Source organism: Juglans regia, chromosome 7 (assembly GCF_001411555.2).
Source record: "Juglans regia cultivar Chandler chromosome 7, Walnut 2.0, whole genome shotgun sequence".
Taxonomy (NCBI): Eukaryota; Viridiplantae; Streptophyta; class Magnoliopsida; order Fagales; family Juglandaceae; genus Juglans; species Juglans regia.
In genome coordinates, this window is record NC_049907.1 from 7,198,366 (window position 1) to 7,342,544 (window position 144,179).

Genomic DNA, 144,179 nt, shown 5'->3' on the forward strand with positions numbered 1-144,179 from the left:
CTAGATACCCTTAGCAGAGTGGTGGTATAATACGACACACCACTCTTTTACATGCCTAACACCATTTTAGACCCTTTACTGCTATGCCTCAACTAGATTGTTACCCTACTCTCCTGGTACCACTAAGGTAACAGTTGTAGATGGAGAGCTCAGATCTAGGGACTAGATCTTACAACTATTGAAACATAACTTATAGAAGGCCCAAGACAGAATGAAGAAGTATGCTAACCTGAAGAGGAAGGAACATCAGTTTGAGGAAGGGGAATGGGTTTGCTTGAGACTCTAGCCCTACAAACAACATTCGGTGACCAGTCGACAGAATCTCAAATTATCCCCAAGGTTCTATGGGCCCTATCAGATACTGAAGAAGGTCAGGGAGGTTGCCTACAAGTTAGATCTACCACCTTACTCATCTATACACCCTGTATTTCATATTTCACAGATCAAAAAGAAATTGGGGCAAAACACAGAAACGCAACCTAATATACCACCAACAGATCAAGAAGGGGAAATCAAACTAGATCAGACAGAAATTATAGAAAGACACATGAGGAAGGTGAAGAATTTACCAGTGGTGGAGTTGCTGGTGCGATGGCAGGGGCAAGTTGTCGAGGATGCGACATGGGAGCCCTACATCGAACTAAAGGAAGCCTACCCACACCTTATGGGCAAGGTGTTTTAACGGGAGGACTTTGTCACACACAATGAGCTATTCATGGGCCAGGGACATGATGGGCTCACGCACGGATGAATACTGAGGAAGTAAATGAAACCATGGGCTTGGGCTTGGGGCTCTTGAAGGATGTTGTTGTGTTTAGGCAGTGCATTTTACCTTGTTTACACTGTGTTTTATTATCAAAAGGTCTTGCATGACCAATTAGTTTATATAGTCTATTTTACCCTTTTTTGGACTGTAGCTAGAATGCCATCTATTGGCTAGTTCTTTGTAGAAACCGTTAGAATGGTTTCCCTTTAAGACATAACATGCCCTTGTAAGGAATCATCTGAAGAATATTTCTTAATACAACTTTCTAGAATTTCTCTCTTCTTTCTCTCACAACTTTCTAGAGGCTACTTCCTTATAAGGAGTTGTTCTACAATATTTCTTAATTATTTCTTCACTGTTACAAATAATCACTGTTGGCAGCAACTCAGACTTGAACACATATGAGCTTTGGTATGAGGCGCTGGGAGATTTATTTGAAAGATAGGAAAAAAATCCCATGCAGTATTGTCTATTTGAAAATCATGAAAAGAATAACGTGTCACTCTTTTATTAGTTGGTATAAAACATGACTTTACATCGCATTTTGTTCAAAGGGGGACTCCTTTATCTTTAGGGTAGCACTACAGCTACCGAGAATTTCAAAGGAATTCTCCCGATTAGTGCATTCTTTTTTTTTTTCATATATTTTTTTAATCTCCTTCAACATTAAAAAAAAATACAACATCATTAAAAAATATTTCCTTAATCATTAGAAAAAAAAAAATCTATCAAGATCCATCATCGAGACCCTTTATTGGGACATATAGTATTTTCCTTATCTTTAATGGCCATGGCAGGTAAAAAAAATTATTAATGTAAGAGTTAAGGCATAATTACTTCATTGGTCCCTTTAGTTTGCTCTGGCTATGAATTAGCCTGTAGTACATCATTTTAAAATTGGTGTATAATTAAGGTGTCGTTTGGATAGTGAGTTGAGATGAAAGTTGAATAAAATATTATTATTATATTATTTTTTAATATTATTATTATTTTAGAAATTGAAAAAGTTGTATTGTTTATTATATTGTGTGAAAATTTGAAAAAGTTATAATAATAAGATGAAATGAGATGAAACACTTTTATTATCTAAACGGAACCTAATTGACTCCTTCATCCACTTCTTGTTAAACTTATTAATAGGAAACCTCCCTCCTTGTAAGTAGGTGGCCCCCCGCCAAGTGGTTGAGAGCCACCCGTCGATGGTCCGTCACCGTGGAGATCATGGCTACCCTACGGAAGGAGAGGCGGATCCTTCCATCTTGTAGGGTTGAAGGGAGAGGTGACATCCTCCATCTTGCAAAGTGACTCATAAGCACCTCATTATGAGAAGGTCTCCGCTTGAGGCAGCTTGTGGTCATCTTGTGGAGGGGAAACCAGGCCCTCCACAAACAAGTGGGGTGGCTCGCGGCCACCATGTGGATGAGAGGAAGAGTCCTGCATCCAACAATTAAACTACCCCTTACAAAGACAAACAAATTATTCCTAAAAGTTCTTAAAAAATACACAATACCTCTTTTAAGTTAAAAAAAAAAAATAGTAAGAATAATAAAGAAGGAAAGCAAACAATAATAAAAAAAAAAAAAAATTAAAAAGTTGACATAATTAAAAAAAAAAAAAAACACTCTTGATGAAAACTAATAAATTAAAAGAAAACCTAGCAAATAGAAAAGGTTTAAAGACTTTAAAATTAAAAAGATAAAAAAATAACAGCATGAAAAACAAAACCAAAAACTAAACGTTGACACAATATAAAAAGTTAAAAATTCTCTTTTTGGTCTTTGAAGTTTTTTATTTTTATCAAGGGAATTTTGTCAACTTGCTTACTCTTTACTTCCGTCACAAGAAAAAGAAAGAGAATGAGGCTAAGAGAATCCTTCATGAGATTTCCAGAAGAATAGAGAGTAACTTCATCCGTGATCTGTCTCCTAGTATTACAATCACTTTCAGCAAAGAAATATGCAGGCAAAGTGCTCTCACCAAGGATCTGTAGCATAATTTGTTCACCAGTGGTCCTTTCTACACTCCTACAGTTTACATCACAAGTTTCTATCACAGATTCTTGTCCATATTCTCCCTAGAGAGCTTTCCTAAATCACCAAAACTTCTCCAACTAGAGAGCTTTCCTAAATCACCAAAACTTCTCCAAAACACCGCACAGTTCACTTGAAGTAAAAATCTGTAATTCGTTTAAACCAAAATCATAGACCCAAATCCCTTTCTGGTCATTTCTACTTCCAAAGTTGCCTCTTTGTGCCAACCGTTCCATGATGGCTATTTATAAGTTCTGATTTTGTGTGTTCAAAATTCAAATGGAGACAAATTCTTATAATGTTTTACAAAAAGTATATAACTATACAGGCAAGCCTCTCACCAAGCATTCTTAGTCCTGTAAAGTTTGTCAATGCTTTTAACCACTAGACTTAAATTCAATAGCTACCATGCAGAGCAGAATTTGCCCTCTGAAATTATTAGGTAAACCCCTGCATTATCATTTCATAGAATTATAGAATACATCTTCAAACATCTGAAACAAATGTGAGGAAAGACATCTGCAAATGAGGCAGCATGCTGAGATCAGAGAACCATGCCGGCCTTGTCCATTGTAAACAAAAGTGAGGTGGGGAAGCTCAATAAGCTAAATTTTTTCCTTCTCTCAATCCATTGGAAGATGAAAACCCAAACTTTTACCATTTGTCACATTCGTTACAATTCAAAAGAGCTCTAGTCACTTACATTACAGATAAGCCTCGAGCACCACATTCTCATTCGAGGTTCTGGACTGTAAATTCTTTATTTTTAATCTTTTATCTATACTATTTATTGCCACTAGCAGATTTTCGCCATTACTTCCATGCCAAAGAGGCAAAACTTCCACCACAATTTTTCGCAATAGATTTTGCTCGATACCCTCTTTGAGAAGCTCTTCAATATCCCCAAAGTTCCCCCTCACATCCAGCAGAACACTGCAAAACCCTTGGCACTTACAATATTCCAGAATTGCCTTTAGATTTATCTGATCCAAAACCACCATTTCAATTCCCTGTAGAACCGTTTCCTGCTGTACATCCATATTTTTGTCTGTGAAGATTATCATCTTAGCAGTTTCCTCAGTGGAAAGGCCTGGAATTTTGATTGGAGGATGAGAAGTTCTTGCTGTTAGAATCCAAAGGGGTTGCTTGGCTCCAGGTTCTTGGGATGCCAGAATGGAGAACTTGTCATTTAATAAGGTGGGAGACAGTATAACTGCATCATATTCCTGCAACAATTGTGAGTAGTAGCCACCAGGCTCTTTCGCTCCTTTGCCAAGCTGATCTAACACATTGCCATTAACCGAGAGAGAATATCTGCAGGTCACAGTGTCATTTAAATTGAACTTAATCTTTTATATTTACACAGAATTGAGTTAAAAATGCAAGTTGTAAGTAAATTCAGAATATAAGAACCAACAAGCAACATTTTTAAACAACCAATTGAAGGCTTTAACCAACCATTTCATGATCTCAGACATTATTTCCATTACAGGAAAAACATGCAACTTTTTGGGGAAGTTCAGGTTCATTAAACAAGCCCTGACTTTGCATGAACAAGAGGTAGGCTCCTATGCCTGGAGGTTACAACACTGCAATACCAGAAGGAATACAACCTGCTAGAGCATGCAGCAGCTAAGCTGCGAAACCCCAACATGAGTATGCCACAAATACAATGCTCAAACAAACCACAAACCACAAACACCTTGTACCAGACACAACCAGTACATGCAGATGTCTTGGATATAAATCCAACCAGCCAGCAGAGGAAATGCGACCAGATTACCATAATGTAACCAGAAAAATAAATGCAACTCAACAACCAGCCTGGAGACCATCACAAAAAAGGTCACTTTACCTGAGTGTTAAAAAGGGATTTCCAGTCAACATTTGATGGATATAGGCCTCATTAAGCCTCTTGCATAATTCTTCTTCCACACCCACACTCACGTCAATTCCTGCATCTCTCAGTTTGTCCACCCCCTTCGAAGCCACTATAGGGTTTGGATCCACCATACCAACCACTACCTTTTTCACTTTGGCTTTAATGAGGGCTTCAGTGCAGGGAGGAGTTCTCCCATAGTGATTACATGGTTCCAAGCTCACATATGCTGTTGCATTCTCAGCCAAATCCCCAGCATCTCTCAGAGCAAACACCTACAAATTTCATATTTTGATACCATATATACAGCAAAGGTTGTACATCAACAAGACTTATATTATTCTCCCTCTAATTACTATATCATGTCAGAAACAAAGAACTCTTTATATACATAAACTACACTCTCAACAAACGATTTACTACCATCAAATACAAACTTAAATAGTAAATCCAAGAAGTTTTTTGTTTAAACATTATACTCCATCAGTCAAGTCACCGTTAATAGATTTGATGAAACAAATCAAATAATTATAATGTTATTTACATCAGCAAATGTGAGAAGAGAAGAGGAAAAAAAAAACAAAAAACACAAAACACAAAACACAAAACACAAAACGCACAACAGAATATCTGAATAAGTACATTTCATTTTCTTTAGACATGAAGAAATAAAAGAGAGTTATTTACCTCCGCATGAGGCTGTCCAGCTTTTGGGTGAAACCCTTCCCCAACAATTTTCCCATCCTTGACAATCACACATCCCACCATGGGATTGGGACTGGTACACCCAATTGCCTTCCAGGCAAGCTCCACACACCTCCTCATGTAAAACCCATCATCAGTATCTTGTGCCATTCTTCCACATCTGACCCTAATCAAGCCAGTACGCTTTTTCAAAGTAGTTCGTGATTTGGAGACCCTATTGAATAAATTGCAAAACCCGGATTGAGAACTTGGGTTGGAGACAAGTTTGAAGGACGGGAAAATATGAGGAGAGGGCGAGTAATTTGGTGGTGTGAGAGTGTGATTCGGAATTGAAAGTCTTTGAATTTGCATAACGTTTTTCTTTCGTTTTTTGGAGAAAAACCAAACGAGAAAATGCACAGTTCGAACGCCAAGTCTGCAACCGATATAACGCCGCAATACGAATTCTGGTTGGCAAATACAGCTACTTTAGTACTCTCAACGTGAAGTTAAAATTTACCACAATAAATACCAGAGAAGCTAATTTCACAATAACAATCTGTTACTTTGCGGTATCAAAACATAATTATTCATATCGCGAAATCTCCAAAGCAAGACGAGTTACAAAACTGGTAGAGTGATGTAAAATCATTGAGTGCAGAGTCATTGTTGCCTTCGGAAAACATACCTTTAAGGGTTTTGAGTCAGCTTTCCGAAGGCTAAAAAGATAGTAGAGAGTGGCATTCACTTCCTTCGGTTCGCCCTTCTCTCTTCCCTCTGCCGCACGCTCGTCTTCACTTTCCTGAGACAGAAATTAGAATAGATGATAGTGGACTTAGCACTGGCATTGGAGCCAATGCTCAGTCAAATATGAAGAATTTGTGGGTAAATCTGCTGGGATTGAATTGGCCATAAGATCATTATCGTTGGATTAGCTAATATTAATCCAAGTCAAAATTTAGCTAATATGATGACTTTTCATTAATGACTCAAAATTTTCACACCACCTTAATTAGTTATTTCATTTTCTATAATAATATAATAATATTATTTTTTAAATATATTTTTTAATACAATTTTTTTTATTTCTTTAAATTTTATTTTTATTTTTATTTTTATTTTCATAATCTCCGACTCTCTCAACAAACCCCAATAAGTATTTTGCTTTTTATTTTCACAACTCTCCCCCCACAAGCATTTCTAGTTGAGTAACAAATTGTGTTACTACTACTATCATTTAAACACTATCATTATTGTTCACAATCCAACAATCTATACTTTTAGCACTTACACAATTGTTGCCCAAAATTTACAGATAAAATAAAATCACAACTACAAACAAAACTTCTCAAGACAACTACAAACAAAATCACAAGCTTTACAAAGAGAGAAAAAGAACTAGCAGGTCAAAAAGAAGCATACAACAGCTCATAGTTGCTGACCATTATTACTGCCCACATAAAACAACAGCTCAAAAATATGTTACACACATAACAACAGCTCAAAAATATGATGCATACACATAATAGCAGGCAAAAAGATGCTGCACACACATAACAACAGCTCATAGTTACTGACAACATACAACAACCCAAAAAATATAACAACAGAAGCATATAGTTGTTGCTCAAAATTTACAAAAATTAGCACAAAACCAAGAAATTTCTTTCACATATAGTTGTTACCCACAAAATATAATAGCAGTAGTACCCACAAAAATTAGCAAGAAACCAAGAAGTTTCCTAACCTTTTACAGTTTTCATGCTCATCAAATGTGAATTACTAAGTATATTTTTCTCTTCAGGTATTGTATAAATTTCTGGACTACTTTAGCCAGTATGAATGAAATATCATATTACTTCTTACAATTGATAATAACTACAAGGACTCTAATCGTAACGATGACTTCTTTTGGTGTATAACCCTAAATACATGCTTTAAAGTTTCCTTGAGTTGTTACAAATTGTATAAGAGCTAATATCTAACAAAAAGTGTGAGACTTAAATTAACAAACAACTTGGAAGGGCGAAATTATTACTGCTTATTTTGGTTTTAATAAGATTCAAGTGTAACATTTACTTTTCAAATATAAGCTTAATTAGATGTTCCTCCAACTTTGTTTTAAGTCATTACATTACCTCTATATTAATGAGAATTATAAGGATAAACATCTAAATAATATGGATTACAATAAACATATCATGCGAATCTTATTGACATACTCAAAAAAATTATTTTCTCTTAAAAAAGAAAACAATGTATGTATGATAATATATCATTAATTCCAGTTTCCAACAAAATCAAAAGCACAATTTTCCATATAACTGTCATCATCCATATACATCGACCTGGTTGGTTTGTTAAGAAAAAATTATATATACCTTTACTACAGGTATTAAGAATCATAAAAAATTAATCCTCCTATAATTTCCAACAGTTTCTTTGTATGTTGTACCATGTGCCTACATTGTTCTTCAATTATAGCCTAATCACTTGAACTCGGATTTTTTATTTATTTATTTTTATTGGTTGATACTTTATGCATCTGAACTTCCTGGAAAACTACTGCATCAACTTGAATGGTCTAGTCCGCATATCCTCACTGCCCAATCTCATGGGTGAGTAACATCTTTTTGCATGCATGGCACACTTTTTGGTTTAGATGCCTCTTAGTCATTGTTTGGTCTTTTGTTTTTGTTTTTTTTTTATAAGTAAAAGTATATTAATAAAAGAATAGGCAAAAGCCATGTTCAGTACAAAAGTGTGTCCAAACTACGTAGGAGCCATAGATACAAGGAAATCATGGAAATCTTGGCCAATAAAATTAACGGCAATGGCCCAAGTACAAAGAGTTCTAAAGAAAAAAGCTTTAAGTTCCTCCATCGATCTCTCTTTATCCTTGAATGTCCGTTCATTGCACTCCTGCCATACACACCACATAATGCAAATAGGAAGCATCTTCCATATAGTCTTGATCTGTTGATTACCTCTCAGGTCTGTCCAACTAGCCAACATTGCCACTGTTGACGCATGCATAACCCAATCCAAGTCTAGCCTACTAAATACCTCATTCCAAATCCCACGAGCTACCTCACAATGTCGTAGAAGATGATCCACCGATTCTCCCTCATTCCTACACATACAACACCAATCGGCGATGATCACCCTCTGTCTCCTCAAATTATCCGTTGTGAGGATCTTGCCCAAAGAAGCAGTCCAGACAAAAAAAGCTGCTTTGAGAGGCGCCTTATGTCTCCAAATCCTTTTCCAAGGGAACTAAGTTGGAAGCTCTTGTGACAGGGATTTATAAAACGAACGAACTGAGAACATACCTTTACCAGTAGCTATCCACCACAAAAAATCAGCACACTGGTTACTTGGTTTCAAAGAATACAAGAGGCTGAAAAAAGCTGCAAAACTGTCCATTTCTCAATCATGAGCCGTTCGGCTAGAATTGACGTTCCATTGGATTTGTTCCCCCACTATCACCATGACTCCCTCCACTGAGACATCCTTGTCACTTGCAATCTTGAAGAGCGCGGGAAATAGGTTCTTTAGAGCACAATTACCACACCAAGTATCATACCAGAATTTGATCTTAGTCCCATCTCCTAGATAATATCTTATGTGGCGAGAGAAAATCCCCATCCTCTTCTTATATGTTTCCACAAACCTATTCCATGTGCCCCTCTCACTTCATTGGTACACCAACCTCCCCATAAGCCACCATATTTACTCTCAATCACCAACTTCCATAGAGCTTTCGGTTCTTTATGGTATCTCCATAGCCATTTTTCAAGTAACGCCCGATTAAAAATCCTCAAACTTCTAATGCCCAAACCACCATTAGAGAGAGGACGGCATACACTCTCCCACCTAACTAGGTGAGATTTAAACTCCTCACCTATTCCACCCCGCAATAAATTCCGTTGAAGTTTCTCAATATGAAGCACCACGCTTGCTGGAATAGGGAATAATGATAGAAAATATGTCGGTAGGTTAGAAAACGTACTCTTTATCAGGGTAATCCTACCCACTTTAGACAGGTACATTCTCTTCCAGCCTGCTAGTCAAAGTTCAATTTTCTCAATCACTGTTTCCCATAAAGAAGCCGCTCTCGAGACGGCCCCCAACGGAAGACCAAGATATGTCATCGTGAGTGAAGCAATCTTACACCCCAAAATATTAGCCAATTGTCTTATACGCTGAACTCCTCCAACAGGCACCATCTCTTATTTTTCCAGGTTCACTCTCAATCCAAAAACTGCTTCAAAATAAAGTAGAATGGCCTTCAATACTCTAACCTGATTATGGTCTGCCTCACAGAAGATAAGAGTGTCATCTACAAACAATAAATGCGAAATATTAGTAAGTTCCCCACTCGAGAGTCCAACAAGTAACCAGTCAGATGCCCATTGGCGACCAAGGCTGAGATCATTCTGCTCAAGGCTTCTATTACAATAACAAAGAGTAATGGGGATAACAAATCGCCTTGTCTTAGACCTCGTGTGCTGTGAAAAAAACCTGTTGGGCTTCCATTTATCATAACTGAGAATTTCATCGAAGATATACATCAACGGATCCATGATCTCCATTTCCCTTCAAAACCACACCTCCCAAGAAGGTCGAGTAGAAAATCCCAATTAACATAGTCATACGCCTTCTCCATGTCTAATTTGCATAAAATCCCTACGGTTCCATCTTTCAATCTACTATCCAGACATTCATTTGCAATAAGGACCGCATCTAAAATCTGTCTATCCTTGACAAAAGCATTTTGAGGCTTTGAGATTATCTTACCCACTACCTCACTGAGTCAATTCGCAAGTACCTTGGAAAGGATCTTGTATACCCCATTTACGAGACTAATGTGTCGGAACTCCTTAATCTCCGAAGCCCTAACCGTTTTAGGTATCAATGCTAGGAAAGTGGCGTTTAGGCTTTTCTCAAAATGTCCAGCCGAATGAAACTCCTGGAACACCTTCATGAGATCATGCTTTAATAGATCCCAACATGCTTGAAAGAAACCCATTGAAAACCCATCAGGACCCGGAGCCTTATCTTTAGCCATTTTCCTTACTACTTCAAAAACCTCGTCCTCCTCAAAAGGTCTCTCCAAACGGATGCCATCCATAGACCCAATAGAGTCAAAAAATAGCCCATCAGGCTTAGGCCGCCAACCCTCTTGCTTAGTGAGTAGCTGTTCGAAAAAACCAACTACGTGATCATTAATCCTCTGCTCGTCTTTACAATCTACCCCATCAATCTTCAACGACTCAATATTATTAGATCTCTTGTGAGAATTGGCTACACTATGGAAGAACTTAGTACAACGATCGCCTTCCTTCAACCATAACGCTCTCGACTTCTGTCGCCATGAGATCTCTTCTAATAGAACGATCCTTTTGAGATCTGCAACTAGCACTAGCTTTTGAGCTACTTCCTCCTATGTTAAGGTCCTAGACTTTTGTACCCTTTCCAGCTCCTGGATTTCCCTTGTCTTGCATTTCTTATGTTTCCCAACGTCCCCAAAAGACTGTCGATTCCAAAGTTTTAAGTCTTGTTTTAGTGCTTTCAATTTACCTGTAAACATGAAACTGGGAGTACCCTGAATCTGATAGGATGGCCACCACTATCTGATCCTATTGATAAAACCTTCCATTTTCAGCCACATGATTTTGAACTTAAAGTATCGACGTCTTCTTTGAATTCCACCACAATCCAGTATGATAGACCAATGATCCGAACACAACCGAGACAATCCCTTTTGCCAGACCTCCGGAAAATGACTTTCCCACTCTGGTGAAATTAAGAATCTGTCTAATCGAGATCGCGTTTGATTATTGGCCCACATACATAAGCCCCCCGCCATTGGTAAATCCACTAAATTCAAATAAAAAATGCATTCTGAAAAATCTGACATTGCTGGACTCATTCTTCTATTGCCAAAACACTCACTGGGAAATCTTGTTACATTAAAATCTCCACCAATACGCCATGGACGATCCTACCAACTGTGCACTCCAGCTAGTTCATCCCACAACACACTCCGATCATTGTCTGAATTAGGTCCATAAACACCTGCAAAAGCCCACAAAAAACCATCTGCTACACTCTTAAAGGAACATGTTACCGAAAATAATTCAATAAACTCCTCCACCAATACGCCATGGACGATCCTACCAACTGTGCACTCCAGCTAGTTCATCCCACAACACACTCCGATCGTTGTCTGAATTAGGTCCATAAACACCTGTAAAAGCCCACAAAAAACCATCTGCTACACTCTTAAAAGAACATACTACCGAAAAAAGTTCTATAAACTCCTCCCTTTTCACCACCATTCGTTGGTCCCACATCACCAACACGCCTCCTGAAGCCCCGTTAGCTGCCAAATATACCAAACCCACATGTATACAACTCCATATACTTCTCACTATTATTGTATTAATAACTTTCAACTTCGTCTCCTATAAACAAACAGTATCCGCCTTCCACCCTCACAACAAGTTTCTTACTTGAAGAAGCTTGCTAACCTCATTTAGTCCGCGGACATTCCACGATATAATTTTTGGTTTCATTTGGGGATAAAACAGCCCTTTCCCCTTGGTCCTATCCCTACTGGAGCTACCTTCAGAGTTCATGGACCAAGTCTGCCTCTTGAGTTCACGTTGTTTCTTGGTATCAGCTTTCCTATGTTGTTGGTGACCCGTTTCAATAGCAGTGAGTAATGCCATGAACTGTTCCTCATAACCATCACACTTCAAACCCACTATTTCCTGAATATCCTTCACTGTGTTAAACACCCAGTCTGATATACTTGACTAGTCTGGAAACAAATACTTCAAAGTGATAGGATGCTTCATTTGAGAATCCTATTGTTCCTCCAAATACTCTTCCTCGAGCACCAATCCAACCTTCCCAACATAATCATTCGACACTTGGATAAGTCTCTGAGAGTTCTCTTCATCTGAAAGAAATAACTCGTCACTGGCCGAGTCCCCTTCGTAATCTCCTGATAATACAACGTTGCTATGCCCCTCAGAATTTCTTGCCAGAGCCTCGTCTCCTCCCCCCCGCTCCGTCGGCGATTTTTGTGCACTCCTCGGAGGTAGAAAAGCACACGGTGGTGGTGGAAGAGCCACCTCTAACTTTGTCGGCATTTTTTATTCTCCTGGTGAAACAAACCTACCTCCGACTGCACGACCACCTTCATCGACGACTTCTGATGATGTCGTGATGAAGACTCCGGCAAGTCCACCACCCTCTGGTGGCAGAGCGACTATGGGCCTTAGAGAAACCTTCCTCCTGCTCCCCGTAACCTGAACGAGCCCTCCCTTCCTGGCGGGCCTTGGACTTGGGCCCGGGCCTATCTACCAGGCCCTTGTCTTTAGAACTATGCCCATTAAACATACGAGCCTGAGCCATATACGGCCCATTCTGCCATTTGAATCCCAAAAGGGGTCCTGAAAACGCCCTGTTTTTGCCTTTAAACTACCCCTCCAAAAAACGCCCCGTATCATCCATTTCCATAATAATCCCGACACACTTCATCACCTTTTCAACCTCCCCCTGCAAATATCACAGTTGCACCTGCATATCCCTCACCATGCAGAGCACCTCCCGCACGTCACTAACAATTTCTCTCTCCCGAAAAGGACAATGAGTGGCTCGGTGCATGTCTCCATCAAGCCCTCCCCCTTCGACACCAGAACTTGACACCCCAAAGACCCCCGTAGTAGAAAGAGCATCTTTGTATGATTTCGAATACACCACTTCGCCCCACTTCCTCCTCTGTACATCACCACCACCTCCATCTCTGTTTCTGTCCACCTCAGTAACCTCCCTCAACACCTCCCTCATTCTTTTTCATCCTCTTCTCCCCTCTTCTTCTGGAATAAGAATGAAACTACGTCGACTCCCATCACCATACACTGCCACCTCCAAGAATCTGCCTCAGTTATTCGAACATTGTTGAGCAATGAAACTTCGGTAGCCCTCTCTTGTTGACGAGAAAAAATCCTTCCTTCCACCTATCGCACTATCCTTCAGAGCTCTCTCTAGCCATTGTGTAGTGCCCAACCCCATCAATAGCTCCTGCATGAATCTTCTACCACTTTCAATGATACTGACCAGATCCCGTCCCTCACTACAGAGAAAATCTTAGATTCGATCCCCTGCTTCCTTGTAAAAACCATCTTAATGTCAATGTAGCAAAGGAACTAACTATCCACCATCCTCGACGACAAAGAAACAGAGTTTATTATTTTTTCACTTTTTTCGCACTTGTAAGGAGAGCAAAAAAAATCCAAACTTTCTAACTTCCTTTCCTTTTTACTTATTCATAAATCCATTTGTTTGATCCTTTTTGCAACTGAGACACCTGAAAATGATGGCAGTGGTGATCTACTACTCAGTAGTGATTTTCTCAAGCGACGTTTAGAAATGTTCTCAGGTTCCTCAAGAAGCTATGAGCCTAATTCAAGGAAATTTCCACTGAAGCATCTTAACATAGTTGATCCATTAAAAGAAAATAATAACCTTTGCTGTAGTGTAAGCAAAGGTGAAGTCATTTTCGTTTTCCTCTCTCTCATTCCATTACTCTATTTGTACTTCTTTCCCAACAAAGTTCCCACTAACACAAACCTCAGGTCCATTTCTCTGTTTCAGCCATGGACCACGACCCTTCTTTAATTTCAACCAACCCACTAACTCCAACAAATTTTCCCCAAATTTCAACCGTCAAGCTCAAGCTAGATTCACCCAAATTTCACTCAAGAATTTCATCCAAATTTCACACAAGGAATTTCACTTAAGAACATGAAATATTAAGAAAAAGAGAGTAAGAGAAAACTCACCTGTGAGAAGGGGCCTCGGTGTGAGCAATGCGAAGGAGGAGTTGGCGACGAAGAAGAAGTGGGTTGTTTTGGACTAAGTTGGTTTTGGAGACGGGGACGAGCTGGAGAGAAAAAACACATTTTTTAAAGAAGAAATGTGTGAGGAGGAAGAAATGTAAAGACCCATTTTTTAATAGTAAATATTTGATTCAACTGGAAGAGAGAGAGAGAAAATGTGGGATCAGAGAGAGAGAGAGGATGGTGGTGTGGTGGCTGTAACAAGCCTAACTAACGTCAACTTAGCTCAAGCCCATGGCCACCTTCATCTTTTACTCTACTTCTTTCTACCCATGTTTTGGTTTTAGATTATTTTACGACCTTTGGATTGTAACAGATAGTGGGCTTAGGCTCATAGCATTAACTAGTTGCATGCAGATTTTAGTCTTATTGTCTTGTGTTTACTTTAGGCTAGGCCCAATACGTGGGTTATATGTAATGAGCAACTAGGCTCTGAGGAATTATCCAGAATTTTAATACAATTGTTTTCTATTTTGCTCTCAATCTCTCTTCTATTAGAGGCTAGGTCAATCTCAAATCTGACCATTTTCTTTACATTTTCTCTCATATTTTCTAGTTATCCAAATACTATCCCTCAAGTGTGTTACAAGTGGTATCTAGAGTCAGCTTTTTCTTGACAGCTACTTCATCAATCTATGGAAATGGATGAAATTATCTTATCATTACTTAAAATTAAAGAAATGGTTGAGCATTCGCAATAACATTATGAAGTTATTTTACATACATTCAGAGATGTCAAGAATAATTTTGAAGAATTCAAGAACAACTTTGATGAAGAGTTCAACTATCTGGAACACCAACTTTGTGCGTTACAGGAAGAAGAAGAACTTGATGCGTTGCAGAAAGAAGAAGAACTTGCTAAAGAGGCAAATCCAAACGAGATATCTCTTTCCCTAGTTGTCATAAATCCCTTCAAAAATCTTGTAATCTATTTTCAATTCAAAAGAAAAGCAACCATTTGCTTGGAAAATATCTCAAACAAATGGCCACAACTTGTATGGCATTCGCCATGGCCATGCACCACGTCTGCACTGAACCTTCATCCACCCACCTTCCATTCCCACTGTTTACAAAATCGTGCTATGGAACGGATTCCCCACGTACCAGTCAATGCCTCTAAACTTCAACCCCTCTCTGTCATCCAAAGACTCCAAGCCTCAAGTAAACCTACACAAATCGCAAAAAGTGGAACCCTAATAATTCTCATAATACGCCACTATCGCTCTCGTTCTCAAATCGTGGATTCCTCAAGGCTACCTACGAATCCTTCCAGAGCTACATGCATCGTGTACAAAGAGTCAGCACAGCTTTCACATATTGATCTATTCTCCTTACCTCCACAAAAGCATTTATTCGTTTGGGCAGAAAATTTTGGACCCAAGGAAGAACTGGCTCGACCCATGCCATATTCGGAATGTGAAGGAGACTGTGATGAAGGAGGTGGTCAATGCTACCATCGTAAGGGCCATGAGCTTAGTTCTCATTTTCTGTCCTTCGAGGACTCGATGGTGCAGCAAAAGGTCCATAACAGAGGAGCTGCTAAGGGCGCTGTCACTGACGCCTTGGGTTTTACAGCAATCAAGCTGCTATTGCTGGTGGAGGTTCCCAATGCAAGTGGCAGCATTCAGTTCAAACAGGAGTGGCTCTAGCGGCCGGAGGAGATATCTAAGGAGGACAGACCCAAAGTGAACATATTGGACATTCTTTGTGCGTTTTGGCACTACCAAGGTGGCTAGGACTTTGCAATTCGCCAATACTGGATTTCTGTTGGATTTACAGAGCAACAATTGACATCTGAGAGATTAAAGTAGGGCACTACCCAAGTCCTCTCTATCATTGATGGTCAGCATCAGCCCTGGTTGAATGGGGTATGGAGCTGTTGGAAGATGCTCAACTGAATAAACATGTCTTATCCACTAGTTGTGAGGAGATTGATCTTTTACTTCAAGGTGGATTGCACATGGAACAATTAACTGAACTTGTCTTCATCGTCTAGTAATGATTTGCCTGGTATTGATCTTACAGGAGTTTCACAAGAGCTTGCCTACCTAACAAGTGATGTGGACCTGGTTATGTTGGAAGAGCAGGGTTGAGTGATGGACCTAGTGAGAGGTAATAAGTTTTTAGCTCCTTTTTTTAGTGATTTATTGCCGTCGAGGGGTATTGTAAGCTATGATGGAGGGAAAATATTGATGGGTTTGCAAGTTTTAGGAGATATGAAAATTGCCCATCAACTATTCGATTTTTTGCCACTTAAAGGTATTTTTTGGGCATTTGATAGAGGAAGGGAAATAACTCCCATGGAAATTAAGTATAATAGTCAGAACGACATTGAGCTTCTAATGAACCCCTCATATAAGGTGCAAGTGGCATCACCTTGTAATTATTTAGCATTCACCCCACTGCTACCCGATATTACATGTAGTACCAAGTGTTCTTTTGCTATTGTTGGTGGTGGCCCAACTGCGCTGGAGTTTTCTATAGAGCTTCATGGAGAGTTTTTTTCAATTCAGGCAAAAGTTCTTAATAATACCATTAAGCAAAAGTGGAGAGAGAAAAAAATGGATGTTGGACAATGGCAGCTAATTTATGGTGCTGTAATGGAAGATGTTGCCAGTCCAGGTGCTCTATTTACAATATTAATATGCAAGCACGAGGTTGTCAATCCTATTAGTGCTCAAAAAATTGCTCTTCATCTTGATGACATGCTATTACTTGCCAACTTTGTTATTTCATCAAAGTCATTTAGTAGTTTCGAACATTTTCCATCAAATTTTCGTGTTGAATTTTCGTTTGGAGGAATGGGTGATCTGGGAGGCTCCCCACAAATTTTGAGGGGGTTGTATGAAGGACTTTCTGTAGCACATACTATAGTGCAAGAGAGAAATTATTCGGGTTATATGGTGGAGAAAGGGATGTGGTTAGATGTAGCTATCTACAATACACTCTGGGTTGATGTTGTGTTTGGTTCCCTTCACTCTAAGTTTGACCCCACGACTTGCTGGAAGTCTATTGTTGGTTTGATGTTGTACTCATTGCCTGTTGAGGTTTTTCTAACATGGTTAACAAACAAGGATGTTAGGATTATATTCAATGTCCTTCCAAAGATGAAGGCAATGGGAATTACCAAAAACTGAGTGATTTCTATAAGGAAGCTACTTCTTGTGATGTACCTCACTATTGCATTTGTGTTTTCCTGGGCAACGAGGGTCAGCAACTAGTTATTGGGCAAGCTTGGGCTGACTTACAAGGGGAGATAATCTTAAAGAATTTTAACCATGTGTTTGGGGTTGGAGCTGGTAGCTATGAAATGGGTGTACATGAAAATAATGTGCTGAGGTACTCTCAATCTTGAAGACAAGGTTCTTTGAAAGAGATGGCATTGTAACAACCCTAACTAACTTGGACTCAGCTCAATCCCATGGGCCACCCTTACTTATTACTGTACTTCTTTCTACCCATATTTTGGCTTTAGCTTATTTTATGGGCCTTTGGATTGTAACAGGTAGTGGGCTTAGGCCCGTAACATTAACTAGTTGCATGCAGATTTTAGTCTTATTGTCTTGTGTTTACTTTAGGCCAGACCCAATACGTGGATTATATGTAATGTGCAACTAGGCTCTGAGGAATCATCTAAAATCTGAAAATAATTGTTTTCTATTTTGCTCTCAACCTCTCTTCTATTGGATCTAACAATTTTTTTTTATATTTTCTCTCATATTTTCTAGTTATCCAAACACTAGTCATCAGGTGTGTTACAATGGCACCTTCAAGACCAAACGAAATTGTCGTGTGTGGGCTGTGGTATGTTCAATCCAGTTGTGTTGCTTGAAATGAGGGTAGAGAAAGGGCTATGTTGAAGGGATGCCGGTGATAGAGGTGATACTGGTTTAGTCTGAGTTGAACTGACGATGATGGATGAGGATACTGTCGAGGGAGCTAATGGTGGCGATTGGTGTGGGGAAAGGAAAGGGAAATGTGAAATTTTTGATGCGTGGGAAAGAAACTGAAGTGGAGAGAGAGAGAGAGAGAGAGAGAGAGAGAGGATAAATGCATGGGAAAGAAACGAAGTGGAGAGAGGAGAAGTGGGTTTGGTGATAAATATTCATTAAAAAATAAAATGACTGAGTGGTAGTTTACTTCATATTTGAAGAATGTTGTAGATCAAAATATTTGAAGAATAACTGTAGATCAAAATCATCTCAATATCTAAAAAAATGTCTGCTTCCCACATGCATCCATGCTTGCCCACGTGTATAAGAGACATGTGAGATTACTAATATACCCTCTCCTATTTATACACCCCCAATTATCCATGTTAGTTACAAATCTCAAATATACAAGTTATATGCAAGGCATTTGTAAAAAGGTGGATCATGTTAATAAATAATAATTTTTTTTTACACTTTTTTAAGATAAGAGTCACTAAAACTTATGCGAGACTTATCTATTTGGACTTATACAAATTATTTCTCCTTCAATATAGCCCATTAGTTTGGGAGCTCTAGGTCCCCACGTTCCTCCACCCCTCGTTTTCCTGAATTATAAGCATCTTTGGAGTTTTTAGAACTACATACTAAGGCGATTTCAAATATTTGTAAATAAAAAAAAAAACTTGTAAATAATAATAAACAGATTGTAAACAGTAGTGCATTTCAATTTTCACTGACCAAATACAACCCTGATTCAGAGTGGGTTTGAGAAAGATATTTCACGTCCATTTCATAATATTTATTGTATATTTAATACTAATTATAATGTCTTTAGATTTATTTTAGAGAAATACTTTGGATCCGAATTCGGGATCCAAAATGTGTCCCGAATGAAATTTAATTTAATTTTTTTTATCGAATGATTAAAAAAATATTTTTAATGATATTATGATTTTTTTATTTTTTTAAAAATATTTATGATGATTAAAAAAATACATGAAAAAAAAAATGAAGAAAAAAAATAATCTATTCAAGACATTTTAAAACCCGAATTCGAGACCTATAACAGTTCCCTTTATTTTATGTGTCGTCTCTCTAATTAATTCAAATCCTCTTGCTCATCATTGATAGCAATTGAGTTATAAAAAAATATTCATAATTTTTAATTATTTAATTGTATGTGTGAACAATGAGATAATAAATAAATTTAGAAAGAGGGTTAAAATATAATTTTTAAATATAATTTTTGTTTTAAATTTTAAAAAAATTAAATTAATTTTTATATTTTATTTAAAATTTTAATAAAATTATAATAATTAGATGAAAAAATAAAAAATATTTATATTTAAATAGTGTTTGAATGAGATAAATTGTTTGAAGGCTTGTGAGACAAAATAAGGACTCTTCTTTTCTTTCTTAGAACCCTAACCACGTTGCAAGAAAAATTAAACCCCAACTTCCCCCCAAAATTTCAGTTACCCTCCAACCCACGCACACAGAATCTCTCTCTCTCTCTCTCTCTGACGCAGAGAATTTGTGGTGGCTTGCAACAAGTCCAATACATCATGGCCTTGTTGAACAAAACCCTCGGAACTCGAGAAGACGCTCGGACCTCCAAGGACGAGGATGACGAGCTGGAGCAGCTGGAGTCCGATGTGTTGGAAATGGCGCAAAAGATTCTCGATTACAGAGCCACTCTCCCGGATCAGCTCCGGACCACTCTCGCTTCGGTCCTCGCAGCTCAGAGGCCCGTTTTCCCTAATGGGTTGGAACCAGCCCCATCCGGAGGTCCTATTTCTGGTATATTTCGTGTTTTTCTAGGTTTTACTTTTTCCGTAATTATATTTATTTAGCACGGTGGTACTCGGTCATGGTCTTGTTTGGTAGCAGAGAAAATGAATGAGAAAAAAATGTGATGTTTTTATTTTTATCTTTACATGTTTTCTGCTATTCCCAAATTAAGAAAATAAAATTTTTCGGTGGGGTGATGTATTAGGCTCTAGGCTAATAGGCTCACGTGACTGCAATTGTGGCTCCCTTGGGTCGTATAATGAAAGTCTGAAAATCGTAAAAGAAAAAGTTTTGTGAAAACAATTCAAAATTTCCCGTCTTGGCATATTTTCTATGGTACAAAAATGGGGAATTTTCAGCCTTTTCTTTTGTAGTCATAAATGGGAAATAATGATAAAAAAAGGTTTAGTTCGAAAATAACATGATTGATTAATATTAAAATTTAAGGAAAAAAAATTACTTAACAAAAAAACAAATTGAGGAACACAATATTATGGATGATACAATCAATTGGGTTTTGTTTGCAGCATCAAAAACTTGGTGCAAGTGAAAATGATGCTTTAGTTCAAATCAGCTGGTTTACCTATCAAAAAAGATCAACTCAGTTGGTTGAAGGCTTTAACTGTAGAGGTCGAGTAGGGTTGATTGATTGTGTAGCTCAGCCAATGATTGTCCGTCTTTGAAACAAAGAGGCCTGGTTAGCCATTAGCCACCAGAAAATATAACTGTAGACGTTCACTGGGAGAAAGGAGATTAGAGGGATTATTTGTTTAGGGGATATGAAGTACCTATTAATTTCGGTTTAGGGAAGATGCTGGGTATTTTCATTTGATTTCTTATTTAGTTGAGAATATTGGAATAAGGATGGAATGCGTGATAAATAGTTGGATGTGATGTAATCTGTATGAGGTGGAGAGGGTTGCAAGTGGAATTTGAAGCATTGATTCTGAAGGTGGAAATTCTAAAAGCAGCCAAGCTCACCTTCAAAAAGGGACTCCTTTTCTCGATCCTCCTACTAAATCCCATGCCTGCTTGGAACTCTGCTCATAAGAAATCAGATTTGAGAACGTGTGCAGATGTTATCTGTGGTAGCATAGAATGTAGCACTTGCAATTAGAATTACTAATAACAGTTTTTTTTCTTGCTTTTTTCCTTTGCCTACTAAAATATTTCCTAAGCAAACTTCTTAAACTAGAATTGAACTTTAATCCGATGGTGTTTGCTTTTAAGGCTTCAGTGACTTTCTTATTGTTTAGTGTTCAGTTACTCCCTCTGGAGTGGTTTGAGACACTCACCTTGTATCTGTGATACAGATGCAGGACAGGTCAGTTCTAGTGAGGGGGAGCAACAGTTGGAAGGGAATCAAGAGGCTACTGAGAAAATACGGTTGCTTAAAGAAAAAATTTCAAACAATGTCTCAGCTATGCCTGTTGTTCTGAAGAGGATGAAAGAGTGTTTATCTAAGATTGACAAATTGGATTCTTACAATGGAATTGTGCATCCTGCATTCAAGAGGAAAGGGACTAGCTGACAATTTTATCATGCTTGCTTTATTTATATACCAGTTGATTTGAAGAGGAATGTCAAGGGGGTGTTCAAATGATTGACCACTTAATTTGCTAAATGGGGACATGGCATCCAGCGTTGGAAGTGATGGGGATATACTGCAAAGTGTTGTCTCCTACAATGGATTTCAGAGTTTCCCTTGTACTGTAATTACTCCAAAAAGGGATTGCTTTTCGGTCTGTGCCATATTGTGTTGATAATATCCACAGAGCTCCCCTTGCACCCATTGATTCATTACAAGAAATGAAGAGACGATGCTATATATTGTAGGATGTTTATATATTTTACACTATCCATTTTTCTTTCTTCTGTTGCTTGCTTCTTAAATATATGATGAAAACTACATTGCATCCTCAATGGATTAGTAGTCAAATTACATTTCTTTTCCATTTAACCGTGGAAATTGTTGAATTGATTTTACAAATTTACAGCAGTTGGTTTGGATAGGGAAGCTGCCGTTTGACAACACTTTACAGCAGTTGGTTACCGAAAACCTAATATCGCTTAGGAACTGGCAAAATCAAATTGCAACCAAGTGTGAAGCTGAAATGAAGAGTATTTTCCCCTTCAGCATAGTGATCAATACAAAACACGAGGGACATTTTTTTAAAGTATAAACAAGATAATGTCGAATGTGTTCCAATGTGCCGCCAAATAGAGTAATATATCCAGAGTATCAAACAACAGTTAATTTAACCACTTACACATAGAATCAAAGTGCTAAACATTTACAGCTAATTACATCATCATCAGAAGTTAATTTCGGTATAGAAGAACTTATTATTACCCCACCAATATTCCCTACGTTGCCAACATCGACGATCACGGTGCTCAGCCCCTTTCCCACAACAAAAATGCTTTTCCCAACAGCAACTATCTGGCAGGGTGGTCTTGTAAGCAAAGGTGACAACCTACCAACTGGCACCCATTCCCTGGTTTCCTTCTGCCACATTATCAGCCTGGTTCCTGAACTCTGATCCAATACGTACAGAGTCCCATCCAAAACAACGGCCGGTCCCCGCCATCCCGACACCAAATCGGCATCTGCATGCTGCCACCTGCCACTTGATGGTTCATAAACCACTGCATGCACATCAGAAGTTACAGCAGAAGTGCCACTGCGAGTATAAATCCTCCTATCCATGACTATGGAATCTTCAATTTCAGGAATAATTTTTGGGTCTGGTTGAGACTTCCAATCATTTGTATGAGGGTCATAAATATCCACCGAATGTGGATTGCTTGAATTTGAATCTAACCCACCAATGGCATAGATTTTCTCATCTAAAACTTCACAAGCAAAATAACACCTGAATACATGAAACTTCAAAATGATTTCCAGTCTTCCACCGCCAGGGAAAAGAAAATGATCTTTGAGGAAGAAACAAAGTTACAGGGAAACACATACTAGTGTACATGCATCATGCTTGACCATTGAATTAACTTAAAATAAAAATAAACTTGATATTTAAACAATCTCTGACCAGAGTTTCATTGGGAGATAGCGATTAAAAGAGTAATATTCACCTAATCACTTCAATGCATACAGGGAAAAGAATTTCATCGTCCTCTTGAGGTCAATCAAACTCCACATGCCAAATCAGAGAGGGAAAAAGGCCAGATCCAACAAGCGGACATTGTATTGTGAGAGAGAGAGAGATCGAGATCATAGATTGAATGCAAGGGCTTTTAAAAGTACTTTTCCGCCAACCAAGAAAAAAAATGCAAGGGCTTCCAAAATAGGACTTACAAAGGGAATTCTTGCCAACCCTTTTTCTTTCCCAAACTCATCAAGAAGATGTTGGAAAGCCCATTCAAGGAGGTTTTTTTTGGGAGGGTAGGTAACTGTGCCTTTTATTGTTACTACACCGCTCCCCAAATGTTTAAATCCAAGCAAACAAAACTTGAACCCAACTGCACAATATAGATTGAAAAAATCTATTTGTAAGTTGGTTTATTGACAAGGGAATCCCCTTTCTCCTTTCTCTAATAAAAAGAGTTCCGAACCTATCTTACTAATAATAAGAATGGGGCTGCTAGTTGTAGTGCAAAAGCGCCCCTATTGAATTCAGCACTTCATAAACAAGAGTCAACACACTCTTTAAACACCCAATTTTGAAAGTAAGATGCTGAAAATTGGATCATTTGTACTTCTGACCCAAATGAAATTCAAAAAAGAAAATATTATTCTTATATATGACATGATGCAGAAAAAGATATAGCAATCAATCCTATTTTTCATGTCTCACTGTGTCAACAGGTTACAGCTAGCTAATGATATTAACATTTTTTATAAGTGAACAAATCTGTATTAAAAAAGCACCAAAGACACCCGATATCTTTAGGACAAAATTAATGTCACCGATCCAATGATATTAATCATGAGGAACAGAATCTTACGACTTCCACAGATTTCATAAAGAGTAGGCTTCCAGAAGGTTAAGCTCAATTGAATGTGAAGAACACAGCATTTACCAGTGTGCAGTGCAAGTGAGGAGTATTACCTTGCAGTTGACAATGGAGCTGCATCACTCCAGGAACTCATTGAAGCATCATAGCAGTAGACTTCATTGGTAGCATCTTCAGACCAACTACAGCCACCCAATAAGTATACTTTCTTTCCCAATACTTCAAAACCGATCCCTTTTCTCTTCAAGCTGCGAGGTGGAAGCCCTTCAATGGGTTTCCAGCATCTTCTTGATGAGTTGGGGTCCAACACATAACAGCAAGCCCGATCAAACTTGTCTCGACACAGTGCATAAACCCAAGTCTCATCGAGTTTATGCTTTCGGCGGTAAGAATGCCACTCTTCACTGCAAACTAGGTCTCTCCATCTTTTTGAGACACACTTGAGCAGTGTATGGTACTTTCGAGGAACTCTTGCTAGGCAGAGAAGAGCAATGTCATCTGAAAGTCCACATATAAGAGGAGGTTCAGTCAATTCTACTTGACTGACACTGTCTGATCCACTATCTAGATGTTCCATTGCAATACTGTGCATGGGTGAAAGCCTGCAAGATGTGAAAAAGAACCATAAGCCTCAAACACGCAGCATTTTGCAGAACCTGACAACCCAACCACATGCTGGGGGCTTCAATACCTAAACCAGTTTTTGCAATTTGACTATGCTAAATCCTCAGTGGTATGATAGACGACAGAAAAGACACTAAGTGCCCTGGCTTATGATTCATTGAATGAAAATTATCCTGTAATTTATTCATAAAATATGCAAAATCATAAGAAACATAGGATTTGAAGTCGTAAAACTTATCCATTTCTTCATATAGTCTAATAAATCTCCATTACATTAATGAAACCTTGATTTTTCCTTACCTCCCTATCTCATCCGTAAGCAGCAAAACCAAATCCTAATCAAATTGGGGCTCAAAAAGAGTACAGGATTCAAGTTTCAGCATTTGGAGATATCCCAAGAATTAAAATACTAAGATATATAAATCAACTCAACTGCTAAAAAAAATCTAAAAACGATTTGAAATCCAAAAATGTAGAACACGATGAACTCAATTCAATTTCCACATCCCCACGAGACCACTCAGCATACCGAAACACAGAGTTATGAAGATAAAAATCGCATTCTAAGAAAAATTTCTTTCAAAGAAAACCTCTCTCTTGATGAGAAAGAAAAGTCAAAAAGTTTAGGTAAACTAGCCACTCTTTTCAGATCAGGGAGATAAGCAAGGTGTCTGTCTATCCGGGGTTTCATTCCAATTATATGTTCAACGGATTAATAAATTAAAGAAACAAACAATTATCATTTGCTTGGTTCCGAAACGATCAAACGAAAAAGAAAGATGGCAGTACATTTTAACGGCCAGCGCAAACCAAGTGTTGGAAAAAAGGGTGAAATTTTCATTTATTTTCCAGGACGAATTATCAGCAGCCAAACCGATCGAAAAAATTATCAAGCTAATTGATTGTAAAGCCACCATAATTTCATACATTGCACATGCCAATCGAAAAGAAGGTGTACATATATTATCTATCGCATAAAAAACTTCAAATTGTAAAGACTATAAGAAAACTCGCGGCAAACGGAAGGTGTAAAATCGCAAAATATTTTCCAAAAGAAGAACGGATTTTTGGGGGGAACGGGTGACAAACCTGTGAGACTGAGAATTAAGATTTGAGGCTCGTGGCTTTGATTTCTCGGTGTGGAAGGAAGCGGGTAAAGCTACTAATGTCGCAGCAGGAACCAAACAGGTCCGTCATCAGGGGCAGATTTCCTGATAAAAAAAAAAAAATCTGCAAATCATTCACTCCTCTCGTCATTTTATACGTGATATTAAATAATAATAAATTTATAAATAAAATAAAATAAATAATTTCTAATCGTTTAATATTATATCATAAAATAATAATAAAATTATCAAAAAAATAGATAATAAGTACGTGATTTTGGAGAACATTAAATAAATAATAAATAATTCTATAAAAACATTAAATAAATTCTATAAAAATTATTGAGCAAAAAAAACAATGCTATGTGGAAGCATTTTTTGATGACTTGGATTAAATAATAATAAAATAACCAAATTTAAATTTCCTCATTTTTCTAACATCACGTACAAAACATCCTCTCTTTTTTGTTTCGTATAGGAACCCCCACCCCCACCCCATTTTCTTCTCTTCTCTAGAAATCCCTCTTTTTGTAGGGCCATTGAAATCGACCACGCAGCATTACTGAGACTGCCATTGAAATCGACTGCTGAGAAGCTTCCCAACTTGGACTGCAAAGTTTTGGCCCCAGTCCTTGCGATTTGGGTAAATCTAGTTCTTTTTTTGTTTTTTAATAACAATCTAATTCCTTTATTAACATGTATGTCGAGAAATATGCTACATTGCTATTGAAAATATCAATTAATAGATGAGATAAATCTAGACTCAAATTTCTCCCGCAAGTATGAGAGAGAGGCTAATAGATCTTAGTGCTTATATATAATGTATAATATGCATCTAATATGTATATAATATAACCTTCAGATTTTAGTACTTCTTATGTATGGGGGTGAAAAAACTCAGTCCAAAGTTTTAATCTTTATGTTATGATTCTAGAAACATTAGTTTTAGTTTTCTTACCTTGCTGCTCTAGTTGGGTTTCCAAGGAGTTGACCGATTGGCGGCTGCCTTGGTTGAGGATTGTTTGGAGTTGGAAGAAAACCAATCCATGTGGTCCTTTATTGGTAGTGCTCATAGGGTTGTCCTCTCCGCACAATCCGAGTAGGAGGAAATGGTAGAGGAGTTATCCCGAGTTGAGTCCCGCTCTCGTAAGCTCGAGGATGAGATTGTCTCCTTGTTTGGTCAGGTTATTTGCTTATATCAGAGGTGGTGAGCTCCTTAGAGGAGGCCAGCCAATGTCGACGCAAAGCTGAAGCTAGTGGAGCTGAACAGGACAGTATAGTTGCCCATCTTAAGAAGGCGAAGACTGATTATGCTGCTCGCCTGTTGAACTCTAAGGAAGGGTGCCGAGAAGCCAATACTCGGCTGAGCATAGCAGAGGGCGAGAAAGTCAGGGTGGAACAAGATCTGGAGGCCGCGAAAAAGGAGCTGAAAGAACATGACCACCATTATTTGCAACTGAACTAGATCTTGGAATCCAACAAGAAACAACTGTCAAAATCGAAGACAAAAGTGACCAAGCTGAATGTCAAGTTAGCTCGTTCTCAGAGTGAAGTTACTCGCATTCTCCCTCAATTAACAACTACCTATACCATTCGAGGCCGAGATTGGGGTCTTGGATTTAAGCTTGGGATCAAACAACTGAGGGAATTGCTACTTAACCATCCTGAGACAGATCTTCGCTCCTTCGACTGGAAGTCGAATAGTGCCAATTCCTCTGCTTACCATATTTTTTATTCCCTTTGGAGAGACACCATGCCAGATGCCTTTCCTCCTCCTCACCGCTCTTGAAAAACTTTCTTTATCTTTGTATTTAGTTTAGGAAGCATGTATTCTCAAAATGATGTTCATGAACATTGTATTTGTTAAGGAATGTTTCCATCTTAAGGAATGTTTTAATGTTATCATTCGCGTGTTGATTTACTACTTTTGGTTGTCATCGTTTTTACTACCTTTGGTTGTCACCGTATAATCTTTTCGCGTATTTAGGCTGCTTAGCCGTGGCGTTTAAGTTGGCGGGAGGATGCCTCGACCATGTAAGTTATGGGTGAGTAAACTCTTGTTACTCGCCTAAGTCTGGCGGGAGGATGCCTCGACTGCGTAAGTTATGAGCGAGTAAACTCATGTTACTCGCTTAACTCTGGCGGGAGAATGCCTCGACCGCACAAGTTATGGACAAGTAAACTCTTGTTACTCGCCTAAGTCTGATGGGAGGATACCTCGACCGCGTAAGTTATGGGCGAATAAACTCATGTTACTTGCCTACGTCTAGCAGGAGGATACCTTGACCGCGTAAGGTATGGGCAAGTAAACTCATGTTACTCGCCTAAGTCTAGCAGGAAGATACCTAGACCGAAGTTATGGGCAAGTAAACTTATGTTACTTGCCTAAGTTTGGCGGAAGGATGCCTCGACCGAGCAAGTTATGGGCGAGTAAACTCTTGCTACTCAACTAAGTATAGCAGGAGGATGCTTCGACCGCGTAAATTATGGGAGAGTGAACTCATGTTACTCGCCTAAGTCTGGCGAGAGGATGCCTTGACCGCATAAGTTATGGGCGAGTAAACTCATGTTACTCACCTAAGTCTGGTGGGAGGAAGCCTCGACCACGTTAGTTATGGGCGAGTAACCTGCATAAGAAAGAATTGCGAAAAGCGGAACATTGGAGAATAGCCACAACTCCTGCCACATCTTTTATTGCATAAAAATAATTACATGGAATAAATCATGTAAAATATTTCTTTAAGTATTCTGCATTCCACGGGTGTGGCAGTTCTTTTCCTACGACATCCTTAAGGCAATAGCTTCCTGGACGGTTGTTGGTTGTCACTACGTAGGGCCCTTCCCATCGAGGCCCGAGCTTCCCTTCCTCTGACGTGGTAACTCCGATTTCTTTGAGGACCAAGTCCCCCACCTTGAAGGATCTTGGTTTAACCCTCTTGTTGTAATATTGCTTTGTTTTCCTTTTGTGGGTGGTTGCCCTGACCTCCGTTTCAGCCCTCATTTCTTCTATTAGATCCAGGTTCACTTCTAGTGCCCATACATTTTGGTCGAGGTTAAAATTATGTGTCCTATGGCTTCCTACTTCGATCGGTATAACTACTTTTATAAGCTAGGGCAAAAGGTGTCTCCCCTATTGGTGTTTTGGCCATGGTCCTGTATGCCCATAGGATTCCTGGCAATTCTTCCACCCATGCCCCTTTCTTCTTGTTTAACCTTTGCTTCAACATTCCCAATTATTTGCTTCAACCTGATCATTAGCCTGTGGATGTCTCGAGGATGAGTACTTGATCTTGATTCCAAGTTGAGTGCACCAGCTTCGATAGTGCTCGAAGTCAGATTGCTTGCTATTGTCGGAGATGATACTCTGGGGTATCCCAAATCGACACACCACTGCCTTCCACAGAAATTTCGTCACATTTTGGGAGGTTATCTTTATCATAGTTTCAGCTTCAGCCCACTTTGTAAAGTAAACGACAGTGATGATAATAAACTTAGCTCTCCCTTTGCAACTTGGTAGAGAGCATACCAGGTTTATCCCCTACAGAGCAAACGGCCAAGGGGAAAATACAGATTTCAAGTCCTCGGGTGGATTGCTCGGGACAGGGGCGTGCAACTGACACTACAGACATCTCTTGGTGAACTCCTTTGCGTCCTTCAAGGCATTCGGCTAGTAATACCCAACCCTTACGATTTTTGCCGCCAAGGCTCTTCCTCCTGCATGGTTTCCACAAACACCCGTGTGTACTTCCTCCATGATGTACCTGGCTTCCTCTTTCGACATGCATCTTTAGAGGGGGTTTGAGAATCCCCACTTATATAACGTGCCCTCCATTATTGTGAAATGGGTTGCTTTGCTCCTGACCTTTCTGGCTTCTTCCCTAATGGCTGGGAATTCTCTAGTCATCAAGAATCTAATAATGTCGTTTGCCCACTCGGGCGTGCTTGCGCTTATCTCTAACACTTCAACCCCGATGGCTGGCGTCTCCAGTACTCGTCTGATTACATTCCAAGGCAGAGCTTCATCTTCCTTCGCCAGCGTAGCTCGTGCTAGTTTGTGTGCTTTCCAATTTTCAAATCGCGAAACTCAGGCAATTTGGAAATATCGAAGCCGATCACGCTTTTCCTGCACCAACTATAAATACTATTTTAATCTTTCACCTTTTGTTAAGTATTCTTCGGTTACTTGACCTACCACGACTTGTGAGCCTGCTTTGATTTCTACTTCACTTACTCCTCAGTTTTCGACTATCACCAGCCCTGCCAGTAACACTTCATACTCGACCTCGTTATTAGTAACCTTAATTAAACCCCAACCTTATGGAGTAATATTTTTCAGTCTCACTCCTCATTACTATGTATACTCCCATTCCACCTCCAGCTGGCATGATCTTCCAACTAGCATATGTGGTTCCTCTTCAGGCAACTTGGAGAACTCCACCAAGAAATTGGCTAAAACTTTCCCTTTCACTGCCGTTTTTGGAATGTACGTGATATCAAACTCGCTTAATTCTATGGCTCATTTTATCAATCATCCCGAGGTATTCGGCCATTGTAACACCTTTTGAAGGGGCGACCCCGTTACCACCTTTATGGGATGCAAAGTAAGGTCGTAGCAGTCAGGCAGCTATTACCATTGCAAAAGCCATCATCTCAATCTTTGGATATCGGGTTTCTGATCCCCTTAAGGGTCGACTGATGTAATACACTGGTTGTTGTACCCCTTCTTTCTCTTGCAGTAGAGCTGCTGATACTTCGTCCAGTGTGACCACCAAATATAGCAACAAGGGTTCCCCCCGCTTGGTTTGACTTAGCAATGGAGGGTTGGTTAAATATTGTTTCAACTGTGCAAAGGTTTCTTCACATTCGTTGTCCCAGCTTTGAGCCTTTCGCAATACTCGAAAGAACGGCAAACATCTGTCCATCGATCGGAACATAAACCTATTAAGTGCTGCCACTTTTCCTGCTAGCTGCTAAACTGCATTCAAGTTCCTTGGCGATTTCATTTTGGTGATGGCTTGCACTTTCTTTGGATTTGCTTCAATTCCTATTTCTGAAACCATAAAGCACAAGAATTTTCCTGACCGTACTCTGAATGCTCACTTGGTCAGGTTTAACTTCATTTTATAACACTTTAGCACTTCGAAAGCCTCTCTTAGATCTTTGACATGCAACCCTGGTTATTTGCTTTTAACTAGAAAACCATCAACGTAAACCTCCATGTTACGACCTATCTGCTCTTTGAACATTTTGTTCACTAATCTCTAACACGTGGCTTCAGCATTTTTTAGCCCGAAGGGCATGACTTTATAGTAATATAGCCTTCGGTCAGTTATAAACGCTATTTTCTCCTGATCACCTCGACTCATCTTAATTTGGTTGTACCTCGAGTACGCATCCATGAAACTTAACATCTTATGTCTCGCTGTTAAATCTACAATTAGGTCTATTCGCGGTAGGGGACAATTGTATTTAGGGCAAGCCTTGTTAGGGTCTGTGAAGTCCATGCACATTCGCCATTTGTTGCTGGCTTTCTTTACCAGTACTACATTTGAAAGCCACTCGAGGTATTGAACTTCTTTGATAAATCTCACTGCTAGTAGCCGATCCACTTCTTCGATGATTGCCGCGTACTTCTCGGTTCTGAAACTCCCATTTCTTTGCTTGACTGGCAGAGCTTCAGAGCTTATGCTCAACTGATGCTCTATGACATATTTGCCAATTCCTAGCATGTCCTCGTGACTCCAGGCGAAGACGTCCTTGTGCTCTACCAAGAGTTCCTTCAATCGACGCCTTTCCTCCTTACTCAGCCTGGTTCCAATCCTGACAGTGGATTAAGGGTATTTTGAGTCGAGAGTGACTAATTCCATAGGCTCGTGGGTCTCACCTCGTCTTAATGCACTTTCATCTCTAGTTTCCACCTCGGGCGCTCTTTCTCTGGTGGTGGCGGGATGAAGTCCACAATGCATTGGTTCTCCTTCTCTGTCATCTTTACCTCCTTCTCGCCTTATCGGAGTTCTTGTACATAACACTCTCGAGCTAACACCTACTCACCACATACTTCACCAATGCTCGCTTTTGTGGGGAATTTCACTTTTAGATGATAGGTGGATGTTATCGCCTTGATCGCATTCAGAGTCGGGTGACCAATTATGGTGTTGTAAGCTGACCGAGTTCTTACTACAAGAAAGTCTATCATTGTGGTGGTTGTGCTCAGGCTGGATCCCACTATGACTGGTAAGGCGATGGATCCCACAGGTTGAACTGTCTTAACAAAGAAACCTTTTAACGTCATAGGGGCTGGGCGTAGCCGACCTGGCCCAATTCCCATCTTCTCGTACAATTCCCATAATAAGATATCTGCTAAGCTCCCATTGTCTATCAAGATTCTTTGGGTGGTATAGTTGGCTATTAACATGGTGACTATCAAAGCATCGTCATGTGAGTAAAGCACTCCTTTGCAGTCATCCTCGCCAAAGGATATCGTGATGGGTGAATGTAGTTTGGGTTGCTTCTCTGGTCTTCCCATGCTAAAAACTTCCTTGTACCTATCTTGCCAAGCATAGTTTTCCGCCCTGACGAAGTAGGTCCTCCACCTGTGCATCCCCCATCAATCGTGCAAATTTCACCTAGCGGGAGGTTTCTTTGGTTTGCATTCTATCTTGAATCCTAGTCTTCTTGAGGCATCCTTCTGCCCCTAGGGCTTTTGCTCCACCTTTGCCTTTGGTCTCGATCTATCCTTCGCTCGGTCACTTGCCTTGGGGGGGGAGGCAGTGGCCTAAGCTACTAACCTCTCAAGTTCTCCATTATTTTGCATCTCTTCAATCGTCTGCTTTAATGCACGACAATCCTCTGTACGGTGACCACTGGTGTTGTGATAAGAGCAGAATCTTTGCGACTACCACCCTCGATTGTCATCTTGATAGGACTCTCGAGTCTTTTCCTGCACATTCATACTGGAATACTATGTTCGAGGGTAGTTTGCCCTTTTGCTCGTCTCCCGCCTTTCCTCATATTGACCTTTCTTTGTTTTTGAGCTTCCATCTCGATCCCTCTTCAAAGTTCCTTTCTTCACATGGTCCTCTGATCGTTCCTTCTCAGAGCGTATGGGTGTTGTTAGTGCCCGCAATGTATCTTCTACATTGATAAAGTCGTCGGCTTTGTCCTTGAATTCATGCAAAGTGGTCGGAGTCTTCCTGGCTAATTCGTCCATGAAGGGGCGGGCTCCTCGGCCATATTCCTCCTAGTAAAGTTGCCAGTGTTATCTTCTCGTCCTAATCGTCAGCCATCATCCTTTCCCTGTTAAATCGTGCGAGGTACATTTTCAAGCTCTCGTCTTCTTTCTGCTTGACAGTTAGCAAATACGCGGCTAGTCTCCTCCTCCTTCGACTTGCCATAAACTGGGTCAGGAATTGACGACCCAGATACTCAAAACTATCTACTGATCCTGACTGCAAGGCTCCAAACCACTCCTGGGCAACCCCTTTCAGAGTCAATGGGAAGGCTTGGCATGCAATTTCACTAGGAAACCCGTGAAGTGTCATGTGGGCCTTGAAAGTCTCCAGATGCTCAACGAGATCTTTGGTGCCATCGTACATCTCCATCGTTGGGACTTTGAACTTTTGCTGGTGGGGAACCGCCATATTCCTGCGCTATACGGAAGATGCTCCTATTCTTTTCGCCGTCTCTTCATACTTATCCATGAGAATTCGCAAATCGTGGTGCATTTACTTTGCCTCTTCTTCGTGAGGAGGTTTGCATGTGCCTTATGACTCCCCTTCTGTTCTATCCACCTGATTTGGTATAGCCTTCTCTCCTGAAGCTCCATCTCTTCGTTTAAGAACCTCATTTTTCTCGTTGCTTTCCATATTGACTGAATTGGCTTCCTGATCCCTGGTTGCTTGAGATTGTGTGGCGGCAGGCATTCGAAAACCACATTCCTGAGAAACAAGAATCCCAAAGATGGTGCCAACAGTTATGGATGTGTTTCGTAGCTCCTCCCACACGATCACTTACAACCAAAGAGAGACAGGTCTTGGGGGTTCGTGGGAACGTCTCGGATACTTAAGTCAATATAGTATGCCTATTTCCTTAGTGTGAAAAAAAGGCCCCCTCATGGTCAGACCTGGGCAATGTAAATAGAGCTTCTGATATCTTCTGTTTGACGTGAAGTGATAACTGCCTCATCCTTCATTTGAAAATCAAGTCATGAGATATTCAAACTTCACTTACTAAAGATAACAAATTGATAACCTCTCTCCCGAGGTTTTTGGGGTGGTTATCCTCTTCGTGAATCAGTATGTCGAGGTTCAAGTTTCATGGCCCAGGCTATTGTCTGGGCCCCTGACGTGGCCTAACAGGCTGAGAGGGGGAGAAAGGATTAAAGCCCTTCTAGAAAGAATGATGTCAGGACGGGCAAGGACCTCTAAAGTAGCTGCAAATAAGGTCTTGGCTCATCCAACAATTTCATTGTCTTCAAAGTCTTCTGCCAATAGAGTTGCAAATGTAAATGAAAGAAAGCATGGGGACTTGAAAACTGTGTCTCCTCACATGAACAAGAACAAGATCAGAAAAGCTGAACCTAAGGAACCCAACAACGACAAGATTCAGGAAAGTGTTGGAGGAGAACCATAATGTCGAGGTCATTTCTTGAAGAAGCGTCCTCTACTACACACAGTTCTCCGCTAGGATTTCTTCCTTCATTTCAACTGTAGCATTTTTTATCTGAAAAGGGATTCTAAAATAAAAGGGTAAAAGAGTCCTTTCATGGTGATGACATGTCTTTCGTGCATTTTCATGCCTTACTCCCTTGTCCCTTCTAGCATTTTTGAAATAACTATCCTAACATTAAGGTCCCAGTTTGGTTTCATAGATTATCTTATCTTATCTCATCTTATAACATTAAAATACTATTCAAATACAAACACTTTTCAATTTCAAAATTTTAATTTTTCAAAATTTTCATCTAATCATTATCTAATCATTACACCAAATTCTAAACAAAACACAAAAAATAATTCAAGTTTTTCAAATCCTAAACTAAAAATAATATTAAAAAATATTTTCACTATATTTTAACTTTATAGTATTTTTATTCAAAATTCTCTCTTCAAAAATCCATAAAATATTTTAACTTAAATTATTTTATTACTATTAACAAACTATCTTCCTACTATTCATATATTTTTTATCTTATTTCATCTCATCTATATAACCAAACGAAGTCTAAAACTTTTTAGGCTTCGTATGTTGGGGGTGTGTGGTATTCTCAATTTTGTTACAATTAGAAACAATAATTTTTCCATTATTGTCCAGCGTGTAATATTTTGTATGAGAAATGAAATAGGCATAAATTCTTTACAATTTTAAGAATTATTCTTTACGACAATGCTACAATACCCGCATATGTGCCCCTTAGTGTAATTGTATTCTTTTTTCAAATATTTTTTAAATATTTAAAAAATATAAATTTACTAATAATCATTTTTCTAAATATTAAAAAAAAATTAAAATACACGAAGGCCACATTTGAAAGTCATCCAAGTTTAAATGCTTGGGTTGCACCCAAATGTGCAATCCAAGTATACACACTACTACATTTTTTGTTTTGAAATGTTTAAAATATTATCATTAGTGAATTTGTTTGTATATATGTGTTATTTTAATATTAAAAAAAAATACTATGATGTGCATTTTTTGGATGGACGTTTGGGGTGGACCTTAGCATCTTCCATTATAGCCTTTGTAATCTTCTTGGTTTTTTCGTCTTTGCAAGGCACAAGGCTAGATTTTTAAGAAAGAGGAGTAAATTAGTAGTAAATGTAATCTTATCATTTTCCGATTTTTAAACCTTATTATTTTTCGAAAATCCGGCGTTCAGTACAAAATCTGATGCCCTTGTGAACTACTACAACGGGTCTCTGATTTTCAGGCTGCGTTTAGATAACAAAAATATTTTAATATTTTTTAAATATTTTTGTACTATTAAAAATATTTTACATACTAAATAACTTAAAATATTCTCAATGAGATCCATAAACTCATTTCAATCTCTACTCATAACTATTCACAAACATTCTATAATATTTATTATTATTATATATAAATAAAAATAAAATCACTATAATATTTATAACTATTATATATAAATAAAAAATAAAATCAATAATATTTATTACTATTAAATAAAAATAAAAAATAAAAAATAAAATTAATAAAATTTATCATTATTATATATAAATAAAAAATAAAATCACTATAATATTTATCACTATTATATATAAATAAAAAATGAAATCACTATAATATTTATCACTATTATATATAAATAAAAAATAAAATCACTATAATATATAAATAAAAAATAAAATCAATATAATATATAAATAAAAAATAAAATCACTATAATTATAAATAAAAAATAAAATCACTATTATATATAAATAAAAAAATAAAATTACTATTATATATAAATAAAAAATAACATTACTATAATATTTATCACTATTATATAAGTGAAAATAAAATTATTATAATATTTATCACTATTATATATAAATTAAAAATAAAATTATTATAATATTTATCATTATTATATATAAAAATAAAATAAAATCACTACAATATTTGTTAATATTAAAAAATCACTATAATAAAATTACTATAATATTTATTACTAAAAATAAAATTACTATAATATTTATAGGACCCATACTTTTTTCAACTACCTATCTAAAAGTCAACAACTCAACATACTTTACATTTGTAAACAATTCAAAATACTCTCAATAGAACCTACAAACTTACTCCAATCTCTATTTATAACTATTTATAAACATTCTCAACATTTCTCAAATATTCATGTTATCCAAACGTACCCACAATCTCTATATACTCTTTCTTTTTCCCCTTCTGTCTCGGTCTTCATCGGTTCATCTCAGTGTGAATTTGGATGTTGAAATGAGTTGAGTTGAGTTGAGATGATAAAATATTATTAGAATATTATTTTTTAATATTATTATTATTTTAAGATTTGAAAAAGTTAAATTGTTTATTATATTTTATGTTAAAATTTAAAAAAATTATAATGATAAGTTAAGATAAGTTGAGAGTAATTTACGTTCCAAACGTACCCTCAATCTCCCCCCGGCTCTCTCACACACACACTTTTACTTTCTTCGTTACCAGTCCCTCCCTTATTTTCTTTTCTCAAAGACTCGGGGGTCTTCATCCATGGTGGGTCTCCTCCACCCTTTACCCAGGCCGTGGTCAGCATTGAAGGAGACACAGGCAGCGGGTCTCCGTTGACACACGTATGATTTTTCTTGTTAAGAATCTTTTGATCCAAAGTTTTAGGGATCGAATTTTCCTATACATAATTTTTTCCCATGGGAAAATGATAACAAACAAGCATCTCCCCCCCCACCTCCCTTTTTTTTCTTAATCAGTACCTTTTTCTTGGATTTACGTCTTTGTATACAACTGGCAAAGAAGCGTAGGCTGGAAAAGTCCGTCGAAGAATAGGCATTGGGGAAGCAAGGGCAAGAAGGGGAGGAACAGTAGGCGCTGGGTCGGGTAAGCTTGGATCCGAAGTATTTTGATTCGTGAAAGAAGATGTTTAATTAATTCTTCAGTTTTCACTGTTACTGGCCTTTGAACCTCAATGCCAACAAGGAACAAGGAACCGACTTTTTAAACAATTTTTTTTTTTTTTTTTAAATTTTTGTAAGGTTAGGTTTTCTGAGAACTGAACAGAGGGTGGGTTTCAAACATTTGATCATTTTTATTTGTATTTTGGTATTCCTAACTAAAAAGGAACTTTGTCCCCTTCTCTCTTGGGGTTTTCTTTTGATAGAATTAGTGTATAATTATTTTAAGGTTCTCTTTAGCTCCCCTTCTCTCTCTTTAATCTTTTTGTGGGTTTCTTACTCTCTTGTGTGATTTCTGGATAATTTGAATAATTAGGTACTCTAATTTATCTCGACAATCCAATACATTGTTAGGTGTGAATTTATGTTTTCAAGGAATTGTTAGCCTGTGACTATTGTTTGATCCAAAGTGGAAGTGTGAGAGCTTATTTTTTATTCTGAATGAGTCTTTGGAATTTTTATAAAACTAAAGAGAAACATTTTACAGTCACAACATTGTCTCATCTTTGTTGGAATCAGTTATACTTATGGGCTTGTCTCATCTTTGTCTTGCAGTCACAACTTTGTCTTCATATTGCAAGTATTCAGTGAAAGTGGATGTCATAAACTCTAATTCTATGGCCACTTCTGACCAGGTAAAATCTCTCGTATGTATTTTTACTAGTATTAGAAAGGGTGGTTCTTTGAAATTGGCTTTTTTGTAGGATAGCTAGGGAGGTAGGATTATTAGATCATGTTGGAATTGGAATGCAGAGGAGGGATCCGTCCTAATACAACGTTATTGTTTCGATATATGATGTTAGCTTCAAGGGAAGATGGAATTCTAATACTTGTGAATTAAACAAAGAAAAAAATAAAGATAGAATTGCTTGTAAAAGAAGAATAATATGACTATTCGACTTAGGTTCAATTTTTTTTCTAAGGTTTTAATAAGATGGGTGTTACATTTGTTGAGGGACAATGTCTGTCTCTACAAGTAACTAATTAATTAATTAAGTTCTATGTTGTCTTTTATAATGTTGTAAATAATGTAAAAGACCATTGATTTTATAATGGAGAGACTTTAGGCAAAATTACTTCAGGAATTGGTGTGGGAGAGACGATGATGAACATATGCCACTTTGATCATGTCACACGAATGTTTATGAGTTTGACATCGATTGCATTGAATGACTTGCATGGGGTTTATAGAATCATATATGTTTTTGGGAAAAACATGCGGCATAGGCGAGGAGAGGCAGATAAGGTGACGAAGGGAAAACACGTGAGAAGGCACTTGTGGCCTTACACTCCTTGGACGATTCTAAAGACATGCCATGAGTAGGAAATATGGCAGGATAAAGTAGTTAGGCGGGGAGTTCAAATGGAGTGAAAGAGGCCCCTCGCATCCAAAGCTGAGGATTATACCTGGGTAGGGAACAACTTTTGACGAGCTAGATACATGCTCTCTTAAAAAATATTCAAGATCTTTTTGAGTAAAACTTTTATATTTACTGATTTTTTTAGGCAAAACTTTTTCCATCTTTTATGCTATATATAGCCAATATTTTTTCCACATATAATTTCTTTTTTGAGAGTCATAATATTTTTTTTTTATTGTGGGGGCCTACTCAAGTTGCTAGTTGAGGTTGTCGGTAGGACACCTATGAGAGGCGTATTATGTTAGGATACTTCCGGTAAGACTGTACTTCATCTTCTATAATTTCGCTTCCAAGTAAAACGTAAACTCTCAAAAAATATGTTTTAGGCATCAGAGGTATTTCCCACTAGAATCATCCAGTGTCTTCTCTTGGCTTCACAAGTGGTGTACGGTAGAGCCTATGGTTGGGTCGGAATGGTAGAAAATTGTCTTAGCATTTGGTCTCGTCTGTGAGATACTGACAATTTCCTCTGAAAATCCACTGCCGAGACAAGATCTAGATGCTGACAACCACACGCTCCCATACCCAAGAGATCTAGACACACAACCACATTGGAAATGCACATAGCCAATCGATGGATAGGAGGTTTTCAGAGATGGAGGAGAAACTGCAGCAAATGACCTGAGCTATGGAAGCGCTCCAACGTAAATAAGCGAGGAGTTGAAACAAGACTTTAAGAATAAGGACGCCATAACCCCTAGGGGTTGGCTCAAGTGGTAAAGGCCTTGGGCTTGAGGGTATGCTCCCCCCAGGTCCAAGGTTCAAATCCCCTTGGGTGCAAATAATCTCTAGGGGCCACACCCCCTGGTGAAAAGCCAGCGATTTAATCAGTTCTGTGTAGGAAAACTTTCGAGGGTGTGGTGCACGGGACCGAAGTTTACTTTGCATGGGTGGGTTCGAAGGGCCCTACCTTGGGGAGGTTCCTCGAGATATATATAAAAAAAAAATAAGGATGCCGAGTCAATGGAGGGGAGATCTTCGATGTGAGCAACAACATGATGAAGAGACTCAAAGTGAAAGGGGGCTAGACCAAGACAACTGTGATGAAAAGAAGAGGATACAAGACAACCTCAAAGAACTGATGGAGAAATAAGAGGAAATGATGAAGAGAACGAGTATGTTGTATTCAGTAGATTATTTGCCTAAGATTTTCCTTTTATCAGAGATGATGGTCTCTCTAACCCAAAGTTCAAGGTTCCTCAAATGAATCTTTACAATGGGTCTAAGAACCTCGTGGAGCACCTAGAGCTACTTGACGTTGCAGGGGCTCTCTATAGAGATAGCATGCAAGGTCTTCCCCCTTGACCCTCAATGGGATGACTAGGGAAGCCTGCGAATCGGGTCGACACGAGTTTTGATGAATTGCATCTACAAATTGCGTCTACAATTCCTCACATAGTTCGACAAGAGAAGGAGGGAGGCCAACCGCCTACCTCCTCACGATGATGTAACGTGAATCTGAAGAGATAGTATACAAGGCCTTCCTCTTGACCCTCGAGGGGATGACTAGGGGATAGTTTTGGAGCCTGTGAACTAGGTTGATTACTAGTTTTGATGAATTAGGTCAATAATTCCTCATGTAGTTCATGCCAACAGGAGAAGGAGGCCAACCACCTTCTCACAGTGAAGCAACGTGAGGATGGAACTCTAACCAGGATGAAAAGACACCAGCGACTTTGTGAGAGAGTTCATGGACTAGGCCGACGACCTTGTCAATGTTGAGAGCACTGATTGAGCCGCAAAAAGGGGGGATGTTGATGAGCAAAGAATAAAGGGAAAAAGTTGACAAGATGAGAAAGAGAGAGGCGACAGAAGGATGATCGAAGAAGAAGATACGAACGAGATGACCGAGGGCAAGAGAAGGCATTGCAGGCATTCACTCGAAATGGGGAGCTGCCCTTTGTGGTCGAGCACTAACCCCAGCCAAAATGGAGGACTAGAGAGGAAAAAGAGAGAGATTGCAAGGAGCGCTAAGGAGAGTGGGAAGTCCGAGAAGACAAGACGAAAGTCCGAAGAAATGCTAGAGCTCTAGCAAGCTGTGCACACAAACACAAGTGTGCAAGGAGAGAAGAATGAGCCAAGATCGAATGATTTCTACACCTATTACAAGACACAAAGTCACAACACAATGGAATGTTATACCCTTAAGAACCAGATTGTGGAGATGTGAAGAAATGGGGAACTGGAGCCCTTTGTGGTCGAGCACCAACCCCAACCAAAATGGAGGATTACAGAGGAAAAGGAGAGAGATTTCAAGGAGCGTTAAGGAGGTGGAGTGGAAGTCTTAGAAGAAAAGACAAAACTCCAAAGAAAAATGGAGCAACAATGGGAGGACACCTTGTTGACGGAGTTAGGCAATTGGCACCCCTTAGCGAGATCCGCACCATAGTCGAGGGCTTTGTTGACGAGGGGTATGATGTCCTTTGTAAGGTATGAGGAAATATGTGTGTTGAAACTGTTGCCCAAATGACTAACCCAAGAGGAGGATGAATTTTATTGTTTTAAAAAAATTAACAATTATAAATCAACTGCTCAATGTAAACTGTGAATAAAATAACTAAGCAGCAGTAAATAAAAGGGTAAGAGAGACGCAAATTCAGTATTTTAATGAGGTCCAGTCCCACTGCCTACGCCCTTGCCTCAATATCGCTTTAAAGAATCACCTTACGAGTGATGATTCAATAAGGGGTTAACACATCCTTTTACTATTTATATAAAAAAGTACAACACAAACTACATCTCTCTTAAAATGAACAAGTGTTAAGGCTCAATGCTTATAGCAGAGAGATTGAAAGTGTAAGCTTGTAGTTGATGTGTGTAGTGTTGTGATTTTGAAGATTTCAAGTGAACTACTTTCTTTTCTAATTTCAAAATATTCAAATGTTGAAAAGGAGAGCATTACTCATTTTTCAAAGATTTCAAATAAAAGTTTCTCATTTTTGTAATTCTAAAAGACAACATCAATCTCACCTTTCAAAATTTTCAAACCAAATTTTCTACTTTATGCATATATAAGAACATCAATCACTTTTCAGAATCTTCAAACAAAAGTAACTACCTTTTGCATATGTAAAAAAGAACATCACTCACTTTTCAAATTTTTCAAACTTATCATGTACATGTGAGAGATGACAATCAATCATCTTTCAAATTTTCAAAATTCAAACTTTCAATCATGTCATGCACATGTCAAAGATTACAATCAATCGATTATCTTTCAAAATTTAAAATTCAAACTTTTAATTTTCAAATATATCATGCATATGTGCAACTTGATGTTTGATGGAAAAGATTCTTTTATGAGCCTTAATCATTTTTTGAGTTTTGGAAGAGAGATGTACAAAATTTACTCTAAGAGTTTTATTTATATGTACATCTCTCTCAAAATTCAAAAAGGCTTTAAGGCTAAAAAAGAATATTTTCTCATGAGAGACATCATCATTTTGAATTTTTCACATGTGCGTGATATTTTTAAAAGTTTGAAATTTGAAAAATAATTGATTGTTATTTTTTACATGTGCATGATATGATTGAAAGTTTGAAATTTAAAAATTTGAAGGTGATTGATTGTCATTTTTCACATGTGTAGGATATGTTTAAAAGTTTGAAAAGTGATTGATGTTCTTTTTGACATATACAAAATGTAGAAATTTTTGTTTGAGAAATTTGAAAAGTGAATTATTCTCCTCGACATGTGCAAAAAGGTTAGAAATGTAGAAGCTTTTGTTTAAAAAATTTGAAAAATGAATGAGTTGTCTTTGAAAATTACGAAAGAAAGAAACTTTTGTTTGAAACTTTTTTTGTTTTTAATTTGAAAATGAACATGTATAGAGATTGCTCATTTGAGATCTTCAAAATCACACAACAATTACAAGCTTTTCTAAGCATTGAGCCAATGCCTTAACATTTGTTCATTTTGAGAGATGTAGTTTGTGTTGTACGGTTTTCATTTCATTTCATTTCATTTCCTTTTGAGTGTGGTAGGAATTCTACACTGGGAATAGCTGAATCACCAGTCGTAAGGCGATTGTAATTGTAGGTGTTCTACACAAATTCATTGTTGCTAAAAAATGTAATAAGTTTCTATCTACCTAAAGGAGGTTGAATAATGAATTTGAAAATTTTCAAGGGATAGCTTGAGGCGAGGACGTAGTCAGTGAGACTAATATTGAGTTTGCATCTCTTTTACCATTGTATTCACATTTTATATTGTCTATTTGATTTATAATTGTTAATATTTATTGCTGGTTAGTCATCTGGACAATAATTGGTATTAGAGCAAGGGTTTGAGTTAAATATCTCATGGCTAACATTTTAGCTACATTTGGTGAAGGTCAATCCATTGCTTAGACTCCACCATTTTGTGGAAACAATTACACATTTTGAAAATCTAGAATGAGAGAATATTCCTTGTGGCTCAAGATCCAGAAATTTGGAGATGCAATATAAAAGGACTTTATATCCCAACAAAAATTGTTGATAGAGTAAATGTCATAAAAGAAGAATAAGATTTGGATAATGAAGACAATAAATATCTCTTCAATTGAATGTAACGACGATTAGAAGTGCTCTTGATTGGGATGAGTTCAATAGAGGCTTCCAAGTTGGCAAAGAAAATTTGAGATAAGTTGAAAGTACACTATAAACAGTTTAGCAGCTCTTGGCAAGGAAAATTCTAAACTCTCTGCCAAAACACTGGAAACCAAAAGTAACGGCAATTCTTGAAGCGAAAGACCTTACAAAACTTGGGATGAATGAACTAATCGGGTCACTATCACTCGTACACAGAGAAAAGACGAGAAAAAGGAGGAAAGTTAAAGAAAAACTTGATATTTGAAGTTGTTCCACGTGAAAGCGAGAACGAATAATATAAGGAAAATGATGACAAAGACAAAGAAGTTGTAATGTTAACAAGAGGTTTTCTTAAATTTGATAAAAGCTTTTGAAGGAAACCCTCTAAAGGTTTTTCAAGAAAGACCTAGTAAAAATAATTCTCTAACTTGTTACAAATGCAATAAATCTGGACATAGTAAGGCAGAATGTCTTATACTAAATAATTTTTTTTTTTATAATAAGTAAACAAAATTTATTGATCAAAGAATTAGGCAAAGCCCAATAAATACAAGAAACCTCTATATGCCCTAATTAAGAGGGCACAAAAGAGACAAGAAAGTCATTCTTATATGCAAACATTTATTGACCTCGTTGAGCCCGCAGACATTCCATGACACAATTTTGGGTTTTATTGGGAGAATGCCTTTTTCCCCTTCCCTTTCGACTTGCCCCTGCTGGCACATCAACCATGTCAACCTTTTGAGCTCACGTTGTCTTTTGGAGTTATCTTTTCTTTGTTGTTTATGCCTCGCTTCAATAGTTGTAAGCAAGGCCATAAACTGTTCCTTGAAACCTTCGCACTCCAAACCCACAAAATTTTGAATTTCTTTGAACCTATCCATGACCCAATCCGACACCTCAGGATGAACATGCAGCATAAAATTCAAGGGAATAGGTTCAACCTCCCTGTTGTCCATCTGTGTACCTCGAGTCTCCACCACCATAGTAATTTCATCCAATCCTATGTGTTCCCCCAAGGCCTAGACTCGAGGTACACAGATAGACACCCTTTCCTCCCATCAGAGTGCACAAGGTTGTCAGATCTCTCCCCATCCTCCAAATCGAGCTCAGGGTCCTTAAGGACCAGTATTGAAAGGTTCGCCATAGTCACAGCTACACCCTCGCACCATATCGGCATTGTCTGGCCACCATCCATTGGAGAAACCCTTCCCAAAGGTGTCGGGGAGCCCTTCACTTGTTATACCATTGAAACTCGTGCACCCACCACGTGCGGGCCATCATCGAAGTGCTCCACCGTCGCATTTTTTGCTTGCCCACTAGCAGTTCCACCTCCGTCTACGGGCGTCGCGGCGAGGTCTTTGGTGGGTTCACATGAGAGTTGCCGTTGGAAGAAGCCCCAGGGCATTCTTTCCATGGACGTTGGGCCCTGGGCTGCGTCCCGTGTGTCTTTCCACGTCCAGTTTCACTATGACCCGTGAAGTGCGGCCCAACCACACGGCCCGAGGGATTTGCTTTACAACCATTAATCTTCTCCAAAGAAGCCCATTCGCACGAGATCCCTCACCCCTGTACTTACTAAAACGCACGGGAAGGGCCTGAATGGACCTTTGCAAGCCCAGCCTCTTTCCTATGAAATCCTTAGCTCTATCATCTTCCTTTTTACGCCAAACACAATAGAGGATTTCTGCCACTTCCAACTTTAGTTGCCGTAACTGGCCCTACATCTCCACCAACACATACGTCCCCCTCAGCTTGTCCGATAGCCTCCCTGCCAGAGCCCACGTTTCGTACACTTAGAGGGGCTCAATGCAAATCTCTGTCTGTGCACCAGCCACCACCATCACCCCCAACTCAGACCATGGTGGTCCAACGCCTCTCCACCTCCTTCTATGGCCTCAGCTGGGCTCCTTCGAGAGGGCCTCCCCTGTTTCTCCCTAACTACAAACACTCCCACAAAGCCTCCGTCAGCCTCCTCTACCCACTCCCTCCCTCCCCTTCAGGTATGAAAATAAAGCTTCTTCTTCCCCCTCACAATATTCTGCAACCACCATGTACCTTCCACATCTATTCGAGCATATATGTGCTATAAAGCTACGATATCCTTCTCTGGTGGTGCTATAAAACTCCCTCTTCTCCCCTCTCAAGCATTCCTCCAGTGTTTTCCCAAGCCACTGAATTGTGCTCGACTCCACCATTAGCTCATGCTCTTTTTTCCTCCCTTTCTCTATAATACATAGCAGACCTCCTTCCTTCACAAGTATGAATAGTTTCGAATCTATTACACACTCTTGTGAAGGCCATCAGACTCAAGTAACACTACTGCACCGTCACCCAACAAAAGCAATATTACCTCCTTTGCGATCCTGTGTTGCAAGTCATTTTTGGCAATCTCTTGTACTAAATAAATATCGAAATAAGGACAAGAAATGAATAAAAGTTACATGAGATGCTGATTCAAGTAGCTCACACATCGATACAAGTAATGAAGAAATGACAAATCTTTGTCTTATTTGTAAAGATGATCTTGAGGTAACAAATCTTGACAATATTTCAATTGAAAATACTTCATATGATGAATTGCATAATACTTTTGAAGAGTTACATGTGAAACTTGAGAAATTGGGTATCAAATATATTATTTTGAGAAAGAAAAATTATTTTTTAATAAATGAAATTGACGTTTTAAGAAAAGAAAACATTGTTTCGAAAAATGAAAATCATGAGTTGAAGAAGGTGACAGATTGAAAAGATTGTTAAAAAATTTACTAACGGAAAAAAAAAATTTGAAAAATTTATTGGAAATAAAAAATGTGCTTTTGACGAAGCAGATTTGGGATATATGCCAAAACAAAAATACAAACCGTAGAAAAACTTTTTTGATAAATCTTCTAAATCAAGTCTAGTACTGAAAACGCTTTTCATAAAAATAATTTTTTTCAAACAACTATTAAAATTACTCAAGTTCTTTATATACATCACAAGTCATATACGATTTTTGTAATAGAAATTATCATATTACAATTATCATGTTTGTCCTATTAGAAGGAAATGTACAATGACTATTAGGACCATATGGTACCTAAAAACCTTTGTTTCTTCTAATACTAATAAATGAAGGACAGTACCAAGAAAAATCATTTAATTGATTTTGTAGGTATGTACAAAGTCCTTTATAAGCAAAAACAAATGATTTCTAGACAGTGGATGCTCAAGACACATGATTGGAGATAAAACCAAGTTTATTGCTCTTACATTCAAAGATGGAGGATTCGTGACATTTGGAGACAACTCAAAAGGAAAGATCATAGGGATAGGTAAAATTGAAATCTGTTGATGAAGAAACGAAACTTATAAAGAACACAGAGAGCCTTAAACTCAATAAAGAGAACACCACATGAGAAGTCCAAGATAAGATATCAACAAAATTATCAAAACTTAATGCAAGACGCAACCAAACAATGAAAACTTGTGAAAGATCATCCAACAAAACAAATTCTAGGAGAACTATCACAAGATGTAATTACTTCTTAGAAATTACTGATTTTTTTTTGTTTATCTCATATTGAACCTAAAGATATTGATGAAGTACTTATTGATGAATCTTGGATTCTATAGAAGAGATAAATCAATTTAAAAGAAATTATGTTTGGATACTTGTTCCTAAACCCAAAATTCATAGTATTATTGGAACACAACGAGTTTTTAGAAACAAGAGAGATGAGTCTAGAGTCATCACTAGAAACAAGGCTCGACTAGTAGCCCAAGATTTCAATAAAAAAGAATGAATAAATTAGGATGAGACATATGCATTGGTCTTGAGATTAGAAGCTATTCGAATGTTACTTGCGTATGCTTGTTATAAAGATTTCAAACTTTTTCAAACAGATTTTAAAAAAGTGCTTTCTTAAATAGTTTTATAAATGAGGTATATGTTGAGCAACATATAGGTTTTGAAAATTATATTTTTTTTCAAATCATGTTTTTAAGCTCACAAAAGCACTATATGGATTCAAACAAGCTTCCAGAGACTCAGTAGTTTCTTGATTGAAAAAATGTTTTAAGAGAAAAAATCAACACAACCCTTTTCATTAAACATGAAAAGGATGAGTTCACTAGGTGGAATCAGGAGCCCTAGTTACCATTACAACTTGGAATACAATGGGAGAACGTAAGGTTCCCCCCTGAGCACGGTGTGCAGAACTAAATCTGCAACTATTTCTCTACTCAAGTCACCCACAAGCCATCAGACAACGACAAGTAGAAGCCGTAAACAAGACAATTATAGGGAGCAATTTTTGAAAAACATGTGACCAGACTTCTATTTAAAACTAGTGAAGATGACAGAGATACATAGTAAGAGGTCTCTCCTGTACGTACAGGTGCTCAGTTTACAGCTTCGATGTGACAGGTGGATTTGGACTTCTATCCTTCCTAATTAGGCCCTCTTGAGTTAATGATACAAGAAGCTGCCATTAAGACATGCAAAAATCAGTTGATGACACAAGATTCATTTGGAAGGAGAGAAGTACAAATGAACAATGTTATTCAACGACTTAAAATGTGTTATATATCAATGACTTAAAATAATGTTATATAACCATTGTGATTAGGAATGATAAAATCTAAGATGAAAGAGTATCATTTCTTATAAATTTGTAATCAAGTCTTTACCTCTCCCTTTCTATCGAACATTTGGCCCGAAACAAAGCCCCGTGCATTGTTGGCAACAGGACTGTAGATCTAAAAAAGAAAAAAAGAAAACTAGACGCATTAGCACCTCAACAAATCTAAGCATGAGAACTAAACGTTGCGAGACATATACCACAAAACATATCCAATCATCAGCTCTGACCGACCGGTGGAACCACATCCTGAAAAGGAAATATGAAAACAAATTACGATAGTTAATGAAAAAATGTGGCAAAGAAAATACTCTTCAATCAATATTGCCAATGAAGTCAAACGCATATACTACATGTATGTTAAGATAATATAGTTTGCCAACAAGAGATACATCCAAGTCATGACCAGAAATATCATTTCTGACAAATGAGAGAGATAGGCCTGCTACCCACCCTATGTGGGTGAGGTGCCGGCCACCCCACCCCCCATACCCCCTTGGGCGGAGGGTCGCATGTGGAACTTAGCCACCCGGCCCCATCCTGCATGGGTCCCAGGCGGGGTTGCTGGGCTGGCCAGATATGGGTACCCACCCAACACCCCAAGGAGAGCAGTGAAACCATTCAGAAACACATTTAAATTATGTGGGTGAGGTGCCGGCCACCCCACCCCCCATACCCCCTTGGGCGGAGGGTCGCATGTGGAACTTAGCCACCCGGCCCCATCCTGCATGGGTCCCAGGCGGGGTTGCTGGGCTGGCCAGATATGGGTACCCACCCAACACCCCAAGGAGAGCAGTGAAACCATTCAGAAACACATTTAAATAATGGCTACAGAGAGTAAGCAGCTCTCAGACTGAAACAGTAGCCTCACTTAACTTTGTGCTTCTCATGCGAAATCTAAAACCAGGCCCATACTGCATACAAACATGTTCTCAAATTTTTTTTACACATTTGTCAAATAACTTGGTCACTAATTACTTCGTTACACTGGTAGGACGGAGATACTTACGAGTGGTTTAGACTAGCAGAAATCGTCTCCAAACCCTTCCTACGGTGGGGATTCAAACTTACATTAAGAAATATTAGATCTGATGCATATGCCACAACACATCTGCAAGCAACCAAAACAGAATGCTAAGAAAAAATAATAGAAAAAATAAAGCTAAGTAAAAAGAGCCTTTGTCCAGAACGTCATTAATCATCTGATGAAGAGGGTAGTCCAGGTAATCATAAATTATAAATAGAAGAAAAAATCTGAATTATTCGTTTAATCATAGATCATCATGGCCTCTATTAATCAAGTTCACATGGTATACTAGCAATTCAATTGTGTAAATTGTCAAACAGAGATGTGATGTGGCAGGTTGACAAAATACACTCTAGCAAAATCTTTTTTTTATCAAGACAGTGAAAGGTTTCCTCAAACTCAAAGCAGACAAAAGGACAATGGACCATATCGCATGAGCAACACAAATACTCATCCCGCTTAGTTCTAATCCAAGCATAGCATAATCAACCAGTAAACTTGGATACAAGTTTGTAAAAAGGCTTGCTTACCTATGCAAAGCCTGGTCATCAGAGAGTTTATCCTTTGCTCTCAACCAATACCTCAAACTGCAATACAGTAAACACGGTAGGATGTGGCATGTAAACAAGGATATGCACCAAACAAATTTCTGGAATTTGTGAGGTGCATATTCAGCCCTAAAAAAAAGATGATTATCTAACACATTAAACGAGAATAACCTTGGAGGAGATTTAATCCCATATGTTGAAGTGCTGGGCTCACAAAAACGTATCTCTATGGGCCAAGGGATATATTTTCCTGTCGCCACCATGTTCCGATAAGTCCTGAATCCACGAAAACTACAATTAGTTATTTAATATGAGAGTTTTACATTCAAATCCATAAATAAACTTTTAGAGATCCAATTGTTAAGATCACAATCAAAATACAATGTTTAAGGTGCAGTAACAAGGAAAAACCATCCAATTGCATAATAAAGGCAAAGTGCACATTAAGGGGGGGAATCCAATGAAGTAACTAAAAAAAAAGGTAAAGACAACAGCAAAAGGCTACTAATAAATATCAATCTCTTTCATTTTCTAAAAATAGAAGCATAGAATTGATAGCATTAAAAAGTTCACTTTAACCAAAGCTGACAGATCATATGTAAAGCAAAACTTTTCGGTGCGTAACTGCCAGATGAACCAGAATTTACAACATGATTGCGGTTCCCTTCATTCTTGGGCTTTAGCAAAGCACCTGCAGCCTACCCTGATTTCCTTTAAAGGAGGCTCACAAGCTTATCAGAGTGGTATCCAACATGCGTGAAAGCACATTTATTGAATGTTTGTTTCTATTGATGCAGGCTTGCATGCGTCTTTTGTTTTTAACATGGAGGAACACCATGCTTTAGGAAGGTATTCTGTAATTTGAGAATTGTTGAAATGGTTCTTCCAAAAGTGGAGCAGACAGCCACTTTATGGACAAGTGCTCCCAGGTTGCATCCACATAACATATGAATCTCAGAAGAATGTGGGAGACTTAGACCAACCAAAAGGCTGGTATGCATTTATATGCACTTGGAAAAACATTTCTTCATGTTTATGAAGGTATAATAATAAGCCCAAGTGTATCCTAGGACTCCCATGCAGCATGGATAATAGAATAGTCAATGTGGCAATACCAAAATAGCATCTTCTTCTGATACTTTTTTTTATAGGTATCTTCTTCTGATACTTAATGCAATTTTATTAAAAGTATGGATGGCCGCAGCCCAAGTAGACAGCAAGTATAAAAGAGGAAGCATAGCAATAAGAAGAAAAAGAGCAAAAGTCTCTCTCATCTCCAAAGCAAGTAAAGGTGGACAAATATGTTAGTTGCCAGTGTCCCATCTGCAGCCGCGCATGTCAAGTGAAAGCCAACATTCATGTCATCCCTAACCATCCTTCTTTAAGTATATATTTGCTGCCAGGGGAATGGTGAATTCCCATATAGATCATAATTTAGTTAAAAGAAGAAAAAAAATCGTAAAATGGTTTTGCTTGCTAACAGGGGTAGCCTTATACCAAAACCAAAAGTTACAAAATGTGAAGTAAAGAACTTCTATATTTTTAATTTCATTATAAAGTTCACCCATACGAGAGTGAGGAATGAAAACCAACAATCGACTTCACACTTTATTGGATCACGGTATAAATTTCTCCAATTAATTTCCAAAATCTCAATTGAACAAGGACTGTATGGCTTAAAAGAATAAGGCATGTCCAACACTGTAAACTCAAAAGGTTATAAGCAGTGGCAAAGGCACACATGGGTATTGTTAACAGTTTCGCTTGTCGCATAGCCAAGTTACAATGATGGTTATACCCATCCATACATGCACATCAGCATGAAAACAATCATATAACAATTTACAAATAGAGCGCAATAGCAGTTAACTATATAATCTTACCTTGGAAGAAGTGGATTGGTAAGGAAGCTCTCATGAACCTCCTCCATTGGCCAAAGCTGCAAGTCAAAGTTCAATCAATACTGACTACAGAAATAAACTGGAAACACTAAGGAAAGTGCATATTATTTACCATCCCTGGCGGGGGTACAGCAGGCATTGTTGCTTCTTGGTGGTCAAACCCTTCTTCTTCTTTCTGCAAAATCAATTTAACTTGGTTATATTTATTTACTTTTGAGAACTAAGTTAAGCTTTATTGATAATAAAAAAGTATGTAATCCAGGAAAACGTGCAGTATACAGGATCTCCACCAAAGCTAAAAAGTAAAAAAAAAAAAGAGAGTAAAAGTCCTGATTACTAGAAATAGAAGAACAAGATTGGGCAATCATACATAAGAAAAGAGTTCTAAAGAAAATGTCCTTTACTTCTACCACCGTTTCCTCACAATCCATGAAATTTCACTCTTTCTTTTCCCACCAAATGCCCACCACATAACACAAGATGGGATCAACTTCCATATGGTAGCCCCATTTAGAAAACAAAATTGCTCTCCTACATAACGAAAGGTCTTCCACTCCATACAGCATAACCAAATTAAGCTTGAACCATCCAAAAATAGTGTTCCTTAAAGCACTTGCAACCTTGCAATGAAACAAAGACGGTCAAATGTCTCCCCATTTCTCTTACACATACAGCACCAATGCACAACTACAATTTGACTCTTTCTATGACTGTCATAAGGATTTTCCCAAGTGCTGCAGTTCAAACAAACAACGCCATCCTCAGTGGAGCCTTATTCCTCCAAATTTCCTTCCAAGGAAAGAGAAACTACCATGAGGAGATAATGCTCTTTAAAATGATCTAACATCAAAAGTCCACTCGCTTTGACTGAGTCCAATGAAGCCTATCCACCCCATCCCTTCTCCATCATATGGAGTACAATATATCACAAAAACCAAGCAATAATCCCCACCTCCCCACCTACTAAAGTTCTCCAACTAGATTACCTTTAGGGCCTTCTCACCACACAACACATCAGGCCAGAACCTTATCTTAGAACCATCCCCGCCCCAAATCTGGTAAAGAGAGAGAACTCCCAACCCATCCAAATATTCTAGACCGACACCATGCAAACCATTAACTGCAAGAGAACACCACCCATTCACACCTGTATTTCGCATCCACCACTACCCTACAATAATTTTCACATTCTAAAAAAAATAGCACCATAACCACTTTCCCAATAAAGCTTTATTAAACAAGATAAGGTTTCTAAAGCCCAAGCCTCCCTCGAAAATTGGAGAGCACACAATAGACCACTTTACCAAATGGAAATGGGTTCTCATCATTTAAACCTCCCCACAAAATGTCCCTCTACAACTTCTCCAAATGATGAGCAATAATACCCACCAGAGCAGGAAACAGTGACATGAAATGAGTAGGTAAATTTGATAGAGTGCTCTTAATCAAAGTTGTTATTTTCCCCTTAGACAAATATAGCTGCTACCATACTGCCAAATGATGCTCCAACTCAATGATATCATCCTACAAACATCTTGCCTTTAAAGCAACACCAACGGGAGGATGAAGAAACCTGCACCCAAGGATAGTGGCCAAGCTATAAACATTTTCTATAGAACCAATGGGAACCGATCTGGATTTTTCCGAGTTGATCTTCTAAATAATAACTGCAATGAGCAAAGACGATAAGGAATCCCCTCACAAAAACTTAATGTATCTTTTGCAAACAGAAGATGAAGAAATAACCAGCCCATCAACAGCCCTTGGTCCCATAGAAAAGCTCAATAGTAAACCCACATCCACCATTGCCGATATAATTTTACTCGAAGCTTTAATGACAATGACAAAAAAGAAGTGGATATAATGGATTCTCCTTACATAAACCATGAGAAATACTAAAGAACCCATTAGGAGTGCCATTCACTAATACCGAGAAACACATCATAGAGCTTCAGAAAGCTATCCAACCACAACATCTCTCCCCCAAACCACACATCCTCGTCATATACAATAGAAAATCCCAATTAGCATGATCATATGCTTTTTCTATACCCAGCCTACAGAATATTCTAGGTGCTCCAAATTGAAATCTGGAATCAAGGCACTCGTTCGGCATGAGTACCAAATCCAATATTTACCTCCCCTTGACAAAAATGTTTTGAGATTGGAGATAATCTTCTCCAACAACAATTTCAACCTATTTTCCAAAACTTTAGCAATGATTTTGCAAACCCACCAACAAGACTAATAGGCTGAATATCCTTAACATCAATGGCCTTTGGTTTATTCAGGCTAAGAGCAACAAAAGTTGCATTAAATTTTCTAACAAGCTTACTCTAGCATGGAAACACCTTTATAATGACTTCCTTGACTATCTCACAACATGTTTGGAAAAAGGTCAAAGAAAAACCAACAGGACCTGAGGCTTTATTAGCAGTAAGAGATCTCTCCACTTCTTAAACCTCACTATCCTGAAATCTTCTCTCCAAACAATTCTTCCCATCCTCATAAAGAGAATCAAACGAAAGTCTATCCAACATGGGTCTCTAGTCATACTGTTCAATCTATAAACTCTTGTAAAAGACCTCGGTTACAATTACAGCCAAATTCAAGTATTCCAACTGTTTTTTTATAAGTAAAAATTTATTAATGCCAATAGGCATAGCCAAGTACATTGGATGTATACAAGAGAAAACACCTAGTTGGGGAGCAAAAAAAAAGATAAACCCATCTAGGAAAATGAACCTAACAAAGCCCTAGCCCAAGCCCAAAGACGCACCTGCACCAAACCACCACCAGTGCACCAATGCCTATCCCACCAAACCAGATTTTGCCCTTACACCAAGCCACTATAAATTCCCCAACACACTCCTCAATACTTGTAAACTCCGAAAGGGCCTACTCCACCAAACCAGTATTCCAAAAGTTAGCAACTGGTAATATATCAAAGGCAAGAAAAGTGCATGATGTTCATAAGATTTTAGAACTGCAGGTCAAAATTCCAACTCCAACTCAAAATAATGCAACCAAATTCGTACTTGAAATGAAGCGAGCAATGTGAATATCATGTTTCCCTTTTGGATTGCATCTACTCTTCGGGTAGCAAAGCTTTTTCCATCACGTAGCCGATGAACTTCATATATAAATGGCTCTACAAAAGCATATGTATACCATTAATGACTGTCCCACTTATTTGTTATATTCGATGAAAAGGATAATAGACAAAGGTACCTGAAAATTTGTAGTATCTTTATTAAATAAATTTAAGCAGTGGGTTAAAATTATGAAGATATATCATTAATTCCTGTAGCAGAAACAGTATATATACCGACAGTGCATAGATATACAACCTGCTGAATAAGAAATTTCACATGCAAACTACAAGCACAAAAACCATTTGAAAAGCGTAGTTTGTTCATACTTCTAGTTCATTATGATTCATTCAAAAGTATATTGGATTTCCATAGAGACAACAAGAGGCTCAAAGACAAGCATGCTTAAACACAAAAAGAAATTCTGAAACAGGGACTAAACTAGATACGGAGCCAACTAGGAACGTCCAATCGCTTTTCCGCTGAATCAGCTATCAAGTCTTAGTTGTGTATTTCTTAAGATGAAAGGGAGCAATATAGAAGGGAGAAAAGTCTTACAATGAATCTACCAAAGCTCCTTTTTTTTTTTTTTTTTTTCCTTTTCTCAACAATGTAAAAGGTAAAAGGTAATCTAAAAGATAGAGACGTCCAAAATATTCATTATTATAAAGTCTAGTCTGAAGGTGGTAGGGAACAAATTTTTCTCTCACAACTATATGTTAGAATTTAGCTAGATTAGGGAGTACATGTATCTGCACTCGAAATGTACACGAAGTATTCCTAAAGAATTGCAATAAAATCTACAAATGTAATTGTATAAGGGATGCCAAGCACACAGACCACTCTAACAAAGATCTCCAAAACACTGATTGCAAGTCAATAATAATCGATAACTCCTCACCACTAGATGTGAAGTTATTTATTTCCTTTCCCATCACCCGCATTGATCAAAGGGGGGTAACTTGCCAAAATTAGAACTCCTTTACTTTCCAAAACCATTAGCCCACTCAAACAACAGATCAATTTGCTTCTTTGGCACCACCCATTTGATTCCAAACACAGTAAAGGCAAAAGATCACAGATTGCTTGCTATTACATAATTATTCAACAAATGATCCCCATTCACAGTTCCACAATTACACTACACATAAACTCTCATCTACTAGAATAAAGTTCTTTTATTGGGATTTTGTAGTGTCAGGATTTTCTCTAAAGCTCCTGTCCATATGAGAGAGAGAGAGAGAGAGTTTAGCATTAGCATTATTAGGAACCTTGCAACACTGAATATCCGTCCAAGGAACTGCACTCACTCAAACCTTTTAATAGCTCATATAAAGAATAAACATTGAATCTTCTTAGATGATGAGGGTTACATCGATTGCTTGGTGGTCAAAATGAATGTCCCAGATCGTATGAAGGTCAAAATGGTCTTCATCAAGCTGAAGGGTTGAGCATCTGCTTGGTGGGAGCAATTAAAGCGGTCTGAGGAACGACAAGGCAAAGCCAAGATTGGTGATTGGGAGAAGATGAAGAAGAAGACGAAGGGCCAGCTCAAATAGCTATGGAGATTTGAGATAATGAGAAATTTGCCTGAAAAAGGAAAAATCCCAATTGTTGCATAAAAATAAAATACGTAATAAAATAAGACTCTTGCAAAAAATTTGACTCAAATTAGAATCAAAATCATATCTAAAAGTGAAAGTTAAATATTTCCATAAAAAATAACTTAAATTGACGCTTTCAAGAGGAAAATGGTTGATTTCTCTCTGTTTCACATCTTTTCTCCTTCTCAGTCCCTAGTTTCCGTTGATTAACTAGCCGTCAGAACAATTTTAATTCTATCAGATGATCAACACTTTTACAGGAGCATTTTTTACCACAGTAAATAAATACAAAATTGAGAAACAACTTTCAGATGTAATCCTCGCACCAAACAGCATGCTAACACACTCTTCTACACCATTACGGCCAAGTCAATACAGTCTACAAACCTCCCCTAGCCTGTCCTAATATTTCTATAAATACTACCCCCATGAATACCCCTCACCAACTCTATCATCCACTGGCCTTACTTTAAATGATGCCTACCAATTCCAGAATATCTCCAAACCTACAAGAACAATTTAACCCATGCAGATTCCCTCTCTGGCTCACCATTACAAGTTAAAAAGCATGGGAGATCATGGAACCCATTGCCTGAACTACCTAAAAGAAATACTGGATGGGCCGAAATTAATCAACACCGAGAAGTGTAGAGTAAACAAAAACTGTTTTTTAATTGGCACCAAGTGTTAGGGAAAAAAATTGGCCAACAAGCCGGAACAGGAGAAAGAATCATCCCCAGCCCATGATGGTGATTCGGGCGTTGAGGATACGGTTTGGAGACCACAATGGAGGTTTGGGGGAGTCCGTACAGTGCCCATACGTATATCCATATCAGTAAATGATAAATGAATACAGAAAATATAAAGAGAGAAGGGGGGACACACGGATTTACGTGTTTTGGCATAGAGCTTACATCCAAGGGTCATTTGGAGGAAAAATCCACTATAATGGGAGTATTGTACAATCTCTCGCATCTCACTATACAATGGGGTCAGTGACCCCTTTAGCCTAGAGTAGATCATATCTTTGGAGTCTCTCGCGGTGAGGTTGAAGAAGCCCTCTCAGTGATCCAGCCAAAGTCGCCCAGGAGCCTCTCTCTCTCTCTCATCAAATCTTAGTTCCTAGATCGTCCCCTCTCCTTTGGGTAGGAAAGCCCCCTCTATTGAGGTCTTGGTTGGTGAGGAATGTCAGCTTTATGTCACATCACCATCTCCCTTTGTGTCTGACTTCATTCCCGAGCCCTGACGCTTTGCCTTGTCTTATCCTCTTTTCCTTTCTATTCCCTCCTACTTTTGATGAGGGCTAGCCAATGGATTGGGCCTGATATTTTTACCCCCAACACTAGGTGTCCGGGATCAAAGTTCTGACTAATCCCAGGGGTGCACAGACCCTCAGCAAGGAGTTTTCCAAAAATGCACTTCGGTTAATTCAATGAGAAAGTCCTCCAGTCCAATGACCCCTAGAAACTGTTCTAACGTTCGACTTCGAGAGAGCATTAGACATGGCCCTTACCACTTAAGCCAACCCCCCAACCCCTAGGGGTTGGTAAAAATGCTCGAAACAATCATGTTCCCTCCATGTTTCTCCAAGCACCATCTCTTTGACAAATAAACTAAGCAATCCTAGTTACATGAAGAAGCTTTTTTAATATCTAACTTCGAAATCAATCTGGCAGTGTGACTTTTGAGCCCCAAATATTCATTTGTAAAAAGCAATGAACCCAAGGTCTGTCTCCCTGCCACAAAAGCATTTTGAAACCCTGAAATTAACTTCTCCAGCACCATATTCATTCTTTTAGCCAGAACCTTTGCCGTAGTTTTATAAATACTCCCTACCAAATTAATGGGCCAAATGTTTGATGACATAGCACCAATTTTTTTAGGAATCAGAATAGCGAAAGAAGCATTTAGAGACTTCTCAAGCCTCCAGATATTACAAAATTTATTAAAGAAGGACACAACATTTCCATCTACAACCACCCAACAATGTTGGAAAAAAGCCATGGTGAGCCCATCCAAACCCAAAATTTATCTACTCTCATATCACTGAGAGCTCCTAACACTTCTTCCTTCTCAAATATTACCAAAGATAACTTGTCGGCCAAATCAATAGAAGGGAACTGCAACCTTACCCTTGGAAACAAGTAGACTGATTCTTTATAATGGTTCCCACACAAACAAAAACCAAATCCTTAACCTCCTGTTCTCCGTTGTGGTTTGACCCTGCTATATGAATTAGCTAATCAAGGAAACTAATCTAGTACTATCTATTATCACCTTTCTTCTTTCCCACATCCCGTGATTTTTTATTCTAATATATTCTCCTGTTACAAGTCAACCTCTTTCCTTCGATGTTTAAACCCATGATCCAACTCAAAAGTATTTTTTATTTACCCTACCTCTCCAAAATCCCTGCTTGTTCCGATCCTTTAAATCCACTTCCAGAGCTTTCAATTTTCTATCTATCACAAAACTATATGCATCGAGTCCACCAATTTTTGGACTTCTATCAACAAAACTATCCACTTTAAGCCACAAGTTTCAAAATTGAAAGCACCTTCACCTCCCATAATACCACCCGCTTCTAAAAGAATAGGGCAATGATCAAACATCAGTTTGAGAAAAAGTTGTTGAATTACGTCTGATCAATACTCTTCTCACTAAAAAAAATGATCAATTTAACTTGTAGAAGGTTGATCCATAATATAAGACCAAGTAAACAAACCACCATCTAAAGGGAGACCAACAAGATTTCAATTCAAAAGCCCCCACCAAACACCAAGCCACTCCTTACCATCTATTTCTTCATAAACTACTACTCAATCTGTCATCATACAACCAGACAACCCTCTGAAAGCCCAATTAAACTCATCTTCCATATTAAGAAGCAGACATGACACCAAGAACCTCCCTAGAGCTACATCGCCACCCCCTTGTTCACATATCTTGTCTGTCCATCTCTAAAGTCTAACTTTTCAAGGGAACATCATCTATGGTTTTCACATGCAAATATAATTTTATTACTCTGCAAAACTACCTCAACTTTGTTTATTATTTCAATAAATTCTAATTAAAAAATAAGGGTACTTTCAGTAGGTCATATAAATGTATTCATGGATTCAGGAAAGTAGACATCTGTTATGGGACATCCTAAAATTGATGGACAAAATAAGTACAGGAAATGATAGCATTGTAAAGAAACATTATTCCACAAAAGTTCACCACAAGCTCATAGAAATATTCTTACCATCAAAGTCCCCGCCAATAAGAAAATACGCGTGCAAACCATGGACAACCTTTAGAAAATCAACAGTTTTTGACGCTGCAGCCAGTGCCTGCACATCACACATCATCTTAAAGACTGTAAAAAAGCTGCATCTATTGTTAGTTTCGTCATGCATTTGACATCCCTGTCCAACTCAATTCAAACTATATGTATAAAATAACATATTGAGCTGCAGATACTATACCCAAAATGTAATTAAGTGATAACAATTGGATGGATATTCTTATAGCTCTTAACCTGAAATCATGCAGAAAGAAATATGATATACTACAGTTTTTGGTTGAGCAAAACAAGACAAGAAAGAAGATGGATTTGAAATAATGGAAGTCAATCTAATGCCCAGGAGTATCTTGAAAGTTCTCTAAAGATGATATCAAGATCAATCACCATGTTGACATTGAAAAATAATATTCCAGCACACATTGACATGTTCACCATTCAACTTTATAGATCATTACAAGAAAGTTATAATTTCTCAACTTCTAGAGACAAATGATCGAGGGGAATTCACCACTGATGAGATGTGTATATAGGCATATGTGCAAATAGATAAGAGGAAGATTCTGCCTTAGTACAGGCTGTAACAATATGTGAATACTTAATTCCTGTGCTAACTGGAGATTTTTATTTTTTTACAAAAATACTCCAGCTGTATAAATCATATAAGAAAGAAAAATCTACACAACCTCCTACTATTCACACAACCTCCACACATCACACTTTTTTTAATTTTCATTATTTTTTTCTTTTATCAAATATTTAATACTTGAATACTGAATAGAAGAATTGAATTAGTTTAAAAGAATAAACTCAAAATAAAATTTTAAAAAAATATTAAAAATTTTAAAAAATGTGGTGTGTGGAGGTTGGGGAGGTTGTGTAACATTGCTCAGAAAGAAAAAGGGAAATCAGCTTAATCTTACCTGTCCAATAAGTAGTCCGCCGAAAACCCTTTCAGACTTGGGTGCATCTGGCAAGTTGATCCCCTGAAATATATCTACCTTCAAGAGGGAAAAAAAAAAAAATGAGCACGGAATTCAATCTTAGCATAAACCAAAAATTCAGAATCTCTCCATATGGGCATATGAAAGCATCTCCTAGAACATAAAAGAATTTCTGGAACATAAATAAGAATATTTTGCCAAATACTTTGTGCATCAATTTTATTTCATAGCATTTTAGCTCACTATAGACAACTGCTGGAGATTAAAATGGACAAGTTTCAGCCTGTGTCAATCATCTTGGTGCACTTGAACTTGTGTTGGAGCATTCCAGCTTATTTCAATTTATATCGATCCATCTTTGGCCATACATAGTCTATTCCTGGGAAAGCCATCTACAATTCGCAGCAATGACTAAATTGAAGACCAATGAGTGTAGAACTGTGAAAGCCTGGTTTGAGGTTGTTGGTGGCAAAAGAGAAGAAAATATTAAAGAAAAGAAGGGTGGATAATTAGCCATTCTGAATGACAAGAGTCCTGCAGCTGGCCAACCATGCATGAATTGAAGGCGTTATGAGTTGAGTATTTACTACTTCCAGGATTTTCTCTTTTTATGGCCCTTAAAAACTATATATATCCACTAGTTATATTCGTCTGAGAAGTATAATATATTTTACGTAAAATTTATTAACTTTCTTTAAAAGTAATTATATCTTTGTAAGGAAGGAATTTAAGCATATAAAAGGACAATAGCATATTGTACTTGTAATAATAGTGAACAAGATATATTAGCAACAAAATTAATCAGTAAATGCTCACAGAAGCATAATAACTCAACATCGAAAGAGAACATTCTCAAACAATGTTTGGGCAACATACTTCTATTGGCTCCAAGTTTAATATACTTTCCATAGATAAGCAGGTCTCAAGACTTTTATCTGTGCTCCATATCGATTTTTTCTGCAGCAAACTACAATGTTCATGGGGTAGCACTAAGCATGTCAGCTGTCATAACAAACAACATATCAGGCACTCAAACTAGGCATGCACATTAACAAGATGTTTGTGAATGATGCATAGGTTACAAGGAAGCAACAGATAACAAAAAAAGAAACGCACGTTTGTGAATATATATTGCAGCTACCTTGGACAAAGCAATTACATTCGCATGATGGATGTATGTAGATGTGCCTGTCAAAACGAGTTCACATTTAATCTCCCACATAATTGTGGGCAGCATCTTGACATGTATACACCAACGGAAGGAATACAAGAAGAAATATAAATTTAACTTAGTTGAAAAATATTTCAGGTGATGAAACTACAGTGTACAAGAAAAAAGTACCAATATAGCAACTACCTAGTTCATACACCCTTTGTAAAAACCATCATTTAAAGAGAAAGGTAAGTAATAATATTATAATGCATTAAAGCCTATTTATAATGCATGATCTTCAAATACGAACCGCTCAACATGCTTAAGAAGATAATAACACAAACAAACCAAATAACAGGAGAAGAAGCATACAATAAAAAAAATTAAAGAGTAAGTTTCTTACTGTAACCAAAATAATCATAGCACTTCAATTGGAACTCTGTATGACTTTCTTCATCGCCAGTAATGGATCTGAAAACTTCAGCCTGTGAACCCGGAGGTTAAAATTTTTAAGTTTTCTAAAACTTAATCATTTGAAAAAGGTCATCATCTCAATCTCAGTTGGGCTTACCTCTCCTTCCCATATAAAGTAAACTCCATCTCCTCTTTCACCCTCACAAACGATATACTCTCCACCATCTACACCCAAAGATATTAAACAAACTGTTAGGTTTAGCAATAAATAGAAAAGGTTGAGCCAGAACCTCAAGGACTGAATTGGGCTTCAAATCTTCATGCCCTTTTTCATTTACACAATAAAATAAACACAATACAAGATCCGAGCAGTTACTAATGGCTACAACTTACACACTAACAAGGACACTACTGATACAGCAAGACTGGCCCAAACATGTAAAAAGGAAATGACCCACAATGCATAAATTAAAGAAAATAAAACGCGTAAACTTAAATAATACCAGGCACTGAAAGCAAGTGTAACAAGAGAAAAAAAAAAATGAAAGATGCATGACAAACACTCTTCTTCAAAAGACCTTGCCCACAAGTTTCAAAAATTTCTTCAAGCGGAAAGTCTTCCCGTCTTTTGTTTTCCTCATCTACTGAATTAGTCCTAACTTTGAATGCTACCCTAAAAGATAGGGTCTCCACTTTTTGACCATTGTGGCCCATGCTAATAACTCTTTCTTGTATGTTGCCATGTAAATTCTTCCCCTAATGACTTGAGTGAGGAAATATATGGGCATACACTCCTACACGAGAACTGCCCCAATGCCATCTCCAAAGGCATCACACTTGGTGATAAAAGATTTGGTAAAGTCAGATAGGTCTAAAACTAGCGGGATAGATGAAGTTGTTTTGAGTTCTTTGAAGGCTTGTGAAGTTCTTTCTGTCCAATAGAAGGAATCTGAAGTGAAGCAGTTAGGGAAGCACAACTCCCCCATACCCATTTCTAGCTTCTCATTCTAACTTGTGAGGCCAAAGAACTCTCATAAGACTAGGGATGTATGGATAGGCTGATTTATCATAGTAGAGTTTGTGGAAAGATCAGCCCTTCACCCCTCGTATGATATTAGATGCCCTAAGTAGTTGAGTTCATGTGGTGTATTAGTGTATTGCCATAATTGAGGACCCCTTAGCAAACAATTGATGACTCCTTAAACATTGTGACCTACTAGAGTATTACCCATAATTGAAGATATCATTAAAAGGTACTAGGATGAACCTTCAGAGATTGGCTTGAATGCATTAAGCATGAATTCTTGAGAGGTGGAGGGAGCATTGGTAAGGCAAAAGGCACTACTATGAATTTGTAATGCCCCTTGTGAGTCCTAAAGGCTGTTTTGGGAAGATACCAGTACCTGATCTTAAGTCTGTATTTGAGAAGATAGTGGCCCACTTAACTCATCTAGGAGTTCATGAATCACAGGTGGTAATCTATATTTGACAGTCTCCCTATAAGAGCCTTATATAGTCCAGCTATGACATGCTTTTCTCACTGACAATGCATATAAGGAGAAACGGGCTTTAATATCCTGAAGCATCTCCTGCACTATGTGTCAAGATACATCGAAATATTGTGTGAAAATAGCCAAGGTATTGGCCTTGTGGTTTCTCTCTAATATATAAACTGTACAAAGGATTCTATACATGGAAAGAACTATGTATATGCTAATTCTATCCCTATACAATCTGTCAAATATTAAGCTAATTATTCTGAAGAGTAAATCAAGGAAACAAATATGGAAACAAGTATGGAAACAAATATGGACAGCAAAGCTGTCCATTGACACTATGCTCTCGATATCACTTTTCTCTAAGTATGGATATCTACGTTGTGTCACACATATTTGTTTGGACCCCCTTTAAGCTGGATTTTGTGACTATGCTATCTAGGGGTGGTCATCCCATAGGTTTTGAAAATGTCTTGGAACTTTCCAAACAACGTTAAAACTCTGGTTCTATAGGTTCAGTTAAGATAGAAGTGATGGTGTAACTGAGCCTCCCTTCTATCTATTCTAACTGGCTTGTAAAAGGTTTCTCCTTCCTCGAGGGACATCTCAGAGGGCTTAATCTCTGTTGTAGGACGTCTCTTCCACCAAGTTTAAGGTGGACACCTACCCCTTTGGGCAGATTTTGCCTTGCCTTCTCTCGCACCTCTGCCCTTCTTAGATTTGTCCACAGCCACCCTTGTGTGGCACACATTTCTTTCAGAGGTTGGCTTATCACAAATCAAATGGAAACTAAGCAAAAAATGACCAAATCAATAAACTGAATCTCTCTTGAGAAAAAACCACTGAGATGACAGAGTAAGAAACAAATTAAACCTTACGCATCAAATGGAAAGAAAAAAAAAATCAAAGATAGCAAGTGAGTGCAATCAATCAGAGACAAAGAAGAGAAACTATCCAGGTGGCTATGTGGTGGATCAGTGGTGGACTAGACTGCAAAAAGGAAACCCATTTTTACCAAACAGCTGGAAAATTTCTTTCCAAGCCATCAAAAGTTGAACGGGCACAAAGGCATTTTTCTAGAGAGAAGAAGAAGAAATCACGAAATAAAGACTGAACAGCGGGGGCCTGACTGGCAGCAAGAGATGTATGAGAGAGAGAGAGAGAGAGAGAGAGAGAGAGAGAGAGAGCTTGCATTTCAGATGTACGAAATGAAACCCTAAAGACTCAATTCTCGATCAGTTTAAACTTTCAAATGATATATTTTTAATTACACGTTATTTTATATACAGACATGCGGGTATAAACCAGCTGGATTTTTACTGAATATGCCTCCGCCCGCCTATGGTTTGGAACTTTAGGAATCCACCAGCTCGCTTGGGGTAATGGGTGGAAAACTTGAGAAGAAGACTAGATTTCCCTAGGTTCTGTGAGGAAGACCCTGCAAGATGGATTTATAGAGCCCAACAATTATTAACTTATCATTAGAAACTAGACTAACACAAACTTCTTATTGCTTCCTTCCATATGGAAGGAAAATTCCTATCCTTGTATCACTGGTTGGTGGACTCAGGGTCTTGACCATGGAGGAGTTCACAATGGCCTTGATGGTGAGGTTTGGGCCTTCATCCTCTAAAGATCCAGTAGCCATGATCACCAAGCTTAATCAGATAAATTTAGTAGAAGAAAACCGGACACCAATTGAGAATAACAAAGAATTTTCGGAGTAGAAAGGAAGATAAGGACTACTGTGAATATGTTCAAAACCCAAACCTTACCTCTGCCTTTGGATTGGCATAATTATAAGAGGAAAATGTGACTTTCGAGCGCAAAACATCAGAACTGAAGGCTCAGGAGCAGGAGCAGGAGCGCTTCCAACCACTTTCCTTGCTCTCCTCAGTATATTCCAGCACTACCACAACAAATCTTAGCAACCTCAAATTCACTAGAAGACCAATATTACAAGTCCAAAGACTTTCAATTTCAAATGAAAAAGGAAGAGAAGGGTTTGTGTTATAATTAAGAAGAGAAGTGGTACCCTAGGTGCAAGTGTTAACAACCTAAAATTTATTTACTTGAAGGTGTGGAAATGGAGGCCAAGGAGGAGCTCGGCTCTACTTCAGTTAATTAAGCTGGCATTGAAGTGAGATGCAGAAATCTGCAAAGAGATTGAGGAAAAACTAGAATTTTCGTTACATGCTATCACTAGGACTCTTGAACCAAGCACTATGATACCATGGGAAGATTGAGAATCACTCCTTTGTCTTACTCATTGACATGGGAGTACACATTTTTCTTGCTGTAAATGTGACAAGGAAGGATGAAATTCCAGTGCATTCCAGGGAGGGTAAATTTTCAGTCATGGTATCAATGGGGAGAGACTCCTCCTTCCTAAGGTTGCAGTGATGCAGTCCATGTTAACATTCAAGGTAACACCTTCCAACTATTCTTATTGTTTACTAAACCTAGCTAGAAGCAACATTTTCCTTGACATCAACTGGTTAAGATCCTTAGTTCGATTTTGCAGCACTTCACTAAGCAAACTATGCACTTTAAGTGAGAGAGGAAGGATATTCTAACACGAGGGATAACCCGTACTAAAGTGTCCTTTGAAAATGGAAACAAATTTAAGGCTACTTAGTTTAGGAAGAAGAGACTCTTACTACGACTTGTCGAGACACCAACATCCTTTCCTCATACAAACACATACGCTCAAATCTAGCAGCTAAGAAATAGATATTTTGATTTATTCTCTGAGCCCAAAGGTTTTCCACCACCTAGGGTTAACCATCATCAAACTGCCTTATGGAAGGACCCAAAACCAGTTTATGTTGGACCTTATCGGAAGGCTGCATAGTCTGGAAAGAAGAGACTCTTACTACAATTCATTGAGACCCCAGCACCCTTTCATCATACAAACAAAGAAACCCAAAAAAAAAAAAAATACATAAATAAATAATGCAGCAGGTAATAAATAGATATCTCAATGTATTCTTTGAGTCCAAAGGCCTTTCACCACCTAGGGTTCTCGTCCATGAAACCCTCTAACAGAAGGACTCAAAACCGGTTAGTGCTGGACCTTCTAAGTATCCGTATTACCAGAAAAACAGAATAGAGAATTATGCAAAGCATGCTTTGGATTGGGATCATTGGCCCAACCATAGCCCATTTTCCTCCCCAATTTTATTTGTGAGAAAAGCAGATTATCAATGAAAGATGTGCATAGATTATAGGGTATTAAACAAAAACAATTTGGGGGACAAATAACCTATACTTTGATTGAGGAACCCACCACGCCTAACTCTAACCAACTTTACATTCCTTCTGTGAAAGAATGTGTTGCGACCGGCATGAGAATAGGAGCAGTCCTCTAGAAAGAAGGCCGACGAATAGCCTTCATGATTCAGGCACAAAAGGAGAAGAATTCTGTCCATATATGACAAAGAGTTATTAGCTTAGTAATGATAGTAAGAAGTGAAAACTTTATCTTTAGGGCAGCAAATTAAAATGGATCAACAGGGCTTAAAGTACCTTATAAGCAAAGGGTGGGCACTCCAGCTCAAAGAGAATTGAATCACCAAATTACATGTTAATGAGTTTGCAGTCAAATATGAGGGTGGAAAGGGAGAATAAGGCAGCTGATTCTTTGTCTAGGATCAATGAAACAGAAAATTAAAGAAGCATCATATGATTCTTCCATATAATTTTTAGGTCCATCTTTCCTTTGACACAGACTCCAAAATCAAGTTATGCAATGCACACACAACAGCCACGTGGGTTCATTCAGAGTAACACAATACATATCTCAAATGAAAAAAAGTATTTTATGGAGCTTCTACAACCTCCTGTTCCCACTCAGAATTGGATTAATCTCGGTGTCAGTTTTGTGGAAGGACTCCAGAGTTCCCACAGCAGCATTGTGGTGTGGGTAGTAGTTGAAAAGCTTCCAAATATGCTCATTACATCTTTCTCTCTAATCTCTACATAGCAGCACAGGTAGCTCAAATATTTTATGTCAACCTCTTCAAATTACATGAGGTATTTCCATCTCTAGCTCTTAATTGTATCTAGGTGTTCTTCCTCTTGGGTGCAAACAATTTCTAGGAGCCATCGGGCTGGGGGTACTTCTCCTTGAATTAACTGAGGTACACTTGCGGGAACCTTCTCCATTCATTAACACAGAGGATATGCACAGATTACATGGTATTAAACGAAAACAATGTTGAGGACAAATGACCTATAATACTGATTGATGAACCCACCACTTCTAACTCTAACCAACTATATATACAAGCCTTCTGTGAATGAATGTGATGCAACTGATATGAGAATAGGAGCAGTCTTCATGCAAGAATGTAGACCAATAGCCTTCATGATTCAGGCACTAAAGGAGAAGAATCATGTCCACATATGAAAAGCTAGTGACATTTAGTCAAATGGCAGCAGAAAAATTCAGAGATGCAAAAGCAACAGAATTCCATAAACAATCATGAACCACAACTATTTATTCTTTTAAAGAAAATGATGATCAGAATTCGAATTCACCATAACGTTTGACGAGGACAACTTCTGCGATCTTCTTCAGAGACGAGCCCGGTAGCCGTTGTAGCAACGGGACGCAGCCCAAAAATTCGATCACTGCTAATCAAACCCACCCCCAACAGCCCCAAAACAAAAACAAGAAAATTCACCGAACATTTCCACAGATGAAAACAAAACGATCAAACCATTCAAAAAGAAAAGAAACACTCGATTCACACGCACAGTTTTCTCACTTCTACCACCCACATTTCTATTCATTTCCTGGGAAACCAAGCGGAGCCGTAGCTCTCTCTCACCTGCTTCGGCGTCCATGGACAAGATGATTTTGGAGTTGTTGAAGTCAGAGCCTGTAGTATTTTCTTTTCTTGAGAGTCAGAGACGTTACAAAGAAAGCGATGACAGTACTTAAAAAATAACAGAAACACTACTGTGCCGCCCCACTCATACCGCTCGCTTGGCAAAAAAAAATATATATATATATATATTTTATTTAGTAATTAAGTAAATAATTTTAAATGTATTGATATATTTTTTTATTTTTTAAAAATATTTAAATATATTAAAAAAAAATAAAAAGAAAAAAAAAAACAGTACACCAGCTGTAAGAGTGGACCGGCATAGTAGCCCACTCAAAAAAATAAAGACATTGAAAACAAAGATCTCATTTTCTCGGAAGGAATAGGACTTTAATGCACGTGATGTAAGACAGGCAATGAAGCACATTCTATTTACACAATTCTAGGCTCATGCTAAGCTGTGAGTAGACAATTCTTCTGCTCATCATCTTCACGCCGTACATAATTTTTTTATATTTTTTTTCTTATCAAATACACTATAAAAAATAAGACACGTGTCTAATTGGTGATAATTTTTAATTTTTGGACATTTTATTTTGTATCATGTGATTGGTTAGGCTACAAATACGATATTGTGGTGGCAATACAAGACTAAACTTTTAACAAAAAGTCCAAGCAGTCCACGACTCCACCTTATCAACTGTATCTTTCTCTCTTTTTTTTTTTTTTTGAGCAATCATTTGGTGAAATTAAAAAGAGAAATTGAAAAGGCAATTGTATTAAAATTACAGTTAAAAAAGGGTACCATGAATTTTTTTTTCCTTCAGAAAAGGACATTCATTAACAAATATATCAGTTCAACATTACAAACTATTAGAAAGAAGTAAAAATAGAATTCAAAAAAAAAAAAAGAAGTAAAAATAACAAGTGAATCGTTTTTATTATGAAAATCCAACAAACACTGAGAAACTTTGGTCAAAAGAATACTTCCAATAAAATTATTAAAAGCTACCCATTGTGCCATATCATGCGCGCATCGATTCTGAGAACGGTGTATTTTATTTTGCTTCCCAGTTCAAAAAGTTGTCCAACAGCAATCTTGTGTCCCTTATGATACCTTCTGTTATCTAATCTGGAGTTTTTTTGACTCTATCAATGCTGATATTGTTCCTTGAGAGTCCCATTCAATTGTGATGTTCACTAAATACCTGGAATATGCTTCTTTGAGGGTACCATGAAATTAGTTTGGGTGCAGAATTCATTGGACTCGCGACTTCAAAACCCTCAAAAAAGTTCTTTTAAAATTTAAATTTTGAATTTCAAATTTTATAATTTTTAACATATTAATAACTGACATATAGAGAATAAATTTTTTGTAAATACATTTAGCATTTTCCAAAAAATAAACATTGAACTTTCCTCTAGAAATGAAAGCTAAATAGTTGAACCGTTGCCTGCTGTGGTGAGGCCATGCGCATGGAAGGTCTTATCCGATAGCAGGGGTTGATGGGTAGCAGCAAATCGGACTTATTAACTTCAGAGCTAAAAGTAAATGAGAAGGGGCATGGTCAGATTCTATAAGTTTATTTTGGTATGACTAAGCATTTTTAAGAGAGGGAGGAAGGAAAGAAAATAAGAGAGAATATAAGTAAACAACTAGAAGATATGCTGGGAGTGGGGGATACGCTAAAACCCCGATCAAAGGAGCGCAAAAACGGCATGGTCAGGAGAGAGCTGTTGGCTAGTGGAGAGGCTGTTCTAATGGTATGGAACGTGTAGTGTTGTGGTTGGTAGATTTAGAGGACGGGACGAAGGGAGAGACAGGAGAACCAGGAGCTTCTCCCTTCCTCCGGTGTCACTTTTCCGGTGAGAGGAAGCTTGAGGTTTTTTTGAGAGCTAGTGGCTGCATATCATGATTCATTACTTGCTCTGTTCCCAGGTTACAGTTCAGTGAACCTAATCCACCAATGGCATAGATTTTCTCATCAAACTTCATAAGCAAAATAGCATATAACAGTTGCATTGCATGACTAACCAAGTATCTTACAAATGCGCAATTTGTTCAGGGAGAAAAAGTCCCCATCTTTAAACATCATTTAACCAGAGTTTTTTTTTTTTTTTTTGAATAAGACTTTATTGATAACTAAAGAGGAGGAAACCCAGCACACAAGTTGTATACAATAGATCCACCAAACTAGCAAGGGGAACTTCTTAGGTTCACATTTTTATTAAAATTGCTATTGTAACTTACCATTCAATAATGCATATAAAAGGAAACTCGGGGGGCAAAATCTTGGCATCTAAATGAATCACCAGGATGTTGCTATAATGCTCCTCTGAATGATATATTGTAAAGCAGTTCAAAGCTTCGATTTAACGGGTGGATTTGGACTTCTAGCCTTCCTGATTAGGCCCTCTTGAACTAATGATACAACAAGCTGCAATCAGGACGTGCATAAATCAGTTCATTAACAGACTTTCACCTTCCTTTTTGCTTTTTGTCAACACACACTTCCACATGGATGGAGAGAAACAACAGCAGAAACGAAACCACAGGTTTAGGAACTGTTTCTGCTACGACTATATAATGAAATCTTTACCTCTCCCTTTCTGTTGAACATGCGGCCTGAAACAAAGCCACGCGCATTGTAGGCGGTAGGACTGTGGATCTGTTAGAAACCAGACGCATAAGTACCTCAACAAAACTTTGAGCATGAGTGCTGAACACAACATGACGTACCTCAAATAATATCCAGTCATCAGCTCTGAGAGGCCGGTGGAACCACATTCTGAGATAGAAATGAAAATAAATTATAATAATCTATACAACATAAGTAACAAAGAAGTAGTTTTCAAACAATTTTGACTGTTACAACACAAACTCTTTTTTGACAAGTTTGACAGTGGACTCGAACTCATTTATCACAATTGACAACATGCATGTAAACTTTAAAGATGATTTCTGTTTTTCAATACAGATACATCCATGTCATTCCCAGAAACAATGAGAGCAGTGTGCCCATTCAGCAACTCAATGGTCGAATCCATCCACATAGAAAGAGAGAGCAGTTCTCTATACTGAAACTGTGACCTCACTTAATTTTGTGACTACCATTTGAATTCTCAAACCAGTTAAAGCAAAGAATGATTCGGTCACCCTTTTCAAATGCATAACCAGATGACAGTCATCACACAATGAGGTCATATATTATCAGCCCTATACTGAATATAAACTTATTCTCATAAAAATTTTGAAGTGTTTGTCGAACAGTTTGGTTAAGGGATAGAGATACTTACGAGTGGTCTAGACTAACAGAGCTCGTCTTCAAACCCTTCATACGGTGGGGATTCAAACTTACACTAAGAAATATTAAATCTGATGTATATGCTGCAACACATCTGCAAGTGATCCTAACAGCATGTTAAAGAAAACTAGAAGAGAAATAAAGCAAAATAAATTGGACTTGTCCAGAACAACATCAATTATCACGAGTCAAAATCAGATATGTAATTCAAGAGTGATGTGTCATACTATCATGTACTAATCAACTTTACCTTATGCCCTTAAGATTTATATGCAAAAAGGCTACAAGACACATCACAAGTCATGGCAAGTCCTACGTAGGTGGATTACTGCACTCGTAAAATGTCAAAAGAACTCGTATAAATACCAACCTGCCCATCCTTAAGACTTGGTACACCAACAAAAGATTTTCATCCTGACCTCTAGCACAAGTTAAAATCTTTAATCCTGACCCCTATCATTCCAGATCATTGAATAATGCTAGCAATTAGGTTGTGTAAATTAGTAGAACAGATAAACAATAATATGGCGTGTTAGCGTAATCAGACTCTATCAAAATGTAAAAGATCAACAAAGTACAAGGTTTCCACAAAATCAGAGAAGACAAAGATACACTAGATCTTACTGCTCATGCAATAAAAAGACTCATTCAGAACAGTTTATATCCTCCAAGCAAAGCAGAACCAATCAGAAAACTTGGTACATATTTGTAAAAAGGCTTCCTTACCTATGCAAGGCCTGATCATCTGAGAGTTTACCTTTGGCTCTAAACCAAAACCTCAAACTGCAATAGAGTGCGACACATAAAGATAGATCCATATGTAAACAAGTTTCCAAAAGAAGTGATGTGCATATTCAGCCACAAGAAAAGGTGGACATCCAAAACACTAAACTGGGCTAACCTTGGAGGAGATTTAGTCTGATTGGTTGAATTGTTGGGCTCACAAAAACGTATCTCAATGGGCCAAGGGACAAATTTGGATGTGGCCACCTTGTTCCGATAAGTCCTGAATCAACAAAAACTTACATTTTATTCATTTAACGTGGAAACTTTAGATTCAATAATCCACCCAAACAAAACCTTTACACATTCAATTGTTAGGCTCGCAATTAAAATATGATCGTTTAGGTACAATAAATAACAAGGAAACTCCCTCATAATTGGGGAAAAATACACATAAGGGGAAAAACAACTGAAAATAAACGTAAGGAGAACAGCAAAGAACTACTTAAGAATATCCAATGCCACTCTTTTAGTTAGAAGCACATTATTACTAGTATCAAAAAAATCACTTTCACTATTTTTTTTTTATAAGCAACACTTTCGCCATTATATTTCTTAATCCCTATAGTTCAGTGTTTCCTATCGTATACTTTGTGTACGTCAGTTGCACCCATTTGTGCCTCGAATATAATTTACCTTATCCAAAAAAAAGTCAATTTCACAAAGATGACAAGTCATAAGTATAGCTAACTTTTCTGCTGCATATCTTTGATAGACAGAATATATACACGTGAATATGGTTCACACAACATTCTTAGGCTTCAGCACTTCAGGCTATCCTGGTTTCCTTTACAGGAGGAGTCTCACAATCTTCTACCACAACAGGACCCAATGTGGAAGAAAGCATGGTTTATTTGCATGATTGCATCTGTGCATTTTACTCATTTATGTCATAAGAACAGCTGTTTTAAATGCCTGGTACAAAAGTATGCATCTTGTAGGTACTCGTAAAACATTTATTCATATTTATGACTGTATAACAAACTCAAGAACAATCCCTAGGGGTTGGCTCAAGTGGTAAATCCTTGGGCTTGGGGGTATGCTCCCCCAGGTCTAAGGTTCAAATCCCCTTGGATGCGCAAACAATCTTTAGAGACCATCGGACTGGGATATTTTTTCCTTAAATTACCCGAAGTGCACTTGCGGGAAACTCCTTGCCAAATGCATGTGCACCCTTGAGATTAGTCGGGACGCTGTTCCCGAACACCCGGTGCCAATAAAAAAACAAACACAAGAACATTTGTTTCTATAGCCAGGTAGAAAATAAACCATTAACTGTACCAAATGTATCAGAAGTCACAAAACAAAAAATAAAGAACTTAATAATTCCGCCATATTTTTTATTTAGCAATGCATAAACAGATTCCACAAGTAATTCTTTTAAACCTAATAGCTCTGAATGATTGGATGCAACGTCAAGGCTTCATAGGGAGCGGCAAAGGCACCCATAGGGTATGGTTAATGGTTTTCCTCATCAAATAGCCAAGTTACCATCACCCTCATACAGAGCAAAAATGCACATCAACCAGAGACTTACAAACAAAACAATCATACAACAAAATGCAACAACAGAGGAAAGAAGAATTATTTATATCTACCAAGTGGAGATAAAGAATCATATGCAAAGGCAGATAGCAGAGAACTACAAATCGCATACAAAATCTTACCTTGGAAGGCGCGGATCAGTAAGCCGTGTCTCGCGTAGCTCTTCCATTGACAAAAGCTGAAAGTCAGAGTTCAATAATTACAACAGAAATATATAGGAAACACTTAATTAAAAAAAAGGAAGCCACGAATTAGTTACCATCTCTGGCAGAGGTACAGAAGGCATTGTTGCTTCCTGGTGATCAAACCCTTCTTCATCTTTCTGGAAAATCAACTTAACCCAATTATACTTGCGACCAAAATAATTTTCATGTGTGCCATCTTCAGACACATTTATATTTAGCATATCAAGGGAAGCAAAGTGCATGCTTATCAGAGAGTTTTAGAACCACTGGCCAAAATTCCAAATCCAACTGACAGAAAATATTGCATCCAACTGCATACCTGAAATGAAGCGAGCAATGTGAAGATGATGTTTCCCTTTTGAATTGCATCTACTCTTCGGGTAGCAAAGCTTTTGCCATCACGCAGTCGATGAACTTGATATAAAATCGGCACTACAAAAGCATATTTACCCTTAATAACTTTCTGACTTATTTGTTATTTTTTATGAAAAGGATAATTTAACAAGGTACCAGTAAATTTAAAGTATCTTAATGCAATAAATTTAAGCTGTGGGTTAAAACTATAAAGGTAAAAAAACTCATGAAGAAGCAACAGTATATACTCAAACGGCTTGAATATACAGCATGTTGAATCAGAAGTTTGACATGTGAACTTCAAGCACTCAAATCATCAGAAAGCCATGGGTAGTTCATACTTCTACTTCATCACGGTTCTCTCGAAATGAAGAATACTGTGGATCTTTTACAGACAACAAGAGGCTGAAAGATAAGCAAGCTTAAACACAGAAAGAAATTTTGAAACACAGCCTAAACTTAATGCGGAGCCAACTAGGGACCTCCAATCACATGTTCAGTCAAATCAAGTCTGTCCATATAGCCATCAGTCTTCTGAACCATTTATTCACATAGCTTGTCTGTCCATCTTCAAAAAATCTGAATTTCCAGGTGAACAGCACTTATGGCTTTTGCACTCAAAAAGAAATTTTTCCTATTTGATGCAAAGGCTGACAAAAAGAGGCTCAAAGACAAGTAATTCTGTGCATATAGCCACCAATCTTATGAACCAGCCTTTTATTTACATAGCTTGTCTGTCCATCTTCAAAAATCTAACTTTTCAAGGGAACATCATTTATGGCTTTCACATTCAAATATAATTTTTTTTCCTCTGCAAAAGTACCTCGTCTCTGTTTAGTATGTCATAGCATTCTAATTCAAAAAAACAAGGATGGTTTCTGGAAGTCGCATAAATGTACCCACTGGTTCTGGAAAGTTCATGTCTTTTATGGAACATCCTACTAAAGAAAATATGGATAAAAAATGAAATAGAGGAAATAACAACATTTGAGAGAAGCATTATGCACAAAAGCTTCAATCAAGCTCAAATAAGATACTTACTGTCAAAATCCCCGATAAGAAGAAAATATGTATGCAAACTATGGACAACCTTTAGGCAATCAACAGTTTTTGATGCAGCAGCGAGTGCCTACACATCACACATCATCTTAAAGTCAGTATGTAAAAAAAATGTATATATCTATACACACAATACTTTTAATTCGATGTCACATTTGACATCCGTGTCCAACTAGAAAACTCAAAGATGTCTAAAATAACACTTTGAGCTGCAGATACTTTCCCCAAAACATAATAATGCAAGATAAGAATTGGATGAATATTCTTATAGTTGGTAGCCAAGAGACACTAATAAAAGTTGATGAATCAATGCAATAAAAACAAGTTTATCTTAACTTGAAATCATGAACAGATAAATTCAGATGCCAAGAAACCCTATAAAAATGTTACTCTATAAATGACATACTGCTATGGTTTGGGTGTTGATTTTTCACCTCCTGCAGATTAAGTAGTTGATGCCCAAAAGGGAGGTGAAGCTATTGGCAATTTGGAGAGGTGGACTGGAAGGAAGTAATGTATGGAAGATGGCTTCGAAGTGCTTAATGCGGTGTATTTGGAACAAACGAAACATCCACAATTTTAAAGACCATGAGAAAATGTCACCGGAGTTAAAAAAAAAATTGTATGCTTGATCTTTGTATGAATGGTCAGCCATCCACAACACTACTAGATTTTCCTCTTTTGCAGGTTTTCTAAACTCCTGTTCTCTTTCCCCTTCTTAGATAGGCATTCTCCCATATATACCTTCTACTGTACTTGGGTAGCACCCTTTTGCACTTTTAATAAAATTCAGTATTGTTACTTATCAAAGAAATATATACATATATGTGTGATACATATATGTATATAATACTGCCATTTTGGTTGAGTAAATTAAGGCAAAATGGAATATGGATTTAAGAAATATAAGTCAATAATTCCCTTGACTGCCTTGAGACTTCTCTAAAGATAGTCTCAAGATGAAGCACCATGTTGACGTTAAAATGAGTGTGTACATATATGTAGATCTTCAAGCAGATATTGCATTTTCACCATTCAAGTTTATAGAACATTCCAATAAAGTAAAAATTTCACAGCTTGTAGAAAGAGATGATCTTAGAGAATTTGCAAGTGATGAGATGTGTGGGTTGCACATGTATAAAATAGGTAAGAGCAAGATTCTGCCTTATTAAAGGCTGTCATAACATGCGGATACTAAATTCCCATGTTTATGGGAAATTTGTTTTACAAATATGTGCCAGTTGAATGCATCAGAAAAGAAAAAAAGAAGGTAGCTTGATCTTGCCTGTCCAACAAGTTGCCCTCCAAAAACCTTTCCAAACTTCGGTGCATCTGGCAAGGTGATCCCCCGGAATATGTTTAACTTCAAGAGGGAAAAAGAACACAGAAATCTTAGCATAAACAATAACTCAGAATCTCTCTCTATATGGGAATATGACAACATTTCCTGTAACATTAAATAATTTCTATAAGGTGATACAAGAGAAACTTGATCTTATTTAGCCTAAAAATCTGTGCACAGAAAATGAAATGCAAGAGAAAACAATTAAAATGTTGAAATTCATATCCCTATGAGTCTAAGCAGCAAGAACCAGTTTTTTGTTTCTAATATTATTGCCTACAAAAAAAAAAGAAAAAAAGCAAGAACCAAAGCTGTCAATTTAATTTTCCTTTTTTCTCTCTAGGTCAATTTTATTTCATTTTGTTTCAGGTCAGAATAGACAACTGCTGGAGACTAAGATGGACAAGTGTCAGCCCATGTCAATCATCTCAGTTCACTTCAGCTTGTGTTGGAGCATTTCAGCTTATTTCAGTTTATATTGAGTCGTTGACCAATATCTTTGGCCACATATAACCTATCCCTCAGAAAGCCTTCCACAATTTTGTGTATAGGGTTACAATGAAGAGCAATGAATACAGCACTGTGAAGGACTGCTTACAAGTAGAATTGTAAAGGCCTCAAAGGACAAGAGAAGGTCCAATAGAAAATTTGGCTCTCACTGGTATTGCGTCCCATGCAAATTCAAAGGGATGTTCAAATGGTGAAGACTTAAAAAAGAAGGATGTAGCATCAACCATGTGAATGAAAAGGAAAGAGTGGTGCACCTGACCCCAAAAAGCTTGGAACAAAAGTTACTCCTCAAACAATAAAAGCTCGGACCTAAATCTTCATGAGTTCAATATAGTGATTTGATCTTTACTATTTCCAATATTTCCACACTAGGCTTATGAATTACCTTCCTTAAAAGCTATATATGTATTGTTATTTATATTTGTTGATAAGTATAATAAATTTTAAGCGGAATTACACTTTTTACCCACAAACTACTGACTACTTTTCATTCTACATCCCAAACTACCAAAAGATTCACCTAAAAATACCTATATCTTTTTATTTTCACCCTTGGTTAAGATCTAGTTTTTAAGATTGTGCCCTGTGGTCAATTTTTAGTTCATCTTAACAACCAGATGTCAGCCGAGAGTGAAGATTGAAATGTGTAAATTGAAACTTTTGATAGTTCGGAGTGAGTAAAGTGAAAAATAGGAGGCAGTTTGTAAGTGAAAAGTATAATGTCCCCAATATTTTATATGAATATTTATTAGCTTTCAACAAATGTATTTGGAGAGAAAGGAATAATAGAAATTTTGAGAATCAGGAATGAACGACAGAGGAGCTCAAGATTTTCTTTTTCAACACCCTACTCCTCTAGACCCTACTCCTCTAGAGGACATCCATAGACTTTGATGGGCTTACTCTCCATGATTATCTAGTATCTCTGTCTATTTATAGCTAGATGACTTTCTTGTACACATCTCATTGTACTTGGACTGCGCCTTTCTACAAATTAATTTTTTTTTTATAAGTAAAAACAAACCTTTCTACAAATTAATTTAAAGGAGCGACATTTTTGCAGTGTCACGTCTTTAAAATTAAGCTAGGTTACTCTCTATTTGTTTCCTCTACGTACACTTTCTCATTGATGATCATCTCTAGTGCTTAACTACGAGATAATCATGGTTTTCTCAAAACAGATTCTTATAGAATCTAAAGTTTTTGAATTAACTAAGGAAGGTAGCCGATGCATAACGGAGAAAAGTTGGAAGGTTACAAAAGCATTAGTCCTAGAATGTCCACGGTGAATTGGTTCTTTAGAGCCCTTGAGGCATGTTCGACTAGAGATAAGGAGTTCTTTGCAACATACATGGATGGTAACAGAAGTTACATTGCCTAGAGATGCTGCAATGCTCAGGGTAGGTATATGGCAATGGTCGCCAACAGAATTTCATTTTCATACCAAAAGACATGGAGGGGAAAGGGTGGAACAAAATGGTGGTTGCACAATGGGAAGTTTACGGCAGCTGGGGGAAGGAGAGAAAGGTTGGGCTGTCAAGGTCTCAAAACTCAACACTATGCCTAAGTCTTACGCAGAGGTGGTTCAGTCATAAGGGCTTGCTGCTGGCAGTCACGAAGCTCGGGAAGAAGCAGCAGCAGCGGTACCCAGGGTGGAGGGCAGTTATGGGATTTTGAAAGCAAAGGAGATAGCCGTTGAGTGAGATAGAAGGAGATGTGTGCCACTTACTCAAGTCTACAAAAATAGCACTATAACGGAAAGAAGCTTTCTGACCAAGAGAGGATACAAGGTGAGGGATGAAGATCTTTCCCTTAAAAAAGATTTGATACAGTTAAAAAGCTTAGTAATCGGCTGGCTTGGGCTTGGGCTTGGGCTTAAGCCCATCATCCTCAGGTTTGGGCAAAAGTGGGCCAAGCAAAAATAGGATGGGTCAGGAAAGGTGTTACACTCAGGCCGAGAAGAAGGGAAAGCCCCAGCCAGCCCAAAAGCTGGCAGGCTAAAAACTAGAGGCCTCCCAAAAAGGGTCGTGTGCCTGCTATAGGCAACGATATGCCGCCAAGCACCGATCGGCGACCACACAGAACTCACTGACGAGACAGGAAGGTGAACTGGTGGGTGAAGCCCAAGACAATGGGTCGCCAGAGATGATGACGCCAATGGAGTTTGTAGCCGAGACAATATGTTTCGGAGGTATGAGAGGCTTGCCGGTAACAAAAAAGGGCCAAAAGGAGCCGGTGACAACCCAGAAGCCATCGCCGGGAGCAGGAGATCTGGTGGGTGGGCCAATGGTCAACGGCTTACTAGAGGTGACGCCGCCGGTGGAGATTGAAGCCAGGAATGTCCATTTCAAACGTAAAAGGGGTTCTCGGATGGGAGGTCCTAGCTCTAGCTCAGCAATGACGGATTTTTCTAAATTTATTTGTGAGCAAGAACTTATGGACATTCTTCTAATGGGTGGTACATTCACATGGTCCAGTAATAGAGAACATCCAGCTTGGTTAAGATTAATAGATTCCTTATTTCGCCCGATTGGAAAGCACATTTTCCGGACCTAATCCAAAAATGGCTTACAAGTTTATGTTCAGATCACTTCCCCATTCTCATTGATTGTGGAGGCATCCAAGGAGGTAAAAGATACTTTAAGTTTGAGAACATGTGACGGAAATCAAAAGGCTTCGTTGAGCAAGTTAGACAATGGTGGTCTTCCTATCTCATACAGGGCAACCCGAGTTATGTGTTGGCTTGAAGCTAAAGGTTCTCAAAGTGGACTTAAAGAAGTGGAATGAGCAGATTTTCGGGAATGTGGAACACCGAAAAAAGTCCCTCATCAGCGAATTACAGGGCTTGGAGGACGTGGAGGAGGAGAGGGGGCTTTTAGAAGAATAGAATGCTCACAATAAGCATCTCATCTTGGATATTGAAAGGTTGACTTTAATGGAAAAGACTTCATGGAGACAAAAATCGAGGGCTTTATGGTTAAAAGAAGGGGATGAATGCACCAAGTTCTTCCATCACACGGCTAATTCACATAGAAGACACAATATCATTGAGTCCTTATCAGTAGATGGGAGGATTACTGCCCGGTTTGGATACAAGAAGTGTTTCATCTCATCTCATTTCATCATTACAACTTTTTCAAATTCTCACATAAAATTTAATAAAAAATTCAATTTTTTCAAATCCCAAAACAATAATAATATTAAAAAATAATATTCTAACAATATTTTATTTAACTTTCAACTTTCATCTCAACTCATCTTATCTCAACTCACTATCCAAACGGCACCTATATTGAATCCGACTAAGATCACGGGTCACATTACCAAGTACTATGCACGACTACATTCGGAGCAATTTCTTGGAGACCATGTCTGGATCGCCTTGTTTTTTAGTCAATTGACCAGCAAGAAGCAAGTTGGCTAGAGAGGCCATTTGAGGAGGTGGAGATTTGCAAGGTGGTAAGAAGTATAGCAGGTGACAAAGCTCAGGTCCGCACAGGTTCACTATGGCCTTCTTTAAGGCATGTTGTGAGGTAGTTAAAGTGACATCATGAGCTTCTTCCATGAGTTTCATGAACGAGGTAAGTTTGGAAAAAGCCTAAATGCTACCTTCATTGTTCTTATTCCAAATAAGCAAGGGGCGGTGGAGATTAAAGACTTTCGTCCTATTAGCTTGGTAAGTAGTATGTACAAAATCCTTTCGAAGGTATTGGCCAATAGATTGAGTACAGTATTGGAGAAGATTGTATCCAAGCCCCAAAATGCATTCATATGAGGTCGGCAAATATTGACTCGGTGCTCATTGTCAACGAATGTTTGGAGAGTCGCATCAAGTCGGGTGAACCAGGAATATTATGCAAACTTGACATGGAGAAGGCATATGATCGTGTAAACTGGAATTTTTTGTTACACATGCTTGAGAGGTGTGGACTTGGAGCGAAATGGTGTTCTTGGATCAAATTTTGCATCTCCACCATACATTTCTCTATTTTGGTAAACGGTACACCAATGGGTTTCTTCGGAAGTTCAAGGGGTCTTGAAGCAAGGTGAACCCTTATCTCCATTACTATTTGATGGAAGCTATTAGTAAAATGATTGCAAGTCCCATGGAAGGGGGATTTCAATCTGGCTTTATTGTTGGGGATGCAAGAATCGGCACACTTGACATGACCCACCTCTTATTTGCATATGACACTTTTGTATTATGTGGGGCTAGTCATAATCACATTCAAGCTTTGCGGGCACTTTTACTTTGCTTTGAAGCGGCATCAGGCTTGAAAGTGAATCTTACCAAGTCAGAATTAGTTCCAGTTGGAAATGTTCCAAGTGTTTTGAGCTTGGCTAATATCTTGGGATGCAAAGTCTCCACTCAATCAATGAAGTATCTTGGCCTTCCATTGGGTGCCTCCTTTAAGTCGCAGTCTATATGGGATAGGGTGTCGGAAAAAATGGAGCACAAACTAGCAAGTTGGAAGAGGCTTTATTTGTTCAAAGGTAGTAGATTTACGTTGATCAAAAGTATTCTATCCAACCTCCTTACTACTTATCTTTGTTTCCAATACCATACAAGGTGGCTCACCGTTTAGAGAAATTGCGAAGAGATTTCCTATGGAGAGGGGGGGGAATAAACGAAGAATTCAAGTTTCATTTGGTGAATTGGGCTACTGTTTCTACCCCTATGCGCGAAGGCGGGTTGGGAATTCGAAATTTGTTGGTTTTCAACAAGGCTTTATTGCGTAAATGGTTATAGAGATATCACGAAGAGAGGAGAGCTTTATAGAGAGTGATCATAGATTAAAAATATGGTGGATTGTGGGGAGAATGGTGCTCGAATGAGGTGAGTGGACCACATGGGCTGGGGCTTTGGAAACACATTAGAAGAGGTTGGATCAATCTTCATCGATCAACACATTTTGTAGTTGGTGGCTCTACAATTAAATTATGTAATGACTTACGGTGTGGAGATCAAATCCTTAAAGAAGCCTACCCAATACTACACAGCATTGCACAAAGAAAGGCGGCCTTAGTAGCAGAGCTTATGGATTTCTCTAGTGGCTCTCTCCAATGGAACATCATTTTCCTTAAAGCTGCCCAAGACTGGGACATTGAAACATTTACAAATTTTTTCGATCTTGTGAACAATTGTAGAGTGACTAAAGGAGCGGATAAGATGATGTGGTTGCCATCCAAGAAGGGAAGATTTACTGTAAGTCATACTATAAGTCTCTTATGACACTCTACAAAAACATTCCCATGGAAGAACATATGGAAGAGTAAGGCCCCCCCTAAAAGCTTCTTTTTTTGTATGGACAACTTCGTTAGGGAAGATTCTCACCTTAGATAATCTAAGGAAACGCTGACCTGTTGTATTGGATTGGTGTTACATGTGTAAGAAAAGGGGTGAGTCTGTGGATCACCTATTATTGCATTGTGATACAGCCATGAGTTTATGGAACAATATCTTTGTGAGAGTGGGACTTATTTGGGTAATGCCAAGAAGAGTTGTTGACTTTTTGGCCAATTGGCAAGGCATCCGGGTTAGCTCTCAAATTGCAACTATGTGGAAGATGATACCGACCTGCCTATGGTGGTGCATATGGATGGAGAGGAACGGTCGGAGTTTTGAGGATCGTGAATGGACAATGGACGAGCTTAAATTTTTTTCTCTTCACACTTTATTCTATTGGTCGATTGTAATAGGCTTTAATAACATGAATGTACATGATTTTCTTATATCTTTAGACAGTCATGCCTAGGTGTGGCTTTTGTATATGTCTCATGCTCTTGGCTTCGCCTATTATCAATAAAATTCTTATTTACTGATCAAAAATAATAATTTTAAAGATTAACATATCTACATAAATAAATAAATAAATGAAGTAAATGTGAATACAATAACAAAGTCACAATATGCCTATTTGTACTTGTTAAAAGAATGAAAAAGATATGCTACAAAGAAAAGTTCATCTATAAGTGCTCCATCGCAGAAGCATAAGCACCAAACATCCACAAGAGAAGATTCTCAGACAACTTTCAGGAAACGTACTTCTATTGGCTCCAAGTGTAGTATACTCTCCACAAGTGAGCACGTCTCTAGAGTGTTATCAGCACTCCATATCGACTTTGTCAGCAGCAAACTACAGTGCTCATGGGGTAGCACCAAGCATGTCAGCTGCCATAACAAACAGCACATCAGGTACTAAAACTGCAGACACACATTCACATTATCTAAGGTAAATTGGCTTCGCCTATTTTAATAAAATTCTTATTTACTGATAAAAAAAACATTATCTAGAGGTAGTTACCACTTGCTGTGGAACTCATTATAGTTGTAAAAAAATTAAAAGTCATTTTTTATCATTGAGAGGCCCACTACAATGGTGAGTACGGTGTGCCAGAAAATAGGCTTGTAAATAGATTTTTACAATCTCATAAGCATGAGCAATCTACATGATGCATATGTTATGGGAAAGCAACAGAAAAAGAAAATGAAACACGTTTGTGTATTTTGATTGCAGCTACCTTAGACAAAGCAATTACATTTACGTGATGAACTGATGTAGGTGTGCCTGCCAACACAAGTTCAAGTTATTCTTCCACATAATTTTCTTTTGATAAGTACGAAAAATTTATTGATAATCAAGAAAAATAAGAATAGGCATTATCACGGTACACAGAGGGTATACTTAAAGTACACCAAAAGAGAGAGGGGGGAGAAAAACAAAAACTCCTACATACTAAAATTGGGAGCACAAAGTTGGGCTCTCGCCCGGTGGTAAAGACTAAAAGAGTAGTAAAAAAATAAAGCCTTGAACTCTTCCACTGTTCTTCATTTGTCTTGAAAATTTCAAGCATTTCTTCTCCCCCATATCCACCACATCAAGAAAATTTAGGTCATTTTCCATAGGGTTTCACTGTGATGACTCTCAAAACCACCCTTTCTAGCATGCCAAGACATTCACCACTCTTTTGGGCATCACCTATACTAGCCCATATGGGCTAAGCACTGCTTGCCACAAAGAGGTGGCTACCTCGCATTGAAGTAAAAGGTAATCCACTGATTCCCCCATCCCATTTACACATAATTGTCCGCAGTATCTTGACTCTTGAGCGTATATTCACAGAAAGTAAGGCAAGAAGCCAGATAAACTTAAGACCATTGACCAATATTAGCAACAACTTATATGAAACTACTGCATGCATGACAAAAAGTATCAATATAGCAGCCTCCTTACACCACTTCACAAAAAACATTATCTAAAGAGATCCTGAGTAATAACGTTGTAAAATGCATTTAAACCTATTTATAATAAACAATCTTCAAATGCGAACTGCCCACATGCTTTAGATGATATAATTTTTTGTTAGTAACTTCAGAAGTTAATAACGAGAAAAACAAAACCACATAATACACAAAAAGTAGCTTATAATAAAAATATTAATAGAAGTTTCTCACTGTAACCAAAGTAATCATATCGCTTCAATTGGAATTCTGGACGACTTTCTTCATCGCCAGCTAAGGATCCGACAACTTCAGCCTGTGAACCAGGAGATTAAACTTTAACTGCTTTAAACTTATCATTTTCGGAAAGTGGTCATCACAATCTCAAGGAAGCTTACCTCTCCTTCCCAAATAAAGTAAACTCCATCTCCACTTTCACCCTCGCGAACAACATACTCACCAGCAACTGCAACCGAATATATTAAATAGGTCATTGCTCATTGCTAATCCCCAGAAAAAAAAATAAAACAAATGGTGGAATGCTTTATCGATTGGCATCGAAATGATCAAACTCTGTTTGGGGTTCGTAAGAAAATGAATCTTTATGCCAAATGGCACTAGATAAATTAAGAAAAACGAATCGGGCAAAGCAGCAAAGTTCCATACATTAATTCATGAACTAAAAGTAATTTTTAGAAAGAAAGAATTGATCAGAATTCGAAATCACCGTATCGTTTGACTAGGACAACTCCTGCTATCTTCTTAAGAGACGAGCCCGGTAGCCGTTGTAGCAACGCGACGCAGCCAAAAAACTCAATCACTGCGAAACAAACACAAACAAAACTATCAAACCATTCGACAAGAAATTAAACACTCGGTTCGCACGCATCATTATCATTTCACTCTATCAGCCAATTCCTTTTTCTATTTCATTTTCTAGGCAACCAAACGAGGCCATAGCTTCTCTCACCTGCTTCGGCGTCCATGGACGACATGATTTCGATCAACGGCGAAAGAAAGTGCCGACAGTTTCCGTTGTCGTCTCGCCTTTCGATGAGATGATATCTTCTGGCGGGGGAGAAAGTTGGGGGATTGAGTGGTTCGCGGCATAGAATAAGATTCTGGACCTGATTGCTGAGGTGACCTAGCTAATGAGGCGCATACTGCAACTATTTTGGGCATCGGGCTGACCAAGTCTGATTAGACCACGTTGAAATTATGATTATTGTGTGTTATGGTACATAAACATTATGTGACGGAACGTGAAAATCGTGTGTCCCATATATTTTTAGAAAGGTCAATGCGAGTTTCCGCTGGAGCTTTCATATATATTTTTTATATAAATTTTTTAATATTTTTAAAAAAATAAAATAAATTTAGAATATTATTAAAAATATTTTTTAAATTAAAAAGTAAAAAAAATTATTAAAAAATACTTCTTTAATCATAAAATAAGATAAAAAATTATTTTTTTTACTTCGTGATTAAGAAAATATTTTTTAATAATATTAAGAATTTTATTTTATTTTATTTTTTCTAAATATTTAAAACTATTAAAAAATTTATATGAAAAAAAACTAAAAAAAATACATAAAAACACGTGCCAGAGCTAGCCCCCAGCGGGAGGCATTATTCTTTAAGAAATTAAGAATTAATGCATAAGTATGTGCACGTGGTTTTTCTTATTTAATGAATAAAAAAATCAAATTGAATAGATCTATTTGTCCAGTTATTTATATAAATTAATTGCATAAAATATTAAATGAGGGGAAACAATGATCTATGTCACGATATCAAACAATAAAAAGCAATAGCAAATATTACCAACTTAACCTAAGAGATAAGATACTATCTTTATGGATATTTAAGTATATAAACATTACTTCATAACCTGATTGTTCAATGGATACGATACTATGTTTAAGGAAATAATCTCTATAAATTATTTCATAACCTTGACTACTTCATGTTTATGAATACAATATTATGTTTGTACTATTTTTTTTAGTCTCCTCTTTTTCTCTTTGGAAAAGGTGGAGAGAGAGTGTGCTCTAGGCACGCCTTGAGTTTGTTGTAATGGTTTTTTGAAGGCTTCCGTGGCGGCTTGCGTCGTCGTGGGAGACGATTGGTGGTGAGGAGAAGTGGTTTTGACGATGAGCTGAGGTAGTAGTAAGGAGGGGAATGGAGGACCTTGAGGATCGGTGGGAGTTCCTAAAGCTTACTAAGGAAGAGAACACATATATTGTGATTGATGTAGAACATTTGGCCAGTGTTGATGTGAAAGGGGAGAAGAGCTTGGTGGGGAAGTTGATTTCAAAAAGAAAGGCAAGTAAGGAAATCATCAAGTTTACTTTTACAAAGATCTGGAGGCTGCAGGGATCTTTTGATTTCCTTGAGATAAGTCATAACATGTTTGTTATTTCATTTGAATTTCTAGTTGATAAGGAGAGGATTTTATAGGGTAGACCCTAACTGTTTGATAATCATCTCCTCGTGCTAAAGTCGTTCGATGGTCTTGTCCCTCCTCATAAGCTTGAGTTCGATCATGAAAGATTCTGAGTTAGATTACATAATCTGCCTTTGGCCTGTATGAACAGGGAGATTGGAAAGCATATTGGAGAATCTTTGGGTTATGTTGTGGAGGTGGAGACGAGAGGTGACGGTACAACCTAGGGTAATTTCCTAAGGGTTCATATTATTCTGGACCAAAGGAAAGCTATTGCGAAGGGAAAGACTACTAACCTCCTAGGGTGTTGAATGTGGGTTCCAACAACTTATGAAAAACTTCCCAAATTGTGCTTTAGATGTGGGAGAGTTAAGCAAAGTGCTAATGGGTGCCAAGCTGGTGTTGAGGTGGGAGGTAAGATGCAATATCAAAGTTGGTTACAAGCACAGATTAGTCCCAGAGGAAGGGAGGAGTCTAAGAGTAGTTCTTACAGTTCACACCTGGAGGGGTGTAGTATGGGGGGTTGTGGAGAGAAGGAGCAAGGGGAGTCTTGTTCAAGAAGCTGCCCCATTGTTAGCTTAAGGGGAGAGCTGTTGGAGAGAAGGGCTAAACTATCTAAGGGGGGTGCTGAGAAGGGGTTAGAAGAAGGTGGGGAAGGGGTTATGCATTCGGGAGACCAAGTGTTTGCTGAAAGCCCTATGTGGGGGGATAGTGAGAAGGTTAGTAGCCCCACTTTGCAAGTAGAACAGTTGTTTGAGGTTGTTGTGGTAGACTCTGTCGTGCAGTGTGTTGCTGAGGCAGCTCAACTAGATGAGTTATCTGAAACAGAAAATAAAGGGAAGACTAATGAGACTGTGGGTATGAGGAGATGGAAAAGGAGGGCAAGAGTGGAGAAAAAGACATCCCTAGTGGGGCATGTGATTGAGAGGAAGAGAAAGGGGGGCGAAGGTGGTTCTATTAGGGTCTCTGTGTTGAAGAAAGGGAAGCAGGGTTGTGTGTTACCTGCTGCTGAGATTACTTTAGATTTGGTAGAGGCTGCTTGCCAGCCCCGCCATCCATTATGAAACTCTTGAGTTGGAATTGCCGAGGGCTTGGGAACCCTAGGACAGTTCAAAGCCTTCACTTCTTGGTGAAGGAAAATAAGCTCATGGTTATTTTCATGATGGAGACAAAAATGCCTTCAGGAAAATTGGATAGAATAGAAAGTTGGGAATGGAGAACTGTTTTGTTGTTGGCTGTAGGGGAAGGAGTGGAGGATTAGCCCTTCTATGGAGTTGTGAGGTGCATTTGGAAATTGTTAATTTTTCATTCCACCATGTCAGTGCTAGCATTTACTGTTTGGAGAGGATAATCCCTTGGCAATTTTCTGGTTTCTATGGCCATCCAGAGACTAGTAAAAGATGGGAGGCATGGAGATTACTGTCCTTATTAAACCCTGATAACAAACCTTCGTGTGTTATGGGGGATTTTAGTGAAGTAGGTTCTCAGGCTAAAAAGGTGGGTGGTCAACCGAGGGGTGAGGCTCAAATGGATGACTTCAGGCAGGCTTTGGTGTCTAATCTAATATGGGTTGGACAGGTTGCCAGTACACATGGAGCAATAAGCACTTAGATAATTCCTTCACAAAGGAAATATTAGATTCAGTTGTTGCTAATGGGAAGTTGACTGATATGTTTAGAGATAGAACTATTGAAATAGTACATGCTACACAATCTGATCATAAAGCCTTATTGATGCATTTGGCCAATGGTACATCTAGCAGAAGATTAAAAAGAATGATTTTTAGGTTTGAGGCAGGTTAGGCCTTGGATGAGGATGGTATACCAATAATTGAGAGGGCCTAGGGTAGTAGTGGTGATGGGAACCTGAAAGGTGTCCAAGAGAAACTGAGGAGGTGAAAGAAGGGATTAGTTAGCTGGAGTAGACAGAAAAAAAAAAAAAAATTTAAGCTGAGCAGGTTTTGAGGCAACAAATGAGGCTCTTTCAATCTGAACAAGAGAATGAGGGTAGTCATAATGTGGAGTTGATTGGTCAGCTACAGTCTCAAGTGGGGCTCATCCTTGAATAAGATGACCTGAAATGGAGGCAAAGAGCCAAAAGGAATTGGTATAACCTTGGTAACAAAAACACCAAGTTTTTTAATTCTTGTGCAAATCAAAGAAGAAAGAAGAATCAGATCAAAGAATTAATTGACTCAAGGGGCAGCAGTGTAAAGACTCAGGAGGCTATTGAAGAGGTGTTCCATGTGTACTTCAATAATCTGTGTAGTTCTACTTGTCCCTCAAGGCAAACAATTGAGGTTTGTCTTAAAGACCTTTATCCTTGTGTTAACTTTGATATGAATTATGAACTGGAAAAGTAGTTTCTTAGGAAGGAGGTGGACCTTGCTTTCAGCCAAATGGCTCCTCTTAAATCCCCTAACCCTGATGGGTATGGGGCTTATTTTTACAAGGCCTACTGGAATGTGGTTGGGCAGGATGTAACAGAGGATGTTTTGCATTTCCTTAACAGTGAGACTGATATGGATAGTTGTGTCAACATGACTTATATTGCCCTTATACCTAAGGTCTCTAACCCCACTGTGGCAACTGAATTCAGACTCATTAGTTTGTGTAATGTCCTTTATAAGCTTGTATCAAAGGTGTTAGCTAATAGGCTTAAAAAGGTGCTGCCCCATATCATTTCTCCTAATCAGAGTGCCTTTATATCTAAGAGACTCATCACTGATAATGTGATGGTTGCCTACGAGACCCTCCATACGATGAAAACAAGGCTGAAAGGTAAGGTGGGGAGTATGACCCTTAAACTGGATATGTCAAAAGCTTATGATAGAATTGAATGGGTATTCTTGGAGGAGGTTATGAAGAGAATGGGTTTTGGGGAGAAATGGATTTGCTAGATTATAAAGTGTGTGTGACTTCTGTTTCTTACTCTGTGCTTGTTAATGATGAAGTTGGAAGATGGTTTAAGCCAAGTAGGGGGCTCAGGCAAGGGGACCCTATTTCCCCTTACCTATTTATTCTTTGTGTTGAGGGTCTATCTTCCCTTCTTAAGGGAGCTAAGGCTTGTGGTTCTTTGAAGGGGTGGTTGTGGCAAGGGGGTGTTAGAGTTAGTCATCTGCTTTTTGCAAATGACTGTCTGATCTTTGGAATGGCTAAAGTCTTTGAATGACAGTGTATATATGGGTTGTTGAAGACTTATGAAGAGGCATCAGGATAGTCCTTAAACCTCCAGAAAGTTACTATGTTTTTCAACTCTAACACAAGCAGCTCTATCAGATCTTGTATAAAGATTGCATCTGGGGTGACTCTATGTGGTAACTATGAAAAATATCTTGGATTACCAGCTATGGTTGGTTGGTCTAAGTTTAATACTATTTGAGTTCTAAAGGAGAGGAATTGGGCCAAGATTAGTAACTAGATAACTTCCTGTCTCAAGCAAGAAAAGAAATCCTTCTAAAGGCAGTGGCCCAAGCAATTCCCACCCTTGCTATAAGTATTTTTAGACTGCCTAAGAGACTTTGTGTTAACACTAACTCACTTATGGCTAAGTTTTGGTGGGGTCACAATCAGAACGAGAGAAAGATATATTGGAGAAGTTGGTAGAAAATTAGTGAAAGCAAGAGTGGGGCGGGAGGGGGGGGGGGTTGGCTTTCTGAGATCTTGAACATTTTAACACTGCAATGCTTACAAAGTAGTGTTGGAATTTTTTGTTTAACCCCTCTTCTTTGGTTGCTATTGTGATGAGGTAAAAATATTTTTAAAATGGGAATTTGTTGTAGGCTAAACTGGGTAGAGGGCCCTCTTCTATGTGGAGAAGCTTATGGTCTGCTTTGGGCCTAGTTAAATAAGGGGCTGCATGGAAAGTGTGAGATGACATGATTGTGGATTTATGGGGTGATAGTGATTGCCCAGCAAGACTCATCCCAGTTTACTATCTTATGCTGACAGATTGGATAGGGATTTCAAAGTTGTTGAGTTGATTAATGCAGAGGAGAGGTCCAAGGAATTGGACATACTGGATGAGATGTTTTCAGCTGAAGAGGTGGAACTCATTAGAGGCATCCTGCTGGGTAGTATGTTGTCAGTTGATAAGAGGGTGTGGAGTTTTTCTGGAGATGGTAGGTTCACTGTTAAGAATGCCTACCACCTGGAGTACTTGAGGGGTAAAAGAGTAAGGGGTGAGTCTTCTAAAGGGGATGAAAATGGTAAGTTCTGGTGGAAAATATGGGGCCTTAACATGCAACCATGTGTAAAGCAATTCATATGGAAGGCTTGCCTTGACATGCTGCCTACAAGGAAAAACTTATGGAAAAAACAGGTGGTGAGATCTAACTTGTGCCCTATTTTCAACTTGGAATGGGAGTCAATTCTTTAAGTGGTGTGGGAATGCACAGTAGCTTCAGATGTTTGGTATGAGGAGTGCAGTCCAGTGCAGAAATGGAGCTGGTCCTGCTTCATGGAGTTATGGAGGAAATTAACTGACATATTGAAACAAGATGAAAGGGATCTAGTTGCATGTGTTATGAGAAAGCTGTGGCTTCGAAGAAACAACTGCATTTTTTAAGATAAATTCTTTGATCCTAAAAAGGTGATGAGATCTGCTGTGGATGGATATCATAAGTATGTGACAGCACAAGTGCATAGAAAATGTATGATGAAAACAGCTTCTAGTTGCAACAGGGATCGAAGATGAGAAAAGCCCGAACCCTCTTGGGTGAAGGTTAATTGGGATGCATCTGTTTGTTCAACTTTGAAGAAGGTGGGTATAGGGGTGGTTATAAGGGATGAGGAAGGGAAAGTTTTGGCCTCTTTGTGTTTTGTTATAGATTGTTTACAAGATCCCTCAGTTGGGGAAGCTCTTGCTTTGATGATCTAGTTGCTAACAGTCAAGACTGCTAACAGTAAGGATGATCTAGCTGCCGCTTATGGAAATGTGGTGGACGAGGTAAGGGGCTGGTTACAAGCAAGAGTGAATTGGAAAGTTAAGTTTATACATAGGGAGGCTAACAATGTAGCTCATTTACTAGCCAAATTAGCTTATAATTACTAGCCTATAGAAAGGGTCTGGATTGAAGAAGGTCCCATGGAAATTTTACATACTCTCCAGATGGAGAAATACTATAACAATTGAACTTGGTTCTTATTTGAATGAAATATGAGGTATACTTTTTTTTTAAATATATATATATATATATATAAACATTATGGGTAAAATGTAATGGAAATTAATTTGTTTCATGAAATTGGAAATGAAAATAATCAGTGGAAAATAAAAGATGGTATTTGTGATTTGTAGTTCAACGATATATCCTCTAAGTAACAAATAGGAATGTGAGATTTTGAGTTCTAATACAAGAAGTCATATCTTTGTAAAGAGAGAGAGAGAGAGAGGGAGAGAGAGAGGTCATAGATTTAGAGTATGTTTAGTCATAGATTTAGACTATGTTTGGATAATGAGATGAAATGATAATTCTGTGAATAGTAGTAAAATAGTTTGAGTTAAGTTTTATTGAGTTTTGTGAAATAAAAGAGAAAAAATTAAATAAAAATATTGTAAATTTAAAATATAAACTTTTTAATATTATTTTTGTATTGAAGTTTGAAAAAATTGTATTGTTTTTTTTATTTTATTTGGAAGTTTGAAAAATGTTGTAATAATTAGATAATGATTAAATAAAAAAGTCAAAAACTTGAAATTAAAAAGTGTTTGTATTTTGGTAATATTTGATAAGGACATTATGAAAAATTTTAATGAGATAAGATGAGATTATCTCACTTTCCAAACAAGCCCTTGACCATTACGAGTGATGCGTACATGCTGCAACGAGCCTTCAATCTAGAAACCGCACTTGAGAACTCCCATTAATGCCTGAAGAAATTGCTCATCTGCCTTGCAAGAGCATAGGAAAGTGAGAGAACTGCAAAAACAGACCGAATCAGGACTTGATCTCTCGGGCAATGAGAATAAAATGATGCATATTGGGTAGCCAAAGGAGAAATAAAATCAATATTTGAGAAGGTAGTCTTATCTTAATAAGCAAAAGGTGAGTTGTCAAGTGTGAGATGGAGTCATACGTCCAGGCTGGAAATGTTATCTGAAGTAGATGAAGCATGGTCATAACCTTTGTTAGAAATTCTAGATTAGAGTACATAGCATAAGCGTTTATCTTGAGCGGCAAATTATGGAATGATGCGGTTGTTCTCCAAACTTTTCTAAGGGTGTTGTTTGTCCAAAATTATCATCATCAATGATGGAGTGTATTACATGGTAATAAGCCAGAACAATACCCACATGCTCCACAACCTAAATACCGGAACTATAGAGAACTAACACTTAAGAGAGAGATTTTTGTTGAGTGTTTGTGCCTAAAATTATCTCATCCAAATGGGGATGTGCTAAATAGGCCCTCTAAGTGGAATGTCCGCCTAGCCTTAAAAGCCAGCCATCAAGTCTCATAGTAGGCAATACTTATTTACTAAATCTCCTACTCGCACATAGTGGGCAAGACTCCAGATTTGCATCTCTCAGTATGTTATCAATCTTGTTCATACTAGCAGATAGGTTGTGGGACCACCGGACACACTTGTAAAAAAAATGGAAGCACTATACTAGATCTCTTCGAGAGAAGATTAGTTTGCAACATTTTGAAAAATGTCTCGTTATGCCCCGACTCATTGGTCATATTAGACTAAGCATCCATAATCCCTCTCGAGTCCAAATGACTCAAAGAAATGCTCAATCTTCATAAAACATGATGTACTCATCGCTATGTTGCAACTTTCAAGAAGTAACATAACTTTTAGACAGTGAGTACAAACGCAATATTGATGTGCTACCAAATAATCTTCATTTCGCTCTCATATCATTCAGTTTTAGTCTAGTCGTTTTCCCATCAATGTCTATCTAGACCGCATCATGCATGGTTATAGACAACATATCAAAATAACAGACACTAAAACTTCAATCTCGTGACACGGTCAAAGATCTCCTAAGGGCATAAATCAATTAAGGTCAATAATAATGACTTATAGGACTCACACGGTAAGAAAGCATGAATCCATTCACTCACCTCTACTGTTGGTCGTAAAAGCATATATAGTATGAAATACATACTATGATGAAGTTCTCTTTAAAAATATATATATGTCTAATCTCAATACACCTTATAGATCTTAGTATAGTCGCTATCTCATCACCTAACCCGAGTCCCTTCATTTGCTCACTATCCAAAGCGCCAAAGAAGATCTCGCATCTGGCTAAACCATAAGCTACACGGATTGTGGGCTATCCATGTACGGTCTTAATAAATAACAAAGATCTCATCTTAGCTGAGCTAAGACAACAATAAATTTGTATCAACCATCTTTATATGCTACATTAGCATCAAGAGACACAATGTCTCATCTCCTCTCGCTACCAAGCACCAAAGATGATCGAATAAACCGATCTAAGTCTGTCGACATACATTTTTCATCATAACTCTCAAAATTCATGGTGAATGTGTGCACTCATTAAATGTTTCAAGTCAAACCACATGATCACATAACACATTACTATCATGTTCCAGAATAGCAATACCAAGACGGAGACAAATCATATGGTCATTTACAAATGATTAAACCACAAGTCTCAAGTGGTGTTTAATGATTATTTCTCTCTATGCACAATCTCATATGTAGTAACCTTCCTAAAAATATGTGTCTACCAAGAGACTCTACTTTTATACATAAAAAACATTTACAAAACCATAAAGTCAGTGACTCATCGCGAATTTCATCTAGGGTCAAACTCACAATATAAACCTTAGATTCTAGTCAGTAATTTCAACTGTGACTTTTAAGAATCTACAAGATGATCACAAAATATCTTTAAGAAAATTTAATTTGTGACTTCAGGATTTCATATGAATCTTTTGTACTCAATGACAGCATGTGAGATAACTTAACTTTTATTTTTCATTAAAGGTAAAGCGATTAGGGCCTTTGCCACTAAGAACAATCACAACAATCTAGTTATTACTCTTAATGACTTATTCAAATCACATCACAAACTTTTTTAATCAAACAAGCCATATTTACCCTCTAACAAAATCTCAACCCTTAACTCTCATGAGGAAACTATAATGGAAACATAAAATAGTATAGGCAAAAATAGATTTTTTGGTATTTATCATCTCATTGATTGTCAATGGATTTTGAGCAAGAGCTTCTATAAACTGTTTTTCTTATTAACAGTCTCACAAGACATAAAGTCTGGGCTAGTTTTCACATATTCATGTCCACTACTTCATAGTATGAAACCCACTCATTAGACGACAATTAGTAATCTAAGACAACCAGATCATCATCTATTTCAGGAAGACATTTTTTTAAGATTGTCAACAGTGTTCAAAGAACCAATTTGATTCAATAGGTCATTAATAATAACGACTAGTTACATTGGGAATCTTTGAACTGATTGTTGGTTTAGGCCGTATGAAAGCAGTACCAGTACCACAACTACAAGATTTCAATGCCCCTACTAGGGGTGTAAATTTAAACCAGGAAATTGAAAAACTGGTCCAGACCGAACTGGACCGGTTGGTCCAGTTTTGAACCGGTCCGGTCCGGAACCGGTTCCTATTTTATGAAAACCAGCCGGATCCGGTCTGGTTTCGGTTCCGTAGTTTCCGGGACCAGACCGAACCGAACCGGTTGAAAAAATATATATAAATTAATTTTATATATTATACAAAATATTTATATATATAATATATAATTATATATTATACATAAATATATAATATATAATTATATATTATATATGAAATAATTTCGTATTATAATTTATAAATTATAACATAAAATATTAATCTTAAATATGAACATTTGTAATTTGTTTGATCATATGTTATTAATATAATTATATATAAGATAATGTTGTTATAATTTATAAAATAAAAGTTTAATCTTAAAGATGAAAATTTAATTGATCATATGTTTTAAACATAATATATATATAATTATTAATAACATTTTATCATAAGAAGTAACACTTTATTATATATTTTTTACATTTAAAAAAAATCGAAATACTGGACTGGACCGGACCAGAAACGGGTAAAACCGGAGGTACCGGTTTATGAGGATAATCGGGGGGCGTAATTGGTTTTAAAAAATGTAAAACTGGTACATACCGGTTTGGTTCTAGATTTCGTCCAAAACCGAATCGGAACGGACCGGTTACACCCCTAACCCCTACACATACAAGTAGGAATCTGGTTGTAGTTAAGAAGTTCATCCCACAAACACTTAAATTTTCTGTAGTAAACACTTACTGATAACTGATCTTGTGAAAGTGAAGCAAGCTCCTTTTGTAATTGAAAAATTTTCAGACCATTTCTTTGAAAAAAATTGATTTTTTAACTCTTCCAACATTTCTTTTGCTATTGTCGCATATATGATTGTTCGCAATGACTTTAGATACATAATTCAAGATCCAACACAATATCATATTGCTGCAGCGCTCCCATGTTTCGTATAGGGGATCGGAATCTACTGATTGGTTTATCACTTCCTCAATAAAATCAATCTTGTTCTTAGCCTTCAAAAGCTATTTGCATCGACATACATCATGTGTGGTAATTGTCTCCCATGAAGACTTGAGAAACAAGTACAAACCCAGTCGAATCTCCATCTTGCAAATGATATGGATTTGTAGATTGATCGTCACCATGTATCTAAACAGAGGTTGAAGTCGCCATCATAGGGAAGCAAGAGGCAGAACCCTAGGGTAACCTCTCTGATACTATGTTACAAATGAAAAGAAGAGGAGATAAACTCTTTGAGAGAGAGAAAATTTTAATTTGTATTTCTATGTACTATACTAACATCAAGTCTCTGTTTTTATATATGTAAAATGATAAAAGGGGGAAAAATGAAGTAAGGGAAAGAAACCGACTGTTTACTTAAGGAAAGTAAACTAACTAGTAAAAGTTGCCTATTTACAAGTTAGTCATAGATTTAATTGAAAAAAAAAATCATTTCATTTAAGATCTCTAATATGAGAAGAGGATCACTGAACTTCTGAAATTGGCACACATAAAAGGGCCAAGAAGAAGTGAGATCAGAAGATGTCCAATCATGTTCTTTGATCGAAAAGTACTAAGGTAATTGACTACCAAATGCCATGTACATTATTTTCCATGGTTATTGGATGCAAAAGATATTGTTCTCACGTGTGACGGTTTTTCATGCTGAGATATGTAGTATGCTTTTTTTAACTTTATAATTTTGTTGTTCATATGGTGCCTTCTGCACTCATGGAGAGAAGAAGAAGAAGTGAGCTTTTGCATCAACATTTCTAGGCGTAGTTTTTTTAGTTCTTCCTTGGCTATAGTTACTAAAATTTTGGTATTTTCTAGACTAGATTTTAGTATCAAATTTGAGCATTTGAGGAAGTTAAAGAGAATATATATAAGTTAGCTTTAATTGCGAAATGCACTCTATAATTTTACTTTAGTAATGCACGTGTCCACGATCTTCAGTCCCATCTAGAACTTCATAAAGTTCTGGTTGTGTCCTATCCCTAAGTTGGATTTCACTAAAGTCCAACACTTTGGTAGTGTTTTGGGGAGGCTAACAATTGATAAAAAAGTAAAAAATTCAGAATCATATTACCAAACATTGCAAAAAGTAAGAATAAAAAAATAAGACAATAAAATCATGAGCTGCTTGAACGACAACACTCTCTTGAATCCCAACAACTGTTTGCCCAAATAAATTCTTGCACATGTCAACTCTGTTGATATCTCTTTCATGTGGCTATAAATCAATAAAAAACCAGATTACGTTTAACAAACAAATACACAAGATAAAATATCAAATATTCATAATGGAATACTGAGTTGATCTGTTTACGTTTTCCTTTCTAAGTAGCCTTCTTCGTCGTGGGTTTGACTCTCTCAATCATTGATTTTTTCCTAAGGCATGGTAGTCTTCCTTTACCTCTGACTACAAGGAGACTCAGGACTTTCTTTGAACTCCCAGCTGTAGTTGCATCAAAAGTTGTATCTGCAACATGTTCCAAGGGTCGTTGGGGTGACTTCTAGGTGCGGTAGACGATGTTCATTGCATGTAACTTATCTATCAAATCATCAGCATGCTCATCACATGACGCTACATTTGTGGCAACGTCATAACATACCTTCAATATTTTCTTTTTGACAAGTTCAGAAGAAAATAAGAACATCACAATCCGACCACGTAACAAACCACGACTAACAAAATATACGTGAAAATAAGAAAATATCATACATTCAATATACGTGAATATCTGCTCACTTATGGTCTCGCATCAACTGAGTCATAAGTCTTCGTATAAAAGTGTATGTCTGTAACGCCCCGACCCCGAGGGTCCGGAGAGTTAACTCATATCACCTAAAAGTCATTTCCAAATAATACTTTTAAAATAAACCAGAATCTCCATAACATATTAACCTATTTGTTCAACACAAATATCCATTGTTCCTACATAAGGGCACATCAGTGGTGTCTCATTGATATAGATAAACTTTTCCACAAGGACTAAAAATATCCAATACTCAACATACCAAAGCCACATAAAATATCAACGCTACTAAAAGACTCTCCAAAAGTCATTGTACCCTAGGGTACATAGTCTTCTATGATCCACAAAATTTGCAAGTATTCTCTATTCCTGATTTCCAGCTGTTGCATCAAAATTATCTGAAACATATTATGGAGATAGGGGTGAGTTATCAACAACTCAGTAAGCAGAGAACATATACTAGTATACAAACATGAGCATTTACAGATTTCATAATGCAGAACAAAACACTTTTTTTTTCAGAATGCAGAGTCAGAACATGTTATAAAAATATCAGAGCGAAAGTTCAAAAATATTCTTATTCAAATTTTTTTGGCATAGCATAACTGACCGCCATCGTACTAGAGCATCATATCGCATCAGAGGCCATGTTTAACCCCCGTGGTAGGGTTGTGCAAACCCCGGTAGCTAACCGAGCAGAAACAGAATGTGAATCTTCCCCTTATTTATTCTCGGAGCCCCGAGTGTGCACACAGGAAAGACCACCAGAAAACCACTTTGTTTCCAAAGTGGGTGCACCAGAAACAGAACAGTTGGTACCAACCCAAACAGAAGCCACTATTAGCACCCGTGGTAGGTCAAATAGGTCACCATCCACAAACCACATCCCAATTCAGAATGTCATGCCAAAAGTTTTCAGAAATCACATCATATCAGAATACGGACACCTTCAGAACATAACAGAGTTTTCAGAAAGCATATCATATCAAAGTACATACCATTTTCATAACAAAACAGAGTTTTCAGAAATCACAAAACATTATTTTATGCACAAACTTTCATATTCGCTCTCTTTTTCAGAGTTTAGAAGCAAAATGCAAAATAACTAATGTCTACACCAGTCATGCTAGAAAATACTTTATTCTTAAACAGAATCTCATGAGTAATGCAGAAACAAATAACTGAGGTAGTTCAAATATATTTTCATAACAAAACATGTTTATTTTCAAAAATCAATCTCAGTCCATTTTATTTTTATGCAAATCTAGCATAGGAATCCCTCTTACCTGAACTTCTTAGCCTTCGAAAATTTTCCTCAAAAGTGCCGAACAACAATATTAATCCACACCTATAAAAATCACGTAATTTTCGTAAATTTTCAGTCGATCACATACTTCAATACTTAAGCCTAAAATGTTAGAATAACCTATTTTAAATTCCTCAAACCTAAAGTCCTCATACTCTCAAAATAACATCATTTCCCAAAACCATCGATATCCACTAAATCGAATTTGTATTGAACAATAATTTAATCGAACAAGTATTATAATAATTACGGAACTCAATGAATACTAATATTAAAATATCTAAAATACCAAGAACGTATTACAAATTGATAGGATACTTTAACTACAAAAAAAAAAAATCTTATAAAATACGTCATGATAAACTCCTCTAAAAAAAATAGGTTTACTTTCTTTAGCTAACAATATTATTAAAATATCATCTACAAAAATACAATATTCTATGAGACTTAAAACAAAAACCCAGATAACATAGACTCAAATAGACTCCTCATTCGAAAATATGAATCGGGAACATACATTAAGGGTAAACCGGTAATAATATTCAACTATTAGGTTAATAATATATATATATATATCATAAGAACCAAAACTAGAGGAACAAAACACCCGGACATACGATGGCAGGGACTTACTCCAAGGAGACCGAGGCAAGCATGGAGGAGTACGGCGCGATGGGGCCGGCTAGCGGGACAGTGGTGGCGCAACTAAAGAGCAGGAACGGGGTGGAGATGCCGTCGAGCGGGGCTAAGCACGAGAGAAAAAGAGAGGGCAAGGTGAGCGAGCGAGAGGCGGAGAGAAAGGAGTGTGCAGACCGAAAGAGATGCTCACCGTGAGGGGTGGTTACGACTGAGGTGGCATGTGGGCGTCCAGCGCCCTTTTTCCGTGCGAGAGGCGACGGCTTGGAGTGACTAGTGCAGTACAGTAGTTTGGTGGTAGGACCTTTGTTTCGGGTGGCTAAAAACAGGGGAGTTTGGGGGCTGCAACAGAGGCTTCGGGGCGTTGGGCGGGAGCTTCATGTGGCTGAGCACGGCCGTTTGGTCTGGCCAGAGATTCACCGTGGAGAGTGGTTGATAGAACAGTTTGGGTGGCTGAGGCGCGGCTCTGCTTCGGTGATGGACAACTTGGTTAACGATAGGGTTCCTTGCTTGCGTAGTGAAGTGGAGCTCTCGGTTGATTTTCTGTGAAGAGGAGAATGAGCGGCACTTAGTCTAGGGTTGAGGTTGCTTCACACACACACACACATATATATATAGACTATAAATAGAAAATAGATCAAACCTAAAGAAAAGAGAAGAAGAGCGTGCATGAAAATGGAAGCCGTGCAACGAGGAGTCTGGACAGCGCTTCCACGGGCTGGGCTCTCAAGTCTTAATAATATATTTGGCCATATAATGGATCTTGAATTATTGCATGAATTTACTTAAGTCTCGGGCCTTGACTCAACCTAAAAAAAAACGAAATAACAGTTGTCCTTTAAAATTTTTGAGTAAAAAAAAATCACTTGGTCTATTAAAAGATTTTAAACCTAATTATCAAGCCTATTAAATTATTTATACCGTCAAAAATATCTTAGGCTCAAACTCTCTTCTAAAAATTTTACTCGTAATCTCAAATGATTTTAACTAAAACTTAAAAATTTTTGTAAAGTGGCTTGGCTGGCCCGGGTGTTACATCCTTTTAATGTCATTCCTCCATCGCTCTAATATATACTTTTCTGGCACTTTTTTCAATTTGTTAACTCTCATAATAGCTAATACATGTCTACATAATAACCCTCTCATTTCGAACAGTGCACATGAACACTTCACATCAACTTCAGCATAATTAAAGTGCACCGTTTAGGTCACCTCCTTGATGAAATCATCAACACAGACTTCATCTTCTATATGGTATGTTACAACACCAAGCATTCCTATTACTTCTTTTTGAACTTCTCTAAATTTAGAGTTAGTGTATATGGCTTGAAATATCTTCTCAAGTGGAGAAATAGAGACGACGAGAATTGTGACGTTGAATGAGTGAAAGTCTGCCCCATTTTCATTCTCAATTTTCTTCCTTAACGCATTATCAAATTGATCAACAAATTCTTTTAAGTTTGTCCTAGCATGAACATACCTGTCAAATAAAGCATTCATGCTCTCGCTCCCTCGAGTCAGGTGTGGGCTTTTGAATTTCTTCCACATGGCTTGAGCTTGCAGAGTTTAAACCAATCGGAGAGGGGGCTAATAACTGAAATCCCTACGTAAGATTTACATTCAGTTTACAACAATATTTTGAATCAATTTAAACATTTTGAAAAATACACACGCTACTTAAAAATTTAACTCATCACCTGACAAGTCCATAGAGATGGGTTGGCATTATGACGAGGTAAGAATAGTGGGAACAAAGCATGTGGTATTGGTGCATGGCCCTCATGCATATAGCTTGAAAAATCCGGATAAAAAGACATTAGTATCAATTAACATATAGATCAATAATGACAATTAACCAAAGATGTAGTAATAAATATAGATATTAATATAACTATGGTGTCAAATTAATATTCATAATACCTGGGTTGCTAGATTGATAGATGGATCTATGCTAGGCGGTGTTGACAAATATGTATAAAATGGTCTTGGTATCATCTGATTTTATGGATTTGTTGATGGATCTATGGTAGGAGGTGTGATAAGAGATGCGTGCTATTTCCCTTTCTCCATCTACGTAACCGCCAAATGTCAATCTTGGATAGTTTTAGGAACTAGACTTGTAAAGTAATACCTTTACTTTAACCACCAATACAGTTAAAAACTTACAATGCACCAAAATACTTCGTTGGAAGAGGAGCCATCATAGACTTATTAATTTTGTTGATCAGTGCATGAATGTCCTGCACAAGAGTAAGAGTGTAAATTGAAAATTAATCCAATACAATCACTAAATGGACAGGACAAAGCTTAAAAGCATAGAAGTTGCAGCGAAGCCTTCCAACATTAATAATGAAGAACAAGTTACCAGATAAAAACAAGTTATATCAAAGGGATTACAGAATCATACAACCATATTTGTCGCATTTACTGATTTTTAACATACTTGGGATTTCAAATCCAAGCAATGTAAATACAAACACACTCAGGACCAGATGAGAGATTATGACAATGCAATGCAAAAAAGAACTTCAAATATTTGAAACTTCTTAAAAATCTCAAACTAAGTTCATAACAAGTGAACATTCTAAATTCTAGAAATGCTAAACATATATAGAACTGCACAACTAATAAAAGTTTTGCTTTAGATGATTTTCTTGAAGTATGAAATTTCCCAAACTAGAATTTTCATGAAGTTCCCAGCTAAGCCTTGAATCTAAAAGCTTTAACTGATAATGAATGGTGATGTTTAATATGCTGGACGAATAAATTAGTTTCTGTAGGAGGAAAAACATAAATCAGTTTATCAATTATAATTTTTTTTAGATTACGGTTGATACATGTTGAAAGCAAACAGTAAAGCAAAATGCTGATACAAATATTCCCATTACATGCCCAATTCTTCTAGGTGCAAGCAACATAAATGGATCTTGTATTATAATGGAGCAAATAGAAAAAAGGTTAATTGATCTTCAGATAGAAAGATCAGATTTGCATGGGTTTGGTCAAAATCGTTTACCACAATGAATGGTAATTATATATGACCAACACAATAAATTAAGAGCATATCAAAGTTGTGAACCTAACTATCAATATGTATCACAGAAGTTAGTAGCCACTGCTTCAGAGCAATTGACTTTTACAATTTATCAGCCATTAATAAATAAATGTGTCATTCATGATTTTTGCAAATTACAGATAGTGATTACATATGACTGTGAGAATTCAACTAAGTAGAAAAGTTCCACAACAGAAAGTTGAAAGCAAGGAAGTTGAGCTCAAATAGAAAAAATCATTCAGGTGTTGTCAAGCTGCAAAAGAGAGATCTTAGCTATTCACAATGACATTCATTTTTTAACTTTTCACTTCTATAAGAGTTATGAACCTAAGATCCCCTACAACCAAACCTTATTATTTGACCATGTGCATAATTATTGTTAAAATACAATTTGTACGACCTATTTGATTGGCAACATGATTGTAAGTATACTCAACCGAAGAGAAGAATCAACTGAAGAGAAGAATCTACCAAAGAGAAAACATCGCGGGCAGAGGAGACCGTCATGTGTAGAGGAGATCATCGTCGTTGGTTGATTCTTCGATTGTGCAACAGTACCTCCATTGTCTGTCTTTCCCTTTTTTTAACCGAAAAGAAGGCTGTCACGGCGCGTAAAGTACACTTACTTCACATCAACCTCGCCGTCACGTGCAGATGAAGAGATTTGGGAGAGTTGGCTTCGTTGAGGAAGACATTTGGGGAGACGAAGGGAAGCGGGCTATTCGATTTGGGGAGGGAGACAAAGGAATAATTTTCTTTTTATACTTTTGATAATTACACAAATGCCCCTGCCTACCTGCCATGTCACTTTTCAGTTCACAATCGGTACGCAATTTTACTTGTACCTAGAAGAATTGACAGAAAAAATAGGTTTTCTGCATCATGAGCTGCTGCAAGCCTGCAAGGAAAATAATCAACTTCACTACTACACTTACATGGGTATTGCACGATTCTTTCACAAAGAATTGGAGGGAAGGGTTTCCCCTGTGCATGGCTTTGAGAGAAAAGATGGGTCTTAAAATTAAAAATTAGAACATAAATATTTTAGTTACAAATAAATTTTATAGAAGTAAATTTATAAACTGACGTGATTTGATATGTATATTGTATTCTAAACTTACTTTTATTGTAAAATAACTCTAATGAATCGAAGATTTATTCTTATAAAATCTTAACCATTTTCAAATTAAAAATTGTTTGATAACATTGAATTGAAAATAGTTTTAGAAAAACAAACAACTAAAAGCATTTATTTACATAGAAATGATATTTGAAATTCTAGAATGTGCAGATCCTGCATACTATTTTTTTTAAAAAGTGATAAAATTTGGGATATATATGAAAAAAGTTAATTTTTTAAAAGTAAACCCTATTTTTTTTAAAAAAAATATACGAGACTTGTATACCTTAAAACTGTATCTAACATTACTCTTATTTATACGTTCAATTTTTTTAGATAATCTTGACTTAACACGTTCTTAGAGGTCAATCTCTTATTTTAAAAATAAAAAATAAAATTATGCTTTTTAATCTTCAAAATTACGTAGACACACTAATATATTCAAAGTCTAAAAAAATCCTTCCCCTTAACCCCTCCTCCCAAAGTTTTTTATTTTTTATTTTATTTATTTATTTATTTTTTACGTATAGAAGTGGAAGATACATCTAATACGTGTGTATTTTGTCCATAATACTAAAAACATTTTTATATCACGCATTTTTTTTCTAATTAATATGTAATTTATCATATTATTTAAATATATATTTAAATAGTAAAATAAAAAAATAAAATAAAAATAAATCATCAAGAACGTGGCTGTGTAAGCCTTGGTACAGAATTTCTATTTCTATCAAGTTTTGATGAAATGATCACTGAGGTCTTAAATTTTACGTCTAAATAGAATATTAGAACTATTTATGTGAACGCAAAAAAAAAAAAAAAAGGGAAGAATTGTTATACACGTAAATAAATCAATTGAAAGTTCAAACCAATGATTATTATACTGAAACTGACGGAATCTAAGCATTAGAGCAGGGTAGATTCTTGAAGTCTGGGAACCGAAAAGGAAATGGGTTTGACTAGCAGTTGCAGGTATTCTCGCCTCAAAACTCTGTCCTCGTCTCTCGTTCGATTTTCAATCTTTATTCTGGCCCCTTTCTTCTTTTCGTTTTCTGTTTTTTAATATTTCGTTTTTTTTGGGTACTATTGTTTATTTGTCTTCAGCTGAATTCCCACTACCTAGTCCACCGGTACAAAAAACAATCACAAGCACCTCTAACTTTCCCCCAATTCGAACCACCACCAAAAGCTTTGTCCGTGTCTATGGATTTTCCAAATTCCTTGATGAAAAGTTGCAACATCGTGCTTCTATTTTCTTGTTTTGTAATATGTCGGAATGGGTCCAAGTAATCATGCCTGTCTGCTGCTTTAGCTTCTGATCTTCATTGCTGTTGTTCCCCAATAACCGTACGAATATTAGCCCCAGCCTTTGTTTTGAAGTTTCAGAACTGGGTGTCCATCAGTTTCAAATTTCGACAGTTGGGTTTGATCGTTGCAGGATGAAGTTGTATTCTTGATCTGAAACTCAATTCAGTGCGCGTTACATATTTCCGAAAAAAGACTTCAAACTTTTCAGTGTTCTGATAAGTGGTACACATCCGTACATGCACTTTGGGCTTCATATATCTGTTTTTTTGGTTTATACCTTAAATCCTCCATTCAGTGCTCAGTTTGCTGCTATAATTAAGTCACCTTTCATCTTGTAAAGCGGTATTTTGCCTCTGGAATTATCAACTTTCTTCAGTTCCATCTGTTGCAAGCTTAAGTTCGTCTTTCATCCCAGATTATCATTGGGCGGCTCATTTGAAGGTCCCCAACTATAGGTTTCTATCTATTTCTCCCTAATGATAGTTATATATGGTGTTTTCTCAACTAATATCGCAAACTATTTTTTGTTAATTAGGTGCTTCGCCCTTGATCCTGGATAAGAAATAAAATATTCACTCCACTTTAAAATCGCATTGTTTTTTCCATGTTAAATTCACAATTCAAGAAGCTGATATTTTGACCATATATATATATATATATAGGTATATTGTGTACTTGCCTCAATATGTACATTTGGAATAATGTTGATAACTTTTAATGCACTTGCTATATAGGTGTTTATGTCAATCGTCTGTGGCCTTCCTATCCTTGAGTGTGTATACTGTCTGGCCTGTGCTCGCTGGGTGTGGCAGAAATGCCTCTACACTGCAGGCCATGAAAGTGAAAACTGGGGCCTAGCCACAGCTGAAGAATTTGAGCCTGTTCCTCGCCTTTGTCGCCTAATCTTAGCAAATTATGAAGATGATATTCGCAACCCACTTTGGGCTCCCCCTGGTGGTTATGGAATTAATCCTGACTGGGTAGTCGTACGTAAGAATTACGAAGCAACCGTCGGCTGTGTTACTCCTTATATGATTTACCTTGATCATGATCATGCTGATATAGTTCTTGCTGTTAGGGGACTCAATTTAGCAAAGGAAAGTGATTATGCAGTTTTACTTGATAACAAACTGGGGCAGACAAAATTTGGTGGTGGGTATGTCCACAATGGGCTATTGAAGGCAGCGGAGTGGGTTTTTAATGCAGAGTGTGAGGTTTTGAGGGAATTGATTGGGAGGAACCCAAATTATACGCTGACATTTACTGGTCATTCCCTCGGAGCAGGGGTGGTAGCGTTGTTGACAATGGTGGTAGTTCAGAATCAGGGCAAACTGGGTAACATTGAGAGAAAGAGGATCAGATGCTATGCTATAGCTCCTGCTCGGTGTATGTCACTAAATTTGGCAGTCAGATATGCGGATATTATCAATTCTATTGTACTCCAGGTACAATCATCAAATCCTTTTGTTCCATTTAGATTTTTGTGCTTTGCTGTTCATAATTTGGTTAATATTTACTTATTTCTATTAGAATAAAAGCGTGATTTTCTCAGTGGAACGGGTTTATTTGCATGTTTATCTTTACATCATAGTACAGCCGAAATGGTATGTTGTAAGTATTTATCATATTGATCATATAATAATAATTTTGGAAATATGTACTGTCAACTTCAAAATGGTATAAAGAAAAATTACTTGTGTCCAATTTCCATCAATACAACGTACGACCAAAGCACCATACAATAATAAATTCACACCTTCCTAGTTTAATATCTAATTTTGTTGAGATGGATATCATGTGATGGAGTGAAGTATTTAGAACAGCACAACATCTTGAAAAGCGCATAAACAAATTAGCTGCCATAAATGGGATGGATTTGTGAAGATAAGACGGGGGTTGATTAAGGGGTTTAAATGCCATTAAAAGGTTACTTCTTTTCCTGTGTTACCTAATGGTTTTTACTGATGTCCTTTCTGCCTATGGATGATTGCATGTGCTAATGTTTTTAATATGAGTTATCTTAATGCACCAGGATGATTTCTTACCTCGGACCACCACTGCCCTGGAAGATGTATTTAAATCACTTATCTGGTAAAAAGTAGTATGCCACAGTCTACCTCTTTTTCATTTGGTATTAACTAGCTTGCATGATTAAAGTTTTACTAAACACATCCTTAACAAACAGTCTGGGGTACTTAAGCAAAGAATGACTTCGTTGGTCTTGGAATGTTTCATTATGGCATATATATGGATGTCCCTCAGTGGGAAATATTTTTCCTTTCTTTTAAGGCGATGGGGAAAGGGTTTCCAGATAATTTCGAGAATTACAAGAATTGAAGCCTCATGCACCTCTGATAGATGGTGAAGGAATTTCTTGTCACGTGACACAAAAATAAGGTTCTTTCAACCTTTAAAGATAATCATAATTGACTTGCTACCTTTATTTTTTTCCCTTTCTTGTTTGGCTGGAGAGAGAGAGAGAGAGAGGAAAAAGCAGGCCAGTGGAGGGGGCCAAGAGGAAGTCCCTAAACATTGTATCAAAATCTGTTCTATATTGCACCTTGAAAATTGAAAGTGATGCTTTCTTGTGGTCAGTTCGCAATGACACCAAAGATGTACCCCTCTTTATTTCTCTGAACAAATATAGCTCCAGTATGATTAATTCATGAAATCAATGCTTCATGCACATGAATTTTAGTGGGTCACTGATCATATTCTCTTATACAATTCAGAGTACACCATCCAGGTGAGATTCTAATGTGGATTTCTTTCATTTGGACAGTTTGCCGTGTTTATTGTGCCTAATGTGCCTGAAGGATACATGCACACTGGAGGAGAAGATGCTTAAAGATCCAAGGAGGCTCTATGCACCTGGTCGACTCTACCACATTGTTGAGCGGAGGCCCTTAAGGTATAATAGTTTTCGTATTGAGTACTATAATTCTTGCCCGGGGGTGACAACTCCAGCCCTAGTCAGGTTGTTAAAGCAACGACTTTCGTGGTTGTTCATTCCCAAACATTTCCTCAAATAAGAATAGTCACCGACTTGATGTTTGTATGTCCTTCACTGAAGGAGGGAAACACAAAATCATGGGTGATGTAGGGGACTGGGTATGTATAAGAGCAAGTGAGAAGAGAGCGGAAGAGTTTATTTTAATGGTAAAAGTGGAAGAGATTAGTGACTGTGGAGGAGACATCTTGCTACTTTGTTTATCTAGGTGTGTTGCCAATTTGGCACATGCAGGAAACCTGCTCCCACTGTTTGCAGGCACTCTTTAGGCATACCTCCATCATACTATATGGGCATATCTTGGGATACAAGAAGATACTCTCTCTCTCTCTCTCTCTCTCTCTCTCTCTCTGTGATTCTTTTTGGGTGGGTAGGGTAACCTGGTTTGCTGGAGTCTGGACTTGGCTTCACCAAAGGTGGCCCATGACACCTGACAATCACTTTTATGAGCCTCTACTCTTTACTTTAGTCATCAAGAATCTGTGAATGCGATGATGCTGTAATTACTGGGAATTCGGATGTTAAACACTGAGCTCAAATAAGCCTCCGAGGACCAACTCTGATGCTAGCCATGAAGTAAACTTTCAGGGGGCCAGCTTCCGTATTGCTACAATTTATGGATTGCCATGTAGACCCATCAAATTTACAAGAAAGGCACAATAAATGTTTCTTTTAGTTTTTCAGAGATTGTGGTATCTTAAACTTGTTTTAGGCACATTTATGGAATGATATCAGATGGATTTTATGCACCGAAGATCAATAATTTCATTATTGAATGCTATTTGTGTCGTCCTTTCTTTTGAGGTGGAATTATATGCAATTATGGCACCAGTCTGGTGCTTTATATACAATTTCTTTTCCCTGTTGCAGGTTAGGACGATTTCCGCCAGTTGTGAGGACAGCAGTACCTGTGGATGGGAGGTTTGAGCACATAGTTCTTTCTTGCAATGCAACTGCTGACCATGCTATCATTTGGATAGAGAGGGAATCGCAAAGGGCTCTTCACGTAAGTTACCGGCAATAGAATTTGCCCCTCGAAACACTTTAATACCAGAGTTTTCAGCGCCCAGCCAAGAGAAGACAGTTTGTTTATCACAAAGTTGTCTTGAAAGTATACAATCCTATCACTTAGTGTTTGTTATCTGCTCTTATTAACATTATGCATGTATCAATCAATACACATAACTTGCACGATTGAGCTAATTTGATACAAGCACCTAAGTATCCATTAAATTACCTTTGAAGTTTCCATAACGATCCTGAAACCACCCCTTTTCCCCTCAGTTTTGATGATACCATGCTTTAGGAAAGGAATCGGGTCTTACATCCACGCCTTTGACATCAAAGGTTAGCCATTTGATAGGACACATTTGGAAAACTGCCCACTTCTAATTGCTTTTTCGATAGTATTTGTAAAGCCTTTTTTTTTTTCCTTTTTCATTAGCGGTTGTAAAATAATATATTTGGCTTTTTCGAGCCTTATATTTACTTATCAAATTGCTTCCATAAGTTTATGTAAAATGTTATACTATTCCAATATTTTAAGGTAGGTTATGCTACCGTGCTAATACTGGTATGAATCTATGTATTCCAGCTAGTTTAAATTGATTAATTGAGTTTTTATCTATGATTTATATATTCTTCTTATTACCTAAAATTTAACTTATAAATGCTAATCCCATTTCTTGACAGTGGAGATAAACTCTAAATACACTTGCAGTTTAGATGGTTGAATATTGAAAGCTTATTTTCTGGTTAGCGGTGGTTTTTAAACTTTATTTTTGATGAATTTAGTTAATGCTGGAGAACGACAAGATTATGGAGATTCCGGTAACGCAGAGGATGGAGCGTCAGGAGTCTCTTGTACGAGAACATAGCCAGGAATACAAGGCAGCACTTCAGAGAGCCATTGCATTAGATATTCCTCAGGCATACTCACCTCCTTCGTACGGAACGTTTCATGAAACGGAAGGCGAGAACTCTGGCAGATCAAATGAGGAGATCTCATTGTTGTCCTCTAAGGAAAGAAGGGAAAGTTGGGAGGGATTTGTTGGGCGTCTATTTGATGTGGATGAGTCCGGTGACATGGTGTTCAAACAGCAGCCATAGACAATCAAAAGAATTTCACATTGTAACTTAGCAAACAATTTTAGTCATTCTTTGATTCATATCGAGCACCCTTTGTTTGGGTTCATGATTATGTTGAAATGAAAAGGAAGAAATATGATAGGGGACATGAAGAGCTGTGCATGTATTTACAGCTTTGAAAAATTGTAAATATGACTTTTAATCTTCAATGTTAATTAGGCCACGATTCTTTTAGTGCTCTCTTTTGCACTTTCCGATAAGAAATAGATTGTCAAAGTTCGGCAATCAGCTGGTGCATGGCACATTGCTAGCATTTGATGAATTGACACAGAAAACTGCAAACAAAAACATGAAAAAAGGGAAAAGACTCGATTCATTTTCCCCAAAATTTTACGTTGCAATTTGGTTGTGGGTTCATGGGCTTGAAATTAGTGAATAAATAACAAAAGGTAATAGAAGATGATACTCTCTCTCTTCATACTCTATTCAAAAACTACCAAAATCTGGACGCACAAGCTTCGCTTCACACTTTAAGAAAGCCCTTAACTTTCCACGAATGTGTTGAACTTCAAAATAGCCAATATCTCAGACTGACCCAAGACAAAAGTACTCTCTCTTTCCCCATCGAAACTCCTAATCTCAGCTAAATGCTCGTGGTTTGATTGGCATAACCCCTCAGCCTTCAAAATAGAAGTTTGAAGTTCGAAAACCCCTCCTCGAATAAAAAAAAGAAAAAAAGAAACTCCTAATCTCACAAAAGTCAGAGCACTATTAACTGGATCAAAGTTCGATTTGTGCATCTCAAACTGGAAGAAAGAGTTTATGATTGTGTATATAAATATTACAGTCAGCAATAACGAGCAATATTTCATCCTACCATTACAAAATGAGATTTTACAAAGATAAAGTAATTGAATATGCATGGGTATTTAATTACTCATGCTGTAATTACTCGTGTACACACTGTATGTAAAGAAGAACTCTATCAATGAATAACATTCTTTTGGCAATTCTCTTTTTTTTTTTTTTATTCTTACAAGCATGGTGTGCCCGCTCGTCCCTCAAAGATTTTAATACTAATCAAAACTCAAGAAGTCGATATCGTTCATGCACGAGGGATTAAGAAAAGACGAAAAAAAGGAACCCACACAGTTGATTAAATAACGACAATGTGACTTCGAAAAGGAGAGCTTTACCCATTAAATTTGACATATCACTAGAAGTCAAGTCAGTTGTTTCTCATCTTCAAAAAAGACTAAAGGGACATAACACTCCAGATATATATCGTTCACTTTCCCATTGATTTCTCACCTACCGATCAGAGCTTAAGCACAACTTTGTGACTCTACTGTTATACATCGGAACCACCGTCTGTGGAGGCGACCAGTGTAACACCTAGGCCAAAGCCCGACTCACTCGAAGAAACCATGTCGTTTTGAGGTAAAAATTTAAGCTTTCTTTTTCCTTCCCTCTATCTCTCCCTATAATCCCACTCACAGCAGCCTTTCCTTTCACAAGCCATTGTGAACCAAGTCAACAACCAGCTGCATCCCACGTTCACACGCCAAGGCCACGTCTCACATCGGCCAACCCCCAGCCCATGCACGGACGTCTCCGCATCCAGCAACCACCCAACAAACACGGCAACACGCCATAACCCTGTCGAGACCCATAGAAAACCCACTCAGTTGCTCAAATTTTCTTCCCCACGGCAGAACAATCTCAAACCATTCGCATCTCCTCCTTGACTCCATGCTATGACAACCACCTCCAACAGCCTCGCCTTAGCCACCTCAAAACAGACGAAGCACCTCCTCTCTCGGAATACCGTGAACCAACCATTTCCCACATGAAGCCAGCAACCACTTTTAATTCGGAAGCCACCACACTGCTGTCGTTCCCTCCCCAAACTGCCAGTCTCCTCTCGGTTCCAGGAACACGAAGATCACACGACCACCGCAAACCCCCTCTTCCCGTTACCAACCATCGTACACGTCCACCCACACGGCGGAAACCAACCACTGCGTGCTCTTCCACAGCCGGCAACACAACCCGCAGAAAACCAACCAAGAAACCTCATCGTTGCCACCCTGCACAACCCAGCCTCTGTTTTCATACACCCGAAACAGAACACCCCAAGCCATGCACAACCCTTCCACACAGACACTTTAGCCACTGCCACATGCTGGAAACCGTCCGGAAACAACCAAGAACACTGAAGGGCGTCGGAACTCTCGGGTAGTCATAGAACCTGCCGGCAGGTCCTCCTTCCATCGAGCTCAGATCCATTCGGTCGTCCCCTATCCGAGCGGTGTGTTTCTATTCCACTGTGGTCTTCTAGTGGGTTCCAGCCGTCACGGGGTTTCTCTGCCCCTCTCGAGCTCGGCCTCCATTGAACTCAACCCAGTTGGCCGCCATTGATCTTAGCCGAGCTTGGAAGCCCACATAAACTCAACCTCCATCGCACGGTGCTCTCTCCTTGTCTCTGTTATTTTCTTGCTTTTTGTGAGATTTCTGTAGTATAGATGTGTACCGATAGTTAGAGTTATTTCAAAGAAAAATTCTCAGCCGTTATTCACTACCCAGAAAATAAAATTATAGTGTAATGTGAAAGTGAATAGTAACATAAAATACATCTATTCCAAAAGTGCAAATGTGTCGTGTAGTACGCTAAACTCTGAAAACAAATGCAACATGTGTTTTAAATTTGAGCTGGGTAATTGCACAAGGAGCTTGTAATTGAATCGGTTATGCCTGTTTGGACTGTTTATGTTGGGCTGGACTTATATTGAGTCTATCTTATTATGGGTTCGATTTTTAAATAAACTTTTGTATGAGTTGGGATTATGTTTGGTGGGTATTAAGTTGGAGATGTTACATGGGTTTAATTTTTAATTAAGTAAATATGTTAGCCTTATACTTATTTTACGGAAATGATTTAGATTTTAAAGTATTAGCTAGATAAATTAAGTGGATATCGACTAAATTGGGAAGTGATGATATTTTTGAGTTACAAAAATTCTAGATTTTTTAGGAAAAATAAGTTATTTTAGTATTTTAGGCTTAAATATAAAAATACGTGTGCAATTAGAAATTTACGGAAGTTGCGTGACTATTTTATAGGTGACGATTGATACTCCCTTAGCAATGTTGTGAGAAGATTCAGAGAAATTAAAAAATCTAGGTAAGTGGGGTTCTTATATTATACTTTATATAAAAAGAAAATGAATTGAGGTTGAATTATGTAAATGTGCATGATATGTTTTGAAAAGAAATGTGAAAACAACTTCAATTATGTATTCCGCATTACTCATGAAATTTGTATAAAAGAGAAAATATTTTTTGGTATAACTAGTGTAGACGAGCAATATTTTGACATGTTGTTTCTGAAATGTGCAAATGAGCGAATATGAAATATGAAAATTTTGTACATGTTATATGAAGATGTTCTCAATTTGTTTTGAATATGTAAAAATAATATGAATATGTTTAGCACTCTGTTTGATATGATATGCATATAAAAAACCTTTGACATGACTTTTTGATTATGTTATGATTCTGATTCTGGTTCTGATATGATGATTCTGATTCTGTTATATGGTTGGTATTAACATCTTTGATAAGAGTGCACTCATTTTGAAAATAAAGTGATTTTTCTAAATGGTCTTTAGTGTATGCACACTTGAGGCTCCAAGAATAAATAAGAGAAAATCTCACATTCTGATACTGCCTGGTTTGGCCACTGGGGATAGCACAACCCTACCACTGAGGTTAAACATGGTATATGATATGATATGGTGATATGATATAATACGATACGATATGATATGATAAGATGAAGAAGTTTAGTCATGTTATGCCAAAGGATCTTTGAATATAAACAATTGATTTTGAACTATGGCCAGTTTGAAATGTCACTCTAATTTTTCTGATAACACAATTTTGAGATATGTATACTGAAAATGAAATGTTTTGTCTTTGCATTCTGAACTCTCTCTGAAAATGCTCATGTTTACATATTAGTATATGTTATCTACTTACTGAGCTGTTGATATTTCACTCCTTATCTTCACAAAATTTTTCAGATAATTTGAATATTTCAGCTGAGGATCAAGATTAGGGAGTATGAGTGAGATGATTTAAGCATGGTTTATTAAGCTTAGAAGGTTGCTATGATTATTGGAGAATTTTATTCAGTAATTTTGTCGTGTTCTGATGACTTAGTATTTTGGAAGGTTGATGTTTATTTTTGAGGTTTTGTGGTGTTTTTAGATTATTTATATTAGAGTAGTTGATTAGAAACAATGAGATACATGTGTAATTGAGAAATTGAGGTCTATATATACATTGTGAGATGTGAATTTAAGTGACAGGAAGTACTTCTTCGACCCCTTTGGGACCGGGACGTTACAAATAGGGTGCCGACAACGATGGAGGGATTGTAGATTTGATGAAGAAAGAAGCGATGGTTTGGTCGGGGGTTAGCTAAGTGAACTAGAGATCTATTTTGGGCTAGACCTACGGGCTTTCATAAAGTTAGGTCTTTTAATTGTTTAAGTCCATTGTCTATCATTTAGTCTACAATCTATTATTTTATTCCATTGTAAGGGTTTCGATCCACAGTTGTGTTCGGTTCTATTTAGCCCATGTTAAGTCCATTAGGAGGACATTTGTCATTTTCATTAGATACATAACTCAGTAGCTCTTTCCATACTTAGGTAGAGTTTGTTACGATAAATGAGAATATAGCTTCACGTGTAGAGGGACTCCTTCATGCAAAATCAATACAACAGACTATATTTCTCTCTTTCTCTATTTTGGAGGTTACTTAGCCTCGAAGTGAGCTCACTATTATTCCATAGATTTAGCGTATAACAAGTTGGTACCAAAGTTGGTCATCCTCAACAGTTGATCACCACCATGACTAAGGGCACCCGCATCAATCAGTTGCAAGATGGGTTGAATAGGTTGAAGAAGGTGATGAAATCTCAGTTGAAAAAATTGGAAACTGAGGTTTTAGCAATCAAGAGACAATCAGATTTAGTAGTTCAACAGCTAGCAGTCTTGAGTTTGGAACTGAAGAAGAAGAACTCAGGACATCAACATGGAGAATCTTCATCATGAGTGCATCACAAAGCAAAATGTTATGGTAAGGTCACTGGAGACATTATGCCCATGTCAATAAGGACTGATTTCACTTTTTTCCAAGGGGAGGGACCCCTTAGGTTGGCTTTACAAGGCTAATCAATTTTGTTTTTTATTCCACAACACTCTACCTCACCATCCTCACCATAAGCTGAGATTGACTTCCTTCCACATGGAAAAATAGGCCATGGTATGGTTCCAAGACCTAGAAGAATCAGGGACATGACAAATTGGGATACCTTTGTTAAGGTGTTCCTAATTACGTTTTGGCCATAACTCATACGATGACACCATGGAAGACCTAACTAAATTGAGGCAAATAAGTTTTGTTGAGGAATAAAAGGTAGAGTTTGAGGCTCTATCCAATAGATTGTGTAGGTTGTCTGACCCACATAAGTTGAGTTATTTTTTTAGTAGTCTGAAGAATGAAATTAGACTGCCTACCCGAATGCTTAACCCTTTAGACCTCTTACCAACTTTTAGTTTGGCTAAGATACAAGGGAACTTGGAACTAGGGAGTATCAAAGAAGTTAATCCTTAAGAAAGCCATAGTGCTAGTTCAAAATATTAATCACAATCAAATGAAAGAAAGCAAGGAAAAAGGATTATGCTACCATTGTGATTCCAAGTGGAATCCAGACCACAAGTGCAAGAATCCAAAACTGTTCTTAATAGATGAGGTGGATGATGAGGGGGATGATGAGTTAAGGGTGGCCAATTAGTTACCACAAACTGATTTGGGTAAGGAAATTGTGGAATTCTCAAAAGTGACCTCTAAATACTAGATTTCCCTCCATGCTTTAATAGGATCATCCAACCCTAGGACATGATGGTTAAAGGGAAGGTTGCAAGATAATGGATTCTGATTTTAATTGACTTAGACAACACTCATAATTTTCTAGACCCTGTTGTGGCAAAGAAACCCAGATTCCTTATTTGTTTGGAAAAAAGTGAAAGTTTGGTTGGCTAATGGTGACCAATTGTTCAGTAGAGGAAAAATTATGAGAGTTAAGGTGAGCATCCAGGGAGTTTCTTTCACCTTGGATCTATTTGTACTAAAGATTTTTTTTTTTTTTTTTTTTCTAAGCAAGCAAATTTCTATTACTAATGAAAATGATGATACATGAGGAGGGGTGGAGTTCCCCAACAAACGCTCTAGTACAATAACCACAGTGCAAAAGTGGTGGAAAAAAAATAAAATGGCTTTTAGGATCAATTCTTTAGTCTCCACTCATGCCCTACAAAGGGGGCGCCGTCTTAAAAGACAGTAGTTAGCAGTTCGCCTATTTGTACTTAAGTTAATTGGGTGTGATGTGGTTTTGGGAGTACAATGGTTGCAAATCCTAGGTATTGTCTCATGGAATTTTAAACAACTCACCATACAATTTTCTTTACAAGAGCAGAACATCACTTTGCAAGGAATGATATCTACCCAGCTGTTGGAAGAAAGTCCTTGCAACAAACTCAATAAGTTAGAAAGGGAGTGATATTGCAATTGATAGATGAAGGGGAACTCTCCATTGAGTAGACTTATTTTAAGCCTTTAAAAGGAGTATTGGAGCAATATGATGATGTGTTTCAGGAACCAATGGATCTTCCCCCTTTAGGACCTAGGACCACTCCATTAACCTGCTGCCAAAGGCCAATCCAGTGTGTGTAAGACCTTACAGGTACCAATTTTTCCAGAATGATGAGATAAAAATGATTGTCAAGGAACTTCTGAACTTTGGACTAATTCAGCCCAACCAAAGCCTCTATTCCTCTCCAACTTTGTTGGTAAATAAAGCATATGAGACTTGGAGGATGTGTATAGACTATAGGGTTCTAAATCAAGTCACTATCAAGGATAAATTTCCCATACCGGTGATAGAAGAACTATTAGATGAGTTAAGTGGATCAAGGTTGTTTTCTAAGTTGGACCTCAGATTTATCACCAAATCATAGTAAAGGCTTAAGATGACTTTTGGGTTGACTAATGCCCTATCCACCTTTCAGAGTTTGATGAATCAGGTTTTCAAACCTTTTTTTAGAATATTTTTTTTTAAATTTTTTTATGACATATTGGTGTATAGTAGGAATGATGGAAAACACCTAAGGCACCTATAATTTACTTTAGACATGTCGAGGAAGCATTAATTATTTGCAAAATGGTCCGAGTGCAAGTTTGGGTGTGAAGACATTGGCTATTTAGGCCATCTAATTTCTGGCCAGGGGTTAGAGCAGACCTAGAAAAATTAAAGGTTATGATTGATTGGCCTGAACCTAAAACCCTAAAAGCTCTAAGGGGATTCCTACGCCTCACTGGCTACTACAAAAGATTCTTTAAAAATTATAGGGATATTGTTGCTGCCCTCACTGCCTTGCTAAAAAAGAATAGTTTCCAGTGGAATGAAGCTGCAGAGACAACCTTTACAAGATTGAAGGAGGCACTCACCCAGCCATCAGTGTTGGCCCTTCTAGATTTTTCTAAATCTTTTGTAATTGAATGTAAGGGTGTAACGAGTCCAGTTCGGTCTGGTTTTGGACATATTTTAGAAACGAACCAGTATATACTAGCGTTGAGATTTGAAGAACCAATACCGCACCGATTACACCCCTAAACTTGTACTTTCGATTTTACCAGTTCAGTCTAATTTAGTTTTTATTTTTTGGTATATTATATATATAGTATATATAATATGCTATATATATTATAGAATATAATAATATAGTGATAATATATTGTAGTATATTGTAATATATATTATAATTGTATTATAGACTATAATGATATATTATAATAAATAATATAGTGGTATATTATAATATATAGTGATATTGTGTTAGTATAACTACTAATACGATATACTATAGTGATAATTTATAGTTATATAATTAGTAATTTAGCATATAATACAAGATTATTTTATATATAATTATATATATTAGATATAAAAATTATATATAATATAAAAAATCATATAAAAAGATCTTTTTTATAATATAAAAAATTAAAAAAATATATATTTATATGAACCAGTCCAGTTCGGTGTTAGAAAAACAAAAATCGAAAAAAAAAATGGAACCGATATCGGACTGAACCGATTTAGGGAAGGGGGAAAGGGGTAGGGGCTATTATGTTGCAGCAAGGCAAACCTATTTCATTTTCCAGTTAGGCACTTAAGGGCAAGGTTCTTTTGTTATCAACCTATGAGAATGAATTGTATGCACTAGTTATTGTTATTCATAAATGGAGGCCCTACCTCTTGGGCAGGTCTTTTATGGTCAAAATTGACAACTATAACTTAAAGTACCTCTTAGACCAAAAGATTAGAACTTCTATGCAATAGAAGTGCCTGAGTAAGTTGCTAGGCTACAATTTTATTGTTAAATACAAAAAGGGTCAAGAAAATAGAGTGGCATATGCTTTGTCCCAAAAAGAAGAAGAAGAAGAGGAAGTTTCTCGAATTTTGTTGTCAGTATCTTCCTTAAAGTGGTTGGAGGAAATCAAGCAAGGGTATGTTAATGACCCAAGCTTGCAAGATTTAGTGTATAAATGCCTTAGGGGACAGCTACCACAACACTAATCTTTGAGAGAAGAGCTACTGTTTTACAAGGGAATGATCTATATTGCAAGCTGCCTAGCATTCGAGAATAATCTTCTAGAGTTTCTACACGGCAGTTCTTGGGAGGGATCATCAGGGCTTTCCAAGCCCATCCATCGGGTAAGGAATGATTTCTACTGGCTAGGAATTAAGTCAGATGTTAAGACCTTTATAAAGGGTTATGAGGTGTGTCAACAACAAAAAACTGATCACTCTTCCCCCAGTAGACTACTACAGCCCCTCTCAATCCCCTATCAACCATGGACCCACATTACAATGGATTTTATAGAGGGGTTACGTAACTCTAATGGGTTCAGCACCTTGTGGGTAGTGGTGGATCGTAAAACAAAGTACAATCACTTCATTCCATTGGGACATCCTTACTTAGCAAAGTTAATAGCTCAGCTGTTCATAAAGCATGTGTTTAAGTTGCATGGATTACCACAATCCATAGTTTCAGACAGGGATAATCCCATGATTTTTCGGTCCATTCCAGGTCGACAGTCATTTTGGAGAAGTGGCATACAAGCTAAGGTTGTCAACCATTGCTCAGATCCACCCCATCTTCCATATCTCCCAACTCAAGAAACAACCGGGAGAACAAGTTACGGCTACAACTGTACTACCCCCAGTGAGCCCCAGGAAGTCTTACAATCGGAACTAGAGGAGATTTTGGACCAGCAAGTCCGTCCTCTCCACAATCAACTAGTGGTCCGGTTGTTGGTGCAGTGGCAGGGATAAGGGAGAGAGGAAGCTACTTGGAAAAATTATTACAAACTGAAGGCTTCCTTCCCGCACCTTGTGGGCAAAGAGCTTTGAGAGGTAGAATCAATACAACTGCCTATATTTCTCTCTTTCTCTATTATGGAGGTTACTCACCCTTGAAGTGAGCTCACTATTATTTTATAGATCCAATGTATAACATCTACCAAAACATGTTGACAAAAGTTGCAAAATTACCTTCCTATGCTAGCGTGAACATGGATAATGAATTTCAAGCCAAAACATGATGCTACAAAAAGCTACTAGTTCTAATCTCTACCTCCTTCAGGAATTCCCACCTTTTAATAATCAGTCAAAGGTAAAACAAAGCACTCTCTAGTTTACAATGTTTCTTTGCTCTAAAAACTTGAACTTGAGACAAAACTCAATGTCAAGAAATACAAATTTCGATGTGCATGGTTCCAATCGATGATAAGGAAAAAGAGCTCCAATGAGAAGGAAGATGCGTGGGGTTATTTGGTGAATATAGTGATCAAGTCCAGCTAGTAAGAGAGATAGACACATGCAAGCATGAGAGATCTGGGTTTTGCGCGTGGGCAAAGGCGAACGTGTCTCTATGCAAGCAGGTGTGCATAAGGGTGGCAATTCATGTTTGTGTCATGTCAAGTCATGAGTATTAAATTATATGAGTCAACTTGAATACAACTCGTTTAACTAAACATATTAGATTTTAAAACCTAACACAAGCCACATAAATAATGGATAACATAACACGACCCGCATCATAAACAAGAAAAAGAGTGGCACGTGTCATGTGTTTGGTGCAAGATATTGATTTTTCTTGCTTCAATGTGATGAAATGATTATATTAAATATGGTCAACTTTAAATAGCCCTTGAGTAGATGCATTAAATAGCCCTATCACTTCGACTTCACAATATACATTAGTGTTCTTATTTTTGTTTCTTTTGCCCCAAGATGGGAATAAGATCTCTCTATTTTAAATATGGGAGATCATTTTATGTTATATTCATACGTGAAATGACTAAAATATCTCATATTCACTTGGCTAAAATATCACATATTTACTTGAAATAAAGAGGTATCTCAAAGAGGGAGAGTTTGTGCTGAATTGATTGAAATTTGTTTCAATTCAAAGTAAGGAATGTGGCTTTTCTGATTAGCTATGGGCACAAAATAAGGTATCATGCTTGTAGCTGCGGCCAGCTTGTCGATGGTTCTTCAGAACAATTGTCCATCATTGCCGTTGAAAACCTCCTGAAAATTGAATTGAAACTCTGAAACGTTAGGAGAAGCATTCCATCAATTCAGTACATAGTTAAACAACACTGGACTTATGTACAGATGCTTGAAATTTATCCATTTCTTTGACCTAAGCAGCAACTTGGCCATCAGTGCCCTGAAGTTTAGTATGCTCTTTGTTTGGTTTAACTTGAAGATCAGAAACTGCTTCCCCTGCAATTGGAAGTACGACAAGGGTAACTTTTAATCCTCAACAGAAAAAATGATGAGTTCTAGGACAACCACCACATGATCCAGATCAAGTCATTCAGTGACCTCAAATTAACTAATTTTCACAATCAGTAACATTTTACATTCAACGCATTAATGAAGTAGACAGCCAAGAAGTTGATATGTAGATGTTACTGGTATGCCCGATCAGAAAGTATTCTGAGCATGGAATTCTTTTCAGATTTGACCAAAGGTTATTGGAGTTACGTAAAATCTGAGAGGACAGTAAGACTGTCTTTAGATTCATGAAATAAACTAATGGTTTCAATTGTCTTCACCAAGGCTTGGGAACTTTGGTTAGTTGTGACTGATGAGGAAGGTCCAGGAAAACACAATTAAGGCGTCAATTCATTCAATAGAGAATATAAGCCCATAAAAAGCACTAAGAAGCCAAGTTAGTCAAATCCAAAGGAAACAGCAAGGATTTGGCTCATTTGCAAAGAATATCATACTTCACCAATGAGTGTTAGGCTCCAATAGAATGTGCCATACTGGTTAAAAGCAAAAGAAGTTATTGGGGTCGGAAACCACATAGGAAACTGATAACATCACCCGAAGTTTCATTGACTGCGACCTATCATAAAAAAAAGTTTCATCGATGTACAACTCAAGTGGGTGACCCAAATATGCAGGAAGAAACTTTGCTGAAGAAAAATTTAACTAAACACAATAGTGTGAATTGAAGTAAATCCCAAGGTACATAATGCAATCAAGAACATGATAACTGAACTAGGCCCATGCATATTATTGCTTAAAACTAGTAATCAGCAACTGTAGGGGCATGAAGTTAAATGGAAGATGATAGCTAAATCTGAGTATTACAAGGGCTCTTTTACTTTGTAAGGCAGTAGAACTTCAATGAATTCAACACACTTATATGGACTTTCTGAGGGTAGGACTTAGCAAAAAGATACGCTCTGGCAATGCTTATATAGAAGAGGGAAAGCAGGGGAAGACTTACCATGCATCCTCTTGACAAATCGCTCGAACTCCATGAAGTTGTGTCTCTCCATGAGAATTGGGCTGAGCCTAAGGTAGGTAAAGGCAGATAAGTGCCTCCCATCTGGATCATTCCTGGGTTTGGCATTTTCCAGTATCTTATTGTAGCCTTCTCTATCATGGCAAGGAAGAGCATTCTCACTAGCTACTGGAATGCAAACATCCCATGCAGCATTCAGCACCTGGATATATATATATATATATATATATTCCTTAAATGAGTCAAAAGCTTTATTCAACATAACATAACTTACAAAGAGACTGAAAATTGAATCTGGAGCAGATCCATTATCCTAATATGACTTGGTTGTTAACTTTCCCTTCAAGATTCCACTATGTTAAACTAGGAGTAAATTAAACTCTAATCAAATACATATTGTATTTCAAAGGAATCACTCATATACAGTGTCTCAAGAGATATTAGAACAAAGAACAGATTATTAGTCAAAAAAGTAAATAAGAAACATGTCAATTGGCATGATGATCCAGCCACAATCGACAGAACTTGATTTCTCAATCCAATCACATTGGTCATTGAATAAGAACAACATTTAACGAGAAGATTATTTGAATGATCCTGATCAGAGAGGCTTTTCGGACTCAAATTACATGGGAATTTGGTTGAAATAACATCATGAACTCTAGGACTAGTATTATCCACATTGAACTATAAATACGTCTGATGTTCCTGCAAGGAAACCCTTGCCGCCAGGATATAAAACTATAAACCGACTACTGAAAAAAATAATGAATTTCTGGCATGTGTACCTGCCAAACTAATCCCTCAGGGTCTGCCAGTGCTTCAGGGAAGTCCTCATGCTGGTCCAGTGTACGCATTTCGACGCATGTGAAATTCAGAGCAGCCCCATGCTTTTCTAACATTGTTGCAATTGGCGCATAACCATCATGATTTGAAGGGTTGTAAAATCCAGCAGTCAGCTCAGCAGCATGGCTGGCCGTTTTGTACCACCAATGGATGCCTGATAGCTACTCATTAACCAAATAAGCAAAGGTTATTTATTAGCAAAAATGATAAAAGAAACAGGTTTCTCATTGTAACTATGGCCTCTTACCAAATGAAAGCAACTAACCTTCACAGCAATGCAAGTACCTTCAAAAGCTAAATTGGCTAGGGCAAGTACACGATCTCCATGATCAATCAATACATGAGAGTACCATTTAAGGAAGAATCTGCCATAATAGCTATCATAATCACCTCCATCGCAAAAGAACCCAGTCTCATGTGGTGCAGAATTATAAAAACCTGCATTATCTGGTCCTCTGGCCCAAAATGAGTGTCCCCTTGCTTCTGCTGCTTTTGTAAGACTCTTCATCAAGTACCTATCATAGCACTGAACTGAAACAGGTCGCGTCAAGGCATACAAGACTTTGATATATTTTATAAAATTAACTGAAATTTGTGATGGTGGATCCAGATCATGACTATAGGACATATTGAGGATCTTAACAAAACACTTTCGTGAGAAAATCATAATTATGGAGAACTTTGCAGCAACTAATAACATACATACCAATCACCATTTGCTCAGAAAGGAAAAAAGAAAGAAGAGTACCTGGAATTCCCCAATACCAGGGTATCTCCAACCATGCTTTGCTGGATAAGAAGGATACCGCAGCTCTCCACATGGTCCTAGTCCAACTTCAATCTCAGAGATGATTCCATTCTCAAAAAACTCATCAAATTCTACCCGAAAGCTTCTCATGTAGTCGAAGTAAACCTGAGTGTTTTTTTTTTTTAAATAATAACAAACCAAAAGGTAAAATTACACTTACCCTATCATAGAAGATCAAAATATTTTGCTGTAAATTTAACTATAGAGAATAGAGTTTTTTAGATGATTAGTATAAGGTTTATCCAAGGATTCAATGGTGCCTGTATGTGCAGATAACATGGTTAGCAATATGTTTTTTTTTTTTTCAGTAAATAAGAAATTTATTAATGAGAAAGTAGTCGCAGCCCTAAACTACATGGGACATATACAAGATCAACACCTATGCGTGATTGTCTAAAGATACAAGGAAGTCATGAATGTTCATGCCATTAAAATCTATTAGAGAACATAAAATGGGATGGTGAAAGGAAAGGAACAATGATATATTTCTTTAACTTAGATCCTCTATACAGAAAGATGGAGATCCAATATAACCTCAAAATCATAGTTAAATGAAATACCTCAACAGCAGTCCGGCCTTTTAAAACCCGTTCCTTATCAATTCCCCATGAGAGGCATTCGGTATTGCGCCTCCCTTCTCTATTAGTGAAATATATGTCAGGATTGCTCTGACCAATTTCTACCACCCAACGAGGGAGCGGAATGTGTATATCATCACCAATATTACCTCCACATTCATGAAACGACATTACAACCTGAACCAATTTTGGGTTAAGAAATGACATTTAGGCTTCGTTTGGAACTTAAACCTATCTCAACTCATCATTTCAACTTTTTCAAATCCCAACATAAAATATAATAAACAATTCAACTTTTTTAAATCCCAAAATAATAATAATATTAAAAAATAATATTCTAACAATATTTTATCATCTCAATTCAACTCAACTCAAACATCCAAATGCAGCCTTAAGCCCAACATGAGGTTCTCAAAAGAGAAATAGCAGAGGATTTTTTTTTTTTCAGTAACTTATAGCAGAGAATAGTCCTGAAAATAATTTTAGTTCTTACTTCCATATCAAGCTTATTAATGTCTCCCAATAATAATATTTGAACAAGTTTCTTTGCATGTGTACCTTTGTCTATTGTTTTGTTGGAAATAATTATATTTATATAATCCCTGTTATGCCAGTTTCTATGTGTATTTTGGCTTTTTCTATTTTCCCTTTAGATGGACCAACGTATAAAGGTCTTGTTGGCAAGGGGTGGGAGGGAGAAACAGAGATAGTCCATAGTAAGTGGAGATTTGGGTGGCCAATGGCCATAGTTGAAATCTTGTTAGTTTCCAATTAAATTTATTTTTCCCATTTTTGTAGATAAGTACAGATATCTATCACTTTTAAAGATGCTATAGAATAACTGAATATCTACAGTTATTAACCTCTTTTTCTTTTTGAGTTTATTCCAATATAATTCTCCAATTAGAAACAATTTTATCTGCATTTGTCCAAATCAGCATATTCTACTTCTCAGGTTACAAATGAGCTTGAACCTGCTTAGTTCTTGATTTAAATCTTGAAGATAATTATTGTTACTTATCAAAAAATTGAAAAAAAGAAAATTATCAAATTGATGTTGTACTCACTTCTCAAAATCAACCCAAACCAACACAGGTTGACGGTCATACAAACAGTAACTATCTCACCATTGTTTTCTATCTACGCGCATTACAAAGAGTGCATGCAAAGAAACATTTACATGCCTCAAAGCAGAGATGTAAGGATGTAGAAAGCTAAAAGAAGCATGGCTGTTGCCTATATTATAAAAAAATAAAAAAAAAAGCATAGCTGTTCAAGCAACATAGATCACATATTACTTACCTGCAACTTGAGCTTGAGGTCACGCACAATCTGGAAGAGCCTTTCGTAGCCACTCCAATTATATACCTGTGGAGCATGTGCCTCTACGATTCCCCACCAGCAATCAATCATAACACCATCAACATTAGCGGACTTCAAGATCTTTAGCTGATTAAGAAGACCTTCTACATCATCCAACTCGCAGTTCATATTTATGATGCCCAGCTGCCATTTCCCCCATTGTAATAAATAAGAATAACTTACTAAACTGTAGCCATTACTGGCAATTACATAACAGTACTGAGTAAGCAGTGATTCTGTGCATAAGGTTTCATATAGAAACGTTTGAAAAATTACTTGCTCTCCCTCTCAGAAAGCAAGCCACAGCAGTTTAAACATAATTGGACTCCTGAAAAATAGAATACGACTACATCCAGTCACAAAGCAGAAATAGAAGTAAAAGACTCACCGGTAGCATCACATATACCGGAACATAAGAAGTACCAGCAAAGTCACGCTCCTGAAACTTTTGGGTTGTGCTAACAGCCTATCAAAAGAGACTAAAAATTATTGGAAAAAATGGCAAGAGGGTCATCGTTTAAAGAAATCCAAATAGTCCAAAAATCAACAAGGCCACTAAAGACGTTTTCTTGTAGTACTTCTTTCTACGACTGCATTTTAATTTCTACAAATAAGTTCATCAACCTTCACCATCATTCTAAACTCCCACCACCAATTTCACTTAACAACATCCGCCTGCCAAAAAATTTCTTTCCACTTCTTAGATATATGAGCATATTAATACACTTATTTCTTAGCAATTGTCTCTTACTGATATAGAGGTCTCTTACTGATATTATTCCGTTTTCATTTGCGCAGAAATATATTACAATATGATGCTTAACATATGCTAAACAATGCACAATTTTTCAACTCAGTTGCTAAAACAGCACTACCACACGTAACAACCCCATCACGAACCAAAAATCACCAGCAAGACAAAACTATCAAAATTTGGAAACTCGAAGATACAATAATTTATCCAAAAGAAAATTAAACAGAAAAAAATGGAGTGTTACCAGCTGGTCGTCAACAGCATCCACAGAATCACCCACTAAAGGATAATCCTCAGTCCTCTCTGCTCTCTCTCTCACCATGGCCCCAGCCCGAGACGGAGAGCTAGACGATACAAAGCACCCCTTCACGCCGCACGAATTGAAGTCCCGAAAACCGAAGGAAACTCTAAGAGAAGCAGAAAGGTTATGAGAGTTTTGCGGAGACAATGCCGTTGTTGCAGCAGGGAATGCATTGGGAGCCCTGAGGCAATTGAAGACTTGAATCGAGGAAATAGCCATCTCTAAAATGCTCTTTTTCAGCGACGTTGGAGTTGGAAAACACTTTCAAAACACTGTTTCTTTCCAAAGAAAATCAGAAACTTCCTTTCCCGAAAATAAGAGATCATGCTGCATAACTGCAAACCGTGAAGAGAAACTTTTCACTCAAAGCTGCTAACGAAACAAAAAGAGATATCTTATTTAATTACAATTCATTGGAGTATACCATACGGTCTTTGCTTGCTTTGCCTTCAAATTCGCCTAGTTTTCTCGGAACCAAACAGATACGTGGAGAAAGTGGAGAGGAACGGAACCCGTGAAGATGGGGGTCACGGATCCGAGATATTGTTATTTGGCCGACGTTGAGCTGAGTTTAGCTATCTATGAATAGGAATCATTTGAGATACTTGAGTGAATTTTATAGAGTCTATTTAAAATAAATTTAGATAAATTTAAATGATAAAATCAATTTAGATGTATTTATAATAAGTTAAAAAAATTATAGATCTTATATGTAAAGAGGTATGAGTTGAAAAAGATTGTAAATCCTACATGTAAAAAAATTTTGAATTAAAATAAATTTAATGATTTGAGAATTGAGTATTAGATCAGTGTTTTGAATTTCGTTTTGTACTGGCCAGTACGGTCGAAATATATTGTACCGACCAAATAGTCGATACAGAGAAGTATATTGTTTCGTACCGACTAGAATTTCGACCGTATTAGTCGGTACGGTACCTGTCAATATATCGAATTTCGACTGATATATAGATTTCGACTTTTATTTTTTTTTTCATTGCTTCAAATTGCAGGCTTATTTTTGGATCTCCAATTCAAACTAAACTATTTATAATTTACATATATATTTATATATAATTTATTTATATATAAATTATTCTAAAACGATATTTAAAATTGTATCGATATCAAAATATTTCATTTCAATACTTCCATCGAAATAATATTTAAAATATTAATTTAGATATTAAAAGAAATCTAAATCTAAACCGTCCAATCAACTAACAAAACCAGCCCCTAATTACATTGTTTATTTATTCGAAATGAAGCTGAAAAAAAAAACAAAAAGAAAAAAGAAGTTTCTTTAGCATTGTTTAACGTACACGTGGATGATGATAAGGCTGAGGTGCTCGTTCAAGCTCGGATTGGGCTTAACTCCAATTTAGCATTGGGCCACGATTTTCTGTGTCCATTTGGGAAAACACCGCAGCTTAAAGTATTGGTATTGGATTGCCGATTTCAATATTTTAAATTTGATTTTTTTTCACACGCAGTCTTCTACTCAGAAATGTAAATAAATTTTTTCTTTAATTAATATATAAGTTTTTTACTTTTAACTAATCAATCCAAACTTGAAATCTAAATTGGATTAACCATCACACTCTCTATAATAATAAAATAATATATATATTTTTTTAATTCATTGTTTATTTTATTTTCATAATATCCAACAATCATATTTATTTTCATTTTTACAATCCAAAAATCTATAAAATAACAATCTCATATGTACATACATGATAAAATCTCATATGTAAAAAAAAACCTCATATGTACAATCCAACAATCCAACACTGTCAGCTATAATCCAACAATCCAACACAAATAACAGTCACAATCCAACACTGCCTGCTATATCCCATATAATCCAACATTGCTTGCTATAATCCAACAATCCAACACTGACTACTATATCTCATATGAGTAAATCACATGATCACAAGCACTAAATTATATAGATGAGTAAGCGAAAAAAAAAAAAAAAAAACAAACAAACAAATAGGAATTTCACAAACATATAACAGCCCTACACGTGACAATAGTTGCTGCCCAAAATAACAGCCCAACAGAACAAAGACCATATATCTATACAATCCAATAGCCCAAAATAACAAAAAGCCACCAAATAGCATAGACAATAATTGCTGCCTAGCCACATGTATTTCAACCACACGTGGGTGCCCAGCTACTAAAACTAATTGTAAAGTATTTAATTACAATATCAAGTGGATAAGAACATGTTGAGATAGAGATTGAGACGTAGATGAAAATCGCTTCCGTGAATTTTTAGAAATCTCTTTTTGAAGATTCAAGAAATACTCTTGTTGTATTTCATTCATGCCAGCAAGATCTAACTTCATTTTCTCCATATCGATCTTCCTTCTTTTCATATCATTCTTCCTCTTTTTATCCACCAGTAATTCAACCATATTAGAATGAAAACTACTGATCGCTTGTCTTATCTCAAAAGTGCATATGGCTCTGTCATTTCTCATGCGAGTTAAAGCCTCAACAAATTCAGCATCGTAAGCTTCTTTAGCCTTCCCCTTTCTCCCCCTTTCTTTCTCACCCATCTTGCTTAGAGGTATCTCAGAAATGACTTATACGTTATCATCTATTGTGTTGTCTCCTAGTGGAGTTGACTCCACAATAGCTGGGCATTTTCCATGTGGTTTCCTTCTCGTTGACAACATGGACACATGTTGCTGCATTTTGGTTTGTGTATTAATAGAAACCGGCAATGTTTGATGTTGTATGTGGCATTTTCAGTCTCTTTATACATGATTTTGACTCTTTCGATCTAAATATGCAAATGTAATGAGAATATGAGAAGAGAATTTCATAAATAAATTTTAGAATGAAATGCAGTTAGAAACTCATACATTGTCCTGCTCTGTCGCACCACTTTGATGTAATGATTCTACATAGGCCACAGCAGCACAAAACTTATTTGTGCATTTTTTGATCACTAACCATCGATTGGTCAATGACCCCTCAGAACGATTTGTCATGCTAAGTTTTTCATGCTCATTGTAACAATCGCTAATTCTCTCTCACATTTGTGAAGATTTGTGGTTCGTCCCTCATATAACATCCATGTTAATATTGAGCCAAACCGACACGAGGAGATTGTCCTCATCTATAGTGAAAGACACACCTCATTGAGTTTTCTTATTAGGTGGCCTTTTTTCACCTTCCAATTGTGTTGCTTGGAGTACAAAATTATTATGTCTGCTAACCATTGGGGTGCTGGAGATACCTTGTTCAACACTTTGCAATAGAGTGGTAAAGAATGGATCTTCATCAAATGTGGTGTTCATCTTGATTCAAGTATAATTGTATAAAATTAAATCTAGACTCATAATTCCAATATGCTCAGTAAACAAAGTCTCATACAAAGTATTTAGTAAATATTAGATAAAAAGGTGAAGTTCAAATTGGGCAACACAAAACTTGCAACATTCAATGTAAATCATCTTATATGCACTATCAATTCTTGTTTACTAATAAAAAAAAATATGTACTATAGTATTTGTCTTACAATGATGAGAGACATATTCAAAATAAATCATCCTAAAGTAAAGTGCTAAGGAAATGGAGTGTATAATTCTAATAATAACACCAAAATAAGGGAAATGAACAAAATTATGCACATTTGAGCATTATTGAAGAATCCAAAGCATCTATCTAATAACAAAGTAAAAGGCAACACATAATTTTGAGTGAATAGTTAGCCCTATAACACTTTGAGACCAATAGTTAGCCCTATAAGCTTTCTAGAAGCATAAACTTTATTTGCTCTACAATAGCAAATATCCATATTCATTTTAATTCAGCATCTAATGACTATATAAAGAAACAGAACTAATGAAACAGAACAATAAACTAAGAATGACGGGAAATCAAGACAACATAATTTTATCACACCACAAAAAAAAAAAAAAAACATACCGAACTACTTAATTAGAACCCCCAAGGGTAGAGCAGGGTCACATAGATAGATAGGCTTAAAATATTTATGGATAAACTATAGCCATCAGAGTAAAGTTCTTATAATTAGAAAGAAAAAAAAAAAAAAAAAGAACTTTCTAGTTCTCTTAGAAAAGAATGATCATTGTCAATCTCAAAAATTTTATTTTCAATATCCAAATATATGAAATAATTATCCCTATCATGCTTTAATTTCACATCCCCTCTGCAACATGTATACTCCATATTTTTAGGGTTTGCCCCATCCCAAACTACACTCGAGTTGATCTTGCTCTACCTTTTCATTTAAATTTTCTCTCTTGCAAGTCCAGGTTAAACAAACAACCATTTTGCCTTGATAAGAGGGAACTGAAATACATTGTAAGGAAAATACTAGGGGTGGGTAGCGGGTGTTCGCCCCCTGCCCCCGCCCTGCAAGGAGAATACCTAGGAGGCCAAGGCAATACAAAATACAACTCTAATGAGTTTAAATTGTTTTTATATTTATATATTTTAAATATTTTTAGACCCAATGGATCGTGGCTTAGGCAGGGGGCCCTGCCCCTGCCACCTGGGGGCGGGGTGGGGTGCGGGGAAGGGTCCACCCCACCCACACCATGCGAATATCACCCTGAGAAAATAACCCAGTGAATCCAATTAATCAGGTCATTTGATCACTAAGATTATCATCAATTCGAAGAATCTACCTAACTAAACCCTGGTTGCTTTATGATATTATTTTTTCCCATCAACATTCTAATTTCGGCTTCATCATCCCACTGTCCAACATCATCTTACATATTATATAGTAACACATATGGTGCAAAATGTTGACAATGGCGCAAAATGTTGAGGTTTGCTTTTCAAAACACACCAAAAAGTCCAACTACTACCATTACTAGTAAGATTGAATTTGTATATGGAAATCATTTCACATTGATGTGCCATATATTTAGTATTAATATGATATCATCTTAGTGCCCATTGAAAAAATAGGAGATTGCAATGAAAAAACCCAATTCATATACATTAGTTTTGACTAATTCCTAATGGCCACAGATGTAAACATCTGAATATATATGGCAAATGCAATGAACCCTTAATGTTTTGTAAAGCAAAATGGAAGCTTTTGGATTACATAATTGCCATCAACTTGATTTTACAAACTAAAAAAATGGTCATAAGTTCCCAATATGACCACAATTAGCGATACAAAATACAACCTTTCAAAAGGACGTACATATTGTGGTAAAGAAAGTTCGAGTGGGACCAACGATTAATAAATTACTAACATCTTCCTCACCAATTTCCACCTCCCACTAAACAGTAACAGAAATTCTATGGAAAACCGCGTGCGTCCCTGCCGCGGCCCCACGGCTGATGTGGCATACAGCCATGTCAGTTGCCTTATTAAAAAAAAAAAAAAAAAAGAACGGAAACAAAATCAAAAGTGGGAAATGAAAATAAACGCCTCAGCTTCGTCGTCGAGTTGCAAAATCCCAAGCTTCGTCTTCGACTTGTCTTGGCCCAAAGATCGTCTTCTCCTTAGCTTCATCGAGTTCTAGAGTTTGTCTTCTGCCGCAGGTTCAGTTCTATTTTGTGTGGTAGTGGGTGGGAGCGAAACAAACACTCCCATGTCCACCTCTCAATCTCCGTCATATATTTTTCCCTCTGATCGCTTAACCCAAAATCCAAAAGGAAAATTCAAAACATCCACAAAAAGATTTTTTTTTTATTTTTTATTTTTTTATTTTTTATGGGTGTTCGAACCCTGATTCTTCTCGGTGTAGTACTTGTTTGTTTTCTCGTGTTGATTTAGGTGCTTCTATTCAAAATCGGGTTGATTTATGTCGTGAATAAATGGTGGAGATGGATCGAAGATTGCTTTCATGTTCACCAGTTCCTCAGCAAGAGAATTAGCTTTATCGAAGAGTTTCCCTTTACCTTAACTCCTTGTCTAGTCTTGAAGACTCCGAGGAGAATCAGCTTTATCTACGATGTTTACGTTATCGATCTCTCCAAGGTTTTGAATGATTCGGATCTGAATTTGCTTTTGTTACAGACAACGAGCATGTCCATCCTTGTCATGGAAGACCTCGATCAGTTTCTTAAGTTGAAATCGACGGGTGTGAGCTTGTCGGGAGTACTGAACTTCATGGATGGGATATTAAACTCATGCTGCACCGAAGAGAAAGTGATGGTTTTCACAATGATGAACTGCAAGGATCGCGTCGAAGGAGATTTGGGTGGAAGAAGGAATCGGAGGAGGAAACGAAGGGGGTTTGAAAATGGGGAAAGAAATCGAAGACAATGAGGAAAATCGAATGGGAAAGGAGAACAAAGGGAAAAGAAAAATAAACAAAATGGCGTTGTTTTTACCTGCCACGTGGGAATCGGTTCTGCAGCGGGGACACAGGGGCGGTTGTCCATAGAATTTCTAAAACAATAAACATGAAATAAATTAGGATAGAGTCACATAAACCTGAGTCCCATAAACCTCCCTGATCAGTAAACAACATGTAGAGCCTAGCCCCATTGTTCGAGTCCATAGAAGAGCTCGGAAAAGCAGCCACCATGGTAAACAATCAGATCAAGGTATAAGATTGAGCCACGGGAAAGAAGCCTTTGTGCACATGGTTTCTAGAATATAATAACAAACACATTTGATCTTGCTACTTTGCACTTCATATTTGACTAGTAGGATAGAATTACTGTAACTCACATCTTAGATGATTTTAGTTTGACTAATTTAGTGTGGACCAAATGTAGATGATATTAGTTAAACCAGGAGATATACTGACATAAGCCAATGCTACTGCTCTTATGTTAGAACAAAAAAAATTTTGAAATCTAAGAGAAATTATAATTTACCTCTCAATGGTAACTTTTTTCATTTTTTTTTTTTTGGCAATTTTACTTCTAAATCACATAAATTCTCACATAAATTCAGGAAAAGTTTGGATTCAAAATCCACCTCAACTCATCTCAACTCATCTCATCTCATCATTACAACTTTCTCAAATTCTCACATAAAATATAATAAACAATTCAACTTTTTCAAATCCTAAAACAATTTTCCCAAATTCTCACACTAAATATAATAAATAATTCAACTTTTATTCTACTATTTACAAACCATCTCAACTTATCTCAACTCATCTCTGAATCCAAACCTAAATATTCATGTCTGGTACATAATTACTTTTAAATAATTTTTTTAATCAAGTTTTGCATTGAAGTTTGTAAAAGTAGATAGGTAGAATTGAAAAATTATATGAATAAAATTGTATGAATATATATAATTTTTTTACAATACTTATATTTTTGAGTTTGTAAAAATAGCATCGATGCAACCAAACATACCCATAATTTTCTTTGTTAAGTCCAGATCTTAAATCCCCCGATGGAATCACTATAATTAGCTCATAGACAATAACCTCAATGGCATATCTAGAGCATGAAGCTCCCATTCTGAACGAGGCCGATGTTTTCATGGGCAAGGTAATATTTCATTGAATAAAACCAAGATACATCCAACAAGGGGTGGAGGTTCTCGAAAATAATTCCACCTCAGACCACATAGTATCAACTAAAAGCACAAAAAATGTTTTAAGTTAATGACTAGGAAAAACAAGAAATGAACCAATGACTTGATGATTTTGATCTGGCTCCATGATTGAACCAAGAGAAAGACCATCATAAATGTGATTTTCAAGTAGTTCAAAGTAGGTCTGTTCATTCGGGCCAGATTTTTTCCCGGCCCAGTCCGGAGCCTAGATAACCGAATTCTGGTTATGGGTTCAGCCTGGATGGTCCAGAACAAATTCGGGCCGGTATCCGCATAGAAAAACCCGGGTACACCCGGTACCCTTTTTTTTTCTTTTCTTTTGCTCCAGTTTGAATGTTTTGATGTTCTTCTTCTTCTTCTTTTTTTGTTCATTTATAACAACTAAATGGACAAAAACTCAAAAGTAAAAGAATGTGCATCAACTATAGATAGGCCAGTGTTTCCAAATGCCTTGAGTTTGTAATTTAGATAAATGGTACATCAACATTACTGACAGAGCATGAAATCCACATATGGTAAGTTATCGATAAAAAAATGGGTTTAAGGTTTAAAAAAATTGTAATGTAGTTCTTGAAATCCTTTCATACAAAAATATTCCAAGAGATCAAATACTTCTATCTATACAAATTTTTTAAATGAAGGCAAAAAAAATGGAGTGGGGTCTTATGTTGCCAAGTACTCAAGTTGGCTAAAGAACTGCATTTTAGAAAAGATAAGCAAACCCAATTTATGTAAAAAATTAAAAAAATTGTTAAATCTGATAAAAGGTTAATGTTATCAACAGAATATAATGACATAAATGGATGATTTCCATTTTTTTTTTTTTTTTTTTTTTATAACATTCGAACTTCATTCAAACGGGAAACCATCTAGATACAAATTACAAGGAAAGTCATTTGTCAAGTCAATGATATACAAATCAATGCAAATACTAATTAATTAAGGCGCAACATCTAATAAAATCCTATTAAAAATAACATATAGACAAGTATTCTACCATTGAAGGGTATCATCAATGTTACGAGCATGTCGTGTTAACATATGTGCAGCTTCTCGAAAAAGATGAAGAATGCACTGTACTTCCATAATTAAAGGCCCCTGTGGTGAGAATGATGCATTCTCAGATTTAATAGCTTCAACAACATTCCATGAGTTATCTTCTATGATTAAACTGCAAAAACACATGCCCAAAATTATTTGTAAACCTCTCAGTGCTGCCAAAGATTCAGTCTCATACACCTCACAAACCCTCACTTCCTTACAACTTAAAGCAAACAATTCCCTTCCAGCACCATCTCTAAGAATAACACCAACCCCAACAACAGCTTCATCCTTAAACAAAGCCATATTCAAATTCAGCTTAACCTTATCATAAGGAGGGGTTGCCACAAAAGCACATTTTCCTTTTTCACAATCCGTGTGTATGCATAAATAGCATTAAAACTTGCTACATACTCAAGACTATGGCTAACAACTTCCAGCATTGTACTTGAAGTATCTTCAAACAAATAAAGATCTCTAAGTTTCCATATGCCCCAACAGATTGTAAGGAGAATAGTGACTAAAGACATACCAACTTCCATCACATTCTATAATAAAAGATCAAACCGATTAGCATCATCCAATAACTGAAAAAGGTGGTTGTTTCTAAACTTCTGGATTTGAGAAACATTAGAATATAAACATAAAGCATTAGAATATTTATTTGTACCCCAAACAAGCTAATTAATTGCCCAGAAATGGAGAGGAATATGGAGGATTTGCTCAGCCATAGAAGATGGAAAAAATATTTATGATCAAAGCTTCATTCCACGTTATGGAAAAAGAGTTAAATAACATATTAACAATGACATTCAAGGGTAATAGTTGAGAAGACTGAAAACTAAAAGACCCCAAACTTGTTGAACTCCATCGATTTGTCCATACATTAATATTTTCCCCAATCCCAACACGCCATATGGCATATACAACCCTGAATAAGAATATATTTCATTACAAAAATGCTTTTCCACACATAGGATGGGTTATACCTAAGTTGTGACCGTAAAAAAGTTGTATTAAGAAAATACTTGACTTTAAAAATCTTGAACAACAATGAATCAGAATTGTGTAGTAATCTCCAATCTTGTTTAGCCAGTAAGGACAAACGAAAAATCTTCAAATTACGAAAACACATCCCACTAACCAATTTGGATTCACACATTTTATTCCAACTAACCTAGTGAACTTTACGCTTAGACCCACAATGTCCCCACCAAAATCTAGCCAACATACTTTTCAATTCTAGGCAAAAAGATTTTGGTAGCTAAAAACATTTCATAGAGTATGTAGGTAATGTTTGAACCACTGCCTTAATGAGAATTTCTCGACTAGCTTGTGATAGAAGTTTTTCCTTCCACCCTTATAATTTGTTCCAACCTTTTAATTTTAGATCATGGAAAGTAGTATAACGAGAACGCCCAACAAAGGATGGTAACCACTAATATCGAGTATGGTGTTGAATGGACTGTACATTCCAATGTGCCTTAATAGCAGTCACCTTTTCCTCCCCATTGTTTTTACTAATTAATAACGTTAATTTCTCCAAATTTACATGCTGGCCAGATGCAATTGCATAAATAGTGATGAAGTGTTGTAGTGTAAAATTTTCTTCCATGCATATTAGCACTACAAAACAACAAATTGTCATCAATTATCGGTTCTCAATTTCTTGAATGAGAGAGGATAACCATTCAGTACATAAAACAAATAAATATAGAAATAACGGATCAACTTATCAAATATCCCGACTAGGTAAAAATTAAAGATAATTTCAATTTGATTCTTAATTTTATTGTCAAAATAAAAATAAATAAATAAACAAATGTCAGTATCAAATTAACTTGAAACGCAACTGCACATGATGCTCCCATGTGAGTATCACGTGGCCAGAAAAAAAAAAAAAAGAATATCACGTGGCCAGAGTAGAATATTTATCTTTAATATGTATTTAAACTTAATTTCTTTCATCTCAAAAAAAAAAAAAAAAACTTAATTTCTTTTAAAAAAATTCTGACGCTCTAAATAATGTTCTTCAATGATTAATCGTGTGTGGACGAGGTTCACGTATGAGCTTAGAAGTTAGAATAATGGCTAAAAAAATGTTTGGATATTTATTTTTATTAGCTGTTGAACTGACGCGTTGGGTACCAAGAAAAAGCGATTCATGAAAAAGACAAAAACATGAAAAAAAAAAAAGGCGCAAAAAATAATAAAAAAAGATAATATATCTATAAAAAAAAAAGAAAAAAAAATAAATTGAATGATCTTGATGCATCGGATTCCCTCTTTGTAAGGGAGTAATCGATCCGATTTGATCTGATTTTGAACAAATTTTAAGATCGAATCGATCGGTTTCTACCAGTTTTATATTTTCAAGAATCAATACCGTACCGATACTTCTGATTCTACCGATTTCAGTCCGATTCTCTAATTTTTAATATATATTAAATCTCTAATATCTTATACTTATATATATTAATATATATAAATATTAGTAATACACTAATACTATTAATATATAGTAATACTATTATTATATGTTAGTGATAATATAGTAATTAATATACTAATATATATTAATATTAATAATATATTTATCAAAATAAATATATTGAGAATTTATTAAGTCATAAAATGTAATTAATATATATTTTGTATTTAAAACATATGATCAAATAAATGTTAATGTTTAAGATTAAAATTTTATGTTATAAATTATAATATAACATATTTTCATATATAATTATAATTTATTAAAATTATATATAATGTAAAAAAAATATTAAATATAATATTAAAAATTAATTAAATATATATAAATATACGAACCTGTCAGGTCTGGTCTTAGTTTGTCCAGTCCTAAAAAATATAAAATCGAAACCAGACCGATTATGACTTGTTTTTAAAATAGAGGAAATGATCGAGAATCGGACTGAACCAACCAGTTTGGGCCATTTTTCCGATTCTCCAATGTATTTTTACAGCCCTGCGACTCTTCACTCCCAAAATTATTAAGAGTAAACAGCCAACAGAAAAATTAATCATTTTTAACTTCTTTTTTTTTTAAAATTCAATCACACCCGTGTTTTATTTTTTTGGATTGTATTTCAAATGTGTTTTGTCTTTTTTTTTTTTTTTTCCGTAAGATGATATGAGAAAACTTTACACATATTAATTTCTTAATTTGATATCATTGTGATTGGTATATGGACGATAGAAAAATTGAAGATAAAGTATAGATCTTTTTTTTTATTATTTAGTTGAAGAGAAGAAATGATGAGGGATGAGCATTTTCACTTTATTTAATTAAATAGAGAAATGAATATTTTGTATTAAAGTTGTGATTATACACCAAAATATACTACAATTATCATGACCATATAATTTAGGGATATTTTATAGCAAATCAAAATACTTGAGGCAAGAAAAAGAAGAAGAAGAAGAAGAAAAAATTCGAGGTTAGATACATAATTTGCGCTCTTATTAAGACTCTTTAGACTCATATTAAATTCTTACTGAAGTTGGTCAATATATTTATATTGAACTCATTTATGCATGATTTTCAACATTTATGCGCACACATATATAGAAACTAAATATCTATTAAACAAATCCATCTTTAATCCAATTTTATCTTTTGAATCGTGATTTAAAATGATGTATAAGAATATTCTGAAATAAATTTAAATTTAAATTATCATCGAAAAGAATATACTGACATTATTAAGTGAGATTTTATGAAATAATAAATAAACTTATTTATTTTTACTGACACCAGATGCTCGAGACAAAATTTTGACTTATTTTAAATGTTCACGACCTCTTTAAAAGGATTTTTTTTGTAAATGTACCTTGAGTAATTCAAAAAGGTGATTACCCTAATCCAATGGTTTGATGCGGGATATCTGAGTCTGATGATGCATATTTGACGGATTCTACGTTGAAGTATTAGAGAAGGCAAATCAACACAAATATGAGAATAAACAATACTGAAGGTTCATCGCATTAGAGCAATATTGTGCATTTGTCAATATTTTTATCATAATTTTGGTTACGGGTATTAGAATTGGGCATAAGATCCCACTTCAAAATATCTTTTCAACAAGGGAGATGCTAAAGAGCCTGTTTTGGGCTCCCTTTTTTTGCCCCATTTTTTTTTTTTTTTTTTACTTAGTGTTTAAGAAAATATTATTTAATAATATTGTGAATTTTTTTTTCTTTTTTTTTTTAATATTTTAAAGTGTTAAAAAAATTAAGTGAAAAAAAATTTAAAGATTTTTTGGTGTTTTTTCACATCATTTTTTTAAAACTTTTAAATAATTTAAAAAAATAAAAAATATTCACAATATTATTAAAAAATATTTTCTTAATCACTAAATAAAAGAAAGTAAAAACCCCAATGGACAAAAAAAAAAAAAGGGAGCCCCTAGCATTTTTCTTGCAACACACATGTCTTGGTCATCACGTTACGTCTAGTGGCCCAAGTTTTGACAACAAAATAAGTCATTTTCTCCTTCAAATAACCAATTTATTCTTTTTATGAAAATATTTCACTTTAGAGATGATTTTGGCCAAAATTTTTTTATAGGACTTTTATTTTATTACATATTTTAATTTTATGAAATATTTCATTTTCGGACCAAATTCTCATAATTTTAAATTTTCTTAACCATTTGAACTTGACTTGTGGGTTTCAGAACTCGACTTGAATTTTATTAATAAATTTTAATTCTATTTTGCATCTATTTTCAATCTCAATCATGAGCTTAATTTTGTCTAACTTAATAGTTCTTAAAAAATATTTTTTAATTATTAAATAAAAAAAATTAATCATTTCACATTTTATATTTTCTAAAAAATATTCTTCCAATCTTATAAAAACACACTCATTATCCTATGATATGCGGGTGAGAGTAGCATTTTTCTAAGAAGTGACCTATGAGAAAGAGTCATTTTCCGATTTTCAAAATAGAGGGCAAAGGTACAGACACTGAGAAGACGTTGTTTGGCAATTAATATAATTGGACAAATTAATGATCTGGTCTAAAACCACGTGGTCGTTTTCGGAAATTGTGTCGTGGTACCAATAAATGATGTTACTCATCGTTTAAAAATCCACCAAACTCATCAATTTCTTTGTCTTTTTACATTAAATATTTTTCTATGGGAATCAATGAGAAAAAATAAAAAAGGACAAATATGCTGTGGTTTCAAAATTGATGGTACTTTCTCTGGGTTCGACAGTAGATCTAGATTCCTTTCCTATTTTTTACGGTACATGTATTATATTTACTTTTATATTTTTTTAAATTATTTTATTCATTATTCATATTTAACATATTTAATAAAAAAATAAAAAATTATTTAGGCAGAGTATATAATATTTATTTTGTATTTCTGTTAAAAAAAAACTCATCAAAAATAATAATATATATTATATAATGAATTTATGCTCTCTTATTTTAAGTCTTACAAATTAAAAAAAAAAAAAAAACTCTTAAAGATTCTAATAATTGGAAATACATAGCATTTGTTTATACAATTATTGATGGTATAACTGCATGCTCTAGTTAGAAGCTTAATTCACCCTTCAAAATATTCAAGAATTATATAAAAAAAAAATATTATTTTGGAAATACTTTTATATGGTAGATTTTATAAAAATAAATTTTATCCCCCAATATTAACATCCTAATTGCCCCCTATCATTTGCCAAAAATGAAGGGCCATAATTAATTAGACCTCCACTAATTATTTATTAGAATTGCTACTTATTATTTCTACACCATATACTAATATGTGATTTATTATTTTTATTATTCTATTTAAATACATAAATATTATTTATATATATTTTCAATTACGTAGATGTTTATACTTTTTAGTTTTTGCATGAAAAAATGATAGACTTATTACTTTATAATAATTTTTTTATTTAATTTAATAGATCTAAATTTAATAATAAAATATTATTATAGTTAAAGTTATTTATGAACTGTGAATAGATTGACTAAGAACACTCTCATTAGATTATGCAAATGCAAATAGAATGAGGAGTTTGGCTAATTGAGCATAAAAATGTATTGCATTAAATTATGCAAATGGTTAATTACATTTTATTCATTCAAATTTTTACTCAATTCATAATATACTTCTGAAACTAATAATTACATCAAAATAGACTCTCAAACTTTCAAAACTTTCCAATCTTTCCTTCTGTCTATCAACAACATCAAATTTAACGTAAATTTACTATAAATATATAATTTTTATCTAATTTATTATTATTAATCATATAAAATATAAAATAATAGATATTATTAATTAATATTAAATCATTAATCATGCAGTTATATTTCGATCGGACTCAAAACGTCTATCAACATTGGCATGTAATAATCATGCAGAGTTGAAATATCTTTCACAGACAAATGTTAGGCATATGTAAGTTGAGTGAGTTGGCTGTTATAAATAGTAATGATAATGAATTGAGATAGCAGAGTGAATTTTATAGAATTTATTTAAAATGAATTTAAATGTATTTAAATATTAATATGAGTTTAAATATATTTATAAAAAGTTTAAAAAAATTAAAAATCATGCATATAAAGAGATACTGAGATCGATTTGTAAAAAAATTTAAATTGAAATAAATTTAATAATTTAAAAATTGAATATTTGAAACTTAAACTCATCTTAAAATTATACTCAACATTCATTTCGTTTGGATCATCAATTCATCATTACAATTTTTTTAAATTTTAACACAAAATATAATAAATAATTTAATTTTTTCAAATCTTAAAATAATAATAATATTAAAAAATAATATTCTAATAATATTTTATCATTTAATTCAATTTAACTTCCTTTAACATCCAAATGGCCTGACAGCCCCCTCTCTCTCTCTCTTATTGGTCCTGACATGCCCCCCGTGATAGTCAGCTGGGCTTTGATCTGACCTTTCAACGAGCTAAAACCCGCAACAAAGATCACAGATCATCAAACACGTCAAGGAACAGAAGCCAAGATAAGGCGATCGAAAACGTTAGGGCCACTGGGCACCCCCTACAAATATTCACTGTATGATGAATCCCAAGACAAGTACCTCTCTCTATCTCTCTCTCTCTCTCTCTGATCTCGGGCTGGCTCATGATTTGAAGAATGCATGGAAGCATGTTACTCAATGCATGCATGCATGCATGCATGTTTAGCCTTCCTGCTGAGTCCTGGCCACGAACCAGGGAATAATCGAATAATCCTAGCTTGCTCCATGTTATTGTGACAATTAAAAGATGCCAAACGTAGAGTCATGTCCTGACATGGCCCCGTGATACTAGCCTTGATTTAATTTATTAATTGTTTTCCTCATCTTTTATTTTTCCTCTCCTTTGTTCTGTTCTTCGAGCAATAAACGAAGAAATCCACGACAAACTGAACAAAAACAAAGCAAAAAACAGAAGAGAGGATAGAAACGAAAACATATATATAGGGCATCCCTGAAAAATATATAGCCACTCAATGCGTTCACCCATAAGAAGTATATTCCGTATTGATCTTCCTCCCACGAACTTATACTAATGGTCTGATTATCTATCTCTCAATAAAAATCACATAAAAAAATAAAAGAATACATGAAATAATCGTGATCTGTTTGATTAAGGACCACGTACGGCCACTATATATATGAGAATTTGTTTTTTTCATCAGTCACTATTTACCACTCCACGTGATCTCACATTTTATGAAAAATACTCTCATACTCTATAAAAAAACTATAAATGTAAAATATGGAAGTGAATAGTATCTGATGCATAACATTCATCGTATAAGAAATTAACATGTTTGGATATGTCCTTAAAAAAAACATCATGTTTGAAATATAAGTTAGCTTTTAATTTTGAAGCGATTAACTTAGGTTGTGTTTGATTGTTGAGTTGAGTTGAATTTTTTTATGAGTAGTATTGAGTTGAGTGGTGGAGGGAGTTATGTAGGAACTATCTAAAATGAGTTTAAAGTGTGTTTGGATGTTAAGATGAGTTTAATAATTTTTATAGAAAATTAAAAAAGATTGTGGGTCTCATATATATGTTAGAAGGTTTTGAGTTAGGATAAATTTAA

The 144,179-nt window shown here is 36.7% G+C and overlaps 8 protein-coding genes and 1 long non-coding RNA gene across 23 annotated transcripts; 3 read left to right on the forward strand and 6 right to left on the reverse strand.

Moving 5' to 3' along the window:
- Window positions 1-3,233: 3,233 nt before the first annotated feature.
- Window positions 3,234-6,254, reverse strand: LOC108996400 (riboflavin biosynthesis protein PYRD, chloroplastic). Of its 2 annotated transcripts, none has more exons than XM_018972285.2 (4): window positions 6,048-6,254; window positions 5,363-5,826; window positions 4,652-4,950; window positions 3,234-4,110 (listed from the first exon to the last, which is right to left on the reverse strand). In XM_018972285.2, the coding sequence occupies exons 2-4, from the start codon at window positions 5,729-5,731 to the stop codon at window positions 3,501-3,503; spliced, it is 1,278 nt and encodes a 425-aa protein (XP_018827830.2). In that variant the 5' UTR covers window positions 5,732-5,826; window positions 6,048-6,254; the 3' UTR covers window positions 3,234-3,500. The 2 variants fall into 2 exon arrangements, with proteins under 2 accessions (XP_018827830.2, XP_035548473.1); XM_035692580.1 differs by having other exon boundaries at window positions 5,363-5,594; window positions 6,048-6,253.
- A 13,348-nt stretch (window positions 6,255-19,602) lies between these two features.
- On the forward strand, window positions 19,603-21,952 carry LOC109019621. The gene is made up of 2 exons (XM_019001961.2): window positions 19,603-20,006; window positions 21,311-21,952. The coding sequence occupies exons 1-2, from the start codon at window positions 19,772-19,774 to the stop codon at window positions 21,526-21,528; spliced, it is 453 nt and encodes a 150-aa protein (XP_018857506.1). The 5' UTR covers window positions 19,603-19,771; the 3' UTR covers window positions 21,529-21,952.
- Window positions 21,953-22,164: 212 nt separating this feature from the next.
- Window positions 22,165-25,826, reverse strand: LOC109019620 (F-box/kelch-repeat protein SKIP4). Its single transcript, XM_019001960.2, has 3 exons — window positions 25,686-25,826; window positions 24,068-24,574; window positions 22,165-22,873 (listed from the first exon to the last, which is right to left on the reverse strand). Exons 2-3 carry the CDS (start codon window positions 24,562-24,564, stop codon window positions 22,276-22,278), a joined length of 1,095 nt encoding a protein of 364 aa, XP_018857505.1. The 5' UTR covers window positions 24,565-24,574; window positions 25,686-25,826; the 3' UTR covers window positions 22,165-22,275.
- A 5,919-nt stretch (window positions 25,827-31,745) lies between these two features.
- Window positions 31,746-32,912, reverse strand: LOC109019625. The gene is made up of 3 exons (XM_019001963.1): window positions 32,665-32,912; window positions 32,491-32,565; window positions 31,746-32,295 (listed from the first exon to the last, which is right to left on the reverse strand). The coding sequence occupies exons 1-3, from the start codon at window positions 32,910-32,912 to the stop codon at window positions 31,746-31,748; spliced, it is 873 nt and encodes a 290-aa protein (XP_018857508.1).
- Window positions 32,913-36,902: 3,990 nt separating this feature from the next.
- On the forward strand, window positions 36,903-50,657 carry LOC109019623. Of its 4 annotated transcripts, none has more exons than XR_004801888.1 (4): window positions 36,903-37,011; window positions 37,147-37,273; window positions 37,903-37,982; window positions 50,338-50,657. It is a non-coding gene; the product is annotated as an uncharacterized LOC109019623 (long non-coding RNA). The 4 variants fall into 4 exon arrangements; XR_002000800.2 differs by lacking the exon at window positions 50,338-50,657 and adding an exon at window positions 38,052-38,403; XR_002000799.2 differs by lacking the exon at window positions 50,338-50,657 and adding an exon at window positions 38,057-38,403.
- On the reverse strand, window positions 47,399-68,385 carry LOC109003575 (acyl-CoA thioesterase 2-like). 4 transcript variants are annotated; one of them, XM_035691639.1, is made up of 17 exons: window positions 68,266-68,385; window positions 67,973-68,065; window positions 62,092-62,159; window positions 61,924-62,005; window positions 61,509-61,555; window positions 61,244-61,369; window positions 60,347-60,424; window positions 59,385-59,472; window positions 54,480-54,592; window positions 51,554-51,616; window positions 51,424-51,479; window positions 49,712-49,816; window positions 49,523-49,579; window positions 48,975-49,076; window positions 48,166-48,214; window positions 48,015-48,083; window positions 47,399-47,809 (listed from the first exon to the last, which is right to left on the reverse strand). In XM_035691639.1, exons 1-17 carry the CDS (start codon window positions 68,279-68,281, stop codon window positions 47,732-47,734), a joined length of 1,290 nt encoding a protein of 429 aa, XP_035547532.1. In that variant the 5' UTR covers window positions 68,282-68,385; the 3' UTR covers window positions 47,399-47,731. The 4 variants fall into 4 exon arrangements, with proteins under 4 accessions (XP_035547532.1, XP_035547533.1, XP_035547531.1 ...); XM_035691640.1 differs by having other exon boundaries at window positions 61,244-61,324; window positions 67,973-68,068; XM_035691638.1 differs by having other exon boundaries at window positions 67,973-68,068.
- A 1,871-nt stretch (window positions 68,386-70,256) lies between these two features.
- Window positions 70,257-85,735, reverse strand: LOC109003573 (acyl-CoA thioesterase 2-like). Its single transcript, XM_018981770.2, has 17 exons — window positions 85,541-85,735; window positions 85,298-85,390; window positions 84,969-85,036; window positions 84,805-84,886; window positions 83,871-83,917; window positions 83,395-83,520; window positions 76,782-76,859; window positions 75,479-75,566; window positions 74,403-74,515; window positions 74,158-74,220; window positions 74,021-74,076; window positions 72,472-72,576; window positions 72,297-72,353; window positions 71,563-71,664; window positions 71,006-71,054; window positions 70,866-70,934; window positions 70,257-70,703 (listed from the first exon to the last, which is right to left on the reverse strand). Exons 1-17 carry the CDS (start codon window positions 85,563-85,565, stop codon window positions 70,626-70,628), a joined length of 1,299 nt encoding a protein of 432 aa, XP_018837315.2. The 5' UTR covers window positions 85,566-85,735; the 3' UTR covers window positions 70,257-70,625.
- A 19,618-nt stretch (window positions 85,736-105,353) lies between these two features.
- LOC109003572 lies at window positions 105,354-111,104 on the forward strand. 5 transcript variants are annotated; one of them, XM_018981766.2, is made up of 7 exons: window positions 105,360-105,436; window positions 105,569-106,227; window positions 106,507-107,217; window positions 107,805-107,863; window positions 108,555-108,683; window positions 109,653-109,788; window positions 110,577-111,104. In XM_018981766.2, the coding sequence occupies exons 3-7, from the start codon at window positions 106,513-106,515 to the stop codon at window positions 110,889-110,891; spliced, it is 1,344 nt and encodes a 447-aa protein (XP_018837311.1). In that variant the 5' UTR covers window positions 105,360-105,436; window positions 105,569-106,227; window positions 106,507-106,512; the 3' UTR covers window positions 110,892-111,104. The 5 variants fall into 5 exon arrangements, with proteins under 5 accessions (XP_018837313.1, XP_018837311.1, XP_018837312.1 ...); XM_018981768.2 differs by lacking the exon at window positions 105,569-106,227 and having other exon boundaries at window positions 105,354-105,436; XM_018981767.2 differs by lacking the exon at window positions 105,360-105,436 and having other exon boundaries at window positions 105,468-106,213.
- Window positions 111,105-121,364: 10,260 nt separating this feature from the next.
- On the reverse strand, window positions 121,365-128,070 carry LOC109016472 (beta-amylase 2, chloroplastic-like). 4 transcript variants are annotated; one of them, XM_035692404.1, is made up of 11 exons: window positions 127,908-128,053; window positions 127,427-127,818; window positions 126,817-126,894; window positions 126,369-126,572; window positions 125,049-125,243; window positions 124,429-124,593; window positions 123,946-124,206; window positions 123,623-123,841; window positions 122,817-123,036; window positions 121,716-121,798; window positions 121,365-121,600 (listed from the first exon to the last, which is right to left on the reverse strand). In XM_035692404.1, the coding sequence occupies exons 2-10, from the start codon at window positions 127,700-127,702 to the stop codon at window positions 121,716-121,718; spliced, it is 1,701 nt and encodes a 566-aa protein (XP_035548297.1). In that variant the 5' UTR covers window positions 127,703-127,818; window positions 127,908-128,053; the 3' UTR covers window positions 121,365-121,600. The 4 variants fall into 4 exon arrangements, with proteins under 4 accessions (XP_035548297.1, XP_035548295.1, XP_035548298.1 ...); XM_035692402.1 differs by having other exon boundaries at window positions 123,928-124,206; XM_035692405.1 differs by having other exon boundaries at window positions 121,365-121,798; window positions 127,908-128,070.
- Window positions 128,071-144,179: the final 16,109 nt, after the last annotated feature.

What these genes read in the sequence shown, in the direction of transcription:
- LOC108996400 (XM_018972285.2), bottom strand. Translation starts at nt 5,731, where the DNA reads ATGCAAATTCAAAGACTTTCAATTCCGAATCACACTCTCACACCACCA. An exon ending in CTGGACAGCCTCATGCGGAG is followed by an intron (nt 4,951 to 5,362) that starts GTAAATAACTCT and finishes TGAAATTTGTAG; the next exon opens with GTGTTTGCTCTGAGAGATGC. An exon ending in AATCCCTTTTTAACACTCAG is followed by an intron (nt 4,111 to 4,651) that starts GTAAAGTGACCT and finishes TGTGACCTGCAG; the next exon opens with ATATTCTCTCTCGGTTAATG.
- LOC109019621 (XM_019001961.2), top strand. Translation starts at nt 19,772, where the DNA reads ATGGCCTTGTTGAACAAAACCCTCGGAACTCGAGAAGACGCTCGGACC. An exon ending in ATCCGGAGGTCCTATTTCTG is followed by an intron (nt 20,007 to 21,310) that starts GTATATTTCGTG and finishes TCTGTGATACAG; the next exon opens with ATGCAGGACAGGTCAGTTCT.
- LOC109019620 (XM_019001960.2), bottom strand. Translation starts at nt 24,564, where the DNA reads ATGCACAGTATTGCAATGGAACATCTAGATAGTGGATCAGACAGTGTC. An exon ending in GCTCCATTGTCAACTGCAAG is followed by an intron (nt 22,874 to 24,067) that starts GTAATACTCCTC and finishes TCATGTATTCAG; the next exon opens with GTGTTATTTTGCTTGTGAAG.
- LOC109019625 (XM_019001963.1), bottom strand. Translation starts at nt 32,912, where the DNA reads ATGGACGAATTAGCCAGGAAGACTCCGACCACTTTGCATGAATTCAAG. An exon ending in GCAAACTACCCTCGAACATA is followed by an intron (nt 32,566 to 32,664) that starts GTATTCCAGTAT and finishes TCACAACACCAG; the next exon opens with TGGTCACCGTACAGAGGATT. An exon ending in AATAATGGAGAACTTGAGAG is followed by an intron (nt 32,296 to 32,490) that starts GTTAGTAGCTTA and finishes GGGGATGCACAG; the next exon opens with GTGGAGGACCTACTTCGTCA.
- LOC109003575 (XM_035691638.1), bottom strand. An exon ending in ATGTAATTGCTTTGTCCAAG is followed by an intron (nt 61,370 to 61,508) that starts GTAGCTGCAATA and finishes TTGTTATGACAG; the next exon opens with CTGACATGCTTAGTGCTACC. An exon ending in TAAACTTGGAGCCAATAGAA is followed by an intron (nt 60,425 to 61,243) that starts GTATGTTGCCCA and finishes TCCCTCTTGAAG; the next exon opens with GTAGATATATTTCAGGGGAT.
- LOC109003573 (XM_018981770.2), bottom strand. Translation starts at nt 85,565, where the DNA reads ATGTCGTCCATGGACGCCGAAGCAG. An exon ending in GAGGGCAACTTGTTGGACAG is followed by an intron (nt 75,567 to 76,781) that starts GCAAGATCAAGC and finishes TGTGATGTGTAG; the next exon opens with GCACTCGCTGCTGCATCAAA. An exon ending in CTGTACCTCTGCCAGAGATG is followed by an intron (nt 74,077 to 74,157) that starts GTAACTAATTCG and finishes TCTGACTTTCAG; the next exon opens with CTTTTGTCAATGGAAGAGCT.
- LOC109003572 (XM_018981768.2), top strand. Translation starts at nt 106,513, where the DNA reads ATGTCAATCGTCTGTGGCCTTCCTATCCTTGAGTGTGTATACTGTCTG. An exon ending in TCAATTCTATTGTACTCCAG is followed by an intron (nt 107,218 to 107,804) that starts GTACAATCATCA and finishes TTAATGCACCAG; the next exon opens with GATGATTTCTTACCTCGGAC. An exon ending in AATCGCAAAGGGCTCTTCAC is followed by an intron (nt 109,789 to 110,576) that starts GTAAGTTACCGG and finishes TGATGAATTTAG; the next exon opens with TTAATGCTGGAGAACGACAA.
- LOC109016472 (XM_035692402.1), bottom strand. Translation starts at nt 127,702, where the DNA reads ATGGCTATTTCCTCGATTCAAGTCTTCAATTGCCTCAGGGCTCCCAAT. An exon ending in CTGGTATTGGGGAATTCCAG is followed by an intron (nt 124,207 to 124,428) that starts GTACTCTTCTTT and finishes GTTTCAGTTCAG; the next exon opens with TGCTATGATAGGTACTTGAT. An exon ending in CTGAGGGATTAGTTTGGCAG is followed by an intron (nt 123,037 to 123,622) that starts GTACACATGCCA and finishes ATATATATCCAG; the next exon opens with GTGCTGAATGCTGCATGGGA.